This window comes from Mastacembelus armatus, chromosome 7 (genome assembly GCF_900324485.2).
Source record: "Mastacembelus armatus chromosome 7, fMasArm1.2, whole genome shotgun sequence".
NCBI classification, from domain to species: domain Eukaryota; kingdom Metazoa; phylum Chordata; class Actinopteri; order Synbranchiformes; family Mastacembelidae; genus Mastacembelus; species Mastacembelus armatus.
In genome coordinates, this window is record NC_046639.1 from 14,314,532 (window position 1) to 14,449,015 (window position 134,484).

A 134,484-nucleotide genomic window follows, 5' to 3' on the forward strand; every position below is an offset into this window, starting at 1 on the left:
TTGACCAAAGTTTCAGAGAGAGGACTTATTCTGAGCCTACAGGCCAGACACCTGGGCATTATCTTTGGCACAGAATTGTGAGGTTCATGTGGGAAATAATAAAAGATTATGAATCAATTACAATTCATCCAGAATTCTGCTGCCCAAATGCTAACTAGAACCAGGAGAACCCTTAAGTCTTTGCACTTCAAATCATAAGAAACACATAAGGCGAGATGGGTCAAGTACCCAGGTCATGTGACTTCATGACAGCATTCCAAATTATATTGATACATTTATATCCAAGTCCAAAATGGCAGCCTACATGGACAAAGACACTGGCCATGAGGTAAGTCTTGATATTTTTCATGTTTATTATATTTTGGGGGATTTGATTTAGTAAAATATTGTTCTTTAAGGATAATTCTAGGTGTTCATCTTTGAAAATTATTAATTACATTAACACATCTATGAAAATCAGGCATTGAATGTCTGTATCCTGGGGGATACGTTGTCCAGATAGATAAAACAGGAATACTCACTCTCAGATATACTTGTGGTTTGAGGTCTATATCTGTAGATAATTAATAATATAAAGAAGGGAAATATTGATCCCACTTTATTTTACTCTTAAATGTGTATTACTGATTAATTCACCAGTAGTTTATATATGTTTTCAGGGAATTTCTGTCGGTATATTTTACTCTACAAGAAAAGAGCAGCAGCATCTGTAGTTTTGCCACCTGATGGTTCATCTGATTCAGATGAGGGAACTAGCGAAGAAGATGAGGAAGAAGAGTTGTACACAGAGGGCCAGTGTGAGGATGGTTACAGCAGCAGCATCAGTGGCCATTTAACTGGTAGCTATACTGATGAGGCAGAGGAGGGAGAAAACCAGACTAAACGAATAAAGATCTTCAGGTATTGATTAGAGCAGTATTATAAATTGATATGTGAAAGATCCAGTGATATTGCTGTACATATTGTATGTATTGTATACAATAACACATGATGTACTGTGTAGTGATGCATGTCACTCTCATTTGCACACACACACACAGCCATGCACGCTTGTGTAAAGTTATATATATTTAGGTGTTTTGTATTGTGAATGGGGAAAAGGGGTGTATATTTTTTACATAGATTTTTTTCCTTTTCAGTAGGTGGAGAAAAACAGAATTTGAGCACCAGTTTACTGCTACACAAAGTTGCTTCATTGCACCAGATGAGCCCTCTACTCCACTAACATATTTTTCCAGATTCTTTGATGAGGATGTCTTTGAAGTCATTGTTCACCAGACAAACTTGTATTCGTGTGAGCTTATCGGAAACAGCAACAATACCAATGCCTCTGAAATCAAGGCATTCATTGGAATGAAGCTGATCATGGGTGTAGTGAACATGCCTGCTGTGGAGAACTAATGGGCAACAGATACACGTTATGACAACGTAGCAGATGTCATGCCTCTCAGGAGGTACCAACGTTTATCCAGGATGCTCCATTTTCACGATACCCTGAGCTCTAACACCAGTGAAGATCGCTTGCCTAAAATAAGGCCTATACAGTACTTGACCACATGAGGAGAAAGTGCATGGAAATTGAGAGTGAGAACCAATTCTCAGTTGATGAAATGTCGGTTCCTTACAAAGGCAAGAAAGCTGGTAGTCTGTGGCAATAATTACCCAGCAAACCCAATAAATGGGGGTTCAAGATTTTTGTGCGAGCTGGTGTGTCTGGCTTTGTGTACGACTTCATGGTTTACACAGGGAAATCTACATTTGATGGTGCTACTCAAACTCCAAACAAAGAGTTTGGGTTGGGTGGAAATGTTGTTCTATACCTGTGCAGAAACATTAGAAATCTGTCCAACTGTGTTGTCTATTTTGACAACTTTTTCACATCGTTAAGTTTGATAACTCATCTGAAAGAGTCTATGGGCCTCAGAGGTTTGGGTACCATTCGAAGGAACCGATTGATGGGTTGTAAGCTGGAAGAAGATCGCGACTTTCTCCGAAGAGGAAGAGGCAGCTTTGACTTTCGTGTTGACAAAGCTCGCTGTCGTCAAATGGGCAGACAACAAAACAGTCACCTCTCCGATGGTACCTGGCCATATTTTGGCAAATGGTTGACATTGCTGTCAATAATGCCTGGCTTCTCCACCGTCGTGATGCACCTCCACTTGGTTAGAAACACCAGTGTCTGAAGGACTTTAGGTTGGCTGTTGCCAAAGGACTCATCTACCCTGAAAAGCAGAAAAGGGGACGGCCCTCCAAAGGAAATGACACCACCAAGAGTAATCAAACAGTCAAAACTCCCCAGGCCTGTGGATGAAATGAGATATGACAGGATTGACCACTTCCCTATTCTGTCAGTGAAAGGCCAATGCAGGATGTGCTAGGATGGATAGACCTCTCTCGTGTCAGAAGTGCAAAGTGAGGCTTTGCATTGTCACTGGTCAAAATGCTCGCTGTTTCCTTAGCTTCCATTGCCAATAGGATGTTGCTAGTGTAGGAGCTCCACATGGGAGATGTTAGCATTAGAACAGTAGTAAGATGTTTTCTGTATATATGTTAGTTCATTTGTGTGTACATGTTAGCTAGCTCATTGCTTATTCAAAGCATGAATTTGTTTCCAGCATTCAATACGTGAATCACTGTTGTTCAGGTTTTTCCAACTTTTTTAAAAAATTTGCATGCAAGATATGAAAGAGAGTAGCTAATTAATTGTCTACAATATGTTTTAAAAGTTGACACTGAAATATCTGAAAAATTGGAAAATGTTAAATTTATACTTTAAATGGACAATGTATCTTCTGGGATACAGAGTGTAACATTGACAATAAAGACTATCATCATGGAAGTGTGTACTTCTACTCCTACTTGTTAGAACATAACAATTCATTAATTTTCCAAAGTATGTATAGGTGCTTCATTGTCTGTACCTTTCTGACTTCTGGATCTCCTATGGACAGATCTAGCTGAACACTTTCTGGTGTGGGTAATTCCTTTTCCCATAGGAAGGTGGGGCCAGTGAACCAGTCAGAAGTGATTAACTCAGTTACATTTAAATTCCTGTATGCACTATCAGCTGGGTTCACTTTTGATGGCACATAAAACCACTGCTGGGGGCTGGTACTTTGTCTAATCATTTGAACTCGATTTACTACAAAAGTGTGGAAACGACGTGCATCGTTGTTTATGTAGCTCAATACCACCCTTGAGTCAGTCCAGAAATATTCTTTCATTGACGCATAACTTAGTTCCTCTCTCAACATGTTACTGACTGTTACTGAAACTTCAATGGCTGTCAGTTCAAGTCTGGGGATTGTGGTCAGTTTAATGGGAGAAACATGGGCCTTTGCCTTTGAGCAATGAATCTCACCTTTAACGTTTCTGGCTCTCACGTAGATGCACTGTCCATAACCACTTGAGCTTGCATCTGAAAAGTGGTGCAACTCAATTTCCTTAGCCTCTCCAAAACCTTTAGGTAAGTAACAGTGAGTTATTTTCAGCTTTCCCAGATTTGTAAAGTCCCTTTGCCAATTCTCCCACCTTGACCTTGATGGGTCTGGTAAGGGATCGTCCCAACCAATACTGGGTTGGCACTTTTTTTTGCAGGATTCTTTTTCCATTTAACACATATAGCGCTAAGAATCCAAGTAGGTCATAAATTGACGCAACAGAGGATAGAATGCCTCGGCGTGTTGCTGGTTGGCTCTTTAGTGTGTTGTCAAATGTAAAACTTTGTAAATCTTTGTCAATGTTCCATTGCCAACTGTATTGCTTCTTTTACTCTGGTTGTGCTTGTAACTCCATAATCCACATAAAAGTCCTTTTCTATGAACTGTTATCCTGCTGGATGTGATCAGAAGTGCTCTTTGGCTAAATATTTTAGTCCATAATTTACACAACCTGGAGACAATGCTGTCCCGAAAAGGTGTACCTTCATTCTGTTCATTTGAGGCTGTCTGTACGTAGATAGTCCCTGTCCCTTTCTCGGATATGAAATTGGTGGAACATTTTCTCTATATTGCACATTAGAGCAATCAGATGTTGTTTGAAACTTAGGAGAATGCCAGTTAGATTGTTTATTAGATCCGGACTTTGGAGAAGATGGTCATTGAAGCGTGTACCATTGTGTTTTGCTGAGCAGTTGAATACAACACGTACTTTTGGGGAGCTTTTTGGAGTGGTTAATCCCATGATGGGGAAGGTACCATTATCTGCCTTGTATTCCCTCGTTATGTACTTCAGCATCTCCTCTTCCATTATGTCTTCCATGTATGCTATGTAGTCCCTTTTGTTTTTCGTCTTTGTTGAACTTTCACTTTAAGTGTTTGAGTCTGATTTCTGCAAGCCTTTTATTGTTTGGTAAGAATGGCCTTTGTTTGAATGGTAGAGGCATCTCACGGTGTCCTTGTTCGTTTTTCCTTATTCCTTCCTTTAGTTTGTCTAGAAAAATGAGATCCTCTTGTGAGACTGTTCTATCGCTTGCTTTAATGTCCTTAAAATCTGACTCAAGAACATCCATGGGTGTGGTAGGAGGAAGTTCTTTTACCATAACTCTGTGGCACAGGCTTGTTTCAGTTTCCATGAGGCCTGATGTGGAGCTGCCAACGATGTTCCATCCTAAATCGATTTGTATTGCAAATGGCTCATTATCTTTTCCAAGCAGAACATGTTTTGGAGCTAGAGATCTGGGACAGTTAAATCCAATGAGGAGTCCAACATCACAGCTCAGGAGAGGTGGCATTATATCAACAATCTCTGTCATGTGAGGCCATTGCTTTGCCATTTTGTTGGTGGGTATATTGTCATAGTTAGCTGGAATATAGTCTTTAGTGTATGATGGTGGAAGGTCAATGTCAATATACGAGTCATAACCTCTCACACGCAGTTCTGTTATTCTCTGACTTTTGACCATAGTACGAACAAAGAATTGTGGTCAGCTTTAGCTTGTAGGTGGTTGCTTATTTCTTCACCGATGAAGGTGTTATCACTTTGAGCGTCTAATAACTCATACACTAGCTGTTCTTTAGATTTTGGATGGTGGACACCCACACTGGAACAGTTATAGAAGTACTATTTGATTGACCCACCTTTGTGACATTGAGAGCTATGACCGCTCTGGAACCATTTGCTGTAGTTGGAGTTTTGACAGCTGGGCTTGAGGTACTGTAATTCTTCTTTCTAAGAATGAACTGTATGAATGGAGTGCATATGAAGCAGTCACTGGGTTACATGCAATTTCCGCCTTGAGTGCCACAAACTGCAAAATCCTTAAAAGAGGGGAAATCTTTACCTTCTATGAGTGCAACTGTGACTTGACAATTCCAACGTGTTGCCAGCCATTCAGGAACCTTCTATACTAAGTTTTTGTTCTCCTCTCAGTCACTTAGTAGCTCTAGGCCTTTCACATGTGGCATTGCTTGGAGGTAGGCCGTTAGAAATTCTGAGAATGTCCATAAACCATAAACCAACCAGCAGATGTCACTCTTCTGACTGTATCAAATGCATCACTAATTTCACCTTCATCGACCGTAAGAGCTGAAACATGCATAAAACTTGTGTAACTATTTAGCTTATATCGTTAACATAGTAGCTTAATTACTGTAATAAGCATTTACACACAACGAACATATACATACACAATACATCATTAGGCTGCATCATTATACAATATACATCGACAAAAATGTTCGTATACATCACTTGACTTAACCAACCCACATTGTGCCTCTTCAGAGGGTCTGCCAGCGCAAAATTAATGTTTTACCCATTGCTCCATCTCGATTAACCTTTTGCCATCTTGATTAATTTTGGATAGCAAGTTACCTTACTCAAAAAGTGCTAGACAGGAAGTCCAGCACCAAATAAAAGCGCATAGCTTAAAATCAGAAGTCATCCATTTCACTATAAAAAAAAAAAGTATTTATCCCAAAATAAATTATGCCTTAGCAAAATGTACTCTGGGTCAGATTTTGCTTTTATAATATATAATATAGTAGATGTTAAGTGTTTCATCTTCAGCATAGTGAAGATCATCTATAGAAATGTAATCTAAATGATAATGTAGGTATGGTATGGTATTAGTAAGACATCAACTGATTTAAACAGACCAGTAAATGAAAAACTATTGATATTTACCAATCTATGGTTATTGTACATACTTTTTTGCTGGCTTTCCCACAAATTGTTGGTACTGATCTTTCAAAAGCAGTATGAAGCAAGCCTACAGCTGTACTGACCAATCGCTGGCTGGAAAAATGGCTAGCACACCTAAGTCAGTTGCTTCCAGTAGCTTATTCAATTCAATTTGTATCACAATACAATCATCTCAAGGCACTTTACAAAAAACGATAGATAGATAGATAGATAGATAGATAGATAGATAGATAGATAGATAGATAGATAGATAGATAGATAGATAGATAGATAGATAGATAGATAGATAGATAGATAGATAGATAGATAGATAGATAGATAGATAGATAGAGTGGGTAGGGAAGGTATTCAGACCCCTTTAAATTTTTCACTCTTTGTCATTGCAGCCATTTGCCAAAATCAAAAAAGTTCAATTTATTTCTCATTAATGTACACTCAGCACCCCATCTTGACAGAAAAAAACAGAAATGTACAGAAATGTAGAAATTTTTGCAAATTTATTAAAAAAGAAAAACTGAAATATCACATGGTCATAAGTATTCAGACCCTTTGCAGTGACACTCATATTTAACTCACATGCTGTCCATTTCTTCTGATCCTCCTTGAGATGGTTCTGCTCCTTCATTGGAGTCCAGCTGTGTTTAATTAAACTGATTGGTCTTGATTAGGAAAGGCACACACCTGTCTATATAAGACCTTACAACTCACAGTGCATGTCAGAGCAAATGAGAATCATGAGGTCAAAGGAACTGCTGTTACAACTGCTCAAGGAGCTCAGAGACAGAATTGTGGCAAGGCACAGATCTGGCCAAGGTTACAAAAGAATTTCTGCAGCACTCAAGGTTCCTAAGAGCACAGTGGCCTCCATAATCCTCAAATGGAAAAAGTTTGGGACGACCAGAACTCTTCCTAGACCTGGCCGTCCAGCCAAACTGAGCAATCGTGGGAGAAGAGCCTTGGTGAGAGAGGTAAAGAAGAACCCAAAGATCACTGTGGCTGAGCTCCAGAGATGCAGTAGGGAGATGGGAGAAAGTTCCACAAAGTCAACTATCACTGCAGCCCTCCACCAGTCGGGGCTTTATGGCAGAGTGGCCTGACGGAAGCCTCTCCTCAGTGCAAGACACATGAAAGCCCGCATAGAGTTTGCCAAAAAACACATGAAGGACTCCCAGACTATGAGAAATAAGATTCTCTGGTCTGATGAGACCAAGATTGAACTTTTTGGCGTTAATTCTAAGCGGTGTATGTGGAGAAAACCAGGCACTGCTCATCACCTGCCCAATACAATCCCTACAGTGAAACATGGTGGTGGGAGCATCATGTTGTGGGGGTGTTTTTCAGCTGCAGGGACAGGACGATTGGTTGCAATTGAAGGAAAGATGAATGCGGCCAAGTACAGAGATATCCTGGAAGAAAACCTCTTCCAGACTGCTCAGGACCTCAGACTGGGCCGAAGGTTCACCTTTCAACAGGACAATGACCCTAAGCACACAGCTAAAATAAGGAGTGGCTTCGGAACAACTCTGTGACCGTTCTTGACTGGCCCAGCCAGAGCCCTGACCTAAACCCAATTGAGCATTTCTGGAGAGACCTGAAAATGGCTGTCCACCAACGTTCACCATCCAACCTGACAGAACTGGAGAGGATCTGCAAGGAAGAATGGCAGAGGATCCCCAAATCCAGGTGTGAAAAACTTGTTGTATCATTCCCAAGAAGACTCATGGCTGTACTAGCTCAAAAGGGTGCTTCTACTCAATACTGAGCACAGGGTCTGAATACTTATGACCATGTGATATTTCAGTTTTTCTTTTTTAATAAATTTGCAAAAATTTCTACATTTCTGTTTTTTTTCTGTCAAGATGGGGTGCTGAGTGTACATTAATGAGAAATAAAATGAACTTTTTTTGATTTTGGCAAATGGCTGCAATGACACAAAGAGTGAAAAATTTAAAGGGGTCTGAATACTTTCCGTACCCACTGTAGATAGATACACTTATCAACAAAACACAACCATCAATGTACAGACACACATGTACAAAATTTACTTAATGAACCTTACATTGTCATTTCCTTCCTCACACTCTAGGTTCATGTAGATCATGCAGTGTTGTTCACCTCTTATAGAGCAGAGGGTGGTATGTACCAGGTGCTTCCCACAACCTCAGTCTGCCTCATGTTCCAAAATAAATACATATATGCATTTCTGCTGCATGCACTGCAGATCCACAATTTATTTGAATTAACACACTACATATACAAGGCATTCAGAAATTATACAAGCTCCATTCACATTTTTCAATTTTGGTATGTTGCAGCCTGATAAGCAACTCGTAAGTTTATTAAAAAGAAAAAATTGAAATATCACATTTACTTAAGTATTGAGATCCTTTACTCAGTACTCATTTGAAGCACCTTTGGCAGCAATTACAGCCTTGAGTCTTTTTGACTAGAATCAGTAACATAAGACCATCATTTTTGTATCATAGGTTCTCCCATTGGTGGAGGAAGTGGCCTGACCTTTTAATACCTCAGGACCTGCATTGAAAGTGTAACCTCAAACAAGGGCATCTGGGTTTTCCCTAACAGGAAACCATGGATGACTAAAAAGTTCCAGAATCTGCTGAAAGAACGAAATGCAGCATTCAGACAGGCATCCAGCATATTACCACCTACAGGGGAAATCAGCAACCACCTGCCAACAATGACACCACCCTTGAGGAGAAACTGAACTATTTCTTTGCATGCTTTGAAACACCAGTGAATAATACTGCAGCAACGCCCCCACTAGATGCTACAGACCCTCCACTGACCATACAGACAAATGACGTGAGGAGAGTCTTCAGCTCTGTGAATGTGAGGAAGGCAGAGGGCCTGGATAGGATCCCTGGGAGAGTGATAAGAGACTGCATACACCAACTGTTGCAAGTATTCACTGTCTTAAGCCTAAAGTCAGCCATTATTATACTTGACACCTCACCTGTTTAAATGATTACAGACCAGTAGCACACACCCGGTCATCACAAAATGTTTAGAAAGACTGGTCTCAAACCACATAAAATCAATGACCACCCATCTTGAACCACACCAATACACCTATAGAGCACACAGATCCTCAGAAGATGTCATTGCCACTGTTCTCCACACAACACTCACACACCTGGCCCTGAAAGGGACATACAGAGGGTACGGAAAGTATTCAGACCCCTTTAAATTTTTCACTCTTTGTGTCATTGCAGCCATTTGCCAAAATCAAAAAAGTTCAATTTATTTCTCATTAATGTACACTCAGCACCCCATCTTGACAGAAAAAAAACAGAAATGTAGAAATTTTTGCAAATTTATTAAAAAAGAAAAACTGAAATATCACATGGTCATAAGTATTCAGACCCTTTGCAGTGACACTCATATTTAACTCACATGCTGTCCATTTCTTCTGATCCTCCTTGAGATGGTTCTGCTCCTTCATTGGAGTCCAGCTGTATTTAATTAAACTGATTGGACTTGATTAGGAAAGGCACACACCTGTCAATATAAGACCTTACAGCTCACAGTGCATGTCAGAGGAAATGAGAATCATGAGGTCAAAGGAACTGCTCAAGGAGCTCAGAGACAGAATTGTGGCAAGGCACAGATCTGGCCAAGGTTACAAAAGAATTTCTGCAGCACTCAAGGTTCCTAAGAGCACAGTGGCCTCCATAATCCTCAAATGGAAAAAGTTTGGGACGACCAGAACTCTTCCTAGACCTGGCCGTCCAGCCAAACTGAGCAATCGTGGGAGAAGAGCCTTGGTGAGAGAGGTAAAGAAGAACCCAAAGATCACTGTGGCTGAGCTCCAGAGATGCAGTAGGGAGATGGGAGAAAGTTCCACAAAGTCAACTATCACTGCAGCCCTCCACCAGTCGGGGCTTTATGGTAGAGTGGCCTGACGGAAGCCTCTCCTCAGTGCAAGACACATGAAAGCCTGCATAGAGTTCGCCAAAAAACACATGAAGAACTCCCAGACTATGAGAAATAAGATTCTCTGGTCTGATGAGACCAAGATTGAACTTTTTGGCGTTAATTCTAAGCGGTATGTGTGGAGAAAACCAGGCACTGCTCATCCCCTGCCCAATACAATCCCTAAAGTGAAACATGGTGGTGGGAGCATCATGTTGTGGGGGTGTGTTTCAGCTGCAGGGACAGGACGATTGGTTGCAATTGAAGGAAAGATGAACGCGGCCAAGTACAGAGATATCCTGGAAGAAAACCTCTTCCAGACTGCTCAGGACCTCAGACTGGGCCGAAGGTTCACCTTTCAACAGGACAATGACCCTAAGGACACAGCTAAAATAACAAAGGAGTGGCTTCAGAACAACTCTGTGACCGTTCTTGACTGGTCCAGCCAGAGCCCTGACCTAAACCCAATTGAGCATCTCTGGAGAGACCTGAAAATGGCTGTCCACCAACGTTCACCATCCAACCTGACAGAACTGGAGAGGATCTGCAAGGAAGAATGGCAGAGGATCCACAAATCCAGGTGTGAAAAACTTGTTGCATCATTCCCAAGAAGACTCATGGCTGTACTAGCTCAAAAGGGTGCTTTTACTCAGTACTGAGCACAGGGTCTGAATAGTTATGACCATGTGATATTTCAGTTTTTCTTTTTTAATAAATTTGCAAAAATTTCTACATTTCTGTTTTTTTTCTGTCAAGATGGGGTGCTGAGTGTACATTAATGAGAAATAAAATGAACTTTTTTTGATTTTGGCAAATGGCTGCAATGACACAAAGAGTGAAAAATTTAAAGGGGTCTGAATACTTTCCGTACCCACAGTATGTCACAAAGTTCATGTTCATTCATTGACTACAGTTCAGCATTTAATACTATTGTCTCCAGTAGGCTGGTCACCAAACTGCTTGGCTTGGGCCTTAAGAGCACTCTGTGCATGTGGATAAAAGACTTCCGCTCTAACCGTCCACAGACTGTGAGACTCACAAACACACACACATCTCTACCAGCCTGATCCTCAGCACGGGAGCGCCACAGGGTTGTGTACTGAGTCCTCTTTTCTATTCACTTTACACAACTGACTGCTAGTGACACGGTTGTTGTGGGACTTATATCAAACCACAGTGAAGACAGGAAGTGAACAGATGGACACACTGGTGCAATGACAATAACCTCACTTGAACATAAAAAAAACAAGGAACTCATACACGTGGACAAAATTGTAGATACCTTTCCATTAAAAAAAGATAAACCCACAATTTTTACTGAAACTAAAGAAAATCAGACATTGCTTTTGAATTATGGTTTAATAAACCACAATAAAACCAAGGAGCCATCTGAGATTTATCCTTAAGGGGGGTTGGGTTACTTTAAGTAGTAATCTAAGTGAACTATTTTTAACTTTTTCTTTTAGCATTGTGACAAGGTAACACACAAGCGCTGACTGAAGCACGTTATTACACCACATCACAGCAAAATCACACAGAATTTGTACAATACAATGCAGGGCCTGTTAATGAGGCATAACATGTTTAACACCCACCAAGGATCACAAACTATCACAAAGACAATACACCTGAGGATATGGCTAAAGGTGGTGATTTTGACAACAACAAATCCCTTAAGGAGACTAAAACTAAAACAACTTTCGCCCCTTTAATTAGAACTACACGGCAAGGCTTTATCTGATTATTTCATTTTGTTCTTTTTAGCAATAAAAAAAAATCGTAAAACAGCAATTGAGAGGAGCACACAAGATGTTCACACTTTTTCAATATAGATGAGAACATGCAGCAACATGCCGGTTCACACAACAAAAGGTAAGAAAGACAGCATGAAGGTGGCCATGGTATGGAGGGTATATGGTGGTGAAGGGGCAGAAGCCAGAGGAAAGAATACAGAGGTGGGAGACAGACAACAGATGAAAATCCCTGAGAACGTAACAAAACTAATTAGAAAGACATATTTGATCAAAAAGTGGTTGCATTGCACTATCAATAAGCCTGTATAGCCAAGTATAGCTGTAGCACCACATATTGGCTGAGCAATATTTTATATTAGGAATATTAGGAATCCAAATAAAATTCAAAATAGAAATATGAATTAGACAGATAGAAATCTACAAACAACTGAGATAGAAAGAAGACAAGTCTTATCAGCAAATGTGCGTGATCCCAGACCCTCTAAGCTAACCAATTCTTGGAAGATAGCCCAGGAAGAAATTTAATGATACCCATAAATCTGCAGCCAAAAATGTCATCCTTGAATGCCAGTGGACAAAATATGATTTATCTGGAAAATGTATTTCAAAAGTCTGACTCTTCTGCCAAAAGTTAACTAATTAAGAACTCAAAAGTTTAAAGCAAAATATAGCTGAGGTGAACAAAAATGTAAGAGGTTAAATGTTAATAAAGCATCACAGCATGTGGTCATAAGGGTATGTTCTATATTGGTGAGGGGGAAGAAATGACCAGTATGAGGAAAGCACAGAAATAAGATACAAAATGAATTAGTCAGCCACATATGTGTATATGTGTAAATTAATTTAGTGAACTGGAATTCCAAGATTAGAGCAATTGCACAAGAATTTTATTAAGGTACAGTCAGATATTTATTGATGATAAGCCTTGAGACAGAACCCTTTTAGGAGCGTGTTCTGACATGATGACTGATTTCATGAATGCCACAGACTCAGTACTGATGTTGGACATGGGAGTTTAAAATACAAATGTTTAATTACAATAAACATGTCAGGTTCTGTTTGGATGCTAAAGACATGATGTAAGTGTTATATTCAGTGTCATTGTATAAGTTACATATGGCTCGGTTAAACTACAGCAGACAGAAGATTTCCTGAGAGGAAGAACTGTAGGTGAAATAAACTCTTGAGTTGAAATGACCCTTACAAAAAAGACATTTAATCAAGTGTGCTGTTAGTATACTTCTTATAAACTTGAGTATACTTTAGATTTATTTTGTATGTATTTGAAAGTATATATATATATAGTAAACCTTATTATACCCAAGTATACTTGGCTTATACTGACAAGTATACAGAAAAATGTAATTATATTGGCCTTTACTTGTACTTAATCTATTGATGGAGATACGCTTATCCTGTGGGACTTCCAGATACAGACTGACAAACTGGTGATGGCTAACAAACCGGACATAGTAGTGGTGGACAAACCACAGAAGAAAGCCGTAGTGATAGATGTAGTAATCACAAGTGATATCAACATCAGAAAGAAGAAGAAGAACTAGAAAAGATGTGGAAGGTGAAGGCAACAGTGGTCCCTGTGGTAATCGACACCCCACGGTCTGTCACCCCCAAACTGGGAGAGTGACTCCAACAGATCCCAGGAACAACATCAGAGCTCTCAGTTCAGAAGAACGCAGTGCTAGGAACAGCTAAGATACTGCGAAGAACCCTCAAACTCCCAGGCCTCTGGTAGAGGACCCGAGATTGAGGAAGACACACACATACCACCCGTAGGGGTGAGAAGGGAAAATTTTAAAAAAATATACATATATATGTGTATATAAGAGAGACGTTGAGTTATGGCATTGTATGGGATTGATATGTCATCCTGTCTCTTAGTTAACAGCCTCAGTGAAACGGCTGTCGTGATACACATCCTCCCCTTTTGTTATGTAGTAAAGTCTTTCTGAGTGGGCTTGTAAAAACAGAAGGAAGCTGTTAAAAATGTGAAGTTGTCATAGATTTCTTTCCAAGCCAGTATCTGCTATGATGTAGCTGCAAAATAAAATCTATTAAGTATTGATATACATAAATATATATGCATAACTATATTTAAATATATATGATTATATATATATAATAATTAGTTTATTAACTTTATACCTAAAGAAGCAATGTTATGTGACTAGCAAGCTCACAGTATATATAGTTTAGTTGCTCAGAATACACTTTGATAAAAATGTTTAGTCCCAAATAGTCTTGAAATGGTCCACTTAAAAATGTATTACTAGTACCTTGATATTAATATACTTATTACATAAAGTATAATTGGGAAATATACTTCATGTTTAGCTAAGTTAATAGTGATAAATAGTCATAAAGTAATAAATAACCAGTAATTTGCATAATTCTAATTGTAGATATCTGAAATTGCATTTTTACTAGTCATAACATGAATTGTAGATATCTGTATTGACAACAGTGAGGATGTATTTTGGATACTGCAAATTACATTATGGATGTCTTAAATGATGATTCATTCATATCTGAAATTAAAATCATGACTACTAACAATTGGATTGTAGATATGTGAAATGGAGGATTGTGGAGGGCAGGAAAGTGCTCAAAAAAAAACACATCACTGTGGCTCCCTGGTCAGATATGGCCACTTCAGAGTTGAAGGTAGAAGGTGATTTGAAAGCATAAGTGGCAGAGGAATAAAACAGAAGCTGTTCACATTAATTCAGAGGAACAAGCAAATGTGAGTGAAGAGATCTATTTCACTGAAGTTTCACTTAGGGTTACATAGATGTATATCAGTTATTCATGGTATTTCCATAAATCATCCTTTTATTATTCATGCAAAGAAGAGACAAAAATGAACTTGATCAAACAGGTGAGCTTCTTTCTTCCTTTTACAGCTGTTTTGATTTTAAATGTCTGTATTATTACTTAATTATTCATCTTTATTGGTATGGAAGATTTAAAATGTATTGCAGGAAATAACACTTTATTTTGTGTTTAGCTTCAGTCATTGGGGGGCAGTTGGCACCATAGTTTACACCATCAGCTTTTTGAACATGTCTTGGAAAGTGAGGGCTGGACAAAAATTTCTCACTCCTATGATATAAAACTCAACCTGGTCCTCTCACTGTACAGCCATACAACTACACAATAACAGTACATACACACATACTTCTATGTTTATGATGACTGTCGTTGACATAACACATTCCCTAGAACTTTACCCTAACCCTTACCTTACCCTAATTTTAACCCTAACCCTAAAAACGAGTGTTAACCCTCAAACAGGAGTCTGAAAAAGTGAAGACCAGCCACAATGTCCTTAATCTGATAGCTGTATGCTTGAAATAGTCCTCACAGAGACAGAAGCGCGCACACACACACGCACGCGCACGCACACACACACACACATGCGCGCGCGCGCACGCACACGCACACACACACACACACACACACACACACACACACACTCAGCTGAAACACTCCATGCTGGCTTTGGCTCTCTCCATCTCATGTAGGAAGTTGTAAAATTGAGGCAGTGTCAATTCTGTAAGAAATGAGAAATAAAGGAAAGATTTTCTAAATAAAATAGGCTGAGATTATCTGGGCACTGCAAAAACACTAATCAAAATATCAGTTATATTACTGCCTTTCACACATTTCTGGATGTTGAAACAATCAATATGTCATGGTTCATTAAATGATCAAATTATTTGCATCTGTAAGAACTTAGGTAGTGCTTTCAAGGGAAAAAAGTCTCTGGGAGTGAGGAGTGTTAAATTCTGTGCAGTTTCAGGCATAACAACATCACCTCATGTTGAGCACCACATCTGAGTCATTGTGGTTTGTTTTCAGACATAAGCGTGTGCAGGCATTTCATGATGACGTTGGGAAGCCTGTCAGTTGATATTTAAGGCAATCTTGTGATGGTGCTTAAGCAAGCTAAGCAAAATGAGCAGCAGGAGCTAAATATCAAAATAATGAGTAAATGATAGTGGGCTTAAAGGTGCACTGTGAAAAATATGAAAAAAATTAGCGGCATCTAGTGGTAAGCTTGCAAAAATTACAATCTTCTGAGCACCCCTCATACCCCACCCTCCTGTTTCCACATTCAAATGAGGTGGCTGTCACCTTTAAAACAAAATGCAATTCCCTGTCTAAAGCGAGTGTTTAGTTTGTCCATTCTGGACTACTGTAGAAACAGCTTGAGAGTGTTCATTTTATTGAGGTTCTTGCCAAATACAATAAATGACATCATAGTTGTCAGTACTATTTGTGTCAGTTACACTTACCCATGTAGACGTTTTCTATGGAATTCCCCTTTCTGACCACTAGTTTCAACTGCAAGAGGGCAAAGTCTGTGTTCAACAAAACACTGTAACTGTGCATGTGTATGGTCAGTAGAGTACAGGATTTACATTTTCATACCTGGAGAAAGATATTGCCCACTTTCTGAATCTCACTGGTGCCGACTGTCACTGTGGAGATACAAAAAGCATCATATTGAAAAGCAAAGCTTGTTTGGTTTTTACTTATATTTCTTACCAATATAGCCAATATAGGTTATGTACAGCTAAAGTATTTGTTATGTCAGTCGGACTGCAAATTATCTGGGATTTGTGTTATAATTAATAACATGACATTATCTTTTCATTTTTAGGGGGTTCTTTTAGTTAATATTTAGAGTGATATATATATTTTTTTTAATCTGGATGTTGAATGAGAGAAATAAGCTATAAATGCCTACTCAGCTTGGTCACCTTTGCATTACAAATTGCTACTCTGTGTTTTTTGTAAATATTTTCATAGTGCAACAGCTATCATGTAAAAAACAATCAGGTCAGATGTGGAGAACATTTGGTAGTTTGTATTAAGGTCACAGAAAAATGTGCAGAAAGTCAAGAGACCTAGATTCTTTTTCATGGACTTTACAAACATCCAGCACTGCATGGGGTATATCTAGCCTGGGTGATGGCCAGTGGCCATACTGGCTGCCATACCACTCCGGGCTCCACAGATGCCTGACCTGATACAGCTGACTCATTGGCAACATGCAGAGATGCAGTCTCTGTCTGGTTGGAGGTTTTGCATATCAACAGACAGCACAGTCAAGTCAACTACAGTGGAGGCATACAGGCACTCCCAGTACCCTCCCCAAACAAACTGAAGCACAGTGTATTTTAACATGAAGATCAAATCAACAATAGCTTAACATAATGCTAATGACACTCCTGTCCACTGTGTTAGCATTTGTATCACTGACAAGTCTTTAGAATAGTAGAGTGTATAAATAAACAATGGGGCGTGACAGACACCCATCAGTTGTTCAGGTTGTAGTTGAAGTGTTTATTAGACTAAAGCCTGTCTATCATTTTAATATGTTACTTCAGACAATTGAAAATGTACTGTAAGCTTAATAGAAGAGAGAACTGCAGCCCTTCAACTAGGTTTAGAAATACACCTATGGCGAATCTATCATTTCAAAAGATGCATTTGATGTAATCTTTGGTTTTGGTGTGTCTTACCGCCAAACTTCCACTCCATATCAACCAGCTGGTTCACCATGAGAGTCTGTCCCACAGCAAGCCTCGTCAGTGCTGCAGAGTGCTTCGCCCACTGCAAAGGGCAATTTAAAATGTCAGCAATGACTCCTTGGCCCATCAGAGGAATAATATGAAAGCATTTGGTGAAACCTTTAAAGCATGTGATGCATTTACTGGATTGTGATAATAAACTTTTATTTTTTTTCCTGACTTGTCTGATGCATTGTAGATTTTGTTCATTAGAAGCAAAATATTAACTTTTGTTGATAAAACTAAAGAAAAATATAACGAATTTAAAGAAGTTACCTGCTGTGAAAAATGAGCTGACTTGTCCTTATTTAATCCTGAGGAAATAACAGATAAAGCAGGTTTGAATTTGACAATAATGAAAGGAAATGCCAAAGGAATTCATCTTCCATAACGCTTTGTCAAAGGAGAACACTATCCAGATGTTATACCCAACACGTGTTTAAAAACGGAAATCATTTGGGTGCTAAAGGATACGATTGTGTACCTAATGTCACAAGGTCTTCTTTGATCTGCTCAGCTGTCATATTTTTCTTCAGGGCTCCTGAGAAAAAAGTGTGGGAAACACTGTGAAACATTGTGATTGGAACTTTCATGTCGCTGCAGGTTTTGTGTCACACTATAGCTGAAATCTCATTACTGTCAAGGCTCTTAGGTTATGTTGGGATTGCTTGCAAAACGAGGAAACATCAGCAGCAAAATTCCCACTGCTACGTGTTAATACTTTAATGCAGTTTGTCTTTGTCTCAGAGTATGAACTGTTCAACAGAAGGATGGATGCATGTTTCTCCCACCCTGTGGCACAAGGAGGACACTCTTCATCAGGTTCCTCAGAGGACCAGCACTCATCCCATGTTCCCCTGCAAACTGCGTGAGCTGCTGCATAAACCTCTCAGTCTTCACAGAGTAATCCATGCATTTACACACACACACACACACACACAACAGAAGGCAATGGCACTGAGTCCAAATTTCGATTAGCATCAAAACTGTGGTGCGTGTGTGTATGTAATTACACATGCTTACCTCTTTAGGTTCAAGCAGGAACTGGAACAGAATTTCAGTCAGATGAAGAAATTGCTGCACAAAATAAAACAAATGAGAGTTAATGTGTGGATAAACATTAAGCTGTGTGTGGTTGGTGGAGTAGGAGAAATTGAAGTTGAAGAAAAAGATCTTAATTCAAAAATGGTCTATCCCTCAGGGTTAATATATGCTAGCCTTCAAAAGTTTAAATATGCCTCAAAATTCTCCAGTTTTACAATGTAGTTTTGCTTTCATTCATGTTTATTGATATTTGAAGGCTAAAACCTAATGTTTTAAAATAGAAAAGTAAATTGACAAAGTTTCATGTGATTACAGACCAAAGATCTTGGACTGCTCAAAATGGTTAATAATTGAAGTTTAACATTTCTGTTCTACCCCAGAAAGTAACTTAACCTCTAAACTATCATACAGCTAACAAAAATTATTGCTTGTATGTTAAACTGCCACATTAGATTAGCTAGAGATTTTGCAAATTCTCTTACTGTTCAAACTATATATTAAATTTTTGAAACAGCTTTTAACATTTTTCCAAAAATAATGAAAAATAGGGAGGATATTTCATTAGAAACAAGAAAGTCAGTGATAGATTTGAAAGATGAGGGTTATACACATAGCACAATTGCCAAAAAACTGAAAATATCAATATAGGTGTAGTTCAAAGGGCCATCACTCATTCTAAAAAAACAGGGACAAACGCTGACCTGTCATGTAGTGGGAGGTGAAAGCATGATTCCTCAATGTGTTACCCCAACAGTGAAATAGGGGAGACGATCTGTGATAGTGTGGGAGTGTTTTGCTGCAAATCCAGACAGTAATCAACCAATTACTCGACCTCAATCCCACAGAATTTCTTTGGGGCAAATTGGATTATAGTTCGTATAGCTGGTTCGAAGCATGCATCTGACAAAGGCACAACAGCTTTGGCAATGCAGACACCCTTTGGGGAGATCTCAGCAAGATATGTGAAAACCCTGACAGCGAGAATGGCCAAAGCTCAAACCAAAACCAAAGGTGGATATTTTCAGAAATCAAAACCTAACGAACTTAACATTAAAACTGATGTTGTTTTGTCTTGTTATCAAAATTATGTTGTAGCGTTCCAAAAGCTTACCACAAAGAAACATAGTAAAACCTGAAAATTTTGACATGTATTCAAACTTTGAGTGGATGATATGTTGCAGCCTCCGAGAGTTCTATTTGGTTGCTGCACTGTACCAGACGCTGATGGATGATGTGAGGTTGAACTCCATTATGGCAGTGTAGAACTGGGTCAGGACTACCTGTGGTAGGTTGAGCTTTTTCAGCTGCTCGAGAAAGAACATCCTCTGTTGGGCCCTCTTTGCTATGGAGCATATGTTCCATAACAAAGATATGCAATATCTAGAATGTTGCATTATGCACATCTATGTTTTATGACATACTACTGTGCTGTCTTCATTGGAACCATTACAGAACTGATTCTAAGATGATTGGTTTTAAAGCACTGCATGGACTGGCGCCAGGTTACATCTCTGAAGTATGACCAATCACAACACAGCTACGATCAAAGGTGATCAAGCTGGTCTAAACAGTTTGCCAATCACTGTTAGATCTTCCCCCTCCACTGCTATTCCTAAAACCGTCCTAAAGACCCATTTCATTTTCTTAGTTGTTTAATTGCAGATTTTATGAAGTTTCGTGTGTTTCTATTTGATTATTGGTTTCAGTACTTTAGTTATTACAGAATTGACCTGACATATCCGCTCACATGATTCACATGAGCTGTCACTGCGGTGGCCCAAGACTCGCGGTAAATCGAACATTTTTTACCTGCTCGTTGAGTTTGTTAAGGTTGTGAAAGTCTGTGCTGACGGACTCCGGTAAAACATCTTTAGTGAAGTGAAGCTGCATCCTTTTATCTGCAGAACTTCGCTGAAAGCCCCGTGACAGCTACTCCCTGCTCTGTTGTGCTGGTTTCCGGGGTATTTATTGCGCATGCGTACATAGTGCGAGCCTTTTGACTTGAAGTGACTTGAGAGAAATAAGACATAAAGAGCTATTTCAGCATTAAACGTGACAAAGGCAACTAGTCGGTTTAAATCAGTGCAGACGCAGCAGAATAGGCATCACAATAAAATAGGCAGCATGTGAAATCCTGTGGAAAAGTTGTGAAATCCTGTAGAAATGTCGGCTATAATCTGCTAAGATTGTACTTGGAAAATCACACTTATTACAATTTATTATATTTTTCTATATTTGTATTATCCGACTATAATTCACACTTTCTTACTCCTCTGTCATTTTGTCGAGTAGTCACCAGCGTTAGATGGCACTATTGGCACTCTTGACTCAAAGATAATCCTTTGTGTTCACGCTAAACTCTAAGTCCTAGTGTAACACAAATGAAAACGCCGCTAAAAAGAAAGAGCAATACTGCAGACTTCAAAGTGCATGTAATAAAGTATGCAGCTGAAACAAGGTTCGGAGTAACTGTTGGCATTGAGACAACCTGAGAGAGGAGGAGACGTCGTTTAATCCCTACCCCGATGTTGGCGCAGTTGTTTAACGTTACTTGACACGGATGAATGAATTCAGTAATGCACTTCTGCTTGTTGTTATGCATATCCTACATTCTTCATAGACTAATTTAGACTATAATTATTATAATTAGAAATGCGACTTTTACAGCGAGAGCGACAAGGCTGTTTTTGCTAAAAGCGATTTATACTCCGGTGCGATTTATAGTCCAGAAAATACAGTAGGTCTACTTTTATTTGATTCTACTATATTCTTATTGTATATATTTTGTAAATACCTTTAAGGTTATTTTAAAGTAGTGCTGCTATTTCTTTCTTCTGTTTCTATATATTGCTGTAATGTTTGGAATTTCCCCACTGGGGGACAAATAAAGGCTTATCTAATCTTATTTTATCTTATCTTATCTTAAAATAAGGAAATTATAATCAAAAATGGAAAGTGCATAATGCACATGTAGTTCAGTCAGGTATTTTCATTGTATGCTACTTATTTCTCGATTAAACTGCTTTAGATACTAGAATATACTGTAGTATATGAGGTTGTTAAGCCTGTGATATATTGGTTATTTGTCCAGGGTGTACCCTGCATCTGGCCCAGTGTCAGCTGTTACTGACTCCAGTAGTTAGAAAACTGGTTATTAGAACAACAAACAGGAAAATATGTACATTATCTTATTATTATCTTTCAGGATTCCTTGGTTTTAAAGCACTGCATGGACTGGAGGAGTGGTATTTAGCACTGTTGCCTCACAGCAAGAATTTTCTGGGTTTGAATGGGTTTTCTTAGGGCACTCAGCTTCCTCCCACAGTCCAAAGACATACAGGTTAATTTATTTGGTGACTCTACAATGACCAGATTTCATTATATGCATTTGAGTAGCTTATTTATTCAGGACTGTGGAAGGTAAACCGGAGTAAACCATCGCAAGCATGGGGAGAACATGCAAACTCCACACCGAAAGGCCCCTACTGGGTTACGAAACCGGGACCTTTGCTCTGAGCCAACAGTGCTAACCACTAAGTTACCGTGCGGCCCACTTTGTAGTGAAAATAATAAACTTAATAATAACAAACATAATGTGTAATTTATGCATGGTCTCAAACACAATGCACTTAACATTTTAGCAACACATTATAGACTTGCCAACAACACAAGGACAAACACTGCACAACAAAGAAGGATGAAATTAAACTTAATAGACAGGAAAAGACAAGATAAAACTGTTGGGTAAAAATGTGTAAGGAGACAGCAACTTTAAAGAGATTTGCGATAAGATTAAAGATTTTTTAAACCCTCTGATTTCAGTGGTTGGCAGGTAACCATGATATGTACAATAAAAATATTTCTTATACATATACAGTAAATATTTTTAATAATGCAATCAAATAAAATGACTAAGAAATAAATCTAAATTCTGTTTGGTTTTGTATTAACCTTGTTTTTGAGCCCTCATGTCATGAGATACAGCATGTTCTAAAGTGAAACATTAGATGAGAGTTCACTCTCTTTTGTGCATTCAGTGGTTCAGCTCTTTCTCTAATAAGCAGTTATGGACATTCAGCATTTTCTAAAATGTCCAGTTTCAGCTGAAGTTCCACCAACAGTTAAACAGAAGCCACCTGAGCCTACCAGCCCGCAGCAGCTGACACAATGTGAAGACACTGACATACAAACAACCAGGGTGGGCCTGAAACTGTTTTGATATACTATGTTGCCTAGCAATTTTACTTTTATTTTTATACTCTCCATAGATAAATATTTTAGTTCTTAGTTCACTATGCCTTTTAAAGGGCTGTGTAAGAACTTTTGTGATCAGCATATACCATATGATTAATTAAGATTACACCATTTAAGAAAGTATAGAGTAGTATTTACAACATTAAAATTCTTCTGACATAATTATACATATATACATAATTATGCAATAATATTAATACTAGTGTAATAGTCAGTACATAATATTATGTATTAATATTATTACTAGTGTATAATGAAACACTGACATATCTTACATAATGGATAATTTTACTACATTATGCTGATGTCTGTATTTTTACTTTTTAATTTTAAATGCTGAAACTTTCCCTTTAATCAATTAATGAGTAATTCTCTCACTACATCTCTAATGTATAAGAATAAGCAAAATGTTTTGTCTTCTTTAAAAGATCAAGAGCAACAGTGTGAAAGAAAAAAGTCATTTTGGGTCTCTTGGCAGTCGCATTTTGTCTAGTCATACTTGTGTCTTGTTTTGTGTCTTTCTGTGCTTGTTTTTCCTCTCTTTGTAGTTGTTTTACATCTTTTCAGTTGTTTTATAGTTGTTCCAACAAGACAGGGGCCCAATTAGATTAGCCCTTGGGCCCCTGAGTCTGTGCCCTGTAACCCGGCCATGCTCAGACGGTTTGAGTTGGCTAAATGTAGTATACTTTATTTTCATCATTAATTTCATTCTGTTAAAACATGCCTTTGATAGCAAGTGGTCTAATTTTGTAAAAACAGTGCAGATAGTTTTAAACAACTCAGTTATGTGTAGTTTCTATACAGCAACAGTGTGTTTCGCTTCCCTGGGGGAAGAGGGGAAAGTCTCTGTGTTACTATAATGCCCACGCCAGATTTTAACCTCAGGGCACAGATAATGGGAGTTCACGTTTCCACCAAGGAATGTCTCGATCGCTTGGAACGACCAATCTCCTCTTCGCGTTTACCTTCTCCATGCAGGTCAGCCGTACATGACTCGAGCCACAGGGACTCAGCCAAGGAGACAGTGCGGAGAGGGAGAGAGAGAGACATTGACTCACAAAAGAAGAGGAGAAAAGAGAGAGGGGAGGGGGGACAGAGAGAGAGAGAGCGAGCAAGAGAGAGAGAGACATAAAATTGAGTTGCACGGCAGCGGTGCTCGGCGGCATGCTTCGACAGTGAACAACTCGTGCGAGAGGAGCAGGCCGACTCCTGATTTGTGTTTAAGTTCAAGGCTGATTCTGCGACTCGTTCAAACTTTCTTTGACAAATTCGACTCTACAGCAAACTGCAGCGCCTCCTTCACGTTTCCCCGCCGTGGATGAGCATAAGTTACGTGGATGGTTATGTAAGTTTTTAACCGGGAGATGTTGCTAGATTTATTGCTGAACGAATCATTAAAGTTTCACTCACTGCCATTTTAAAGAAATCACAACACGTTTTAATTCCAGTTGGTTTCGGACTGTGACTGTCCTTTATGCCATGGTAAGGTTACACATTTGCCCATGTGCACGGTAAAACGCGCCGCATACAGATGTTGAACCTGATGTGTATCTACCAGAGGTAGTTCAACCAAAATCACTATAGCTTTTAAAAGTAGTCTATGACGCGAACGTTCATTGTGCGAGTTTGCTGAGCTTTCATAATTGTTTAAAACATTTCTTATTGGGTTCCTAGAATACATCATAAAATAGATTTATAATACAAAAGAAAACGTGAAGGCATGGTGGATCTTGTGGTACATAATAGTGCATTGCTTCAAAGTACTTTTGGACTTTTAGCGCTTATATGTCCTGTTAGTGGCCATCTCTGCGTGAACTCACGTGGCTCCTGGCACTGAAAGTTGAGTTTAGAGAGAATTACTGCGCTTTATCGCATTGCCTTTAAATTGATGACACAGTGCTGCTGTACTTATTCGGTATCAGTGAATCAACAGTGATTTCACAACGCGCCTGTGGTGCTCCTGTGCGGTGATCTGTGGTGTGACCATATGTATGCTTAACTGCGCCAATTCTTGGGATTGCATGTCTTTTCTGCTGCTGTGCTGGTGGTTTCCTGGTTTTGGACGTGCTCCGGTGTTTGAACATGTACTGACGGTGGGGCTTTACCGGCTTAACTTCCTTGTAGGATTGTTACCTTGCTTGCCAGTAACTTGTCGTTGTTGTTGGACAGGTAGAAACTAACGTACGTATTAGGCAAATGTGAGTATTTTCATTTTTACTGGAGACCTTAGGAGGTGCAGGAGAAGAATAGAAAGTGAAGGGGAGGAGTTATATGGAAGTGAGCGAGTTTAGGAGAGGTAAATCAAGGCAATATTGACATAATTTAGATGGTTAAATAATTTTACACAGATCTCCATGTTCCAAATACATAAATAAAATAAAGATAAAAAAACACCACATAGTCTACACATATTTCAAATGTCATTAACTATATGTGCAGCTTGTATCCACTGGAAACACACTGGGCTGAATTCTGTCTGATCCCCCACTTAATTTGTGTTTTAGGGGCAACTAACCTTTTGCATTTTTCTAGCATAAACTGATACCAGTTCAATAATATGGCTGTTTAACCACTGTCTACTAGGTGTAGTATTTATATTAAACATAATATGTGTTGTCAGGGTTCACTGTGTTTTTCTAAGTACCGGGATATTATATATGAATATACTGTCTGGAGGGCACCCTAGCCCGTTCTTGCATAACAAACAAAACAGTCTAATTCAGTGCCTGACTGAACTGTAATGTTTACTATGAATGTTTGGCTGTTAGATTAGTTTAATCCTGGGGCATCATTGCTAGTGTGTCAGAATGTAACTGGATTTAATTGGAATGGCTTATAAGGTAAATGAGTCATCCTTAACTGCTGTTTTAATAAGATGATGACAGCTGTTGATCACGTGCCAACTAAATTCTCCAGCAGTCCTCTCAGATAGTGCCAGCACACAGACACAACCAAGAGTCACTCTGGGATCACACCTTGCCTTTGCTCATGCAAACTTTGTAATGCTGTAGTGACACTGGTAGTAACTGATAGGAGTGTAATTGCAAAGGTAGTGCATCTCAATAATGGAACTAAAAAGATTAGAGAAGATCAAACAACTCAGGTTGTCAGTGTTACAGCAGCCAAGTCACCCAAGTCACATAAATCACAAAAACAATCAAAGAAGGTGAGAAGCAAATTATAAACTGTAACTTAAATAGAGGAATGGATTCTTCAGAAATAACAACAATGTTCCTTACTATTAATAAGGGAAGCTAGTGAAGAATTTGTAATACAATAAAACATTAAGGTGACATTTTATTTTGTTGATGCATAATTACTGATTTGTGGTCTAAATCGGGTGAAATTTACATTCACATGTATTGGATCTGCATCAAACTAAATGATGATCTACTCCACTCCTTTCAATGTATCTAAAACAAGTAGTGGGTTTTCTCGTGACTGTGTTGTATGGTGCAGAGTTGAAAATACCATGCCATATAGAACTGAATTCTGTCATGTTTGGAGCAGGTCAAAAATCCATTGACGTTAGTTAAAAGAATTAAAACTATAATTTATTCAGGGAGTTTGCCCAGAAGCTGTGGTTAACTAAGAACATAGTTCTCAGCAGGATATTTACAGTTTGTAGTGATTGTTCAGGAATTTAGACTGAAAGAAATATGTTGTAGTAGTTGCTCAGAGAAAATGTATCAGGTCAGTGATAAAAATATCCTGTAATGCAGCCCTTGCAAGAATGACTACGGATTGACGTTTGAAGACTATGCTTCAATGTTTATGGCAGTAGTATATAACTTATAGGTACAATAACTAAGCTTTTTTTTAACACCATAGGTGGGATATTTAAATTAGTCTTATAAAATTATGAGTCTCATAAGTGCTGTAGTGGTTAGCATGATTGCCTCACAGCCAGAAGGTTCTGGTTTTGAATGCTGATGGACTTGGAGATTGCATGTTCCCTTGGTGGGTTTTCTCTAGGTTTCCAGTTTCCATAGCTTCTCTTACTCCATATTGGCAGATCTTGACACCAAGATGCAAACTAAGCAGAATGGGAATCCGACAGATTCTAAAAATCAACACAATGGCATTGTTAAGCACAGAAAAACGCACAATCAGATTAACTCCTTTTGTCCAGATCTAAGCCTTACATGTATGGCCACGTTTCCAAACAGTTAGCTGTGTGTTTCTTTGTTTTTCTTCTTTGTCGGTTCACCTGGGATGCTGCATTCCTGTCTTTCTTGCTTACTGTGAATACAATAGGTAGCTACTGCTTGATGACTGAACTGGAGGATTATGGGATATTGAGTTCATGTTACTGTGGAACCATGAGTTCAGGCAATAGCAGTGTAAACTCACATGTAACCATTTCAGGTCAAATGATTCTCACACTAATATTGCTAATATTGCTGCCTTCGTCAACCACTACAACTGATAAACACTGACCTTTTGAAATGACACTAATGGAGAAAAAGTAAAAAAAGAAATTTGTAACTATTAAACTTCTGGTGATGTAATGGCTGAAACCATTAAACCTGGTTCACTAAAGGGGCTGGTATCAGCACTAATAATAATCAGATCCTGTAATACCTCAACATATATTTTAGCACAATATATGTTTCATTTTCCTTGTGCTAAAAACAAGGAAAATGAAACACCTTCTGTAGGACCAGATGTGACTGAAGCTTTTAGACATCATCAGTCACATGGTAGTCATTATTTGACAGGAGTAAAACAAGCTTTAGTTTCTTGATGTTGTCTATTCTTTAAATATTCTTTGAAATCAGTAAAATACAGTACAATAATCTAATGCTATAGTCTAGTATCTAATCATTAATCACATTTAGTTTGTAAGTATTTAACATAATTAACCTTTTGATTTGTGTTTTTATAAATGTCAAATTGTGAAGTGATTTTGTCTAACCTTTGTTGTTTTTATATAATCAAAGATTTTGGTTATGTCATCTTCGACCAGTAGTCTTAAAAAATGGCCCCGGGTCTAACAGGTTAGAATTGGGAGCTTATGGCAGCTACTGAGAACAGTTCGTAAAGGCTGTTGAATGGATGATATACTAAAGAAACCTCTATGCCCTTATTAGTTTGTACAATAGGCAACAAAATAGGCAATGTAAGGCTTGATCTGAGCTGGGAGCGGCCATAAAGTACATGACAGACAAGGAATGTAGCCCCCACCAAGAGACCCTAAGGAACCAAAACCCTTTAACTCACACACACACATGCATGCACGCACACACGCACACACACACACACACACACACACACACACACACACACACACCTTTTGGGGAGTGAACAATCCCCTCTTGTAATGGGGGCCCTAATCTCATGCCACCAGATGCAACTTTGATGTGAAGTCCCCCCTTTATGTGCCCTTTTTCTGGGCCCCTCTGCCTCAGCCCTCCATCCTTCCTCAATTCTTCTAATTCATGCTTGCGTCCCTTTCTCTCTGTGTTCCTGAATGCTGTAAAGATACACGTAGAAAATGTTTTCAGCAAAGCCAAGATCGCTACCCATAAAATTATTATAATTTTCAAGCCGAAGCTCGAAAGTTGAGGATCAGTAGATATAGCAAGCAGAATCATTCACAACATAGCTATGACTTTGAGCTCATGTTAGCATTACAAGATGTTAAGATGACTTGAACACAAATTCTTGTACAAATAAAAGGTTGGGTAATATTCAAAATTCAAATTCAAATTTTATTTGTCACATACATCTTCATACAGGATAGGACATGCAGTGAAATGCTTTTTACAACCCCCAACGTGAACATTAGAGTATGTAAAAATAAGGATAAATAAAATAAAATAAAAAAATAAAGTAAAAACAAGATAAGGATAAGGTTAAGATAAAAAATAAATAAAAATAAAGATGAGATAAAAGGATAAGGGATTTAGTAGCATATACATATGAATGGCAAAATGGCAACAGATGTATGTGTATATGACAGAGGGTCTCTAAAGTGTGTGTCCATGTGCTGGGGATAAAGTACTAAAGTGTTAAAAAGTGACTCTGTGTCAGTCCAGTGTTAAAGTGATACGTTGTGCAAATGTACAAAGTTTGTGCAGAGAGTGTGAGGTGAGACAGATGAAACAGAGAGAACAAGTCCCAGTATTAGTTGCTTGGTGTTTCCTGGTTCAGACTCCGAATGGCCTGCGGGAAGAAGCTCCTCCTCATTCTCTCTGTGTTTGCCTTCAAGGAGCGGAAGCGCTTTCCTGAACGCAACAGTGAAAAGAGTCCCTTGTTAGGATGGCTGAGGTACTTCACAATCTTCCTGGCCCCGGTCCGACACCACTTGCTGTAGATGTCCTGCAGGTCAGGGAGCTCGGTGTGGATGGTACGTTCAGCTGACCGCACCACCCACTGGATGACTCGCCGGTCCTGCATGGTGCCGTTCCCGAACCAGGAAGTGATGCTACCTGTCAGGACACTCTCGATGGTGCAGGTGTAGAAAGTCTTTAGCACCTGAGAGGGTAGTTTAAAGTCCCTCAGGTGGTATAGACGCTGCTGGGCCTTCTTCACCAGGGTGTTGGTGTGGCAAGTCCAAGACAAGTCCTGCGTGATGTGAACACCGAGATACCGGAAGCTGTCCACTCTCTCCACTGGGGTCCCGTTGAGAAGTCGGATGGTATGACCGCTCCTGCTTTGTACAGAAGTCCACTATTAACTCCTTAGTCTTGCTGATGTTCAGGAGTAGGTTGTCTATGTTCCCGGTGGTGAGCCCCGGAAGTAGTATAAGCAACCGTATCTCACAGCATCGTGGATAGTTTTATCCACCCATTGCTTCTGGTTGGGAAACGTCCTGATGATGGTTTTCAGTACCGTGTCATCTGTTAGCTTCCCGATAAATCCCACAACCGCTTCCGTAAACGTGTTGACGTCATCAGAGCTGCGCCTGCACATGTCCCAGTCTGCTTCATCTAGAGCGTCCAGTCTGCATCATCTAGAGCGTACTGCAGAGCGGCCACTGATTGGTCTGTCCAGCGTGCGACCTCCCTCTGCACCGGGACTTCCTGTGATGGTGGCATGGTCTGATTGTCCGAACGCTGGTCGTGACTGTGCCTTGTAACCACGGTGTGAAACAGTGGTCCAGTGTCCTTTCGCCCCTTGTGGGGCAGGTGATGTGCTGAGGGAAGTTTGGCAGTGCGTGCCTGAGGGTGGCATTGTTGACATCCACCAACACGAAGTGAAAGTGAAAGTAAATCATGTGGTAACCATACTCGGAATTTGTGCTCTGCATTTAACCCATTCCAAAGTGCACACACAGTGAACACACACCATGAGCACACACCTGGAGCAGTGGGCAGCCACTGCTATGGCGCCGGGGAGCAGTTGGGGGTCCCACCTCAGTCGTGGTATTGAAGGTGGACAGGGCGCTGGCTATTCACCACAGTTCACCACCGACAATTCCACAATTCACCACCAACAATTCCTGCCGAACCTGACTCGAAGGGGTGAGACTTGAACCTGCAATTTTCAGGTTACAAGTCTGACTCCCTATCCATTAGGCCACAACTGGCCACAATTTATTAGAATAACACAGTCATAATAACACAAATATTTTAGGAACCTGGCAAAAGCTAATTTACTAGCCATTTTGAACAGGAAGGAGGAATTTCAAATTCAAATTCACGTTGTTCTACTTAATTTTGAGCCACCATATTGGACATCTGTCGGAAGTAAAAAGCTCATCAAGGATAATATTTACATCTTAAAACTTAATATTTCCATTAAGGAATGCAAGTAAATTATAATAACTCTAACTGTGTATCTGAATAACAAAATAATAATGTGCTTTATGAATATCTTCTGTCTTTCTTATAAAACAGTAAATTCCAAAATTCGTGGATAATAATTATTTTATTTTAGCATTTGAAATACTACTGTGGTGTGCAAATAATGGTAAATTAACCATTACAGAAACATCAAAAATGATTTTGATAATCACCAATACGGTTAGTTAAGGCCAACCATGGCAGAAATATTACATTATGACTGTTGCGCTAATAAATTTGTTAAGCACTGTATATCTGAAGCTCATCATAATGGTTTGTTTCTACTTTTAAAAAGTGTTAAACTGTACCTTTTATTTGCTAGCATATACTGAACAGGCAGGAAGGAAACAGGGAGCGAAGCCACTGATAAACCCTTTAATGCTTAATTACACATGTCACCGCAAGATATTAATCCAGACATGAATGTGGGTTGAAGTAAAGCCGTTGGCAGCAGGTAGCTGCTTGGTTTGATTGTCATCTGTAGGTGAAAGTTCAAAGGCATGGGGAGTAGGAGGGGGCATCTGCGTTTGAATGTTGAACTCCTTTACCTCTTGGTGGCAGGGTGAGGGGAGAGCCCCTCAAAGATTAATGTGTATTGTTGTCAAAGACGGTTTGTGTCAGTCAGAGGGCTCCAACCTCTGCACACTTTGACTCACACAGAATAGCATCACTTTTTCCAAACTGCCACCAAGATGTGTGTGTGTGCGTGTGTGCGTGTGTGCGTGTGTATGTGTGTGTGTGCTTGTATTTTTGGATGTGTGCTACTTATATTGTCGTGACATAAATCTATTTAATGTCATATTGGAGGGACTCACCTCCCCCACTTTTCCAAATGCATAACATTTTAAATTTCAGGGTTAAGACTGAATTTAAGGTTTGGATCTTTCCAAATCTGTATCACTGTAACATTTTTGTGTCATATGTATTTTGAAAAAGGCATATAGTAATCCCTTTGTCGACTATCACAATAGTGGGATTCTGTACTAGACAGACTCTAACTCTAAGACTGTAAGATTCCCCTCTTGAAATCAAATTCACTTGAGTTTTAATTTTTAATTTAATTTAATAATTTCTATACAGAATGAGGACTGAGGATTTTGTCCCCCATTTCTTACAGTGTAGTTGCAGTGCAATTACATTATTCTGATTACAACAACCAGTAAATACACTCATTGTACATATGACAGAATAAATGTGTTGGAATTAGAGTGGGGATTAATTGCAGTCAGGCATTTAGTGGTTTTGGTTAAGTCTCCAGAGGAATCAATATAAGTCAGTGCAATGTCCTACTAAGTAATGAGATGAGGGCAGTAAATGTCCTTGCAAAGATGGAAGTAAAAGCATATGCATGTGCCCCCTCTTTGCACAGGATGCACCTGGTGGTCGCATTTATGGGTTCTTCAGTCCGCACATGGTGAAAACTTGTCAGTGTGTATGACTTCAAATATACCTAAACACACACTACATTATATACATGTATATATTACATATTTTTTACACATTTTGATGCCAGGGTGCTTGTTATCATATATTGTCATCTAATATGGTTGTTTTATGATAAATTTATATCTTAAAAATTATGCATTTCTGCAGATAGGTTATCCACACTTCAGAAGTACTTCGAACAACTACAGAGTACTTTTACTTCAGTACATTTTGCTGCTTCGACACTTGAATTTGAATGCAAATCTTCTACTTTTAGTGAAGTATTTTCACAGTGTGATGTTGCTACTTTAACTTTAATTGTAAACAGAAAAGATGCTGATACACAGCCTGCATCAAGAACAACAACAGAGTTTAACACTTGCTTTACTTATAATGTGAAATATAATTAAATGACACAGAACTGTGGCATTGGATTAATTACAATTTTAATTGTACATGTATTAAGTAAATCGTGTTTAATGTGACCTCTTTTTGTGTGCCTCCAGGGAATATAGTGGGAGTAGTATCAGTAGACAACCTGATGTCTCCAGGTTTCTCTGTACAGGCTTGTTTGACAAAACTATTGACCTGTCACCTCCTTCAAATTTAAACCAAAACACACCACATCAGTATTGCAGACATGATGCATGTACAAACACATACACATCCACTTATTTTGTTCACTCTCTCTTGCTTTTAAACACACACACACACAACCAGACAGGTCTGTGTATCTGTTTACTTCAGGTTTGCATAGGCATGTCAGCTATGCTCCTACCCACTCATGAAGAACTGGAGACGCTAGTGTTGTCCTCTCTCTGTCTGGCACTTTCTCTTTCTTTTTCTCCCTCTACTTTTCTCTTATTTCCCTCTGTTTCCAAGCAGCAGTCACACAGCTGTAGTTCTTCACAAAGCATTTCCACTACTGAGACTATTGTAATAACAGTTTGATTAGTTCTGGTTTATTTTTTTAGCATCTGTTAAAATTGAGCATATTTCACAGGACCATGTTGCTGAGGTATTGCCTAGTGGTCCCACAACAATAGAAATGGATGCATTTGCGTTGAGAAAATTTACCAGATGTAGCCATCTTGTTCTAATTTATTTTGATGACTACAATATGGTTTCAGAAAAGCTTTTGATCATTAATTTCTAAATGTACATTTCTGTCACTTTTACTGGGTTTTCTGTGTGTCTTCTCTCCCTCCTCCATGCTCAAATGACCTTCAGCAGTATTCTCTGCTACTACTAGTGGCTACTTCTTCTGCTTGTGAACTCACTGTTGAACACATTCCTGCTGATTGAAAGAATGTTCTGTCCTGGCCATATAAAATTATGGTTGTTTTCACATTTTCTGTTGTTCTCTTTGTGGGAAAATTATCCAAATCAAACTCATTATCAAAGCTGCAATTATGGAGGCTTTATCAGCAGCGTCACATTCAATATCTTCCACCACTTTTTATCCCAAGCAATGTTGTTCATATGAATGGCTTTAATTTACTTAAATGGTTCATGTTCAATTTGCCAACAGTGCTAAACTATGTAGAGATTCATCATCTGGAAAATTCAGTGTTAAAATAATCAGATATTGTTGTCCATTAGCAACTCATCTTGCAAGACATCATCTCTTTGAAGATTAGGTTATGTTTTTAATTTCCAAGCCAGCAAATGTAGAATTTGTATACATTTATTAATAGGAGGCAACTTCCAAAATGAAGAAAAGGGACAGATAAACCAAGAGATTAACAGATTTTTATTTCCTGCTCTGTGTCTTGTCCAGGTTTGAAAAAGAGTCAGGACAGCTCTTAGACCAGTCGACTGTGACAGCGATGCCTTCCAACAAATATTCTGCTGCTATCATAGAGGAGAATAACAACATGACTGCAACTGTAAGTCTCTCATACACAAAACCGCACACAAACACAGGTTTCCAAACAGCTAGGAGAGGTCCTGCTGACCCCTTGCGCATGGAAGAGTTAAAGAAAACCCCACAGCCTTCCAGAATTATCCCACATTTCTCCCTATTTATGACATAATATCACACCTTTCACTCCATGGCACACAAACACACACACAGACACACACAAAGCCACTCCCCAAACCTTTCTCCAAGCCAGCTGCACTCTAAAAGAGTGCGTGTGTCGATGCCAAGGCAGATGCCCAAACAAGAGTGCCAGCATGTTATATGAGTCTAATTGAGAATGCATGTTGGCTTTCACAGTGTATGTGTGATACACACATACACATGCACCCACAGCTGCATCCACACAAACAGGAAATAGAAAGTGGGTGAATGGAAGGATGGAGGCAAAAGGGTCAAAAGAGAAAGGAGAGGAAATAAGGAATGATAGAGGACATAAAGGGACAAAGATAAGAGCAGAAGGAAGGAAGAAAGGAAGCAAGAAAGAAAGGTTCATTCATTCAAGATAGAGGATATCGGTGCTGAACACTAGCATCTTTATATATCCCAAGATTGGATTCAAGTATATGGAGGAGAAAAGACACACACACAGACACAGAAAGACACACACACACACACACACACACACCCACACACCCACACACACATCATCTTTGTCCGTTATTACTTCTTCCTCTTTCTCAGTCTCGTATATCATTGAGACTGGACATTTCTAAACCATTTGCTTTTCTTTCTTTCCTTCTTTCTAGTTTTTTCTCCCACCATCTCCCTTTTCTCTTTTGCTTCTCTCCTTCTCTTTATCCTAATTTTCAACTCCAATGGCTGAGGAAAAAAATGTTTCATATTTGGTAACTTTCCCATAAACAGGTTAAAGTTTTAGTGGTTTTGCAGTGTAATACACTGATGTCAATCTAATCCGGTTGTTATCTCCATTAGCTGGTTCCACAAATGATGATTTGGCTTATGAAGAACACACTGTCATTTACCTGACATAATGTGAATCATATATACACCTGCTTTTGCATTTTTGTGATCATTATAAAAACATTTATTAAATTCTTATGTAGTATTCTAATGTAATATTATATTATGTGTATTACACACAAAGACACAGACTGTCAGGCTTCTAGCCTTAATCTAGCTGTTTTTGTTGCTTTAGCTAAAACTGCCACAACTACAATTAGATATGGTACAAAATCTCTGGTATAGACTTAAGTACAAAAACAAACATCTAGAAAAAAAAATCTTTGGTCCTATACATTAACATCATCTTAGCCTCCATCCATTTTGATTTTTGTTTGATCGCTTATAATTGAGATCTTGAGTCACAACATGGAAGCAATTTTCTAAATGGAGCTAACAAGAGGCAGAGCAAAGAACAAAGCTTAAAGTCTTGTTGGCTTTGGCTTTTTTCAGTAGCTCTCAGACGGAAACCTGCTAATCAGTTATTTATGAGGTTTTTATTGTCATGATTAGTTTTTTTTTCTTATATATCTTGTTAACTTAGGAGACAATGTTTGAACAGGGTGGAAACACTTGAAGGTAGATATGTATAATATTCATTTTACAGAGTGGCATTACCTGACCTTAGTTGCAAGTGGTGAAATGGTATCAGCAGGAAAATCCCCAGCTCATTCAATATCATAACTCTGTGGTTTTACTGGCACTTGCCAGGGGTAACTATATGATCGTTAAACAGGAAGCTGCAAAAATGAGCCTCAGGACCAGTCTCCATTTCCTTATGTCATATTTAGTTATGTGTTAGTGTTGGGAAAATGTGCTGCAGCAGCCGAGGCCACTAAAACCTTGTTGTGCGGATTCTTGTGCTGTGATCTGTTGTGCATTATCCCAGAAATCTAAGGCCATGGGTAGGATGAATATGTATCCTGTGTGTATGTTATTGAAGACATGTTCATGTAAATACCAAAATACTCTACGGGAACAGGTGGGATCAATGGTATGTAAGACATCAATGGCATGCACAGGAAAACTAAGTACGGACAGGACTGAGACTTGTCTAAAATAAGTCTTAGACTTAGTAAATGTATACCAAAACTAAATAAAGGATGGAGAGCAAGGGAAGCCTGTCCATCTATAGGGGAGAGAGATGGGTGGGGCATGGTCCCCTAGCATCTTAAAAAAGGAATGAGGGGAGAACAATAAACAGATATGTCTAAAAAAGGGAAACTAATGGTGGCAAAATCTGTGTGACAAACCTGTGTGACCTTAAAATGAAGGAAGGTGGTCCACGGGGGGGTGGGGATCATCCCTCTAACTAAAAGTATAAAGGCTGAGATCTTGGGAGAACACAGGCAGTATACCCTGGGGTAACTCACTTTGTCTGTACTGTGTTTTGTGAATAAACACCTGTGAGCTTGGATCCAGTTGTTTCTCTACTGTTTGTGATCCCAGTGAAGAGGATTGCCAGCTATACTTAGGAAAATTGACTCAGTTATAGTATAGTCAGATTGGAATCTTCATGGAAAGCATCCAATCCATGGAAAGGTCGTCCGGACATGGAAAGGTCGTCCGGACACGAGAGATCCTGATCCTAAAGCAACAAATTAAATGTTTCTGATTTGAAAAGCTGACAGTCTGTATACAGTATCTTTGCATGAATGAAAGCATCACACAGAATGCAGGTAGAGATGCAAAATTAATTGATTAATCAATTAGTTGGTGGATTTTAATGAGTAAGTTTTCATAAAGAGATCAATCAGTTCAGTCATTTTTCATCTCCACTTATCCAGAACTGGATCTAGATTTTTCATCAATCATTCCTCTTCACCTCTGTTCACCCCAACAAACCCTTCACTCAGAGGCTTTTCACACAGTAGTATCCCAGGACCCTCTTTGCTGTCTTGCATCTTTTTCTGAAACATACAAAGAAGACAGTAGTGTTGTATACCAATACTAGAAAGGTATCACAGTAACTTGCTGTTAAAAATGGTACTTTACTCTGGTATAAATACATTGGTACTTGGTTTTATTAAGACAGTTATATTGCTGTGCAACAGTAAGCTCTCTACGGTTTCTAAACAAACGAGGAAAATGTGGCATTATTTCATTTATGTAGCTGACAGTCAAGACAAGTGTAAAAACAGAGACATTTAATCCACACTGACTCTGACCTGCGGCAGTCATCAGAACCGCAATGTGTGTGTGTAAAAAAAACAATGCGCCAGGGGAAATATAGACATGAAGCTTTAAAAACACGGAGGTTAAGGGTAGGGCTGGGCAATATGGAAAAAAAATCTTATGATAATTTTTTCCATATCAGTCAATATCGATATATATCACAAAATAAAGCAAAACACTGTTTCGGTCAAAGGTTCCTTTTTTTCCTTAAGTGACATGTAAAGAGGCTAAGGCTAATTTTGACTTAAATATTATTTATTTTCTTCTAAAAATTGAACACGGAAAACATAGTACATCATACAACTGTATTTCAAATACAATAGTTATATATAATAAATAAATATGTATTCTGGACAGTCAAAAGCCTTAAGCATTACAGGAGACTACACTAAATTTGGTCAACTCCAAATCAATACGGCAGAACTATAATTCATAAATCTTGAATCTACCACTAAAATATTAAAGCTTCCAGGTTTTACATGAGAACAGAAACTAAATTCTTTGGTCAGTTTCAAATAAATAAACTAGGTCTGTTGTGCAGCGGTTAATCACTGTGGGAGCAGTCGTGGCCTAATGGATAGGGAGTTAGACTTGTAACTTGAAAATTGCAGGTTTGAGTCGCAGTTCCAGCAGGTAGCCCCTGACCCTTGAGCAAGGCACCAGACCCCTAACTGCTCCTCAGGAGCACTGGCTGCCCACCGCTCCGGTTGTGTGCTCACTACTGTGTGAGAGCATTTTGGGTGGTAATGGAATTTCCCCATTTGTGGGATCAATAAGTGTAACTTAATCTTAAACTTAACATTAGCTTTTGTCTGTACAGAAGAGGATTAGGGCCACATATTAGTGCTTGACTGTACTAACCAAATATGTTCTTTTCACATTATTGTTGATGGCATCTGCATGACATTTTTCTGTTTCCCAAAGCCATTTACTAGCACTAGTGCTCAACTAGCATTTATAACATACAAGTGTTTAATCCAGTTCTCCTCAGTAACTATGCCTTTTTTCTCAGAAAAAGCTGTGACCTTTTTTTTATTTTTTCATCGGCCCTAATCCTCTTCCATAGGTGTGGGACTGTAATGTCGTGCATTTTATGTGCTCTAGAGGATGGCACTGCTTTAGGTGGTAAAAAAAGGTTAGTGGTATTACCTGTTTTTAGCGGAAACATTTGTGTATTCAAATATACTTTATTTTCTAGACCCTAAGTCACATTTTTTTACTCTTCTGGCTTGCAGTGCGACTTATATAGTGAAGCAACTTATATGTGTATATTTACAATCTTTGTTGAGTAGTCACTAGTGTTAGATGGCACCATTGGCACTTGGCTCAATTAAAGATAATATTGTACCGCTAAAAAAGTAAAAACATTCATGTTCACACTAAACTCCTAGTGTAACACAAGTGAAAATGTTGCCCAGAAGAAAGAGCTATACTGCAGACTTCAAAGTGCAGGTAATAAAGTATGCAGCTGAAACAAACTTTGGAGTGAGTGTTGTCATTCAGGCAACCTGAGAGATGAGGAGATGCCGCTTCCTCTTGCCCCACCTTGATGTTGGCACATTTGTTTAACGTAACGTGACACAGATGAATGAATTTGGTAGTGCACTTTTGCTTATTGTTATGCCTAGCCAACGTTCTTCATAGACTAATTTAGACTATAATTAGTGTCAGCAGCCCAAACATTAGCATGTGAGCTGCTGCTGGCTGCTCCTCCATGCTCTGTGCTGCATGTGTCAACCTAATTGCCATGCTCTAACTTTCCTCCAGCCATATAATTGGCTCAGCGTGGCACTATTTTCATTATTATTGGCTATTCGTGCTTTCTGTCAAAACAATGACAGAATGAGTTGGTAGAGCAAAATTATATCACAAGTGGCTGGTAATCGTAAACACATGCTAAACGTATGCCTCGCTGCTCAGTCTTATATTTCTTTTGTGTGATTGGCTGGAAGACCTGTCTTAATCTTATTGCGATGCAACATAAAATTCGGTATTTGGCATAGCCCTACTTAAGGGTGACATGGGTCTCTTGCTGTGTCTTGTAGTCAGTGTGGACTGACTGCCATTTTCATCTCTACAGCTGCTCACCGTGTTACCATTTCCCATCACAAGCAGCTACATCAGTAGATCTAACTAATCAATAAATAAATTTGTTGCCAAATTTACATCAATTAGCTGTTGCAGCCCTAGTTCCAATAAATGGTAAACTACTACTGACTACAGTTTTTATGTCGTATTTGTAAACGTTCATGTTCCCAAAGAATGATGCCTAATAATTCTTCTCTTACGCCTTATCTCAGCCTTACCCCTGGTAGTCGATCTTATCAATTAAATACTTAACCATCTTGAGCACACTGTCTGTGTGGAAGTTCACTAAGTTCATTTATTAAGGAAGAAATTTGTCAATGTAGATGCACACATACCACATGTATTCCTTCTTTTGTAACAGTGAACAGTGAAATTTCCCTCACAAGCCATACCCTCTTGCTGCTAGGTTAATGATAACAAACATGTAATGTGGCGATCAGCTAATTACTAATAGTTAAATGGCTAACATTAATGTGTACTGCCATTGTAGATACCGGATCAGCTTGTATCTACCGTATCGACTCATGGTTCTTTGCTTATAGCGGATGTCACATATAAGGATCAGGTGAATGTTGGGAAGAGATTTATCCTCTACCAATCTAGACCAATCTGGTCCCTACTGGTCAGTGTTATGATAACTGTTTAATACTTCAGTTTTGTTGAAATGGGAGCCTTGGTGACCCTTCAGAAACAAAACCTGCCATGTTATTTTTTTTTTGCTGGCAATACAAAGCCAGTTCAGTGCCCTGTGTTGAGCTGCTGGTGGTGGGATTGAGGGTCTGCATGCCTGCCTGTCTACAACGTGCTGTGTGAACAACTCACTGCTTGTGTGTCAACTGTAGGTGGTGAAGAGATATCAAAACTGTTGTAACTGAGTATCTAATCCAATACAAATTTGTAGTATTGATTAGTATCTATCCATTATCTACATGCTCTTATTCCTATTTAGGGTCTATTGATTAGTATCTGAGTATTAATGTTTTTGACAACTCTATTTCTGAGGCTGGTAATTGGTAATCATCTAATCCTGTCTTGTCTGCAGCAGAGGGAACTCTTGTGCCTTTCCTGGGGCTATCCGCATGAGTGCCAGCTTCATCACAGCATTTGATAGTTTTTGTGACTTTGCATGAAGAAAATTTCAGAGATCTTGAACTGTTCCAATTTTTAGTCTTGATTTCTTAAAGTAATGATGGATGTCAGGTCTTGTTACTTAGTTTAGCTGTTCTTGCCATGCTATGGATTTCTACAATAGCTGAATAGGGCAGAAACACTGAATGAGAAGGTGTGTCCAAACATTTGACTTGTAGTGTGGGCGTGCCCTGTGGTTTTACTAGCGGTTTTCTGACTTAAATCCAGTGGTACATCTTTGACTTGTTAGTGAACAAGATAAAATTTTAGATAACTAGCTAAAATGTATAAATAAGAAAGCCTTGCTGTTAGAGGGTATATTGTTCAACTTTAAAGAAGAAAGACTTAGTAGTTAGTAGCCAACAGTGTGATCATTTAAACATGGTGTTGCAAAGTTGAAAGCTTTAATTAAGATTTTCAGTCCTGCTTTCCCACTCGTGGTTGCTAGTTTAATACTACACCAAATAGTCTTTCAAAATTTGCATGTTTAGAAATACAACAGAAGAGAAACTGGTATATTTTTGTAACTCATGTTGTAACAGACATGCCTCTGTTCCCTGTGAATCCTTGTGCTTAGCTAGATATTCTTAGCCCAATGCAGGAATAACAGACCCAGCTACTATAAAATGACTGTAAACAAAGACTGAACATAAATACAGTAAGTAACAAATGCAGAAAAGCATACATCTGTAAATCTCCCTGTATGTTACCTTTCATTTATTTTTTGTATATTCACATGATTTGTGTTTGATCATCTAATCTGAGTGTAATGTTAAGAGCCTAGTTGGAAACAGTGCTTTAAGTAGAGGTCTAAAATCAAGAACTAGACTGCTGAAAGAGCATGATTGTTACAGAAACACACATAGCAGCTCTTCTTCACCAGTGAGTTGAGGGATGAGGCTAAGCAGGGGGAACAGGAATAAAAGCTTTCTTGCAAACTTTCAGGCCCTGAGCTGATCAGTCTATACCTCTCTGATCCTTCTTGCAAACAGGCTATTTACTTAAACAAAAGACATACTGTCAGTGGCAGCCAATTCGTCAAAGATTAGTCATGTGCCGCCTTATTCTTGTGTGTGTGCTGAGTCAAATGTTTTACTTGAGGTGCTGTAGGACAGGCGGGCATGCCTGACCATCTTGACCTGACATGTTCAAGTCTAAATATTTTGGCTCAAGGTTGATACTGTATTTTGTAAGTTTGATTTCAGCCAGAAATTTTAGTGTTGATTTCCAGAAATTGGGAGTCTTTGTCTGACGCTATGGGAATGTTGACTGACATCAGCTCTCTGTGCTAATGTAACCGGTAGCCTTAGACCCCTCTCTGTGCCTGGTTTTCCGTCATCCGCATCGCCATCTTGGATCTCTCTCCCACTCTCATCGTCATCATGTGTACTCAGATCGCATGATGCTCTCGACATACTCTGAGAAAGTGCGTATCTCAAACGCAAACACAAACAGTAACACAGGGCGTTTGGTTGAATTTTGCCGTTTATTCTGCGGTACCTGGTACCCAAAACAAAACATAAAAGACCCTCCGGTAAATACTCCGCTCAACAGCTCCTCTCCCACAGCAGTTCCAAACAGGAAAAGGGAAGGAGAAGGGGCGCGCTCGAGATTTAAAATTGAGACACAAGCAGACATCTCACAGACATCTCACATTGACTCTAGTGTGAGCCCTAGCAGATGGAGGTCTTACTACCCAGGCATGTTAAACTGGCACTGAACATTATTTTGTATAATTATGACATAAAAATAACTTATAACTTGGTTACACTAAGAGTGCAGATGACACATCAGGTGCAATATTATCATCCTCAGCTTGGGTTGAGCTTAGCAAATGAAGCCTGTGAAGGTGTGCTGTCATTGAGCTTAAATAAAAGGAAAAGCCTGTTTTGTACAGCTGGTCAGATTCTCTTTCCTCAGGCAGTGGTGAACGGAGACACACCTCCTGGCGAGGGCCTATCAGAAAATGACAGTGGCGTGGAGCTGACCAATGAGAACAGCCCTCTAACTGCAGCTGAACCACCTTCACCATTCAGCCCCAAACAGAATGGAGATGCAGCTTCACCTCAAGGTATCACACACACACACACACACACCAGAATCTGATACATTTTGTTTGGTTATTGATATCAGCAATTAGGTATAAAGTATTACTTTAATTTAAGAGTGTTTGCATAGGATTTTTTAATCCTTCCCTGTCGACTGCTATTGTTCCACCTAGTTTTAACCCTCTGGGGTCTGAGGGGGTTTTGGGGGCCTGGACAAATTTTGTCATGTCCTGACATTTGTGCTTTTTTCAGTGTCTTTTAAACATATTAATGTCTAAAGTCTAATAACACTGTAATCAGCACAAAATTGGCTACAATAATATGTGAGCAGCAAGTTTGTACATGATTGTGTTTTTGAGAAAAAAGTGTTTATGCATGGTTAGTGAAAAACTACAATTTTCTACTCACTGAAATAAGACCATAAAACACAAACAGAACATTGGTTCACAAGACCTTGGAGACCTGCATGTTGTAGGCTAAAGTGTTTACTTCAGAGTGCTGTGAATGTCATCTTGTTCACACATTCACAGTAAACAATACACTGATTTAAATTTTCTAAGACACTTTTTGTCCAGAAAGGCTATATGCAAGAGGGTGTGTCTGAGGATGAATAGTCATGTGATTTACCTGAGAACACAAAAGACGCACTGAACGACCAGACAAAGACGCGCATAATGAGCCTTTCAGTCAATGTAGATGGGACGGATTAGTGCAGCACAATACAAAACAATGAGGAGCCAAACGATCCTCATTTGAGTTAAAATCAGTGTTTTTACACTGAGGACAATCTAAACTATTTGTCTCTGTGTGGAATACAAGGAGCGCTTCTTCAAGTCCGTGACGCGCCTGAGATTATTTACATGTGAACAGTGGACAGTGTACAAGGCAGGACCGCATTACCTGTAATGAGGTGAGACAGGAAAAAACGGACTTCTCCTTACCTTCATATGGATTAAATAAAAAGTGATGATTTGTTTTTGACTTGAATTGTTTCACTTAAAAGAAAACATTTCAAGCTTTCTAGCCATATAATTCTTATTTTTATGAGCCAAGTATTCGCTGAGATTCTGGTTGTTTTATTTACGCGTCTGTGAAGAGACAGAAAAGGCAGAGAGCGCACCCTGTCTGCTTTTTTTATTTAAAAAAAGCACAACGTTTTGTTGTTATTATGATGGTATACCACTAAAACTAGACCCTTTATAGATTTGAATGATATACTTCTTTTATCTGTACGATCAGAATTGACGGAGTAATTTAAGTTTGTTTCGGCCTTATCAGGAAAAGATGCGTCAAAACGCGCCGGCACGTGCGTCGACCCCAGAGGGTTAAGACTGCAATCATCACTCTGCTGCTCAAACAATTACAGCTTGATCCACAGATCCCTGGAAACTACAGACTACCCACCGCTAATCTTACTTTTCTTTTTAAGATCCTAGAGAAGGCCTATTTTCAGCTGTTGGCCTACTTATCAAACATGTGTCTGTATGACCCTTTCTACCCATGGCAAGGGTTTCCAATGACCTACTAATGAACTTTGACTGTAATCATATCAGTATTGTTACTTCTGGACCTTAGTGCAGCATTTTGATACCACTGACTATAATATTTTACCTGAATGGCTGTGAAAAAGTATTTTTAACCCTTGTATGCTGTTCAGGTCTGTGGGACCCATTTTTTAAAAAAGGTGAAGGACAATTATTAACCATATATGCTGTTTATATTGGTTGTAATTGGGATGAAATTAAACATCTGTTAAGTATTTTAATATAAAATGCAGCAGGTCTACCAGACCCACAGACACAAAAGTATGAACACCACACAATGGTTAATCTGAGGAGTTTCCTTTAACTGGGTTAGATCATTTCTAACCAGGGTCAGACTCATACTGCTTCAACCTGGGCAAGAGTTTGGATTATACAATTATGAACTACATTAGACATAATTGGAATAAAAGACAGCTTCTTCAGGGTACAGATTTACAATTTTACAGTTTAAAGCCAGAATTATAACTTCTTAAAACAATATCATATTTCTACACTATTTCTTCACTGCCATTATCACATAAATGAGATAACATTTTAGTGATAAAACTGGCAGGGAAATTCATGTACTACAGCAATAAGCAAAATAATTACAATCAATATAATAAAATAAAGAAAATCACAATCAATCCAAATGAGGCTTGTTACAATTATGTTGCCATCTTTTACACAACTGGTTGTCTCAAAATTTCCTACTCTTAAATAACAAAAAGCTTTTAGTCATTAGGACTCCCAGCTGTCAGTCCCATTACAATAACCTTCTAAGGTGTTATTGTTAAATCTTTATCTCTTGAACCACACATCAAATCTGCAACTACGTGTGCTATGTTACTGTTACGAAGTGGTGGTGTGATGGTGAAGGAGGAAAGGAGAGGACCCAAATGCAGGACACAAACAAGTTTTATTTTCCCTGGATCGTACAGGGCTCAGGCACAAAAACTCGGCGGGCAGGCAGGCAATATAATCTCCGCCACTCGGCGGGTCGGGCACAAAACAAAGACTAAACACAAAACACTCCTCGTAATACACACGTTTAGTTAAACACAATGCATATACCATGCAATGCAATACTCCGACAAAGAACAAAGAAACACAGGGGGGTTTATATAGACAAAACCAAGACTACTGACCAACAGGTGAAACTAATCAGACCTAATGAACATAAAGCTACCTAGGAACAATACACGAGGAAACAGTAACTAACCAAAATAAAAGTCCAAAAACTAGAACTCAGAATCTATCTAACAGTTCCATCTGCAGAACATTGCCAGACTTAAATCATGTTTACCAGAACCAGCTATGGAAATTCGAATTACATTGGATTTTTTTTTTTTTTTTTCAAAAAATGCACCGTTCTGAATGGCAGCAAATCTGAGTAGCTCCTATGTTCCTATGTTTTTTGAAGTTTTTTGTAGTTTTTTCGTATGTTTTTTTCTTACAATGTGTACTGCCTCAAGTAGAGCAGTGTGCACTAGAGAGGAACCATTGGTCCTGTCAAAGATTGGACACGGAGTAACTCACCCAATCCCGACTATGCTGAGGACACAGTTTCGTGGATGTAGAGCCGGGGCTAAGCTAAAGGCTAAGAGGAACAATAGAAGGTGGAGATACAAGCCTTTTCTGCCCTTTGTGCTCATGGTGAATGTTAACTCACTGCATAACAAGTGTGACAAACTGGAGGCGCTTGTGAGGAGTCAGAGGCTGTACAGGGAGTGCAGTTTGATATGTCTTTCTGAGTCCTGGCTGAACGACAACATACCAGACTCATGTGTGGATATATCTGGTTTCACACCTGTACGAGCGGACAGAGACCCAAGGACGAGCGGAAGGTCGAAAGGTGGAGTTATCCTACTTTTCAATCAGAAATGGGTTAACACCCGAAATGTGACTATGAAAGAGAGGGTCTGCTGTCCGGACATTGAACTGGTCTCAGTTGTTTTCCGCTCATACCATGTGCCAAGGGAGTTTACATACACAGTCAACATCCGTGTGACGTCATACATGATGCTGTTGCTAGGATACAGACCCAGCACCCTGATGCATTCGTTGCAATTACAGGGGATTTCAGTCTCTCTGTCCTCCTGCCTGACTGACTTTGTACAGTATGTTGACTGTCCAACATGTGGAGAAAGGACATTATATCTGTTCTATGCTAATGTCAAAGAAGCCTACAGGGCTGTACCTCTTCCACCACTGGGTAGATCTGATCACATCTAGCTATCTATCTTCCATTATGTATTATTCTCTGCCTTCCTCCGTTCATTTCTTAAAGGTCTTCAAATGATTCAAAATACTGCAGGAAGAATCTAACTGAATTGTGTGTGTATACACCCTTGTTCGACTTTAAAGTGTATTGAGATTTATTAATGGAAACCATGCCTACAGTTTTAAGCCCTCACGAACACCTTCAAGGCTGAGGTTCTGGCAAAAAATTCAGTACTTTATTTGTTTCCCTTCAAATGCAATGTGTTGCATTACAGAGAGAAAACAGTACAATTGTAATATCCTGAAAATAGTCTTTTTTTTGACGTCTGTCTAACTTTCTGCTGATCTGCTCTCTCTTTTTTTTTTTTTTTTTGTTAGATGGTAATCAGTGCACAAGGGGAAGCAGGAAGAGGAGCAGGAAGAGGTCAGAAGAGGAGGGAAGTACCTGGGACTCGTACAGCAAGGTGTGACTACAGACTAAAGCTTGCTTTTGCAGATAATAAGTCATCTTTGGGGAAGTTAGAGTGACATTTATTGTTCACAGGAAAAGGCTTCAGGGACATGTCAGCTAGGTTTGAGACGGAGACCCAGACCTAGAACCATCTTCCAGGCTGGACTGACACCCACCACACACACCAAATCTCGCAGGCAGAACCGCAAACAGGAGCATGCCATGTTACTGGTAAATGAACACACATGCAGAGATGTGCAATAATTAGAAGTATTCAGCCAAGTTTTACACTGGGTGACTCCAGTGATGTTGTGTGTGTTACAAAATATATTTTAATCAAGTAAATTTCCTCCCATGTGCCTCCATACTTGTTCTGTGATTCCCCATCCTTATTTCAGTCAGTTCTTTTTCGTGCTTTCCTTTCAAGCATTTTGGTGTTTCTATAAAGAGTTTGTGAGTAAGACGAATGATGTCCCAAACTCTAAAAATACGGTTGTAAGATCTAATATAATTTGCCTGAAACTCTACCAGAGTGCTTTGGCTGAACACACTTGGTCCAGGTAATCAGCAGTGACTAGGTCAGAGATAGTTGAAAGACAAGCAGGGCAGTGGTCCTCGAGGGCCGGAGTTGGACACCTAGGGAGAATCAAGGGGTACATCTAATGATTGCTGCAATTACCAGTTTATCTGCTATTTCCTCAGTTAATAAATTAAACCAGTTTGTTTATAAACAAATATTATGCCTCATTTTGTCTTATCAATCACTGAACCCCAAATATCTTTTGTTTATTACACTGACATTGACATATTGCAGTTCTGTTCCAAATACCATGTCATAGTTTTGTCTGTTGTTATTATTATTATTATTATTTTGCTTTTTTCAGTAATTCACAGGATACGTGCATCATGTAGGCCTGTGTATTCATGTGATAAAAGATTTATCAGCATTTAAAAACATTAAGTCTGCATGAATGGAGATGCAGTATACATCATACCTTTTCCTCTGACTCAGTTTTTTTTCCAGAAATAGGCTTTAGTTTTCTGTTGATTTGGTGTTAACTATGTACTTAAAAAAATTTGCTTTTATGCTTTGTGTCTCTTTTGCCTCATTTAATTAATCCCTTGAGTGGTCTAAACTTTTCACTTTCTCTGTCAGTGCGGTGGTGGTCCTCGGGAGGCCGTGGTTGTGCCTAGTGGGGTTCCTGAAGCCCCTCGTATGGAGCTGATGGAACAGGACTCCAAAGACTCGGCGCAGAGCAGCAGCACCTCATCGAGCTCGGAAATACAGCCAGAATACAACGTAAGATGTCTATATGTGTGTTTGTATATGTGTGAGTATGTTCATGTCTTCTGGAGACATAGCACATTTGGAAACTTCATGGAGTACTTAAAATATTTGTTTTTGCAGTTGGCTGTGAAATTTGCTGTTTGCAGTTGCAGTGAAGTCCCAACAACATGAGTACACAACAGCGCCAAGTGATTCAGCAAAATAAGATGATTTTACCTATAGGTGTCACTAATTCAACAAAACTCTGACACAAATCAGCAGCCGTCAATCTGTATAACTCTTTAAATGTTCTAATCTAAGTGTTTTGTAGTATTAATGCAACAAAGTTAAAGGTCTGTGCAGCCTGAGATTTTTCTTACTGAAGTTATGGGTTTTTTCAGGTATATTATTAGAGTCTGGAGCAAAGGCTAAGAAAGCAGAGAGGGAGCTGTGTCAAAGCAGGAGAGACAGAATAGGCAGGAAGTGAGGGTGGCGGTAAAATGGTGAGATGATTTTCACAACAAGAGGGGTTTTTGGTTTGGGGCCTTTCTGTGTGGAGTTGCATGTTCTTCCCATGTCTGTGCTTTCTCTGGGTACTCCGGCATCCTCCTACATTCCAAAGTGAGTGTTTGAGGAGAGAGAGAAAGAGGAGCAGGGTAACTCCCTGTGTAGGCGACAGAAACTCCTCCACTTGTCCTTGTGTGCTCTGTTATGTTTGCTCTGTATCAGTAGTTTCATTCAGGTCAAGACAACCACCAGTCAGCAAACCAAGGCCTCTGTGTGTGTGTACTTGTAGATACAGCACCATATACATGTCCCACAGCACATCGGCTAATTCAATGAAGTGTAGGATTCTTTAGTGGATATACACTCCATTACTAAGCTCAATGGCTTTTTTGGTAAACGATCACATAACCTAGGCTTTATTAGGATTTATTTGCAAACAGAGAAATCAAACTTACATATACATTAGCACATAACTTTCAAAAGAAAGGAGGGGAGAAAGGAAAATTGATCATATATGGTATTGTCATTTTTTAAAGGACTGAAGTGTAGCGCTAATCTGAGCAAATGACTACATACACAACGTTTTTTCAACCGGTGGAGAATAATGCCAACACTTCCATGTGTGTTTATTATACTTTTAGGAATTGCATATTTAATCGTTATAAAATCCTGATCCACGCAGGAAGACTTGGTCTCCATTGTTCCCCCATTTTCCATTGCAGCCTCCATGTTCAAGCTTTGGCAGCATTTTAGTTATAGTTTTAGGAAAATGTTTCTTCCCAACTCTAGACTGCTTTTTAAAATAAGGGGTTTTTCAGCTATTGCATAATAAGATATAAAAGTTTTCCCCTCTTCTGCCATCCACTTCTATCTTCTCCTGTTTTTGCAGAGACAAAATATTTCTGCCAAATGTCCTGATTTCTCTGTCCCCCGCAACTACAGTGTTAGGAAACAGATAATTTAAAAAACTTCAAGTCTGTAACAAGTCTGTAAATTGATCTATTTTTCTGCCTTTGTTTCCTTTTCTCTACACCTCAAACCTGTTGCTTTCCCATGATTAGAAGTTAGTATGCTTTAACATTTGGTCACTGCTTTTATGTCTTTCTGTATTTAGGGGAAAACAAGACATTGTTTGCGTTGAGACTGTATCCTCACTCTCTCTGTCCCCTCTGCCCTCTGCATCTGTCCTTTCCTCTACGTCTAGGACAACAAGGGTTTTGGCATCGGTGAGCTGGTGTGGGGGAAGATCAAGGGATTTTCCTGGTGGCCTGGAATTGTGGTGACATGGCGTGTAACCAGTAAACGGCCGGCCAACCACGGTATGAGGTGGCTGCAGTGGTTTGGAGATGGCAAGTTCTCTGAGGTGAGAAGGAAAGGAACAGACTGAGGGAGGGAGACGGGAATCAAAATTATAAATGGTACATCTGTAATATCCATGTTACATGCTTTTTTTTGACAAATTAAGAATTAGTGCAATTAACTAATTCTTACATTTGTGTTTGAAAACCTAGTGAAACTGAGTTGGGAAAGATGCATTAAAATGGATACAGCATTATTTACACACAGAGCAAGTGTTAGCTGTACAAAGCACAGGACTGCTACCTAGAAAAGACCTTAAATGCCACACCAGCTGAGAGGGAGAAGAGGAGGGAGAACTGGAGTAAAGCATTGTGTAAAAGGATGTTATGAACCTCAACCATTGTGGGGAATGTAAGATCTGTCCGCAGTAAACATGGATGAGCTAGTGATGCTGATGAAGGACCAGAGAGTTTATTGGGAATGCATTAATCTGTGGAAATATGGATGAATGAACTCATTTCATCAGACTCCACAGCTGTCATTGAATTTGACATTATTCACCTGTGTATTCACATTAGGCTCCAGATTGACACCATCTGTGCTGACATCTTACTTGCTCACCTTACTATTTATTCTCATTTCTTTGTTCATATGTTATGTTATTATTATAGTTTTCCAAGCTGTCTTGCTATTTGTAATATAATATAATATAATAATTTGTTCGATGCCATGTTTTTGTATCCAGGTTTCAGCAGACAAACTGGACTCCATCACTGCCTTCCCCAAGTTCTTCAGCCAGGCATCTTACACCAAGCTGGCCTCCTACCGCAGGGCTATCTTTCAGGCACTAGAGGTGATCTTCAGGCTGCATTATATTTGATAAAACTCAGCAGATGATCATTTGGCTACTGTCTGCTGTCTGATTGCAATGCAGTTGTAGTTATATTTTCTGTGTATAGGAGTCTGCAGCTGCAAGTTATGAAAGGGATTTTCATGTAATTTTACATACTTCTGTAGCACTTTTCACAATGTACATTGCTTTGAAAAGTTAACGTCTAACTCATTAGCAAAATGTCAGATCAAGCAGCTGTTCAAACATCAGATTTTGCCCAGGTGTCTTTCAAATGATCAGAGATCAGCAGAGGACAAAGGACAGGTGGCTGATTGTGTTTCATATCTGAGGTCTGCTGTAAAAGCACACCGAGAGGTTTCAATTCAGTTTCATTTTATTTGTATAGCACCAAATCACAATAAAATCATCTCAAGGCACTTTCCAAAAAAACAAAAAATCCCTTATGAGTAAGCACTTGGCGACAGTGGAGAGGAAAAACTCCCTTTAACAGAAGAACCAGGCAGATAAGACCACACTGGTTCAGTGGAAGTGCATTAAGACATATTTGTACCGTAGTATGTGCGTGTATACCAGTGGCCAAGTAGGCTAAAGCAAACACAGATGAGTGTCTGAAACAAATTCCTCATCTCTATCTACTGTAACTCATCCCGTTAATAAAACAAGAGAAAAGCATGAACATGTCTCAGGCAGTATGGTGGGAGAAAATGGGGAAGAAAGAATTAGAAAAAAATGTTGCACATTCAGGTATAGGGTAGACAGACAATATGGAAGAGGTAGAGACTAATAAGTTTGTTTGCACTTATATGCAACATTTTCACCTCTCACTCTTTTCCATCTTTCATTTTTGTGTGCATTTGTTTTCAGTGGTTTAAGACACTGGCATTTGTTCATGAGTTTACCTTTTTGTCAGCATGTATGGCAGTTTGTGGCCGTCACGTAGATGACATGTAGACATGGAGCTGGTGGAGAGTTTGGTTCTTTGTGTTTTATGTGTAGACATGATACAGGATACCATCACTTCTTTGTAGGCTACTATGCTTTGTCTGCCTCATTCACCCCTTGTTCTCTGCCTGTCAGTCTTCCATCCTCCTCTTTAAAGGATTAAAAATAGAAAGTTACAATGGATGAGGACAGTGGTGGACTGGCAATCCAGTATATCAGGCATTTTCCTGGTAGGCTGATGCACTTTGGGGCTGATATAACTTATCATTTTTAATTTAAAAAAGCATGAACAACAGCCCATTGGTTTATTTTCTATACTGGTAGTCAGTCAAGAGTGAGTGTGTACACTGGTCCACTTACACTGGTAGATTTATCCTCAGCATTTATTACCTTGAGTGGTATCTGACCAATTGTGTAGACTAGCTACAGGTCCTTCCAAACTCTGAAAAACTCCATATTTATATTTTTTAGTTTAGTTTTATGGTTTTTGTTTGTAACAGAACCTGTTAGGGTCATAGAGCTTTACCAGGGATCACAGGATTCAAAAATTACACTAAGTGGTTTAGGCCACTATAATTAAAGGTCATCTTTCAAACACCATTTGTTACCACCTCACTCACCTTTGTCACCTTTAGAATGTGACATTTATTTATTTATAGAATGTTCGTGAATCTTTTGGTTTCTTTGTTTTCTGTCTGACAATTAAAACAAGAAGATCTTTTATTGTCTCTGGCAGCATTAGAGGCAATTGACGATAACAAGTGATTAGATCTGTGATTTTTGTCATTTGTAATATTGGGTTATATAAAACTGGATTTCACTTGATATTGTGTCAGCATCGGTGTTGGGTTTTTGTTAGGTATTCAACTTGTTGGTCAAGCTCAAAGTGCATATTAGCTCTTTGAGTGTCTCGTGAGTCACCAGCAGTGACCTGTACTTTCTTTGTCCAAAAACTGTTTATCCATACATTGTTTCTTGTTTTGGCCGCATTTTTATCTTTTTAAATAAAAAATATTAATATAATATATTAATATATAATAATATAAATATTATTTATATCTATATCACATATTTCTAGAGCTGTGTATCATCATAATTTGTTTCACCAAAAATTGCCTCCCTGTCACTTTGCAGTGTACTTCAGTTTTGTGCCACCTTCAGCTTTTTATTTCACATTGTGTAAAATCACTTCATCTTCTCTCTGTTTCTGACAGATGGCCAGTCTCCGGGCAGAGAAGACTTTTCCTCAGTCTGAGTCAGACAATCCAGAGGACCAGGTGAAGCCTATGCTGGACTGGGCCAATGGTGGCTTCCTGCCCAAAGGAGAGGAAGGACTTAAACCTATGCACAGTGCTGGTAAGCAACAGAACCGGAGACTGTCATTGCATTTGCATTGCATTGTTCATTGCAAAAAACCTGCATATTCCTGCTACATGGCCATTTGTCTAGGAATTACTGTAAAGATAAAAACTGATTTGTTTTTGTCCCCCTGCAGACAGTAACCCTTTGGACCACCAGGTTTTCGATGTTTCCTTGCCAGATTATTTCCCCAGTGCAAAGCGGCCCAAGGTCAATATCTGTAAGAACAAGGCTGCCCCTGAGGAGTCCTGCAGCAGAGGTAGATGTCAAAAGTCTAACTCAATAAACATTTATTAACATACTGGATATGTATTTTGGCATCTGATTTTTTCTGTTTGTTTGCTATATTTTTTGTGAATATAACAACATATTTTTCCTTCAGCCGCAAAGTTTAATTATAAATTGGTGCTATATAACATCCTCTTTTTGTCTCAGAACAAATGGTTAATGAAGTTCTGAAGAATAAAAGAAGTGTGGAAGGTAAACTCACACTTTCCATTGTGTGTTTCTGTGTGTTTCTAAATTATTTGTGAATTAATTTGTGAAGGATTAACTGTTATTTCATATTGACGTTCTTGGCTGATTATTGATTGGTATGATTGTGTGTGTGTGTGTGTATTGACAGAGTTCTGTCTCTCTTGTGGAAAGACGAGACCAGCGACCTTCCACCCATTGTTTGAAGGAGGCTTGTGCCAAACATGCAAGGTAGAGCAACAAAAATGCCTTTTAATAGTCATTAGCTTGTCTCAGCATCAGAGGCATGAAACGTTTTCTAAACCTATAATAACAATATTAGTTTGTAACCTATTATTAGTTTGTGTCGGTTTCCAATGGCTCATAATGATGCCTGTAAAATGAAATAGTCAATAGCTGATATTTAGTATTTTCAAACCAAATGTTTACATATCAAAAACAAACCAGTACAATTTCAATACTTAAAATTTCATAGTCAACTAAAATGGGTTCTACCTGAGGACCTGAGAGGCTGTTGCAGTTCTTTCCTTTTGGTCCGTACCTACAGACCACAAGAGAGGACCAATCAGTACCATCTTACAAAAGATGGTGGATCAAGGATTCAGACCTGGTTGATGCTAAACGCTCAGTATATTCCAGAGCATTTAGCATCAACCCAGTCAAAACTGTCCAACACTACATCACACCTTATACAGCAGTGGTTCCCAAAGTGGGGGGCTGGACCCCTATAGGGGGTTGTGGAGCTATTGCAAGGGGGGCACGAGGCAGACTTGAGCACAACTAACAAAGCAAAGACAAGAAAATATGACAAGGCATACATCGCCCTTTGCTTTACCAGCACAATGAGGGGTAATGAAGAGAGGCCTTAGTTTGCTGTGTGCCTAAAAACATTGACGTTAGCATGTGACAGTTTAAAGTGAACAAGTTAAGACGCCATGTGGAGTTAGGAAGCAGAAGATGTGTATGGTCACTGTGGTGGGCTCCAAAACATTCTTAAAAATCTTAGAAATCTGGGAACCACTCTTATATCATTTCTTGAAGTTTCCTGTTGACTAACACTCAGCTTTACTTCCTGGTTTGGTTCCTGTGATTGCTGTCACCTGTGGGTAATTACCTGGAGTGTCTTACCTGGAATTTCTTCAGTTAGAGTCTTTTGTCATTCTTCTGTTTCTGGGTAGCCATTCTCCCTCGTATTTGTGTGTTTTAGTAACTAACTTGCTGTTTGCCCAGACAACGCCAGCCTTTCAGGTTCTTCTGTGCTGTCTGCATTTGGGTCCACATCGGATCATAATTTAAAACTGTGACAAAATAGCACTGTGGTATTGCTCATATTAGTATTTATAAGAAATTGCAAAATAAAGCTGCCTGGATGTCTGTATGGCTGCATTGTAAATCGTGTTTTTTCTAGTAAAAATCTTTCGGTAGACGCAATTGTGTTTTGTGTCGTCAACATTCTGCCGTTGGACAATGTCACAATTCTTCATGGCATGCTCCTCTTACGAGAAGTTTTTGCAACCTTTACTGAAGCAGGTGCATCCAAGGCTGTAGCCAACCTGTTATTAACTCTATCTACAAGACTGTCTCTGGACGAGAGTGTAGCTGTGGCTCTATTACCACTGATATGTGGTATATATACAGGTCAACATCAGATGAGATGCCTATAGTGATATGACATGGTCTGAAGAGTTATGAGTTGGCCCATGTTGGTTAAACTCCATACAAATCAATATATTTAAAAAGTCATTTGTTGTTACATGAAAGAAAATTATAGTTTGAATGACAATCCACACACAATAACTACATTTGCAGTAAAAATTTCATTGACAGGAAATTGGGCAGCTTCCACATTCTTCATCATGTTGTAAGCATGATGGAGACATCATGTTTTTTGTTTTTTTTTAAAGTGTGAGTTAAGACCTTGAGACCTAAGACCTTAAGACCTTGATGGTATTTCAAAGCAGTGTGATGTTACATCTCAGCCACAGCACTGTATGGGATGTACATGGTGTTTTTGTTTTGCTAAAGGATTTCACTAAAGGCAGATGCTGTGTCTTTAGGATGTCTATCTGGAGATGTCCTACATGTATGATGACGATGGTTACCAGTCTTATTGCACTGTTTGCTGTGGAGGTCGAGAGGTTCTGCTCTGTGGGAATGCTAATTGCTGCAGGTCAGACACTCACACACATGAACAGAAACAGTAGATACAATATATTAACAAGTCTGCTGATGTGTACATGTGTTGTACTCTTTCCTTTCTTTCCTCCTTCTGCAGGTGTTTCTGTGTGGACTGTCTGGACATCCTGGTCAATCCCGGCGCATCTAACAGCGCTCGATATCTGGACCCATGGCGATGCTACATGTGCCAGCCTATTCTGCAGTATGGCATCCTCAAACGTCGGCATGACTGGAGTCTCAAGCTGCAGGAGTTCTTTGCCAACGACAACGGACAGGAGTTTGTGAGTCACTTTGTGAGGTGTTTTTATGAGATGTTTTATATGAGATGTTTTATACAAGATAAAGGCAAATGTGTGATGGCATTTGTGAGTAAACCGAGATGTTAGAAACAGAAATAGTATCATTTTTTGACTCCTTAGATTTTGACAGCTACTTAGCACGAATATTGATTTTAAACTTTTCTCTGATTAATGACAACTTAAAGTTTTTTTTTTTCTTCACTAAAGGACAAAAGCATCCTTTTTGTTTTATCATTTCCTGTTAGACAGGATGTCTAAATATGATTTGTCATAATTCCTCTGCAATGTATTTTTATATTCCAGGAGAAACCAAAGATTTATCCAGCAGTTCCTGCAGAGCAGAGACGGCCAATCAGAGTCCTCTCCTTGTTTGATGGCATTGCCACTGGTGAGGATGAGTGTGTGTGTGTGTGTGTGTGTGTGTGTGTGTACGAGAAAATGACAGACTGAATGAATGCAGTTGTCTGATATCTTGACAACCATCTCTTGTTTCAGTCCTTTAAAATGCATTTGTGTATCTGTTCCCAGGCTACCTGGTTCTAAGAGACCTGGGTTTTAAGGTGGACCAGTACGTGGCATCAGAAGTCTGTGAGGATTCCATCTCAGTGGGTGTTGTCCGACATGAAGGAAAGATCCAGTACGTCCACGATGTCAGGAACATCACCAAGAAAAATGTAAGAAAAAATTGAAATGTTTCTATTTTCTTAAATTTCAGTCAACAATGGTGTCCTATTGCATGCCTAAAACACTATATTTTACAAGATATTTGACTAAATGAAACAACATAGTATTAATGTTACAAGTTAGTCCAAGTGGGAACTGAGGCAAGGTGAGAGTGAGAGAGATGAAAATTTTTGAGAAAACAGTGTTTATGCATGGTTAGTGAAAAACTACAATTTTTAAGTCACTGAAATAAGACCATAAAACACACACAGAACATTGGTTCACAAGACTTTTGAGAAAAGCATCTTGTAGTGTAAACTGTTTGCTTCAAAATGATGTGAAAGTCATCTCGCCAACCCCTGGGGGTTAAACCAAAAATAGACTTAAATTACAGAATCTCTTTAAACTTAGGGACACACAGGTAGCACATCACACATCAGGATCGTACCATGTCAAGCAAAAACAAAACACGATACAAGGGGAAAAGGCTGAATTCCCGTCAAAAGCACATTTTAAAGCCAACAGTGAGATTCAGGCCAAACAATTACACAGGTGCACATATCGAAGATTTTTACCCTATAACACAACATTATACAAATGAGTTGCTAACATCAATGAACAGTGGACAGAAATAATCTTAACAGCAGCTTAACTCAGTGACATGGTTTGCGTGTGTGTGTGTGACAAGGATGAGTGGTGCTCAGTAGGTTGCATTTTTGCAATCTCACTATTAGATGCCACTAAAAGGGGACAAAAGAGGCCAAAGGGTGGAGCAAATGTTTAGATGGTGGGTTAAATTAGTTGTCTGCTGGATACTGCTGGTTAAATGAATGGATTAATTGATCATAAGGGATTTGTAAAGTGGCTTGAGATGATTTTGTGATTTGGTGCTATTTAAATTAATTGAATTTAATTGAATTGAAATTGGATGATCAGAGTGAAATTTTCCTTGAAAGTCTCTATTGTATATTGAACTTCTTAAATCTGAATTATTGCTTTTACTCTTAGCTTTCTATAATGATGGTTATAAAACTTGGATTTCTTTCGGTGTTTTGCAGACAAAACAAGCAATTTTAAGTCTCAGTTTTGGTTTTGCAAAGCTATGATGACACTGTTGCAACAAGAATTATTTAGTTAGGTAAATAATTTACAGATTTTTCTATAATGAAATGAAATTATTGCTTGTAACCAGGGCTGCTCGATTATGGAAAAAAATCAGAATCATGATTATTTTGGCCATTATTGAAATCACGATTATATTACACGATTGACTTTGGAAATATGTTGAACAAACATTTATTGAACAAAATAATGATTTCTCCTTAAAACAAATAATATAAAACATATTCAAACGTATAAATAGCCGGCACAGCTATCAAATCAAATTTGCAGAAAATTTGCAATCAAATTTGCAATAAAATCTTACACATTTCAGTCTGCTTCTTCAAAAACAAAATGTTCCCAAACAACAGAATCGCTTCTACCTCTTTTGTTCACCGAAGACTTCTGTGGCTGTTTTCTTTCCGCCATCTTCACTCACGCTAATTTTTAAATGCCACCAGGTTCCACATACGCGACTTGTTTCGCCGGCTGTATAGGCTGAGAGAGTTAAGGCAAAAAGTGCATGCACATCATTAAGAACGCAGGCCAAAATAACCTGAAAAACGGAACAATCATTTTTTCTAGATTACACAGTTTCTGTGATTGTTGAGACCCAAAATCAAAATCAAAATTTGATTAATTGCACAGCCCTACTTGTAACTGAACCTTACTGTTAACCTTCAAATCATCTTAACTCAACTGGGAATCTACCTTCTCTGTTGTTTTTATATCTTATACTCTCTACATTATTAATTTTGTCATTAAATCTGATGTCAGATGTCTGGTGTCAGAAATCACATAAAACGGAATGAATTTACCGTTCCCAATATGGTTGTTTTCATACAGTAGCTGCAAATTAATACCAGATGGTCCTGTTGTCTCTGTCAGATTCAGGAATGGGGCCCATTTGATCTGGTGATTGGAGGAAGCCCCTGCAATGACCTCTCCATTGTCAACCCTGCAAGAAAAGGCCTCTATGGTAAATATCGGCCAGTGGAAATGAATTGTGTTATTTTTTATTCTGTCATCATTCAAATGGTGAAATTAAAGATGTTTTATTTGGCTTATTTCAATGATGTTTTAGTAAATTACTAAAACAGGCTACGTGGTTCTAGGGGACCTTGGTTTTAATGTTGGCTTCATTTGATAGCACTAATTTAACCTTGTGGTGGTTTGGTGGTTAAACCCTACTTGGGTGTGATGGTTTAATCTTTCATTAATGTCTCTTCGAAACTGTAATCATCCATCCATCCATCCATCCATCCATCCATCTTCTTCCGGGGCCGGGCCGCGGGGGCAGTAGCCTAAGCAGGGATACCCAGACTTCCTTTTCCCTGGACACTTCCTCCAGCTCTTCCGGGGGGACACCGTGGCGTTCCCAGGCCAGCCGGGAGACATAGTCCCTCCAGCATGTCCTGGGTCTTCCCCGGGGCCTCCTCCCAGTGGGACATGCCCAGAACACCTCCCCAGGGAGGCGCCCAGGAGGCATCCGCAACAAATGCCTGAGCCACCTCAGCTGACTCCTCTCGATGTGGAGGAGCAGCGGCTCTATTCCGAGCTCCTACCGGGTGACCGAGCTCCTCACCCTATCTCTAAGGGTGCGCCCGGCCAATCCGTCTCTCAATCTCACGTTCCATCCTTCCCTCACTTGTGAACAAGACCCCAAGATACTCCACCTGAGGCAGGATCTCTCCCCTGGCGTGGAGATGGCAAGCCACCTTTTTCCGGTTGAGTACCATGGCATCGGACTTGGAGGTGCTGATTCTCATTCTAGCCGCTTCACACTCGGTTGCAAACCGAGGTCCTGGCTCGATGGGGCCAACAGGATAACATCATCTGCACAAAGCAGAGATGAAATCCTGTGGTCCATGAACTGGACTCCCTCCGGCCCCTGGCTGCGCCTAGAAATTCTGTCCATAAAAATAATGAACAGTGACAAAGGGCAGCCCTGCCAGAGTCCAACGTGCACTGGGAACAGGTCTGACTTACTGCTGGCAATGCGAACCTGCTCCTGCTCCGTTTGTACAGAGACCGGATAGCCCTTAGCAAATGGCCCCGGACCCCATACTCCTGGAGCACCTCCCACAGGATGTCGTGAGGGACCCGGTCGAATGCCTTCTCCAAGTCCACAAAGCACATGTGAGCTGGTCGGGCAAACTCCCATGAGCCCTCGAGCACCCTCGAGAGGGTATAGAGGTGGTCCAGTGTTCCATGACTGGGATGGAAACCGCATTGTTCCTCCTGGATCCAAGGTTCAACCCCCGGCTGGATCCTCCTCTCCAGCACCCTGGCATAGACCTTCCCAGGGGGCTGAGGAGTGTGATCCCTCTGTAGTTGGAACATATCCTCCAGTTCCTTTTCTTGAAAAGAGGGACCACCACCCCGGTCTGCCAATCCAGGGGTACTGTCCCCGAACACCATGCAATGTTGCACAGGCGTGTCAGCCATGACAACCCAACAACATCCAGAGACTTGAGGTACTCGGGGCGGATCTCATCCACCCCTGGTGCTTTGCCACCGGGGACCTGCCGAACTACCTCAGTGACCTCGGCTTGAGTGATGGATGGATCAACCTCTGAATCCCCATCAGCCATCCCCTGCCTCCTTTATGGAAGACGTGTTGGCGGGTTTAAGGAGATCCTCGAAGTATTCCTTCCACTGTCCGACAATATCCCCAGTCGAGGTCAGCAGCTCCCCACCTCCACTGTAAACAGTGTTGGCAGAGCGCTGCTTCCCCCGCATGAGGCGCTGAACGGTTTGCCAGAATCAGGGCTGACTGGTAGTCCTTCTCCATGGCCTCACCGAACTACTCCCATACCCGAGTTTTTGCCGCAGTCACTGCCTGGGCTGCAGCATGCTTGGCCCAGCAGTACCCATCAGCTGCCTCGGGAGTCCCAAAAGCCAACCAAACTCGGTAGGACTCCTTCTTCAGCTTGATGGCATCCCTTACATCTGGTATCCACCACCGGGTTCGGGGATTGCCGACCCCTCTGACAGAGGATTCAAACGTTCCAAACGGACCCTCACCATACGTTTGGGCCTGCCAAGTCTGTCCCGCTTCCTCCTCCACCAGTGGATCCAACTCACCACCAGGTGGTGATCAGTTGACGGCTATGCCCGTCTCTTCACCCGAGTGTCCAAGACATACGGCCGAAGGTTGGATGACACGACTACAAAGTCACTCATCGAACTTCGGCCTAGGGTGTCCTGGTGCCATGTGCACTGATGGACACCTTATGCTTGAACATGGTGTTCGTAATGGACAAACTGTGACTAGCACAGAAGTCCAACAACAGAACACCACTCGGGTTCAGATCGGGGAGGCCGTTCCTCCCAGTCACACCCCTCCAGGTTTCACTGTCGCTGCCCACGTGAGCATTGAAGTCCCCCAACAGAATAATGGAGTCCCCAGTAGAAGCACCTTTCAGCACCCCCCCAAGAGACTCCAAAAAGGCCGGGTACTCTACACTGGTGTTCAGCCCATAGGCCGAGACAACAGTGAGAGACCTGTTCCTGACCCAAAGGTGCAGGGAAAGGGAAACGACCCTTTCATTCCGCGGGGAAAACTGAGCTGAGCTGGGGAGCTATGAGCAAGCCCACACCAGCTCGCCGCCTCTCACCGCGAGCAACTCCAGAGTAGAAGAGAGTCCAGCCCCTCTCAAGGAGTTGGATTCCAGAGCCCAGGCTGTGCATGGAGGCGAGCCCAACTATCTCTAGTCAGTATCGCTTGACCTCCCGCACAAGCTCAGGCTCCTTCCCCTCCAGTGAGGTGACATTCCATGTCCCTAGAGCCAGTTTCAGCGTCCAGGGATTGGGTCGTCGAGGTCCCCGCCCTCGACCACTGCTCGATCCACAGAGCACCGGCCCCTTATGGGTCCTCGTGTGGGTGGTGGGTCCACAGAAGGGTGGCCCCACGTCACTCTTTCGAGCTTTGCCCCATGGGGGAAGAGCCAGCCACTAGGCGCTCGCCAACAGGCCCCAACCCCAGGCCTGGCTCCAGGGTCAGGCCATACCGGACAACGTCACGGCCCTTGTTGCTTTCTTCATATGGGGTCTGTGAACCGCTCTTGGTCTGGTCCGTCACCTAGGACCTGTTTTTCTTGGGAGACCCTGCCAGGGGCATATAGCCCGGGACAACATAGCTCCTAGGATCATTCGGCACTCCTATTACTCATTATTATCAATTTAGGTAGATACTTTTAGTGGGCATGTCAAGCTAAAATGCAATTCAATATGGGAAGTTATTTCAAGCTCTATCTATATATCTATATATAAACTATATCTGGATTGATCACTGTCACGTGGTCATATTCTTAAACCCCATTAGAGATATTTGTACTGAAGCACTGGCACAGGTTGGTGGTGTTTTCATGGACATATGTTTTTTTTTTGTTTGTTTTTTTGCTTTAGAAGGAACAGGAAGGTTGTTCTTTGAGTTTTATCGCCTACTGAGTGAGGCAAAGCCCAAAGAGGGAGAGGACCGGCCATTTTTCTGGATGTTTGAGAATGTGGTCGCCATGGGCGTTAACGACAAAAGGGACATCTCACGATTCCTGGAGGTCAGTTACCTGGTGTTTAGAGCATAAACAGCTATATCAAAACTAGGACCAGAGCCTTCCATGAATAAAAAGTTAATCTTTCTATTTTTCATGTATACGAAATCATGTAGTCAACTTGCAGCCTAATTTTAGACCCATCGCCTTCAAGCATTTATACTATTTGACAATTGAAATTAAATTTAAATTAAAAATTGTGAAAGAGTGGGTAGTGCAATTTCCCCATTGTGGTACTAATAAGGGTAAATAACTTAACTTAACTTGATCAGCTGGTGGGGCTTTGGTTTCCTGCGAGAATGATAGGAACAAAAGACAGGAAAGTGCCTGAAAATCAAGTGCCTTGTATTTATGGGTGCCATGAGTTTATGACTAATCACTTGGGTGTCTTTGTTTTTCTGTAGTGTAACCCTGTGATGATTGATGCTATTGAGGTCTCTGCTGCTCACCGTGCCCGATATTTCTGGGGAAACCTGCCAGGCATGAACAGGTAAACACAACAATTCAGAAACATATTTGGGTATTAAGCCTCATGTACTGTTGGGGATGTTTCATTTTTTTCACGTGTCATTTTTCACTTAATTTGGCCATAACTGTCACTGTATTTCAGCAAATAGAATAATTTTTGGTGACAAACCTTAATTTGACATAAAATTTGGAAATATGATTTAGAAATTTTCTATAGGTCAGTAATACACTGTGGGCAAATTCATTGCCCTTTCATTATGTTTGGAATGAAAACATCCACTAAAATAAAATGCAGTAAAAATATATCAGATAAATATTTTTTCAACTTTTTTTTGCATAAATCTGTTAATCAACTTCAGTTCTGATCAAAACTTCTAAATGTTAAAAAAATTCAGGATTTTAACTTTTTAAATGCCAATTTCATAAGTACATATTTCACCAGATACAAACAGGCTATAGGAGTAAATGTCTTTATGTTGTCTGTTTCAGGCCTCTGTGTGCCTCTGGTATGGACAAGCTGGAGCTACAGGACTGTCTGGAGCACGGCAGAGTTGCAAAGGTTAGATTGCTACAGAATACAGAATAATTCAGTGTCGAATTGCTGTTCTTTTCTGTCCTCTATCTACTCACCCCAACTAGTCAGGGCAGATGGCCACCCAAACTGAGCCTGATTCTGCTGGAGGTTTCTTCTGTTAAAGAGAGCTTCTTCTCTCCACTGTTGCTTGCTCATAAGGGACTTGTTGGGTTTTTATATAAAGTGCCAAATAAAATGGAATTCAATGGAAATCATGAAAAATCCCACACACACACACTTACACACTTTGAAGTTAATTGCAAAATGGCTTCCTGGTTGTATTTATTTGACAGCGTATTGTTTGTTTGTCTCATAGTTTGGGAAGGTGCGTACCATCACTACTCGCTCAAACTCAATCAAACAGGGGAAAGACCAGCATTTCCCTGTCTTGATGAATGGGAAGGAGGACATACTGTGGTGCACTGAGCTGGAAAGGTTAGCAGGAAACACACACACACACACGCATGTATTATGAGAAAAAGACGCTTCATATTCATTACTGACAAAGAGCAAAGGGTCATTCAGCTTTTCTAGATCAAATCTTGATCAAATCTCACTGAAACAAGTGATATTTACATCAAAATCTTTAGTATTCATACTGCTTTAACATTGTTTTTTTTTCAACCTGTAGGATCTTCGGTTTCCCTGTCCACTACACAGATGTGTCCAACATGGGACGCGGAGCCAGACAGAAACTCCTGGGCCGCTCCTGGAGTGTCCCTGTCATTAGGCATCTGTTTGCACCACTGAAAGACTACTTCGCATGTGAATAGAAACCACCCATGACCAACAAACAGATGCAACATATTATCCATTCCCTCAGCCATTTTGGCAGGCAAAAGACTAATTTCACTATAAACACTGGTGTTGTTGGGAAATAGTGAAAGTTGTTGGGTCCAGACATTTCTGGATTTTGGTGACAATGCACTGCAGCCTTAAACACAATTAAGGCACACTAAAGCAAAGATATACAAATATAGCATAGGTGAGCATCTCAGCTGTGGTTTATCACTGCAAATAGTGTCTGAAATAGAAGGATCGTCAAGTAAGGCATCTGATTTGTGGATGGGCAGCTAGTCTATATCACTGATTATATCCTCTGTAGTGGAGGCCAGTAGGGTGCTTCGCCTCTATGGAGGTTCTGCTGAATTAAAAGGGAAAGAGGATGACACTCACTTCTTTTTTTGTCCATGAACAACAGGACTGTACAATGGTTTAATAGGATTTGGCCTTAGAAGGCATTGTTTTTAAGTTGACAACACTTAACAGTTGTAGAAAACAACACACCATAAATGGTATAACTTTTTATGTGCCTCTGGATCAAACTGTTAGTGCAGTATAAGTTAGTGCAGAACATTTCAGAGGTCACTCATCTCTGCATTTTGGTGCTGACTAAAAGAATTGACAGGCAGGTTGCTGATACAGGAAAACACTTTTAAGCTCACTTGAACCAAATTTGTGACGGACAGTTGGAGTCCTACTCCCCTTTCTTGGGCTACCTTTATTTCATTAGCCTCAGGGTAGTAGTGTGATGCTTGTATTAAAATGCCAAGAAATGATACTGTGGCTTTCTGTCCAAATTCTAAGAAAAAAAAATCTCCAGTTGAACAGGATACTAATAGTTGAGCATCTCTTAGTCTCATATTTGAGACCTATTAAACAAATGCTTGGCTGAAAAATACACTGAGCACTGGAAGATAGTGGACCTAACCTGGAAACAAGGCAATATTTAATTTGTTTTGGTTTGTTTTTTATCAAGAGGTTTTTTGGTGCTGTAAAAAAAATTTTTTTTGCTTTGTTTCTGTTTCTTCTGCTTTGAGATACGTTCATATGAGTAAAGTAGTTTCGTTAAAAAAGAGATAAAAAAATTAAAAATTTGAAGATTATATAAGCATCTTTTTGGATAGTGTGAAACTTTGCATTACACAGTTATAATGTCACAGCAACGTCTTCCTGATAGCAACATACAAATACTTGAAACAAGTCAATGCAAAAACAGAGATGCAGAGATTGGGTTTCTGTGTTTTGCCAACTATTCCAGACTGCTGAGAAATTAGAGTGATGACATTTATCCTACTGTAGATGTTTTAACTGTTATCTTAAAGATAAATTCTTGTAGTTTACTGCAATAGGAGGATGCCAGTCTACACATGTGGACTAAAAAAAAGTTCTTTTGAATGCAAGAGGTGTCACTACTGGAATATATGATTTGACACACGTTTCAATATAGAAAAAACAGTGGAGAACACTAGTGTGGTGAAATATATTTTCAAACTAGCACTGACTACTTTTTGTTTGATGTTGTTTCCAACCAGACCAGACCAGGACTGCAATAAAAATCATCTCAGTGGCGCTGTTTGATAGTAATAGTGAATCATCTAAAATGACACAAAAGCGTAGCACGTGGCCTACAATAAAACAACTGCTTCTCTTTGAGATTTCAAACAGCATGTTTTTACAATAATGTATATTTCTTTAATGGTCCTAAAATATTTTCTGTTCCATTTCAGAATTGTTAACGAAGTGGATAGTTTGTTTTTTTGCCTGAAATTACATGTCATACTGCATGCCTGAGGATTTGAATGTTTACCACACAAAGCTTACTTGGACATTGTTACATGATACCAATTCTTTTGCCATGACCAGTGCACCAAGCTCATAAAAAACTTAGCATAGTTTTTTGAAATATCTTTTACTGTTTTGATAACTGGAAGATTTTTAATTCTGTTGGCTGTCACCAAATCAAACTAAATGGGCATTACCTCAGACTGTGTATCATTCACTCATTCTGCTATCAGTGAACATATATACTGTGGCTTTCTCGACCCATATGCCCTGTATATACAGCTTGTATTATATCACTGGAATTGTTTTTACATAACGTTTTGTGTACTGTATTGATAGAACGGTTTACAACTGTTTTAACTCACCTTGAATATTTTTTTTAACACAAAGTGCAGAAAACTTCATAAAGAGCTTTTTTTCTCTTTAAATGTCAAGTGCATTAAAGAAATGCAAGACTTTTCTATGGTGCTCCAAAGGTATCAATATCACCAGGGAACTTTTTAAAAAAGTATTTTTAAAAAATTGAAAATTGTTTACATACTTCATTAAAACTGCTGAACCCAATGAATATTTTGTTTGAAAACAGTAAAAAATTATTTTGCTTATCTTTTTATATATGCTCTTTTAAGCCTTTTTGTATTGAGAACACAGTATATATTAACATGATACAAAGCTTGCTTAAAATTTGCAATATTATAGCATAATATAGAGCATATTAATCAATAGTTTTTTGATATCTTCTCTTATTTAGATGGAAACCATTTTGAGTGTATTTGTAGGCTAAAGTGTGAGTGATATCTGACAGAGGTCATACTTTTTACTTTTCTTATGATCATTTTCAGTAATTTGTTTCTTTTTTTATCTAAAATGCAAACATTTAAAAAAAGATTCTGTGCTATTTTTATACTTTGGACTGTTAGTTCAAAAACATGGGTGTATTTTTATGTTTGTGTACTTATACTATAGCAACCTATGTATAATCTTTACCTAATAAAACACAGCTTTGCTGCTAAAAGAGTCATTCTATGAAACACGTGCCATTTTTTATGAGATGTATCAGCACAAAAATAGGAACAAAGCATGTTTCCAAAGCTTGAAGATATTTATTTATGTGTTAGTAACATGATTTATAAAAAAGTCAATTTTTTAAAGAGCAACACATTATGTTTTTATCACTTTTTCATTTCACTAGCTTTGATCAACGTGACATTTGCATCCATATCACCAAATAAAATAAAATAAAAAAGATAGGCCTGTTTTTACACCAACGCAAAGACAATGACTTTCAAATTGAATACATGTAGGTGAATGCCAGAACCTAGACCACATGGCCTGGAGCCATGTTGAGATAAAATTTACTGTCCCATTACATGTTTTAAAGTAACAGAATGGTTCTACTTCCCTTTTGAGTGTGATAGCTTGTTAAACTGGGGCCTATATCTATAAATAAGTTAATATGTCTACTGAGTTAGAAAACACAAGGATGTGTTTTACAAAATTAATGTTTCCTATGTAGACTCAATACTTTATTTTCTGTTAACCCTGTTTGGTTTGCCCACTCTATCTCTTTCACTCACTCCATCCGTTATCTATACCAGCTTATTCCTATTTAGGGTCACAGGGATCTGCTGGAACCTCTCAGCTCTCTTCAGGTGAAAGGCAGGGGTACACTCTGGACAGGTCACCAGTCCATCACAGGCCCACATAGAGACAGACAACCACACACACTCCTATGGACAATTTAGCATCACTAATCAACGTTACATACATATTTTTGGACTGTGGTAGGAAACTGGAGTACCTGGGGAAAACCCACACAAGCACAGGGAGAATATGCAAACTCCACACAGAGGTAACAGTGCTAAACCACCTCACTTACTCCATCTGAAGAATAATATTGCATTTCATAATATATGCAAGCAGATCTCCCTTATGGCTCCATTAAGTGTTGCTCAACAACAAAAGCGATACAGTGCACGTCGGAATCTCGATCTGAGAGAAGGCAAAAATACCTAGAGAGTGAGTGCCAAAGAGGGTGACAGGATGTAGATCAAGACAGTGGAGGATTAGGGATCCAAGTGTAAGTAAATTACTAGAAAAGGAAAAAAGATGCACTAACAAATACAGGAAAAGATAATAAGCACTTAAGTCAGAATGAATCTCCTATTCCAAAGTAATTAAATTAACAAATCTGAAAAAACTACCATGAAACCTTAATTAAAGAGATGAGAAAGAAGTACTGTAAAGCAATAAAAGAACAAGAAGAAACAACTAATCACAAAGGAAACAGTGGGGGATATAGTGAAGTATTTGCTGAAAACAGTTTTGCACCTTTAGAAGCGTCGCAGTGTTTGCAATCTCTGTATCACCAAAAGACATCCCACAAACAGGCTCACTACTACTTTAAAGTTCAAAGTCAAAATGTTCTTTGCCTCAAATGATGTCAGTCGGATAATAACAGGACAAAATAATTACCAGGGACAAGGTTAAAGTTAAGCAGAAAAGCTTTCTTTGACAATATAAAATCTTCACAAGAAATGTCGTACTAAACGATAATTTTTAGGCCATTTTGTGCTGTACATCACACTCTCTGCTGCAACACCTGTCTGTGCAAGATCCAGCCTGTATTGTATGGAATGGTGGAGATTTAATTTGAAAGGGGTGTGTGATAAATTATGACAATGACCTTTTCTCAGGGATTATCCTGAGTACAGACTGAACACATGCCCTATGCTGTGTAACGTAAAAAGGATTTTAACAGGGCCCGAGATTGCAGACAACAAAAAGATTTTAGAGAAAAACGAAACTCTCCTCGGATGCACAGGTGCACAGGAGACACAGGGACCAGGAACAAAGAGACAGGCTACAGAGATAACAAAGCAGGAATCGAGGAACAGGTTGGCTCACAGAAACACAGTTGGACAATCCGGCAGGGAACAAAGGAACAACGCAGGGGGATAGACAAAGGGAGCAGGGCAGAGACAGGTGCAACTAATAATACAAATCAATCTAAAGCTACCTGGGCTAAACCAGGCAACACGGGACATAGAAATCAAACATAAAGGTCAAACAAAGGAAGTCCAAGCATAAGCCGTAACACCCTAGTAAAATGTAAGCACCGTGCTTGTGCTCACCAGTTCTTCTGGCCTTGTTGTGGTGCTCAAAATTATTCAAGCCTCGCAGCCTGTGACTTTACTGCCACATGAAAATCCAGATGATACACTTGAAACTTAGTCTGTCAGAAATCCCACAATTTTTAGGAATAATAACATTCAATAACATTACCTTACCTTAATAAGAAAAATCACATCTTTTATCAAATTTTTGATTGTTGCATATTTAAATAACTGATGTTTGTATTTGCATTTGTATTTGTATTCAGTATGTGTTCACTTTAGTGCCTATGTGCACCTTTTTTTTCTATAACACTATTGCATTATTGTATCAATAAGCAACACCTGTATTTCTATTCAGGATTAACAAGAGTTTCTAATCTTAGATGAAGGTTAACACCAGCAGATCACAAAGAGACAGTTTGTCTAAATTCATCAGATGCTTCGTATAGCTGCCACAAATTAATCTTCTACTACAGTAGCTCTTGAATCATTTGTAAGGCTCACCTACATAGCTCACCTAATGAGCTTATTTGGGCTAGGGGTGGAGTAAAACCAAACCTGAAAGATAAACTGGAGTTTCCATACCAGCTTTCTCTTAGACTGATGAAGCTAGTCGAATGAGTAGTGAACGTTTCGATCTAAAAACTAGAAGTCCAGTTGCCATGACTCAACCTCTAGATTTATGTCTAGTAACAGGCTACGTACCGTAGGCTTTTAAGAGTGCAGTAATCAAACCCTTACTCAAAAAGCCTAGTCTTGATCCAGGAGACTTGGCTAATTATAGACCAATATCCAATTTACCATTTATTTCTAAAATCCTTGAAAAAGCTGTTGCTAAGCTGCTATCAGACCACTTACACAGAAATGAAGATTTTCAATCAGGATTTAGAGCACATCATAGTACGGAAACAGAACTGTTAAAAGTCACCAACAATCTTTGCTTAGCCTCGGCTAATAGACTCATCTCTGTACTTGTCCTGTTAAACTCGTACTGCATTTGACACTATCAACCACAGCATCTTATTACAGAGACTGAAGCATGTGATTCGAATCAAAGGAACATCGTTAAAAATGGTTCCAGTTTTATTTATCGAACAGATTCCAATTTGTTCATGTTCATGATGAACCTTCCATGCGCAAAAAAAGTTATGGAATTCCACAAAGTTCTGTGCTAGGACAGATTCTGTTTAACTTATACATGCTTCCTTTAGGCAGTGTTATTAGGAAGCACTCTATTAATTACCACTGCTATGCAGATGACACTCAGCTGTATCTATCTTCAAGTGTGTCTAACTGACATAAAGGCCTGGATGGCCAGTAACTTTCTACTTTTAAATTCAGAGAAAACAGAAATTATTGTATGTGGGCCTGAAATCCTCACAAATAACTTTTCTAAAATTATAGCTACTTTAGATGGCATAGCCCTGGCCTCCAGCACTACTGTGAAAAACCTTGGAATTATTTTTGGCCAGGACATGTCCTTTAACTCACACATAAAACAAATCTCTAGAACTGCCTTCTTTCACTTGCGCAACATTGCCAAAATTAGGAACATCCTGTCTCAAAAGGACGCAGAAAAACTAGTCCATGCATTTGTTAACTCAAGGCTAGATTACTGTAACTCATTACTATCTGGATGTCCCAGTATCTCCATAAAAAGCCTCCAGTTAATCCAGAATCCTGACAGGAACTAGTAGGAGAGATCATATGTCTCCTATATTAGCTTCTCTTCATTGGCTCCCTGTAAAGTTCAGAATAGAATTTAAAATCCTTCTTCTCACATACAAATCCCTTCATGATCAAGCTCCTTCATACCTTGAAGACCTCATAGTTCTCAGAGTGCAGGTCTACTTGTGGTTCCCAGAGTTTCCAAAAGCAGAATGGGAGGCAGAGCCTTTAGCTGTCAAGCTCCTCTCCTGTGGAACCAGCGCCAGTCTGGGTTCAGGAGGCAGACACTCTCTGTACTTTTAAGGCTAGACTTAAAACCTTCCTCTTTGACAAAGCGTATAGTTAGGGCTGGCTTCAGGTAACCCTGAACCATCCCTTAGTTATGCTGCTATAAGCCTAGACTGCCCAAGGACCATCGGTGCACTGAGCTCCCCTACCCTAACCCCCCACCTTCCCTTCCCTTCCATTCCCCTCTCTTCCTCTCCTCCCACCTCACATGTATATTCCACCATTGAATGTCACTAACCTTGTGCTCTCTCTCTCTCACCTAGTTTGTGCTCTCTCCTCCTCTCTCTCTCTGTACCTTCTGTAGGTGTCCTCGATCCTGGAGCTGTATATCACTGATGTGCAGTTACTGGCCCCACCAACCTTCAGTGTCAATTTGTTGTTTATTGTTGCTGTTCTTTTCTCTCTCCTCTATCCACTCACCCCAAAAGGTCGAGGCAGATGGCCACCCAAACTGAGCCCGGTTCTGCTGGAGGTTTTTTCTTCCGTTAAAGTTTTTCCTCTCCATTGTCGCCAAGTGCTTGCTCATTAGGGATTTGTTGGATTTTTTGTTTTTGTAAAGTGCCTTGAGATGATTTGTATTGTTATTTGGCGCTATACAAATAAAACTGAATTGAATTGAATTGGTACAGCTGGAAGCAGGGTAAACTTTCTGGCCCCAGAAACTACTGGGGTCTGTTGTGCTGTCTGTCTGGTTGATGTCCAGTTGCTTCTATATCAGAGATGAGGGAGGTGATGATATAGTAGAGTCAGCCTGATATGGTGTTAGTGATGCTGGAGGGGCTGTTGCTGGTACTGCTGCTATTACTGCTTCTAGAGCTGCTGTTACTGCTGTTAGAGCTTTTGTTACTACTGCTAGAGCTGATGTTAGACCTGCTGTTACTACTGCTAAAGCTGATATTACTACTTCTGGAGCTGTTGCTACTACTGCTAAAGCTGATATTACTACTTCTGGAGCTGTTGCTACTACTGCTAAAGCAGCTATTACTGCTTCAGGAGCTTCTGTTACTGCTGTTACTATTGCTGAAGCTGCTGTTATTGCTGCTGGAGCCGCCGTTACTGCTGAGAGCTACTGTTACTACTGCTGGAGCTGCTGTTACTGCTTACCGCATCTAGTAAGTGCTTGCTCACAAGGGATTTGTTGGGCTTTTTTGTAAAAACTGAATTGAATTGAATCTACTTAGCTTACTCTTCCCTGTAATAACTTGTCTTGGGAATTTTCACTTTTCCTATTTTTTATTGCCTTTATTTATTTGCATTTTTCATATTCATGTTTTAATGTATTTTTTTAGGTATAGTTTTCACAGTATTATTCCTGCTCAACTGTAATTGCTATACTCCTTTCACCAAAGAAATAGGAATGTGTATTTTAGATTCTCACTGTTCGGGACAAATGTGGTCTGCCTCTTTTGAGGTTTCCAATGGAGTTGGTCGGTGGCCCTGAACAGTCAGTCCCCTCTGTCTCTAAAGTTACAAGTTAGGGGCTGGAACACTTTTTTCCATGACGATCAGTCACTGTCTGTCTCAGATCCCAATCCAAAAGCCAAGGAAAATACTTCTGACACAAAATTGTTGTGCAAATTTTGAGAAACTTCAATATTCTATGGAGAATCTGAAATGAAAGTTAAATTAAAACTTGATTAAGTTTTAAGTGAACCCTGTATTCTATTGCCTTCGATTGGATATCTATAAAAAAGGTTTTCTCTAACTGTGCACATAAAAAAGAGCTGGTACCATATTTTATTTATATACACACATTTTGGTCAGAAAATAGAGACCGCAGCCATCCCAGCTCTACTGGAAGTCCCTAAGACTGAGTGTCATGAGTCCCCCTTGGGACTTCCTGCCAGAGGACCTTTATTTTGTAGAGACTTCCTCTTCCCCTTGCTCTGGTCTCTGACAGCTTTATGTTAGTAATTTGTGTTTATTAGGTTCACCTGTATTTCATCACCTGTTGTGTTTCTCCCTATTTATACCTCCCTCTTTCCTTTGTTCCCTGCCAAAGCATTTGTTGTAATCAGTCCTTGCAGTTTTCGAGCACTCTCTTTGTTACCGTCCCATCCAGTTCCCTAGCGTTTTTGTATTTTAGTTTGTTTTCTTCCCTGGAGTTCCCAGGATTAATAAAGCCTTTTCTGTTGTCCAGCATTTGGGTCCTATCACCTCTTTTTTCTCCACTCCGACACAGACTCGTGACAGAATACTTTGGCCACAGACGGACCCAGCGAACAACGAAATGGCGCGGGAGGAGGCGTTTGTGGCAGTGCTCCTCCGTGCTTTGACGGACATTTTGATTACCGCCGGGTACCCGGCGGCCCTCGCCATGTGTTCCCGGTTGGAGGAGAGCATCCAACCCCCCCCCCAGGCTACGTCTCAAAAGGTCAGTCTGATATATTGAATACACTCCTTTCCACCCTTCGCACCTTGTTTGAGACGTGTCTGGGTGGCCGGTTTTCCTTCTCCGAGGCTAGGCAAGCCTCCCAAGCCCTGCTTCAGCCCGTGATGCTGGGCCTCCTGACGCCAGCGTCACGATGTACCGAAGCCTCGGCCCTGGCCGGAACGCTTGAGCAACCTCAGTCGCCAGAGTCCCAGCTCCCGGCGTCCCAGTCGCCCGAGTCCCAGCTCCCGGCGTCCCAGTTGCCAGAGTCCCAGCTCCCATCGTCCCAGTCACCCGAGTCCCAGCTCCCGGCGTCCCAGTCGCCCGAGTCCCTCCTCGCTGCTCTCCAGCCCGAGTCCGCTGCTCAACAGCGTCGCCGACGACGGTGGCGTCGGAGCAGAGCGGCCATACCTCCAGATTGGCAACTCGAGCCCTGCCGCCTCTCGCCGCTGGAGTTCCCAGCCGCCATCTCGCCGCTGCAGCAGCAACCTGAACCTCCGTGCGCCGATGGCAGCGTCCCCGCGGAGGTTCCAACCAGGATCCTGCACCCTTAGTGCGCCGATGGCAGCGTCCCCGCTGAGGATTCCTCCAGGATCCTGCCACCTCAGTGCGCCGATGTCCTCGTCCCCGCTGAGGTCCCATCCCTGATTCCTGAACCTCAGGGTGCTGACGACCCCGTCCCCGCTGAGGCACCACCCAGGATCCTATGCCCTCAGTGTGCCGACGATTGCGTCCCCGCTGAGGTTCCCCTCTCACCTCTCCCAAGTCTCCCGAGCCCAAGTCTCCCGAGCCCTCTGTGTGCCGACGAGGGCCTTTACCAGTTTCTGGACTCTCAGTGTGCCGACACCCACGTACCCGCTGAGGTTCCATCCTGGATCCCCCAGTCTTAGTGCGCCAACAACAGCGTCCCCGCTGAGGCTCCACCAAGGATCCGAGCTCCTCAGTGTGCCGACGTGGTTGTCCCGCTGAGGTTTTCCCCAGGATCCTGTACCCTCAGTGTGCCGACGTGGCCGTTCCCGCTTCCTGTCCGACCAGTTCCGGCCCCTCGTTGTCAAGGTGGTGGCGCCCGCGCCGAGGCCCAGTCACCGGCTCCAGTCCCTGAGCCCAATCCTTCGGAGCCAGAACCCGAAACAGAGTCGCCAGAGCCTTCCCAGCCGTCTCGTCTGCCAGAGCCTTCCCAGCTGTCTCGCCTGCCAGAGCCTTCCCAGCCATCTCGACCACAGTTTCCAGAGCCACCGCAGCGGCAGCCACCACAGTTTCCAGAGCCGCGAGGAATCCGGCCTTGAGAGGGGGGTCCAGTCATGAGTCCCCCTTGTGACTTCCTGACAGAGGACCTTTATTTTGTAGAGACTTCCTCTTCCCCTTGCTCCAGTCTTTGGCAGCTTTATGTTAGTAATTTGTGTTTATTAGGTTCACCTGTGTTTGATCACCTGTTGTGTTTCTCCCTATTTATACCTCCCTCCTTCCTTTGTTCCCTGCCAAAGCATTTGTTGTAATCAGTCATTGCAGTTTTCGAGCAGTCTCTTTGTTACCGTCCCATCCGGTTCCCTAGCGTTTTTGTATTTTAGTTTGTTTTCTTCCCTGGAGTTCCCAGGATTAATAAAGCCTTTTCTGTTGTCCAGCATTTGGGTCCTATCACCTCTTTTTTCTCCACTCCGACACCGACTCGTGACACTGAGGGCATAAGATAAATGTGATATTAGCCTAATAATAATAATAATAAAAACCAGTGGTGATCATCTCAAAATTTAATTACTTGTCAACAACAATATCAATTAAACAGGAGGCTCAATAACTTTCAGAAGTTCATCTTTCAAATACATTTTTTAGTGTTCCAGTTAATCTACCTAGTCAATTTTGGTTTGCGTTCATTTTCCGTGGCAAGGGTTACATGTTCATGTGTTGTTCTTCTTTTATTTACTCCAGGCTACTGTTTCCTACAATTCATAATGACACACTTCAACCCCCATAGAGGACAGCACTTTTACAACATGTTGGTTGAATGATCCAACAAAAGAACAATGTGAAATAGACTACTACTGTCATACTATTGACATATCTTGCTGCATAAGGACACAAAGGCAGTCTGTCTAAGTGATAATTTGTTCAACAGCATGTTATCTTTTTGGGTGATCTGATCGCAGCAGAGGGCAAATTCCTCTCACCCAGGCACATTAACAAATCAGAATATTCTAAAACTTGCCAGTTCTTTCCTTTTTGGGACATTTGGTCCTACTGGAGAACATTTATTCCAAATTCAATTCAATTTCAATTCAGTTTATTTGCCTAGCCCAAAATCACAATACAATCTTCTCAAGGCACTTTCCATAGAAAACCAATAAATCTCTTTATGAGCAAGCACATGCATTTTTAGAATCACCTTTGCATGGTGCTTATGCAGAGGGTCTGCAGTCACATAACAAGGTGTAATGGCCACCAGAAGCAACACAAGCTTTTATTGACTTAAAGGTATCTCTACAGTTTACAGCTGTTTTGGGGTTACCTCACTTGACCAGACTTTCACAGACAGCCAATCAGAGAACCAGCAAGTGGGGGTACAGTTAAAAGAGAAAATGTCACATTGAAAACTAAATTGGCCAAATGTTGTGATGAACTGGTCTTCCTCAAAGAAAAGTCTTGCTAATAATGTTGATGTACATGTGTATGAGAACACAGACACAATCTAACTTAAGTAACACACTTAACACGTCACGTTTGGAAGAACATTTGAAATGGGAACCGGGCTTGTAAACAGGCAGTTACCACTACCACATCAATGAAGGATTCAATGTTACATATCGCAAAACCTTGTCTTCTGTTTGATCCCAAATTCATAAGTATTCATAGACACTCCACCCACATCAACGAACCACCAGCTGCATGACCTCAAACCAGGTGACCGCATAGACAACAGAGACCTCAAAAGGAACACGGTCCAGACGTTGGAACGGTCCATTTCCTTGTCACCCTCATCGCATTAAAGGTCACTGAATGAGTCATCCTGCATACACACCAGCCACTGTAGATGAGGTTCAGCACCCGGTGCTGACTAACAAGAGCAGATGGTGAAGCAACGCGCTCCTCCAGACAAGCTAAAACCATCTCACTCAAGCTAAGTGTCTAAATGAGGGCTCATTGGAATTTGTGTCTGGTAGTTTTGCTGCAGGACAGAATTAGTGTCAATTACCTGATGTCTTGAAGGCAGAACATAATGCTGCAAAATAGGTTTTTGTGGAAATCCAACTTGGCCTGCAGCAACACACTCCCACACTATCACAGATCCTCTCCTCTGTTTCACTGTTGGGGTAACACATTGAGAAATCATGCTTTAACCTCCCACTTCGTGACAGGTAAAGTGGCTCACTCATATTTTGGTCAAAAAAAAAACAAAACAAATTGCAGCTGGAAGTTGAGAAGTGCACCTGGTAAAGATTCTAAGGTTTTGGAGGCGTTCAAACAAGTCTAATCTAATGTTATCAATACATTTATAAATAAATACAACAAAATCTGTATAAATCCATGCAAAACCCCCATAGTAATGACTCGGCTGCTAGGAACTTTTAGTTCTAGTATTTATTTTAAATTCAGTGTTACCCATTTCTTTTCACCAATGTCTGTAGGTCGTCGTAAGTGTGTTAACTTACGTTATAGCTAAGCGAAACTTTTCGGTTTGGTTTCGTTCTTTAATAACGATGCCAATAATGCGATAGTACACTAGTTAATTCTTTAAACATGCTAATAACAACTGCCCCAATGCTGAAGCATTAGCGTGTCACCACGCCAAAAACGCTAGTCAAAATATGGGTTAGCGGCTAATGTTACGGCGGCAGCAAAAGAAAGCTAGGCTAGCGTTAGGAAATCTTGGTAGCCTATTTAGCATTAGTACGTGATGGTCAAGTTAAGATGGCTAGCAAAGAATGTACGTTATTTGATTTTTTTATTTTTAGCCACTATCAGATTAATGAATAATTTCGTTGTAGCTGTAGCTCGGTCACCCATTAAAAATATTAAATAGCTGAGCGGTAACCGATCCAGGGACAAGGGGTGGGCCTTTGGCAAGCGGGGATGGATGGAAGGCGGTGCTATAGAGCGTTAACTATACGGCCAGTTTAAATACCCACAAAGAGCGAGACAGAGAGGGTGAGTACACGGCTGTTTAGTCAGTCGCACTTTGAATGTATTTCTTAAAGATTTAACAACAATATTAACTCAGAGTATTTTTTATAAAACTAGGCGTCGCTTGAATGAATCACTGTACCATGTAAACTTTTATGTTACACGGGTTTTGTAATCGGTTACTGTGAACACTGTTATTTTTGATAAAGTACCTTTAACATGTAAACAAAGTCCAGTTTAGAACGTTATGCGCGTCAAGATATGGAATATGGCTAACGTTATTATACATTGCGTGTCAAAGCTTGCACATAATTCACCAAAGTAAAGCTATCGGTTCACTGTTATGTTTGTGTTGTTTGGATCTTACATCGTCCATTAATAGCACGTTTTCCCTCCACTAAAAAGTTCCATCATGGCTCCTCCTTTGGCCGATGTTGGGGGTGGTTGTAGTACAGTCAACAACTGATCTGAGCTCAGCTTCTTGTGATTACATCAATTCGACTGCAGTGCAGTACTCTGACTATGTGTGGTAGAACTGATTTCATTGATTCTATTGGTCAGAATGACCTTATAACCCTCAACCGGATTGGTGTAGATAGAATATCATCTGGCTACACTGGACACAATTGGTTACATTCGTGTACATGAAGTGATTTTAAAACTGATGAAAAAAGTATAGCCTATATTCTTTTACAATTTGGGCAATTTCACAACGCAGATCACAGTTGTTAAAAATGTTCACATTTAGTTTGTAGTAGTATTGTGTCAAGCTGGGGACATAGTAGACGATTTTAAAATCTTAACCGATTTTAAAATCATGGGGGCCCATACAGTTTCAGACAATTTTTGAAAGTAGTATTTCCTCTTGACGCATACGCTACATGATTCTATTGTGGTAACGTTATGTCTTGCACAATACGTTAAAAAGACACCGGTGTTGGGATAATTAAACAAGCGTGTCTTCTTTATCAATGCTCCTTTTGGTGCTCGTTTTTTGTTCGTTACTATGTTTATGTGGCGTAAAAAATACACAACATCCGGTTGGCGACATTTTCCGTGCTGCTTGCTCTCATTGGCTATTGTGGGCATTCCACCGGAGAGTCCCTGGCCAGGAATAAAAATATAAAACGTTTGATATGTAGACCTACAATCGAGGCTCCGAGCCGAGCAGGAGCAGTAAAATAATCGTGTTGTCTGACCCACACACCTGCGGATTGTTTAGACAAATAATAGGCCGCGACAAACCCCGATTCGGGTCACGCCCCCACAATAACTGGCTTGAGAGAGCACAATGATATGCTTGTTTTCATATGGTACGTACTTAATTCTGGTGGTGAGGTTAAATGTAGTGTTCAAAGATTATGATAGCTACTACTATATCAAACATATAAGATTTTTTTTGTAAAGTGCCTTGTACCTTAAATTAATACTTTTAAAGTTTTTAATACTCTAATCAACATGGGCATGGACAAACATGGATGCTTTATGCAAATGTAGGGCAGCAAATATGTCAAAGATGGTAGATATGTTTTTCAAAGAACTTGTTTATGTCTATTAAACATATAGAAAAAACACAAGTTCCCATTATTTCTCTGTCTTTGCACTGAGCCAGTTGCTCAAACAGACAAGCCTGTTTACATTTTCAGATGACAGGGCAGCTCGCTTTTTCTGAACAACATGCCCTGAAAGTGAAAACAGTCTTTCACAAGGTATAGATGTGGCAGGTGTTGCATAAGTATCTGCAGACATCATTTAGTAAATGAATTTACCAGTCAGAAGACCTTTTTCTTTCTCTATTTCTGTTTGCTGCTGCACTCTGTACCGTCTATGGCTGCATTTTCGATTTCTCCTACTACGGGCTAGGCCACAGGTCAAACAGGAAATGTACGCTGCGTTAATCGCATGTTGTTAAAATTAGTGCAGTTAAAATGAGTTTGCTTTAACACGTTAATTTTGACAGCCCTAATATATATGCTGCTGGTTTCAATGAAACCTTGCAGTTTTGGTGTTTAGCTATTAAGGCCATTAATTTCAGTAGCACTTACCATGTATGAGCATGTTCAGACAGACACATAGACACATTCAAAATCTATCCCTATTTAAACATCCACAGTAGTGTAGGAATATTTTAGTATTAACTGTGAAACCTTGTTGCTGCTGCTGTAATTATTTGAGTCATGCTGCGTTCCAGTGTCAACTACAAGTGAATAAGTAGTTGCTATTTTAGCCTGTTGTAGAGACTTATGGCAAAAATGAATTAAGTGAATTATGATGATTATATTATGGGCTGTTGTTTTCCTTGAATTGGTGATGTGACAAGTCTACTGAAAGAAATGTAGTTTAATTAACCAAACTTTGCAACCGAATGTGAACTGGCTGGAATGACAATCAGCACCTCAAAATCCAAGGCCATGGTTCTCAACTGGAAAAAAGTGGCTTGCCATCTCCAGGACAGGGGAGACATCCTGCTTCAGGTGGAGGAGTTTAAGTATCTTGGGATCTTGTTCATGAGTGAGGGTAGGACGGAATGTGAGACTGACAGATGGATTGGTGCCTAGGCAGCAGCAATGCGGTTGATGTATTGGTCCGTTGTGGTGAAGGAGCTGAGCTGAAAGGCAAAACTCTCGATTTACCAGTCAATCTACGTTCCTACTCTCACCTATGGTCATGAGCTTTCACTAATGCCTGGAAGGTCAAGATCTTGAATACAAGTGGCTGAAATGAGCTTCTTTCAGTGGGTGGCCGGACGTGAGGTATAGGATATAGATAGGTTGAGGAGCTCGGAGTAGAGCCCCTGCTCCTCCACATTGAGAGGAGCCAGCTGAGGTGGCATAGGCATTTGTTCTGGATGCCTCCTGGGCACCTGCCTGGGGAGGTGTTTTGGCCATGTCGCATTGGGAAGAGGCCCCAGGGAAGACCCAGGACACGCTGGAGGAACTGTCTCTCGGCTGACCTGGGAACACCTTGGTGTCCCCCTGGAAGAGCTGGAGGAAGTGTCCAGGGAAAAGGAAGTCTGGGCATCCCTGCTTAGGCTGCTGTACCTGCGACCCAGCCCTGGATAAGCGGAAGAAGATGGATGGATGGGTGGATAGATAAACTTTGTAAATAGGCTTTGTTAGTTGTTCTAAAAGTGATTTCAGTGGTATTTATTTTGTTTTACCCATGGCTAAGGCTCGTCAAAAGACTTAACATCCCAGAAGAAATGAATAACATTTTTGTAAATAGACCATGCAGTTTGAAGTACATCTGGCATAGTTCTCCATGCTTCTGAGTTTTATTCTGCTTTATTTTGACAAGTCTTAGGAATATTCATTACAAGTCAAAGCTAGTGTTTATGTTTGCCTGACTCTTATGGTGTTTGTGCAGGTCTCCATCTCTTAAAGAGATGGCACTGAATGTAAGTGTGAATGCAGTACATTCATGTAACCCATATGAGCTGCTGGCTTGGCTCAATGAAACTTTGCAGACAGATTTCACCAAAGTGGAGCAGGTATGCACAGGTAGGTGAGCATATGTGTTTGTGTGTTTGTTACCAGTATTATTCAATGTAAAGATTTTAATATTATGGGATTTTGAGTAATTGATCTGAGGCTGAAGGCAATACCTTGGTAGGAAAATAACATTATCATTTCTTTTATGAGCATAATGATTTCAGACATAACAACTACTTCCACTAATCTGACCTTATTGTTTGGAATTAAATATTTTCAAAGCGGGTCTCTTGTGACCAATCCTTTTCATTAATTACTTTTGTGTGGGTGTGTGTTTTTGTGTACATATTCAGGGGCAGCATATTGCCAGCTGATGGACTGGTTGTTTCCTGGGTCCCTGGACCTTTCCAGGGTCCAGTTCCAAAGCAATAACATTGTAGACTTTATCCACAACTACAGTTTACTGCAGGCTGCATTCCATAAAGTTGGAGTGGTCCAGGTGAGTTTTGAAAACATCTAAAATTTGGTCAGTAACCTGTTATTAAGAGCCAAATAGCTCATTGTAGATAGTGTATCAGTGAGAGTGTTGATTTCTAAAAAGAAATTGCAGTATAGAAATGCTGAAAATGATTTTGCTAGTTTATAAAAAGTGTCTTCACACAGTGTGTCACCCTGAGCCTGAGAGCACTGACAAGTATATTGTTCACAGTGTAAAACAAAACTTTTAAGTGATCCATATAGAAGTGTTTTCTTATTCCCTATATTTATTTAAAAACATCGACCAGTATATTCTTATCAGATCATTCATTAACATTCGTTTCAGCTTTTAGAATCCAGTGTTATAGAACTTATTTTCTTGGATTTTTGCATTTTTGGCAAAAATGTTTTCTGATTTATGTAATCATTTAATAGCTTTATTTTTCATTTTACACAAGCAGAAACACACTGGGAAGTTTCACCTTTGTCTCCTCTTTCCAGTACATACCCACTGATGAACTGATAAAAAGGAACTGTGTGGCGGCCCTGAAATTCCTGCAATGGTTTAAGCAGTTTTTTGATAAGCACAATAACGGCAAAGAGTACCACGCCATGGAAGCCAGATGGGGACAGAGTATGTTTCCTGCTGAATCAGGTAGGAACAGTGTATATTGGTAGATCAATCACACTGTTGTTACATATTGGTCATACATAACAGTTGATTGAAATATCTAACACTGAAGTATATCTTGCACTTACAGACAAATGGATTACTTTATTCATCCCAAGAAGGATAGTGGTTTGTTACAGGAGCAAAAGTAATAATAATGGGTTAGCAAAACAATGCAACTAAATTATATATAAATAAATAAAAAACGAACCACATAATGTCAGAAGGATATCTTAAAAAAAGCTGACATTACAGTGCTTGATGAGTCACAAATAACAAAATGACATGTATATTAAATACACAGCATATACAATGGGTGACAATTGAAAGGAAATGAAGTGTCTTAGTAAGGTGTTGGGATGCCAGAGCAGCTTCAGTTCCATTTGGCATTGATTCTACAAATCTCTGGAAAGGTACTAGAGGGATGAACACCATTGTTCCAAAAGATTTTCCCTCATTTGGTGTTTTCATGGTGGTTGCTGTCCACCACCACCAGGACATTGGTCAAAAATGTCCCATAGGTGTTTAGTTGGGTTGACATTTGTTGACTGTAAAGACCCCATCATGTGGTTCACATCATTTTCATAGCCATCACACCATTCAGTGATCCCCCGTTCTCTGTGGATGGAGGCATTGTCATCCTGGATTATCCCCACCCCATCAAGACAAAATTGTTTCATCATAAAATAAATGTGATTTTCAGTGGGCCGTCCTTCTAAGGAGAAAGGGGACTCAAACCATGTTAACAAAGGGCACCTCACAGCATAACAGAGCCACCAGGGCCCATATTCACAAAGGTTTCTAAGCTAAAAGTTGCTCCTAGTGACGAAATTCTAAGAAAATTCTTAGAATTATGAAGTTTTCTTAGAATTTTCCCATAAATTTAGGACTAAATCTTAGTAAAGATAAAAATGATTCACAAAACACCATAGCCCTAAAAACAGCTCTTAAGGTAAAAATTGTTAAGAGTGGAGAGGAGGACTTTTAAGAGGCTTAAGAGTTTCTTTAGCAGAGGACAAAATGGCTGAAAGAAGACATATTCTCCAAACACTGAACGATCGTGAGTTAAACTACAGATTGAATCGCGATGGGATAATGTTTGTGGTCGAACTTATTAGAGATGCGCTCTCATCTCCCACCCAATGTAGTAATGCCCTCTGTTCACTTTCTAGAAGACATACTGTTTGACTAAGTAATTAATGTTACCATAATAGAGATGAAGCACAGAGCATAATAAACCTACACTCGTTCATCCTTGTCTGCCATCTTGGACTTCTAGAGAAGTTGGCAATCAATCATTCAATGTACAGTCAATCACAAAAGCAACCATCAGCATTTACTGACAGAAATGTTCATGCGCCTACCCCCAAACTGTCAAAACCACACTTCATGTTTTGTCGTGCACAAAAATGTCAATCAAGCACAGAGAGCAGTTGAGGAAAATCCACTTGCTGAGCGAGGAAAACTATCAAATGGAGAGTAAAAAACACATTTGAGGAGAAAAAAACACAGTTTGAGTGTGATATTTTGATAAACATAAGCGCAGCTCTTCTTTCTGTGTGTGCAAGCTTCTCATTTGCATTTGCAAGTGGGATATTAGTGCTCGCAAACTGTTAAAATTACAGGTCTATGTTGTTCACCCTGTGCTTTTGCGCCCCCTAATTTTGACATTGATGTAACGCCATATCTCTGACTGAAAGAGATTAGCTATTTGACCAGTAGTATGGATGGAATGTGAGGTCTTCTTCATGATGTTCAATAGGGCGTCCTCCTCTTTCCAACTAACTCTACAGGCTCCAGAGAGTTCCCCAGCAGTTTGTTCAGTTTGCTAGTGTCACTGGCTCTGATGCTGCTGGTTGAGTAATGAGCAGCTAAGAATGTTACAGTGGCCAAAACACACTGGTAAAAAAAAAAATCTTGCTACACACATTGAAGGACCTAAACTTCCTCAGAAAGATGAGTTTATTCTGTCCCTTCCTGTAGATATCCTATGTGTTACATTTCCAATCCAGTCTATGGTCAAGGTTGACTCCACCTAAGAATGGAAGGGATGTTTGATGTAGTCCTGGTCCTTAGTCAGTCTCCAATATCTCCTGAGCCACATTTTTAGAGTTTTTGTAAATGTGTTTTTGATATGATTTTTTTTTATGTGCACCTGGGGCACATCACTTTTTGCAGTGTGATAAAACAATGAAGCATGTGCAAAGCCATCTATAGTTGCCCTGGCAGTGCAAGATTGGCAGATATACACACATAGATATAAAAAGTGCATAGTGCAGTTTTCATAAAGCATGAAACACTGTGGCTGAGCCAGTTACAAATTGTTGACATATTCTTGTCTTTAGGTGCATATTTGCAATAAGTATGCTCAGTTTGCTTTTTCATTACAGATGGCCCTTCCTCCCTAACTCCTCATCAGAAACTGGAGAAAGAACAAACACTGGACATTTTGAACAAGAGTGCAGATGTCATAGTACTGATATCCGATGATGATGACGTGATGGATGTGATAATGGAGCAGACCACAGAGAAAGAAGAGTGTGCACAGGCACTAGAGTTAAAGAGGAGAGAACAAGCAGCAGTAGACAAAGGAAGTCAAAACGGCTTCTGCAGCAGGGAGACCTTGGTGCACTTCATAAAAAAATATTTTGGTGACAATGTGGACATGAACTCAACCTTTAGTACTAGTACCAACACTCATACTCGTGGCCCTTTGGTTTCTGACATTTTGGGTCCAACCCACCCAAAAGACATCATCCAGGCTTGCTCTCACACACCGTACTGCCTCTACCTGTACATGGGGGTAGAGCTTGGTGAAGGACAGCGCACAAGTGTTGTCCTGGTTAGCTACCTAGACAAGATCTCAGGGGTCAGTGTGGTAAGGCTGCTGCAGACTCTGCAGATGAGTATTGACATTGTTGATCCTGAAATCTCAGCAAACACTGACACTGTCACAATCACACATGCAGGAGATTCTGATGCACATCTTCTGATTCAGACTGTGAAGAAATTAGGTCTTTCTCTTTCTAATCTTGCTGTGTTTTACTGTAACGCTCGACACCCAGTGGACAGCCAGGTGTTTGTATCACAGCTTCAGGCTTTAAACCCAAGGTTACTATCGCTCTGTGGTCTCCCTGGAATGGCAGGAAGAGCCTGCCAGTCTGGAGTCTTAGCTTCCTTTATTTGCGTGGTGGACCTAATTAGAGACATCCACCATCACTATTCCACCTGCCTTTCTGTTAATGATAGTCTGAAGGAGCTATTTGCTGGTTCAGAGTCTTATAACCCATCCCATCCCATCTCAGCGCAGTGTTTATTTATTATCAACACTGTGCAGAAGATAGTCAGCAGCTGGAGGGATTTATTGGAGTATTTTAATTCACTGAGGCAATCAGAAGATGTTGTCCGAATCAGAGCCCAGCTAGTGGATTATAAAATCAAGCTATACTTCCTTTTCCTCTCCCATGCTTTGGAGCCTCTCCGAGCTCTTCAAGAACTGCAGCACTATGGCACAGCAGAGGTAGTTTTGGAGTTCCAGCTGACCTCCATGTTAATTCATTCCTATGCAGCCAGCATCCTCCGGCCCTCTGTCGCAGAACGCTTTCTCAGGAGGCATGACCTGCATCTCCTCCACAATGAGAAGGATTTGCTGCCCGCAGCAGAGGTGAACATAGGTTCACGTGCCAGAGACTTTCTGTGGGCCTCCACTACCATGGATCTTGGGGAACAGGAGAGGAGCAACTTCCTGAATGGCGCAGTGGCTTTTTACATAGCATCATTGCAGAGTTTAGTGCAAAGTATTCCTCAGCAGTTTGGAGATGTGGCACTGAAAAATATTGGAATAGTGCTGAAACATCCAGAAAATATCAATGTAAGAAGATTTTTTTTTATATATATACTAAGTATACTTAGTGAAACTGAAATCAGCTCTGCCAACATTACATCTTTTTCCAATCTGGTCTCTCTGTAAATATCAGTATAAGACAGGCACATATTTAAGGAACAGTTTGACATTTTGAGAAATTCATACATATTTATGTAAACATATAAAATACACCACATTAATGAATTAATTACAATATGGGCACACTTTTTCATCAAATTCACTGAGAATGTGTAAAAAGATCAACATTTCTTTGTAAAACTATCATCTGGTGTGTTGGGTTTATGAGTGTGCTTATCTCTTGCTGCCTGTTGGGGATATGTGTATGTTCTCTTGCCTAACTTTAAAATGCGTATTTTGTTTTACACTACAAAATATTAACATTTTTAGGTGGTTTTACTGAGACTTTTCCTACCAATCTGTATGTAGCTACTTTTAATATCTGTGTTTTCCCCTTCAGGATAATACTCTATCAAGGCATGCACTGTCAGATTTGTGTGCACAGCTGGGACTGCTAAATGCCGGGTCTCCAGAAACACAGCAGCTGGTACACGACTATCTCAGTTTTGTTAAGACAATGAAGAAGGAACAGATGAGCGGAACAGGAGCAGGTCATTGCTGGGCAAAAGTAAGACAACAACTCACCATAGCTTAATGGTTGGAGAGGTTTTTAATGGTCTGGGCAGTGAGATAAATACTTGAATTGCCTGGAAAACCCTAATGAGACAAACTGATTAACACATTAACATAAATTTCTCTGTTTACAGTCCTACAAATGTGCCTTTTAAACATTTTTCCTAAATGTTTAAAATTTGTTTTAATCTCTCCTTTTTTGACTATAATTGTGGTATATTACTAAATTACTTGGGCATAAGAGTAATTTACTCAATATGCATTAATACTAGTTCAGTTGGTACTGTAGAAACATGAATGAATTTCAGATGTCATTACAAGACTTTCCTTTATTGGCTGTGCAGATATTGTGTGGCATGAGACCATCCTCTACTCTGTGTAGACTTCTTTTGACCCTCCTGGCCCTGCCAAGCTCTTTATGCAGGATGCAGGTGTTTGCTAAGGTGAGTGATTAAAATTAAACTATTCCAGAACCTAACTGGTTGGTTTATGAACCACATCAGATAAGGATTGGGCATAATCACCCAAGTAGACCAGAGCAGGTAAATTACTTAGCTGACAAATGTAGAGCCAAATCTCACACACACTGCTGGAAACATAAAAATTAGACTATGAAGAGTGTTACATGGCTTACACAGAAGCTTGAAACTGTAACAAGTAGAAGTTACATGATACCAGTCATTTGGAAGTAGTTTGATCTGTAAAGCTACATAAACAGCAGATTGATTGTTCCTCCTGCCAGGTGTTCAGCTGCACCAACACACTTCCTGATAGCAAGAAAGCGTCCAAAGTCTCATCTCACCTGGGCAAGTGGACAGGAAGATCCCATGCTCAGAGAAGGAAACTGTCTACCCTAAGAGGTTATGGCAGCAAGAATAAAGAAGAAGCTAATGCAGACAACTCATCAGAGGATAGTGACTGTTTTGTGGTCAAACCCAGCTTACATGTTTCTTCTGAGCACTGCAGCATTATAGAGGGCTCAGACTACACTGACAATTCCTCTGGTAAGACTGCCAGGCCTGCGCTGTGTGGGTATGGCCAGGCGTTTATGTCACTAAGTTAGTTGTTTGTTTGCGTACCAGCTTCAGCTTTATTTTCATCAATTTGCGTATTGCCCCTATCTAGTAAAGTAAATATCATGATGCTAACAGTGTTTCCACATGTTGTTAAAAAATAAACGGTGTGGCTTTCACTGTTCTGCTTTAACAGATGTGATTGATGTCACAGAAGAGTTCAAAGCATCTCGCACCAGCAGACTAATTAAGGCAGAGAGTAAGTGTAGAATATTTAATATATTTGCTAAATTTATTTACTCTTGTTGTTGTTGTTGTTGACTGGGCCTACAGTTTTGTTTGTATTTAATATACCGGTATGCATTTAATCCAGTATGGTGGTGATGTAGTCTTGCACAGTACTTGCATAAAAATTAGATTGACCTAAGTACTGTATGATGTATGATTAGCATTAGCAAAATCATGACAGTGATTGATGTATATGAGTATGGTCTTAACATATGCATGAAAGAATATTATGAATTTAAAAGCACTATATTTAGTTGTACATTGTCTCTGTTTTCCAGGTCAGAGGCCACAGGTAGAGTCTGATTTTGCTGTGGAGATTGATGATGATAATGACACTGTGGTTTCAATAAGCATGCCACCCAACTCAGAAGGATTGCTGGTAAAATCTACTATTATCTTCATGCAATCTGCATAGTGTTTTTTTTACTGTTTAGTTTTTACTCATGTTGGTTTGCTAGTCAGTGTGAACATGAACTGGCCTAGAACTGAAGACCTCAAGCAAGAACTACTCTCACAGTTTCATTCTTCTATGGCATATGAAAGTGATATAAGAGAATTTGTTGTATTCACAAATGTTCTCAAAATTGCTGTTTAGGGTGCAAGAACAATTCCAGACCTGTTGAATGAGTCAGATCAGAGGTTAACAGAAAGCAGTGTTTTGTCCAAATAATTTGTACTACATTTTTTAATCATTTACGGTATAAGCAATGTTAGACACTGTCAGTATTACTGTATTTAATGTCATGTGGGTGTGGGTGTGTGTGTGTGTGTGTGTGCGTGTGCGTGTGTGCGTGCGTGCGTGCGTGCGTGTGTTGTCCTGGATGTCAAGGGGGAGATTGTCTGGGGTAAGGTGGAAGGCTTCTCTCCCTGGCCAGCTCTCATAGCAGACTATAGGAGTGAGGCAAATCTTTCAGAGAAGAGGCTGGTGGGGTGGTATGGACAAAAAATGTTTTCTCAGGTGAGTCCAGTGTGATGCTGTGGGTGGAGCACAGGGAATTTTAAGTTTTAGTACAACACACAATTAAGTACATAAACGCTACATCTACCCAGTTTTTCTATATATGTTCTATGAAGGCTGGACTACCATAAGACACTTAACTATTCTTTATTTTTTATAAACCCAACATCTTTCTGATACCTCTACTACTGACATACATCTTTTTTTAACATTGATTTCTCTTGTGTGAGTCTAGGTCAGTTTACAGGCTCTGAAATCATTCGCCGCCTTTGGCCAGCACTTCTGCTCCAACTCCTTTGCTGTCCTTGCCACCTACCGAGAAGCCATCTTCTTGTCACTACAGGTCTGTGTTTCTCTCTTTATAGATCTAATATAAACAGGATGTAACACTCCCTGCTACAATCCTGGTTCTCCCTGATGTCACACACACCACATGGACACAACTTTCACCTTTAAAACTATTAATTTAAGTGCTTCCCTGCTTTCCAGCAGTCCCTTCTCTGCGTCTCGCTGTGTTGACTTCGTTGTGGCTTGTTGTTGTCCTCTTCTCCCCATCACGCCTCCTCCTATATACATCAGGAGGCAGATCATTAACTCCAATGATTCACAGCTAAATGCCCGAGTGAATGAAGTTTTGCTCGCAGACGTACTGCACTTCATTTTTACTAGCGCTTTGACCATCCTCCCAGCTTTCCTTTATAAGGTCCAACATGCCTGAATTTTTCTGCTAAACAGCAGCTCAAAGGGAGAAAATCCTGTGGAGGCCTGGGGTACCTCCTGCACTGCAAACAGCAAAGGGTCCAGCCATTTATCCCAATTGCGTTCATCCCCGTGAATAAACTTCCGAATCATTGATTTCAAGGTTTTGTTCATCCATTCCACCAGCACAGGGGTCTCAAACTCAATTTACCTGGGGGCCGCTAGAGGCAGAGTCTGGGTGAGGCTGGGCCGCATCAGGTTTTCCACAAGAAAAGCTTTGTTAAAAAAATTCCAATCTTCTTAAATCTCTTTATTTTTATTTTTTTAACACAAAATAAGATAAAAAAAATAAACACATTAAGAATTAATAAGAAAATAAATAAAATAAAATAAATATAAAATAAATAATCAATCAGTAATAAATATGATCTGTTAAGTCTGTTATTGTTTTGTTGTATCTGTTGTCTAGGCAACTGCATTGTAAAAGCTTAGCTTGTAAAGTTTTTTTTGTATTTTTATTAAACAGATGTACTATTCTATTTTAGTTTCGGTTTCAGTTTATATCTATTTTTTATATTTAACATTTTATGGTAATGAAGAATATGCACAATGCATAATGCACAGTGTATATGCAAAATAATGATCTGATGAAAATAAAGAAAATAATCCTGAATTTTAGATAATAAGATTAAAAGGACTATGTTTATTATACATTTAATTATGTGTTTACATTTTTGAAAACCAATGCAAGTAGTATTTTGCAGCAGTGGTGTCTTTGTATAATGTATTAACGACGATTTGAGAGAAATATGATGTTATTTAATATAAAACCATGCAGAAGGCGCTCTGTGGCGCGGCAGGAATTTGAACAGTGTCCTGAGTCGTAGCTGGGCGCCACAGACAGACGCCAAACGGCACCGCCGGTGTGCGTACACTAATAATTTCAAAGACGTGGCGCGACGTGGCGCGACGCAACGCGACGCTGCGTTTCTCGTTCGGTGTGCGACCCCCTTAAAGTGCCATACATATCAAACTTGCGGGCCGCACTAACATTAAACTTTCATATTAAGGCGGGGGCAACAAACTATCGTCCTGCGGGCTGCAAATGGCCCGCGGGCCACGAGTTTGAGACCCCTGCACCAGCGCATCCGTCTGCGGATGGTACATGCTGTTTCGGATGGATTTGATGCCCAATAATTCGGAAAGTTCCCTAAGTGTGCGGGACATGAACAAGGTGCCCTGGTCAATCAGATCTCCTTAAGGATCCAGACTCCGGAGATGACCTCAAACAGTGCCTGCTCAACACTTCACTGAAATGCTGCGCAGTGGCACTGCCTGTGTGTTGCGTAGTCCACCAGAACCAACACAAAACAGTACCCTTGTGCGCTCCGGTGGAATGGTCTGATTAAATCCATTCCGCTCAAATGGCAGCTCTATTAGTGGAAGCAGCCGCAGAGGCGCTTTCGGATTGGCTGTGGGGTTGGTTAGCTGACATACCAGACAGGCCGTGCACCATTGGCGCCTGGATGCCCGGCCAATAAAATCAGTCCATTGTCTGGGTCACCACATTTCTCAGGCATTGGGCATACAAGAAGGGCCGGTCCTGTGGTCCCATAACATCCTCTCTGAAACGCCGGCGTTAATCCTCCAGCACAAATCCCATTCTGTCCAGGATTTCATGGCGGATTGTGGTTCCACAGCTGGAACCACGAGGGCTGCTTCCTGATTCCGTCAGAAGCAGTAGTAGATGCAACCCCAACTCCGCTGTCGGCCACTGGCTGGCTGTGGCTGTTGCCTCAAAAATGTCGAGGAAGCTGGATGGGTTGTCTTCTGGTGTCATTCGGTGTAAACTCACTGATAGTGTAGGGAGAGGTCCGAAGGGTAGAGGAGGCATGGTCCTTCAGTCGAGCCACCAAACCTTAGTCTCTCTGTCTGTTTCTCTGCTTGATTTTGCAACAGTACCACCTGCCGGAGAGTGCGTTCAGACTGTTTGTGGCTGCGCGAGGAGTTGCTCCAAAGCAGCTAATGGTTGTTGTGGTTGTGACATTGCTTTCGGGTTGAATCCTGCCAACAACACCAGTTTAGCACTCCCTGCTACAATCCTGGTTCTCCCTGATGTCACACACCACATGGACACAACTTTCATCTTTAAACCTCTTTATTAATTTAAGTGCTTCCCTGCATTCCAGCAGTACCTTTTGCCCCCCCCCCCCTCCATGCAGCCTCGTGGAAATCACACCCTGAAATCACAGAACTTAAAAGAAATGAGTCATTGCAGTAACTACCAAAACACTAGGAACTTGTCTCACTTTCTAGACTCATACTTAAAACGGATTTAAAACCTAGAAAACAAAAGTGATACATGTTTTTAGATGTGTTTTCATACTTTGGCTTACATAATTTATGTTTTTGGCTATCAGGAGGCAGCACTTCGGTGTAAGAAACAGTTTTCTGCATGCCTTGAGGACAAAGATGAGCTGCTCAAGCAAATGTTAGACTGGGCCTTTGGAGGATTTCAACCCACAGGGCCAGATGGATTTAAACCAACAACTTCAATAAATGGTATGTAGATCTGATCAAGAGCCTAAATACATTTAGAAATTACTTTCAGGTTACAGTATTAATAAAGAAGAAAATGGATGGAAGGGCTTCTGTAATAGATGGAGATATTCAGAACAACTCCTAGTATCTCTAATACTATGTTGTACTATGGAAGATTGACAGTTCGTCTGTAGTTACCAGGTACTGATGTTTTGGCAACTAGTGGAAGAATTATTTACAGTATAAACATGTCATTATCCAGTTTTTATCAAAACTTGAGCAGTTCAAGTCCAGTGAATAAGCTGAAATGGTACAAATGAAAGTAGTAAACTGCCAAAAGTGATAACAAACTGTTGATGATTAAACACTGAACAATAAGTACAGTTCAGTTAGACAAAAATCCCTTTTCAGGGAAGAAGTAATGGGATAACAGCTTCTGTTTGGCTCTTCTCAGTGGAAGTAAATTGAGCTTTGAAACAACTGGTCTTATAACTATAGTTGATTACTCTGTCTATATAAAAGCAGTGTTGGAATAGAAAATGACATAAAAATCTTTGTTTATAAAAAACGACTTATGATTGGCAAAGGTAAAACAAAATTTATAATCATCACTTCATAATTAGGCCCGAGCAGGGACCGAGGTCCCAGCGCAGGGACTATTATAATCGCTCAATGGGCAAGGGATGAAGAAGCGTTTACAGCCTTATTTGACCCCCTGAACGTGTGTGAAAACTCACCAAAATTTGCACCCCCCTCACAATCGCGTGAAAATTTGATATTTTATGGGTTTCATAAACGACCTCAAAAGAATGGCTCTGCGGCGCCCCCGACAGAGGTCGAGATACATTGGGCCTATGGGAGGTCATGTGACACTTTTTTCATCGTACAGTCGCAAAACCTGGCACACATCTTCTTCATGTCAGGCCAGGCAAAAAAGCTTATTGTGTCCCGGTCGTGTGACCGACAGGAAGTCCACCAGCTGGGGGTTTATCTCGAGGTCATTGAGTTCGTTGATTTTGCTCACCTCGTATTCTTTCGAACTCCTCCTTGGGCTTTTGACCGATCGAGCTCATTTTTGGCCAGCGTCACCTAGACCCATGGGGCTGCAAAAGTTATCCAAATTCTTTGAATAAGTATTACGGTTTTCCTTTGGCGGGCGCGGCAATTTGGCCTAGGCTTTTGGCTCGCCGCCGTTTCTTCAACTTGTAATAACTCTCACACGCATTGTCGGATTGGAATCGGACCAATTGATAAATTGTAGTCCCTGCCGCCCTGGACCCATCTGATTAAACTAAATCCAAATAGGCCATATAGCACCCCCTGTATAACGATTTGAAAATTGCCATTCAAACCAAAGCATTTACTTTGTCAAAATTGTACCAGATTTGGCACACACATCCTTTAGGGCGTCCTGATCATAAAAGCCGATCGGACCCATGCCCTAATTTGCATGTGGTTGCCTTGGCGATGACCGGATCTCGCCATTCGTTTCCTATGGGAATTTTGCAAAATGTCCAGCTTTTGTCAGAACGGTACCAGATTTGGCACAGACCTCCGTGGGGGTCCAGTGAAGGACGTGGTCTACTTGGGGGGGTGTGGGGGGGGCGGATAGCGCCCCCTATGTACTTGCACTTACTTTGTCAGAACTGTATCAAATTTGGCACAGACCTCCGTGGCGGTCCACTGAATGACGTGGTCTATTTGGGGGGGGTGTGGGGGGGTGCGGATGGCGCCCCCTATGTACTTGCATGTACTTTGCCGGAACTGTACCGAATTTGGCACAGACCTCTGTGGGGGTCCGCTGAATGACGTGGTCTACTTGGGGAGGTGCGGTCTCCTCGGGGGAGGGGTTTTGGGGGGTCCGCCGGTTTTTGGGGGACGGTCGATTTGGAGGGCGGGGGCGCTTGGGTAGGCGTTTCGTTCGGGGAGGCCGTTCGCTGGGGGAGGCGGTCCGCTCGAGGCGAGGGCTGATCATCGCCGCTTGCGGCTATATTTTGACACTTATTTCTGCAATTCCTTGGCTGGTCTTTCAGTGAATTTTAGTGATAGAGAAATAGGACTAGTACTGTTGGAATCCACTTAGTGGGAAAACTTTTCTTATTAAAGAAAGTGGTGACATAGTATCTTTAGTTATTGAAGTGATGATTTTAAAAAAGCAGACAGTGGTTCTTCATGTTCAGTTATATTTTATGAGCACTACTGGATCTGCAAAAAGTGGATACTTTGAGTCAAAAATGTAGATACAACTTTGCAATTCCATTATTTTCCTTTTTTGTCCAATTGTTAATTTGTTGTATGCTTTAATGTCAGAGTAGGCCTATACTGAGACATTAAAATGCATAAATTTCAATGAAATTTAGTAAAATTGAGGTATTCTGAAACTTCTGAGCAGTAGTGTGTTTGTATCTGATGTGTCTGGTGGCCATGTATATGATGTCTTCTGTCTAGGTGTTACTAAAGCAAGCAATCGCCCAAAGGTGATGAAGAAACTCTTCCCAAAACCCACCTCTCCTCCTCAGAGCAGCATCAGCACTGAGATGACAGACATGACTGTCTCCCTGGACAAACTATCATGTGAAGAAAAAATTGCTTTCGAAGGCAGGGGTGAAAGAACTGCATGGAAAGAAGGATTTGATTTAGCAGGAAAGGGGACCAAAGGGGTTGGGAAGGAGAAGGGATCTAGAGCAGGATGGGCAACAGAGCCACAAAAGCAAGGAAACAGAGAATGGGAAGAAGAGAAAAATGACTGGGAAGCAGCATGGGAGAAGGTGAAAAGTGGTTGGAGGAGACGAAAGGGCAAGGCAGGGTGGAAAGGTGGGAAGGTTCAAAAGAAGAAATATAGCCTGCTAGATGGGTTTGATGATGACATGTCACCAGACTTTGTGCCATTCAAGAGGAGGACCATCACCAAAACTTACAACAATGGCAACCAGGCGGCCAGCATCTACACCCAGCCAGACCAAAAACTCAGAGGTATGAAGCAGAACTGAATCATTCATCAGTGTTATCATTCAAACATACACATGCTAATCTAGAGGTTGAGTCATGGCAACTGGACTTCTAGTATTTAGGTCGAAACATTTCACCACTCATCCAAGTAGCTTCATCAGTCTAAGAGAAAGCTGGTATGGAACCTCCAATTTATCTTTCACGTTGGTGTCACTCCACCCCTAGTCCCGTAGGCTCATTAGGTGAGCTATATAAATCAGGTTAGAGGCGTTAGACCCACACTGATGAGTTGGTTTCGCTTCACACCTGGCCTGAATAGGTCCGTTAGGTAAACAAAAGAAGTGAGCTCAGGTGAGGGTCATTAGTATCTAATGGTAGGCTCATGTGGCCCCTCAGATTCACCAACAGTGTGTCCTCCCCTGGAAGATATTGGATGTGTTTCTTAATTTTCTGGGAAAAGATGAAAGGGCAGCCTGGTAGATTGAAAGCAAGTTATGTCTGATCCCTCCACCCCTGTTAAGGGAGGGTTTTTCTATTTGAACATACATAGCTTCTCTGACCCCCCTCTCAAACCACCTATCTTCTCTGTCCAAAATATGTAAATCACTGTCTTCAAATTAGTGTCCTGTCTCTTTTAAATGGAGGTGCACTGCTAACTGTGGTCCTGGCGAGCTGCTCCTCCTGTGCTGGGCTATCTTCCTGTTAAGTGGTTGTTTAGTTTCTCCAATGTAGAATTCTGAGCATTCTTCTTTACATTGGACAGCATATACCGCATTGCTTCTCTTTTGTTTTGATGTCCAGTCTTTAGGGTGCACCAGTCTCTGTCCCAGTTTGTTGGTGGGTCTGAAGTGAACTGCTATCTGATGTTTCCAAAAAATCCATTTCAGCTTCTCTGAAACACCTGCTACATAAGGAATGGCCAGGTTTTTCCTCTGTGGATCTTGGGACTCAGCCGTGTATGTTGTTTTTCTGCCTGATGTGGATGTTGCCTTCTTGAAAGCCCACTTAGGATAGCCACAGGTTTTGAGGGCTGTCTTCAAGTGTATGACCTCCTTCTTCTTGGCCTTCATGGAGGTAGGGATGTTATTTGCTCCGTGGCGTAAAATCCTGATGGCTCCTAGTTTGTGTGGCACTGGGTGACCTCTCAGTCCAAAAAAGCTACTCTGTTCTCTTTGGTGTCCTCTGGTGAAATTGATGTTTGCGTCTACCGCATTGATGTGATCTGTGAAGGCTTGAACTTCCTGTGTCTTGATTTTCACCCAGGTGTCATTCACATATCTGAACCAATGGGTCGGTGCCATCCCTTCCATTTACAGATCAGCAACGATGGGTGACACAGGGGGAGCCCATGGCGCATCCATGTTTCTGTAAAATTCACCTCTGTATGAGAAGTATGTGGTGTTCAGATGAAGGTCCAATAGCAGGCAAATTTGATCTGGGTTGAGGCTGCTCCTGGTATAGAGAGTGCTGTCCTCTTTTAGTCTTCTCCTAACAGATGTTAAATCATCGGTGGTGGTGATGATGGTGAAGAGGGATGTAACATCAAAGATACCATAGTTTAATTTCTTTCCAGGTTCAGATATCTGACAACTGGAAGCAAATTCCTCTGAATTCCAGATGTGGTGGTCTGTGTGACCTACCAGTGGTGCTAAGATGGTGGCAAGGTGTTTGGCAATGTTATCTGAATGAGATCACTGAGTTTATGCTGCTGATGATGGAACTGAGGGGGGCTCCTTTTTTGTGTATCTTAAGGAGCCCATGCAGACAGGGTGTGATCTCCCTTGGATACAGTCTGTAGTAGGTGGGCCTGTCAATGACATTGTCCTTTTCCAGGTTTTTTTAAACAGTCATTCACCTTTTTCTTGTAGGTGCCTTCTTAACTTTTCATAGGTCTGTTGGTCTTCCAGAGGTTACTTTTCCATGATAGTCTGTTGTGTTTAGGACCACTGTGCATCTCCCTTTGTCTGCAGGCAGGATGGTAATAGTCTCATCCTTGGACAGGGATGACAGGGCCCTGCTCTCCTGTGTGGTGAGGTTGGGTGGTGGTGGCTGCACTGACTTTTAGCCAGAGTTCCTCTACTTCTGTATTAGATAAGCCATTGTTACGAATGGCAGATTCTGTGAGCTGTAATAAAGTCCACAACAGGAACATGTTTGGGCATGACCGCAAAGTTAAGTCCCTTGGCTAGGACTAGGGTTGGGGATCGTTTGGGTTTTTTTCAATACTGGTGCCAAAACGGTACCTGAACTGATACTTTAAAAAAGCCACAAAATGATGGTGGGTGACTCAAGAATACCTTTTTATTGGACAAAAAAGTTATTTAAATTGAACAATATATTAAAAGTTTAAAGTATACACGAATATATAAGTAAATACAAAACACAACAACAATAAAACCTAAGCCACCTAACCCAACTACAATAATTTAACAGCTTCAAATTTCGTGTTTCCCCGTTTACACACAACTGTTGTAAAACTTTTGCTGCACGTCGCGGTGTCAGAATCCTTTCTTGTGAAATATGGCCACACTTTAGAACATTTAGTTTTAGGCATTTTAATTTAAGTGCGTTTAATGTAGCTAGCTAACCTAACGGTAGACCACCTGCTAACTCATAGGACATAGGTCACTAACAGGCGGACCGCGGTCCGGGTGCGGACCCAAAAGCTGCCCATACGGACCTGTACCTACAGCCAAAACAGAAGGTTATGATTTAAAACCTAACCGGGCATTTTTATTTCCACCGGCTTTTGTAGACTTTACGGTAGTGGAAACGCACAGACCAATTGCATGCGAGTTGAGCCATCCCACGTGATACCACTCAGCCAATCAAGTCTGTGCATTCCAGGCGGTAAACATTACGACTCTACAGTGTAAACAGCGCTAGAGGCAAGTTACACATGAAAAGATGGTACAAAGAAAAAGAAAAAAGGCGATACATGTAGAAAACAAAGGGAGAGAAACAGGCGGGTGAGACGGAGAAAGAGAGAGAAAAATAAGAAACAAATGGCGCCCACCAAAAAAAGAAAAGTGGACTGCGAAAATAGAGCATTTGGACAGACTCATTTCTGTTCATACTTCCCAATGGGAACACTAAGCCAGTGTGTCTCATATGTTCAGAAACCGTGGCACTTATTAAAAGTGCCAATGTGAAACGCCATTATGAGACACAACATAAAGATTATGAATTCATTTGATTTGACAGTCAGGTATTGGTCACATGCAGATGTTGATAAAACTACTAGGCTACTTAAATACATATCACACTAACTAGTTAGACATTATGATCTTCCGGACCTTTGCTTCAAGAAATTTTCTCTAACTGGACCTTTTTAAATTTTAGTTGAATACCCCTGTTATAGGAGATATGTTAAGATAACCTATCTTATGATAAGATAACTTATCTTCAATCTACCAGACTGCCCTTTCATCTGTTACCAGAAATTTAAGGAACACATCCAATATCTTCCAGTGATGACACTTTCTGAACCTGAGGGTTCACATGAGCCTACCATTAGATCCTAACGACTCTCACCTGAGCTCACTTCTTTTGTTTACCTAACGGACCTATTCAGGCCAGGTGTAAAGCGAAACCAACTCGGGAGTGTGGGTCTAACGACTCTCACCTGATTTATATAGCTCACCTAATGAGCCTACGGGACTAGGGGTGGAGTGACACCAACGTGAAAGATAAATTGGAGGTTCCATACCAGCTTTCCCTTACACTGATGAAGCTACTTGGATGAGTGGTGAAATGTTTTGACCTAAATACTAGAAGTCCAGTTGCCATGACTCAACCTCTACATAACTTCACCTGGACAACTGAGAATCTCCACAGAAGTATACATTTTAACACTGTCAAACTACAATACAAATGTGCAAAATGGATGCTTATGCTGGTTGTGTTGAGTGATCAGTGTATTGATCTGAATTGTCATAAGTCCAGTACCAAGTTTGTGTTTAAAGTCCTTAGTTTTTAGGATAACACTTTTTTTATATTCCGTTTTTAGTAAACAACATAGGAACCTTTAATACACTATTTCTTTCCGAAATCAGTGGCTGTACATTTAAAACAGCATATACAGCCAGTTTGTTCAAATTAAAACTTTAAATAAAACTCAAATGATAAATTGCAGATCAGACTATATAGGATACTTTCAAAGCTGCTACTGTAGTAATAATTCATTTGCACATAAATTGTGCAAGATGTTTTAATTGAGGTGCAAATATTCAGTTTGAAAACTCATATGATATAAATAGGTGAAACGTAAAGTGAAGTTTGAAGGCTCCCTGGAGCCTGTTTTATAGTTATTGAAGATATTTTGGTTATACAGCAAGTACATATATTCTTGGTTTGTTTTCTTGCAGAGGAGACTATTCGTAAGATCATGGACATAAAACTGGACATTGAAGGTCTGTGTTAAGGCATATTGTATTTTATTTTAAAATTTATCTTGTTTATCTATACATATTTGGTTTTGTTATGTCAAATGGCATAATAATCATGTTTTTTCATTATCAGCAGTCAGATTAGTTTACATGTATGCAGGATTAAGAGTTACTTTTACTCCAGCGAATCTCTTATTATGAAAATATATGATTATTAAGTTTGAGCCCTTCACCTTCATTATGGCAGCATATAATAAGCATATAGCTCAATCTGACTATAATTGCATTGTTGCTTCAATATGCAGTAGATAATTTCTTACTTGGTCACTCATTTGCTTCTCTTTTGTTTCCTCCCAATTGTATCTGTCGTTGTGTTGTGTTCTCAGGCTTCTGTTTGTGTTGTGGAACTGAAAATATTGAGATTTTCCACCCTCTATTTAAAGGCAGTCTCTGCTTGAAGTGTAAAGTAAGTAACTGGATGTGACAACCAGCACACAACTTGTACAGGGTGCATTATACGTGTACATCACTAGAATCCTTAAGTGAAATATTTAAGTTATGCTTTATTTCCTGTGCCCTGTTTGTTCAATTGTCCCTAACCACTGCCTTTATTGTCTGTGTCCACGTAGAACAACTTTACAGAGACTTTGTATCGTTATGATGAAGATGGATATCAGTCTTATTGTACCATCTGCTGCTACGGACTAGAGGTCATACTGTGTGGCAATGATGGCTGTTGCAGGTTCTGTCTCTTTCTCTACATTTTTATGTAGCTATCTTTAACAAAACAACAAATATAGTTAATATATATACAAACTATATTATAATGTATAATGTAACTATAATATATACAAACATAGTGTTCTCCCTGATTCAATCTTTTATTTTTCCTCCCGCTCCATCTGCAGATCTTACTGTGAGGACTGTCTGAATATCCTTGTTGGTCCAGGGACGTTTGATTCACTGAAGCTGCTTGACCCATGGATCTGCTACCTGTGTCAGCAACATCAACCCCATGGTGCTCTGATTCCCAGGGAGGATTGGAGCATTCGTGTACAGGAGTTATTCGCCAACCACAGTGCCATGGAGTTTGTGAGTGATTTATAATCGCAAAGACTCTGCAGTATAGCTCTTTCTTTTAGGTGGCATTTTCACTTGGAGTTGTAGTTTAGCATGAACACAAATGTTTTTACTATTTCACCGATACAGTATTATCTTCAATTGAGTTATGTGGACTTTATTACAGCCACAGAATCTGCCATTTGAAACAATGGCTTATCTAATACAGAAGCAGAGGAACTCCGGCTAAAAGTCACTAATGCTAGTGAGTATTTGACAAAACGACAGTAACTTAGCACATACAAGTCCCTTCACTATGTAAGTAGCATGACAAGCCAGAGAACTAAAAAAAAAAGTGTGATTTATAGTCCGGTAAATATGGTAAACTTTTCTCAGGTGATTAATCTAATCTGCTTTATCAAGCAACACTTGATCTCTGTTCTCTCTGCTTAAGATCTTTTTTGTTGTTACTGAAATTAGAAATCATGTCGTTTTAAATGTGTTAAATAAATTCTACATTTTTTTAAAGTAAATTCCAGAAAGAAGGTGCAAATCAAATATATTAAATACACATTGGGGTTGCATATATTCAGGGTGTCGGCGGATCCTTAAAAAGTCTTAAATTCCATATTATAAAACTAAGGCCTTAATTAGCATTAAATTCGCGTTTCAAAGGTCTTAAAATGAAATCTAACCGACCCCATAAAGAGGATTTTATTTTCATCTTGAAATCAATTTGAAAGCCTTTCGCGTATTTGCTACGCAGAACGAAATAGGCGGAACCAACTAAAATACGCGTTTGAGGGGAGTTTATTTAACACATGCTTCCGGCAGCTGCATGAACTGCGGGAAAGTTTCAGCATTAGTCTTTTGCCATGGGTAAATGTAAATTGGTTACAAAACCCTAATTTTGCGCCGTGGTTAAGTCCAGTTAGTGGCAACGTGTTCGAGGTCCGGTGCAGGCCGTGCAAAAAAATGTAAAACCCACATGCGGTGTGAATAAGACAAAGCGGCTGCGGAAACCTGTCTGAAAACACCTGGCATTTTATTTTTGTTTTACTCAATAAATCAAAGGTGTGTAAACAGCTTATATCAATAAACAGTGTGTTATGGTAATTGGTTGTATTGTGGGATGTTTTATTTTATTTCTACAAAATTGGTCTTAAATTTCATTCAGCGTGGTATTAAAAAGGTCTTAAAAAGTCTTAAATCTAGCTCTTAGACACCTGCAGATACCCTGATATTGTAATTATGTATTAAAGATAAAATAAACTTTATTGGTTGCATACAGGAACATTAATGTGTCTTAGCAGCAAACAGAAATAAGAGATTCATAGCATAGATAAGGAACTTTGAATAATTAGTACACTATATACTGTACATTAGGAAAACTCGTACAAGGCAGCATTTAAAAACAAAACCAAAATCTAGTTTTCTAAATATCACACACACATGTATCAGCTGTCTGTCATATCTTATGATGATGCTTGATCACCTGCACCAATCTGTAGGAGCACAGGTTGACTATGTTAAAGCAAGGCATGCTGGGCCTGCCCTTGTCACGTATGTCTCCATGTGTAGTTTGTTTCAGGCCATAATATGCTGTCCTGCAATTTAACTGTTGCGCATGCGTAGGACACAGTGACAATGCTGAAATTATATAAGGTGCAGCCCTACTTTCAGTTGAAGTGTAACATGTATCTATCGCCATGGCACAGGTTGCTTGGCCTATCAAGAGTCAGTGGTTCCAAACAGGTGGGGTTTATGTTACAGTGCTTAAGGAGGTGTTTGGTATAGTATTATTATGCATGTAGACTTACAGTACACAGAAAATCTATTACTCAAATAAGTAACATACAGATAAGATCAAATTTATTCAGGTAGTCTTGCGGGTAAGTAGAATAGTCAGTTGTCATCTGACTAAGGTGTTATATAGCCTGATGGCAGTGGGGATGAAGAGTCCTCTGTATTGTTCAGTCCTGCAGCACAGTGAGGTGAGTCATTCACTGCACCTGCTTCTCTGCTCCATCAGGATGCTGTGAATGGGATGGTCAGTGTATTCCAGGATTGTCTCTACCTTTTTGTGTGTGCATCTCTCCACCAAAGCCTCCAGGGAGTCCAACCTCATTCCAGTCACTGAATTAGCATTTTGCACCTAATTTGTCCAACTGCATCCTTCTGCTTTATGTTGCCTCCCCAGCAGACTGCAGCATAAAACAATACACTTTTTACCATAGTTTGGTAAATCATGTGCAGCATCTTCCTGCAGATGTCTAAGGACCTAAGCTGCCTTTTTATATGGAGTGTCTTTGCAATTTTTGTGACTCCAGTAACTGAAGGCATTTATCAGGCCTCCATACTGCTCTTATTGTCTATTCCTGATACATGGAACAATTGCAGTATCATCAGAACATTTCTAATGTGGCTGTAATAAAATTCAAAAATTGTATGTGAAGTCTGCTGTCTCACGACGGTCTAATCTCAGCTCACACTCCCTATTAGTGGGTGAACTATCCACTGTGCTGCTCAGAACTCTACCAGAGATGCAGTTTTCTAGTGTGGCCTATTTTGAGCTTGTCTCTGAGGATGATTGGTTGCATGGTATAATTTACAGGTTCTTCCAGATAAAATAAAAAACACAGCAGAGGACGACATTATCCACACCAGTGTGTTCTCTGTAAGCAAACTCCAGTTGATTTATTGCGTGTTTAATCTCAAGTCTTAGTAGGGAGAGAACCATCCTTTCCAGGACTTTCATAATGTGGCCCCTCCACAGAAGTTGATGTAACCTGTGAAACAAATAAGGAAGTTGCACTTACATTTACAGTCTTAATCTCGAAGACACAAAGCTGAAGTAGCTGTAATCACAATCACAATTTTTTTTAATATTATAAAGTCACAGTATGAAAACAATACAAGTTTAAGGTGTGTCTCACATCATCTTCAGCTACATGAGGGAGCTGTTTTCAGAGAAAACGCTCTTGTCCACTCTGCACTATTCGCTCAGGAGTAGACAGCAAACAGAGCCAGTTAGAGACTAGCTGTTGAGTACAGTGGGACATTTAGCAGCTAATGAGTAAGGTCTTTAGTAGAGACCAATAAGCAAAGCTAAACTGCTAATACTACTAACAGAGTGGTATTAGCACTTATATTTGTTAAGTGGGCAAGGCAGAAAATTAATAATAATAATAATGTTCAGTTACTGTTGGATGTGGAGATAATCCACATCCAATAACTGTGCTAACAAATCTGCCAACTTAAAAGATATCAAAATTATATCCACATGTTTCCGCTGACTGCAAGGGACTCAAAAAAGGCTCATTCCAGGTTTAAATTGTATGGAGTCTCCTTTTTTTTTTAAAAGAAAAACATATTTCCATTAGTTGTCTCAGTTACTAGATTGTGTTTTAACTTTGTAGGAGCCACACCGTGTTTATCCATCCATCCCTGCCAGCCTTCGCAGACCACTTCGAGTTCTCTCACTGTTCGATGGCATAGCAACAGGTGACTTTTTCTTTTTTTCTATAGCAAGATCCTTCTGAAAACTTCATCATGGTTAAAATTACAGAGAAGATAACTTCATAACAGCAATATCTTATTGTTGTTGCACATTGTATTACTGAAATAAATCTTTCCCTGTGGTTTCTTATGATTACTTTTTCATCTTCCATCTTTTAGGCTACCTGGTGCTGAAGGATCTTGGCTTCAAAGTAGAGAAATATGTTGCATCAGAGGTTTGCGAGGATTCAATTGCTGTGGCAGATGTCAACCATGATGGGAAGATTATCCATGTTGGTGATGCTCGGCTCATCACCCAGGACCATGTATGTTCACAGACACACACACACACACACACACACACACATTTCACTTGAATCTGTAACTCCTTTTAGTTGTCCAGTCCACAACTTTAGTGTTGTGGTTCAGTCTCCCCGCTCTTATGGCACTGGTTTGGCTGCAGCAGGAAGGAGCTGTTTTCAGAGAAAAAACTCTAATAAGCCACTCTGCACACTATGAGCCCAGCAGCGCAGTGCAGACTGCCTGTTAAAGGCTGTGAACACTGTGAACCTAGAGATACTGACTGTAGCAGCACCTTAAACTACAAATGAGCTAATTACTTCCCTTTGGTGTTGGTAAAGATCAAAAACAGAGTTAAGAAAAAAGTAAGTCCTGCACAACTCCAAATAAATTCTTGTTTCTCTTTCCCTGTTGAATGTGAATTATGGAAGTGATGCATTTACAACTTGTTTTTGCTGCCTCCTAAAGGCAGATATCAATTATTGCAGGTTCAATTGCGTTAATATTTTTTGTCCCTCCTGTCAAGTTTCTCTGTTTTTTGGCTTTTGGCTGACAATGACATTAGACCCAGTCAACTCTTTTTTTGCTGTTGTGATGCTATGAATAGTATTTAGATTTAAACAAGCCTTGCACATACGCACTGACTTGTTCATAACATTTCTCAATGTCAGTCCCAAATCCACAAATCTTTCTACAACTGGCTTTTGCTGTTTACTCCTTTCAAAAATATGCACAGAACTGGTGATAATGCTGTGTATTCTCGTTATTACAACAAAAATGACTTGCGGTAGTGTCTTTACACTACTGCACGCCATTCGCTGGTCTCACTGTTGCTTTGCTTGCGTTTGATTTACTCTGCGTCATTTGTCCCGCCCCCTGGAAATCGATCTCAACCGAAGAGATTCCAGACTAGTTCTTTGTATAGAATAGAAAAACAGTTAGTCTGGCTGGCTAGTCTTAATAGGAGCATACCTTCCAAAAACTTCAACTTGTTTCATCAGAACACTGCATATTTGCTGAAAGTTCTTGGAGCAAATATGAGATCTTTTTGTTTTGTTTTTTTGTTTGTTTTTTTTTTTGTTAGCAGTGACTTTTGCCTTGTAACTCTGCCATTGATGCTGTTTTTTCCCCAGTCTCTTTCTTATTGTTGACTCATGAACACTGCCCTTAAATGAGACAACTGAGGCCTGCAGTTCTTTAAACGTTGTTCTGGGTTCTTTTATGAGCTCCTGGATGGCTCTTTGTCATGCTCTTGGAGTAATTTTGCAAAACCGGCCACTTCTCTATTCCAAGTTTTCTCCACTTGTGGATAATGGCTCTTACAATGGTTTGGTGGAGTCCCAGAGCCTTAGAAATGGCTTTGTAACCATTTCCAGACTGGTAAACATCAATAACTTTTCTTATCTGTTCTTTGAATTTCTTTAGATTGCAGCATGATGTGTTGCTTTTTGAGATCTTTTATCTTTGTATAATATTAAAATTGGCTTGTTCTTATGAATCATTTAAATGTGACAAGTATGCAAAAAAAAAAAAAAAATCAAGAAAAGGGCAAATACTTTTTCATAGCACTATATAGAAAACTAGAGTCAGGCAGGTTCTGTTTATTTCTTAATTCAACTGGACGGGTAGTAATCAGGCCTGGGTGTGGCAAGTGAAATTTAACTCAGCTTTCCAAAAAAAAGTAAAATCATCACTTAAAAACTGCATTTTGTATTTACTTGGGGTATCTTTGTGTAATATTAAAAATTGTCTGATGATCTGAATCATTTATGTGTCCCAAATATGCAAAAATAAACAAAAAAAATCAGGAATGGTAAAATACCTTTTCACAGCACTGTATTTGAAGTTTCATTTTTTAATGATAATATGACATAATATTGACTAATCACTCTTTGATGATATAGCTCAAGCGGTGGGGTCCATTTGATTTGCTGATTGGTGGCAGCCCCTGTAACGACCTCTCTATTGTCAACCCCTTCAGGAAAGGCCTTTATGGTGCGTAGCAGTATTGTTTGCACATAAGCAGTGTTGAAAGTCAAAATTGATTAATTGCTTTAATAATCATCAAGGTAAAATGTCATTGATTCCATCTGTAAACCTGAAAACATTTAGGTTTTTGGACTCATTTGGAGAAAATGCAGTTTGGGCTGTTTGCTTTTTGTAGATATTGAGATTAGTGAAATAAAATAATTAATATGCAATAATTACTCATTTTAGACTTGTCTAATTGTAAATAAATAAGATCATGGAAAATAATACTTTCACTGACCAAAACTAACAATTTCCTTACCCCTAACAACTACCAAGAACACTAATTCACTATTCTCTCTGACAGAGGGCACTGGCAGGCTGTTCTTTGAGTACTATCGCATACTTCAGCTACTCAAGCCCAAGGAGGGAGATCCCAGGCCGTTCTTTTGGCTGTTTGAGAACGTGGTCTTCATGAACACACATGACAAAGTCAACATATGCCGCTTCCTTGAGGTTGGCCCGATTCAGTTCCCAGTGGATACTTTTGACTGTAATGCTCCACCTGTTCTTCTCTCTTTTATTACCTCTCTTCTCTAATCTCTGTTCTCTGTAACCTCAAACCTTTGTTCTTTCCTTTGTCATTGTGCTGCTGATGATTTCTAACTAGCATCTTCTAATCTGTGAGAAAATGATGGGCATAGCTTACTGTTGCGATGATTCTTCGACAGTGCAACCCGGTGCTGGTGGATGCAGTCAGAGTCAGCCCAGCCCACAGAGCTCGTTACTTCTGGGGAAACATCCCAGGGATGAGCAGGTAAGACATTCACTTCATCATATATCAGTGTTAAATGACATAAAATGGTTTCAGAGTTCATGTAAAAAGTATGTATACGTATCCTATAGCACCAGCAGTAGCAAATAAATAATTGTAGATTATAAATATCTGTGCTGTTTTGTTTTCAAGCAGTTATGATTTTTAAGTCATGTCATTTTGTTACAAATTAGTTATGTGAAATACCTTCTTGGTTTTATAACTGTTTTTGTACTTCTGTGCTTCTCTTTGATTTTATGTAATGTTATCTGTTTTACTTTGTTTCTTTATTTTGTATAACGCTTTATGAAGCCTTTCAAAGGTTATATTTTTAAAAAATGCTATAAAATCAATGTTTGTGTCCCATCAGGCCCATCATAGCCTCTCAGAGCGACAAGCTGAGCCTCCAGGACTGTTTAGAGATTGGTAGAGAAGCCAGGGTCAGTGACTGAACCTGCTGGTTCAGTTTTATTCTTTTAGCTTTTGTCTACTATTTTTCCATTTGTTTTGTGTCTTGTTCTAAACAATTACAAGTAATATGTTACTCTAGTGCCTTCCACCCAAAAGAGAGCTGGGATAGGCTCCAGCAGATCCCTGTGACCCTGGTTAAGGAATAAGCGGGTATAGAAGATGGATGGATGTTACTCTAGTAAAGATAATTGCTTCTGCATATTGTGTTTGTTTCAGGTCACTAAGGTGAGGACAATCACCACCAATCCAAACTCCCTGAAGCAGGGCAAAGATGTTACTCTTTTGCCTGTCCTTCATAACAACAAAGAGGACAATCTCTGGATTACTGAGCTAGAAAAGTAAGCATCATGATACTGTGTGTTTACAATAAAACATGACATACTTAAGTGCCACCATGCTAAAAACAGTTTATTCTTATTCAGAAAGATATCAAAATGCAGAGTATTTTAATGCCAATTCTGGGCCAGCTACTGCCTCTGCTCTGCTAACCCCTCTGAAACCTGGCCGTGTAGGATGGTCAGAAACTGACAGTGCAGTGTTATTTAAGGTACCAGTGGAACTGAGAGCTGTGATCCAAGTCCAGCTGGAGGGGCAGAGTCTGAAGGATTATCAGATAACAAGTGTACAGCAGTAATAGTCAGAGACAGGATTTTAAAATTGGATGGAATGGAAAGTTCTAATGGGGTAAGGCAGTCATTTATAGAAGCAAGAAGACCTTACCAATATATGCTATTTGAATTGTAGCTAACCCATATATTTAAAAAAATACAATAAACCTGAATTAATAAAGTTTATCTTATTTTACAACTTCTAATTAATTTTATTTTTTACCAGAATCTTTGGTTTCCCCAAACATTACACGGATGTGAGGAACATGAACCGGCAGCAGAGGCAGAAGGTGCTGGGTAAGGCATGGAGCGTGCCGGTCATCCGTCACCTATTTGCTCCTCTGAAGGAATATTTTGCCTGTGAGGAACTGGCTGTTTTCACCACATCCAGCACATCCAACTCCAACTCCTCCACCTTATCATCTTCCCCTGCTTCTCAAGACTAGCAGCAACTGTGGTAGGGGAGGTTGGTTATGTTTTGTCACGTAGTATGTGTATCTGTTTAGATCCACAGCGTTACATCAATGTCATAATTAGAGGGTGCAAAAATAAATGGTGAAAAATAGACCAGCAAGTTTTAACAGTATCATAGTAGAAATATCTGACTTGGTCTATATAATGTCCAAAAAAAGTTCCAATTGTCACTTCCACCAACAGTTCAAAACCTCAAGATATTCAGTTTACTATTGAATATGATAAAGAAAGACATATAATTCAGTTGCTTAAAATTATTAAAATGATCACTCGATTATTAGAGTAGTTGCCAATTAATTTTCTGTCAATTAATTAACCAATCAATTGACTAACAGTTGCAGCTCTACAGAAAACTTTAAAGTAATAATGAGTATAACCTTAATTGTGTTTAGGACAACGCACTGAATTGCATTGATTGTTGTTGATGCACTGATACATAATGTCCTGTGTGTATGCAGTGCCATTTTCACACTAATGAAACTGATAGACACAAATGTCTAAGGTTTTTTATGGTTGTTTTGGTGCTAATGACAACAAAATCATACTAATGAAATGTTTTAATCATGTGTAGTGTGTTTTAATTGAGAATCTATAAATGTTCACAGATTGATAAAGAGCTTGGTTTTATCTGCAATTGTATTTGAAGATATTTTGGTATGTGAGTATAGAAAATTCAGTGAAATTCAATTTAATTGCTTTAGCTTTTGGAGTCCTGGTATTGTTCCGCTTGGCTTACTGTTACACTGTCATGTCTTACTGGGACACTTGAAAAAAACAAAGCCATAAATAGCTTTAATAGTAACAGCATTGCATTTAATTTTATGATGAGACTTCTGTGAAAATGACCTGACTGATTGTATTATGAACATGAGTTTTGAACATGGCTTTGGGTGACGGTGGTTTTCAAAGATTATACAGTATTTTTGCACATAACTCTAGAGGAATAGTTTTGGAGTTATGGGACTTTGAATAATAGTTTTGAATCTGTAAATGCAGAGAAGGACTGAAATCCTCCATCTCTGTAATGCCCATGGTCACCATCTCTGTACTGTTTTTTTAAAGTTGATTTTATTGTTTTTTTACATTCATAAATATTTAAACATAGACCAATGTTGTCTCAGATAATGGACTTTTTATCTTAAAAACAAAACAGGTAGCTAAAGATACATTAGGTTTTCGGTTTTAGCAACCTACAGTTTTATTGGCTGAGAACAATAGTTTGAGACTCACTATATTTAAATTAGAATTCTTTCAGGTGAGCAAAAACTAAATGTATAGTTCAGAAAGAAGTACAAATGTATTTAGAATTGTTTACAACACAGAAATCACCATTCTAATTCATAATCCAGACCATGTGTCGTCGTAAATATTTTTAAGTGTATGCTACGTACATAGTTACACTGTTATTTTGTATATTATTTGTGCAAATGTAAAGAGTGGCTGTGTTTCTCTCTGTGTATTACAGTCAAAATACCTTTGAGTGTGTGTATACACCCTCTTCGCCCCGACACATATGCCAGCATTAAAGTTCAAGCCCCCCCCTCCAGTCATTTGATACTTCTAATCTACAAATAGATTACACGTTCAACTGGACCTGCTCAATAAAATTTTTTATTGGGATCATCCCACAGATTGTTGTGACAACTTTGAACTCTTGGTTACCTTGTTAGTGAGAGACAAGTCATTGATAAGCCTGTGATTTGGCAGGTGTGCTCTTTAATGAGAAAAACAATGAAAAAAACTTAAGGTCCCTTTGAAGTACAAGTACTGCCATAAAAAGTTACAGGGGCAGTCTGGCCTGGGCTGCAAGACTTGTTGCAAGATCATATCTATTCAAAGAACACAAACTCTCTTCACCTGTGTTCATACGCTGTTCAGTCTGAGATTTTCCCCTACACATGCTTTACAGGACACAGTCTATGAAACTGCTTTCATGTTACTGAAATAGCATACACATTTGTGCATGCCTTTTTCCAAGTCAAGTTAATTCAATTCAATTCAATTTTATTTGTATAGCGCCAAATCACAATACAAATCATCTTAAGGCACTTAACAAAAACAAAAAACCCAACGAATCCCTTATGAGCAAGCACTTGGTGACAGTGGAGAAGATACTCCCTTTAATGGAAGAAAAAACCTCCAGCAGAACCGGGCTCAGTTTGGGTGGATCTGCCTCAACCGGTTGGGGTGAGTGGATAGAGGAGAGATAAAAGAACAGCAACAATAAACAACAAATAGACACTGAAGGTTGGTGGGGCCAGTAACTGCACATCAGCAATATACAGCTCCAGGACCAGGGACACCTGCAGAAGGTACAGAGAGAGAGGTAGTGATGGGCGATACCACAAACTTTGGTATCGATCCGATACCAAGTAACTACAGGGCCAGTATCAATGATACCGATACCGATACTTTTTGCACCTTAAAGGAAAATCATCATTGCACAGTGTTGATTAATATCTTTATTGCAATGGCAACATGAATAATGCTCATGAACATAAGAACTTGTTTAAATGCTAATAATAAAATGATAATAAATTAGATCAATAAGTAAATTAAATACAAATATGAAAAAATATATATTTTAAATTATAATAAATAAAATTCAAATTAATACAAAATAAAATTTCTTACATTGAAAGATCATAGTGCTCGAGAACCTGCAAAACTAGTAAAACATAACACAAGAGTAAATATTTAACAGTAAAACATCACCAATACTAGCAGCAGCATCTTCATCCTCAGCTAGATAACAGCTAGATAAGGTACACTATCATTTAGCAGCTAGATAACATAATTCATTCATTCACACAATGCTTCTTTTTCTGTCTCTCTCCATGCTTCCGTGCCTCTCAGCAGTGAGACGGAGGAGGTCCCTCCACGCTGCAGAGTGGAGGGAGTAATACTTCCTTCCGCAGTGCATGACTGGCTCTGGAAGGCTCTGACATCTGATTGGCTGCCATAATCATGTGATACGGAAGACCATTTAAAATACGCTTGGGCTGGTTTTCACACATCCAAAACTCTCAGAAGTGAAAACTAATTACATGTTTTTTATTAGGAGTGGTATCGAGTGATACTTAAGAAAGTATCGACTCCAAAGTATCGACCAGCAGGTATCGAAGTATCGATTCCAGAGAGTCGATATTCCATCCCTAGAGAGAGGTAGAGAGCACAAACTAGGGGAGAAAGAGAGCACAAGGTTAGTGATATTCAATGGTGGGATATACATGTGAGGGGGGAGGAGAGGAAGAGAGGAGTAGGGAAGGGAGGGGAGGGTTAGGGTAGGGGAGCTCAGTGCGGCGATGGTCCTCGGGCAGTCTAGGCCTATAGCAGCATAACTAACTAAGGGATGGTTCAGGGTTGCCTGAAGCCAGCCCTAACTATATGCTTTGTCAAAAAGGAAGGTTTTAAGTCTAGCCTTAAAAGTACAGAGAGTGCCTCCTGAACCCAGACTGGGATCTGGTTCCACAGGAGAGGAGCTTGATAGCTAAAGGCTCTGCCTCCCATTCTGCTTTTGGAAACTCTGGGAACCACAAGTAGACCTCCACTCTGAGAGCGAAGTGGTCTATTGGGATAATATGGCACTATGAGGTCTTTAAGGCATGAAGGAGCTTGATCATTAAGGGATTTGTATGTACGAAGAAGGACTTTCAATTTTATTATGTACTTTACAGGGAGCCAATGAAGAGAAGCTAATATAGGAGAAATATGATCTCTCTTGCTAGTTCCTATCAGGACTCTGGCTGCAGCATTCTGGATTAACTGGAGGTTTTGTATGAAGATACTGGGACATCCAGATAGTAATGAGTTATAGTAATCTAGCCTTGAGGTAACAAATGCATGGACTTGTTTTTCTGTGTCATTTTGAGACAGGATGTTCCTAATTTTGACAATGTTGCGCAGGTGAAAGAAGGCAGTTCTAGAGATTTGTTTTATGTGTGATGTTCATCTGCATAGCAGTGGTAATTAATAGAGTGCTTCCTAATGACATAGCCAAAAGGAAGCATGTACAGGGTGAACAGAATCAGTCCTAGCCTTGTGGAACTCCATAACTAACTTTTGTGCGTGTGGAAGGTTCATCATGGACATGAACAAACTGGAATCTGTCCGAGAAATAGGACTGGAGCCATTTTAATGCTGTTCCTCTGATACCAGTCACATGCTCCAATTTCTGTAATAAGATGTTGTGGTCAATAATGCTGAATGCAGCACTAAGGTCCAGGAGAAGAAGTATAGAAACAAGTCCATTATCTGAGGCTAAGAGAAGATCGTTGGTGACTTTTAAGAGTGCTGCTTCTGTACTATGATGTGTTCTAATTCCTGATTGAAAATCTTCAAATAGTTCATTCCTGTGTAAGTGGTCTGAGAGCTGCTTAGCAACAGCTTTTTCAATGATTTTAGAAATAAATGGTAGGTTGGATATTGGTCTATATTTAGCCAAGACTCCTGGATCATGACTAGGCTTTTTGAATAAGGGTTTGATTACTGCAGTCTTAAAGGCCTGTGGTACGTAGTCTGATACTAGAGATAAATTTAATTTTTAAATTTAAGTCTAATAAAAATGAGTTAATTAATGGCAGGGTGTCTTTAAGCATTCTAGTCAGAATGGGGTCTAAGAGACACGCTGATGATTTAGATGAAGCAACTACTGATGTAAATTCAAAGTGATCTATGGGAGAGAAGCAGTCTAAACATAACCAAGGTTTTACAGATGATTCAAGAGCTACTGTAGTAGAAGATTCATTTATTGCAGGTATAGGAAGCATCTGCTGAATTGTATCTCTAATAGTTGTGATTTTATTTGTAAAGAAACTCATAAAGTCATCACTGCTAAGAGCTAAGGGAACACTGGGCTCAACAGAGCTGTGACTTTTTGTCAGCCTGGCTACAGTGCTGAAATGAAACCTGGGATTGTTCTTATTTTCCTCTATTAGTGATGAATAGTATGCAGTTCTGGCTTTACGGGGAGCTTTTTTGTATGTTAATAGACTGTGTTTCCAGGCTAGATAAAATTCCTCTAAATTTGTGGAACGCCACTTCCTTTCCAGCCTTCGTGATGCCTGCTTTAAGTACGAATATGTAAATTATACCATGGGGCTAATCTCCTCTGATTCACTAACGTCTCCTTCAGATGGGCCACAGTGTCAAGCGTTTCACGCAGAGGCTACAGCACTGTCAACAATATGATCAATTTGGTTACAACCGTTAGATAATCAGAAAATTGAGGGACTTGTTTTTTTACTAGCTTCATTTTTAAAATCATCAATGGATATATTATTTTCTGTCCCTGTGGATGTTTTTTCAGTTAACACATTTTCAACAAATAATAACCAGGGGATTAGACAGAAATAACGCATTGCATAGGACAAGAACATTATATAACATTTCATAAATACAGATTAAAGACTACATAATAGATTATCACAAGATACTGCACGTACCACTATCTTGTCGTTCCGTCCAGGCGTTACCACGGAGGGCGTGACCCGTTAGGACCTAACGTCATCAAATCGGTCCTTCCGCTGCCGGTAGAGTGGACGAGAAGAGAAGAAAAAGCAGAAGTAGTAATAACGTTAAAATAAGTGTAGGTTGTCTTTTTATGACGCACAGATACAACTCAGAAAAGTAAACCATCGTGTCCTAGAGCTGTGAAAGCCAACTGCCTCAAGGTAAGTTGAACGCTGCGTACACACGGTGTCGTTTGTTAGCCGGCATGTGAAAGGGCGGCTGGCGGTGGAGAGCTCTGTTAGCTAGCGTGTTAGCTTGTGACTAGCGGGAGCAGAGCCGGGATTTTCCGTTGGATTTCCGAGTTAGCCAACCAATTTGGCAAGACTTCGAAGTCAGCACACCTTTACGTTAGTTGAAGTGAGGGCAAGTCCAGGCTCCATCTTGCCACATGAACAGGTAGCAGCTAGCTAGTTAACTGAAACTGACGCGGTGTTTGGTCAATTCGGGGCGGGTGAAATGTCTTTGGGGGAAGCCGGTTCATATTAGTCGATGGTGGTATTTAGGCTGTGACAGAACTGTAGCTAAAATTTGCTACGTCTTGGTCGCCATTATGAGTGAATTGGCAACTTATTTAATCAGCTGTCAGATAGTAGCTTGGTAGTTAATTGTTGGGTGGCCGCATAGGAAAGGTAAGTGGAAGCTACCAGCTGGCTGCTTAGCTAGCTAACTGCCGTTAACGTTAGCTCCTTGGTTTCTCAGTGAGGCCCCGTTGCATTTATATTATGTTTAACTATATATTTTTTATTATAAAGCCTCTAGTATCAGGTTGAAGCCCAGTATCGCGAAGCTGAATATTTTTATTTCTGGTAATGTGCATGCTGTTCTTTTACATTGAATAAAAATGTACACTAGAATTTGAGATAATAGTTTCCCGTCTCTGAAATAAGTTTAGGATGCAGTGGTTTTACAGATCACAAACGGCGTTTTAACGTTAAACAGTTGTTAGTTTTACATAAAAGTTCAGCTCTAGTGTGTTAGTAGTTTGCGTTAGTTGTCCTACACTGGCATTCTTGAGTAGAAATACTTTGAAGCTAGTACATTGCAGAAGAAAGTGTCGGTCTTTTTTATTTCCCAGTATCTGTTAAATCTGTTACCGATACAGCTTCAAAGATACGTAGATCAAATTGTTTTTCAGCAACTGCTTTGATAATTACGTAAACCTTTAACTCTAGGTATTATTTAACAATCAATCAAATGCCAAGCATGCTGTCAAGTCAAAGTTACATTTTTATTTTATCAATCGGCAGCACGGCCTGGATTAGCAACCAATTCAAACGCTAATTATCTAATGGTTAATATAGTCCAATAATTAGCACATGTCCAGATGTTTGCATTATATTATTTATTTAATTTTAAAAAAGAAATCTTCTTACCCAGATTACATCTTTTGTGCATCCATATATAGTAGCTATTTGACTACATCTTAAGAGAGCAGTTATTTCTGTAAAGCTCAATGCTCTTACTTTCAGCTGTTGTGGAAATAACTGGCATCTCCAGACCTGGAGATGAGCCACAGCAGGGATTAGGGATTAGGGATAGTTACAGGATTTCTCCTGTAACTAGAGACCTAAATAGACTGTCAATGAAGCTGACTGTCTTATTAGAGACACCTGTACACTGAATGTAGTTCAGTACAAGAGCTCTACCATAATATAATGTTTATCTTTCAGTTTTTTGATGGATTTGTCAGAAAATTATAAATTAAGATAAACAATGTTTATTGTTGAGGTCATAAATAAATATCAGTCAGTTGTCATTATGTCAATGTTTATTTCCATTTCACTCGTCTTCTGCAGTGTGTCTTCAGTTGACCGACAATGGCTGTGAACGTGTATTCAACCTCTGTTACCAGTGACAACCTTAGCCGTCATGACATGCTGAGCTGGATCAATGAATCTCTACAGATGAACCTCACCAAGATAGAAATGTTGTGTTCAGGTAATTCAAATTGTGTACATTTCAGTAAGGAACAGCTGTGAAACCTTATGAAATAGTTTCAGGATAGGGTGAACATGTTAGAGGAATAGGTGGTTGGTTGTGGTTTGTGAGTGTTCCATAAAATATAGAAATGCCTTTTTCTCACTTGAAAGGAAAGGAAATTTATTAGTATATATTACTATGCATGTTTTTATTTTTTTATCACTCTATATGTTATGATTTTTCTTCTTTTTAGGTATGCATCAATTTTGAACATGTCACATCCACTTAGATCCTGTAGCAGTTTCACTATATTAGAGCTTGGAAGAACAGTAGTGAATTTTTTTTTTTTTGGTTGAATTGTTTTTGTTCAGGTGCTGTGTACTGCCAGTTCATGGACATGCTGTTCCCCAACTCTGTGCCTCTAAAGAAAGTCAAATTTGGTGCAAAGCTGGAGCATGAGTACATCCACAACTTTAAGCTTCTGCAAGTTGCCTTCAAAAAGATGGGAGTTGACAAAGTAAGTAACAACACACACCATCATGTCACCTTTAGCTTACATAGTACAACCCATGTAAGTGGAAAAAAGTGGTAATATATGAAGAAATTTGTGTGAATATTATTTTTTGTAACATATGGTCTTCATGTGCTAAGAGTTTATACAGTTCATTACTGGTATATTGGAGCAACAATGAGCCTGTGACAAAAATATAGTGCAGTGGTTTTCAATACAACAAAAAAATGTTGTTTACTCTGACAAGTAAGGTTGAAGTCACTTGGTCAGTTACTGGGGAACCAGCCCACTCTCTCCTCTGTGCAGTTATACTGCAGGTAATGGTTTCCACTTACCTTCAGATCTAAGTGGATACAAACTGCAGGGACACTTTCAGGGTCCAGAGTTAACACCTTGCCAAACACTAACTAAAGCACAAGATGACACTCCACCACAGTGGTGGATAAACATTTGTATAAAAATAGTCATGTAATTTAAAAAATATATATATCCTGAGAATCTTTACAGCGATTTGATGTTAATGGGAACTGTTTTTATTTACAAGGAGTAGTCCAATCTTTAAAATGAAAACTCTAGAAGAGAAGGAGCATGAAACATGTATGAAAAAAGTTTTGTCAGAAATGTAGGTTTCAAAATAATGGACTTATTTGAGTCTGGCTACAGTATGAAGGGCAGCATACTTGGCGGTGCCATTTGAAACACACATTGAGGGCAGGACTACCGAAATGGATGAACATTTCAAAACACCAAGAAATACAGTAATTAATAGACAGAAAAAGAGGGTAGGCTGGGCAGGAAAAATACTACTTTTTTTGATGCCTGGAAAATGGTACAATAATGTCTTTACACAGCAACGTGTGCCAGTTGTGCACCAGTGTGATTGTTCTTTATGTGCAGGTTGGGGTAAAGACTTGATCTGTGAGCCAGAGACAAAAAAACAAAAATGACAAATTTTTTTGTTTTAAAAAAAAAAGAAAAAAAAAAAGGATTAAGCATCCAATAGGTTTACAAAAATTAAAACTTGCTTTTGCGTGTCCAGGAAGTCAGATATATTGACACGCAGAGAAGACATTTATTTATCTAAAATTGCCATAAGTTTATTGAGGGTTTGAGATTGTTTTCTTGCCCAGCCCTATACTAAACTATGCAAACATCTTAAAAAATGTGTAAATGGTAAAGCCTCCTAACCTTAACCACACCCACTCCCTGCAACCCAGAGAGTGACAAAAATAAGCAAATATAACAAGGGTTTTAGAGTGTGCTTGTGTGTATAATATGCGCATGATGGAGAGGCACGAATATGCGTGGCATTATTGCCCTTCTGATGGACTGACTGGCATGTCCAATTTGATTTCAGAATCTCTGCTTTACACTTCCTGCAAATCCTACTGTTACACACACATGTATTCAAATTAGGGCGAGTATTCCACCGAATATTTCAACGATTACTCGAGTAACCAGATAAAATGGACTTCTGCGTTTTTAAACAATAATACTGTTGTGGTAAACGACGTTACCTTAAAATGACATTACTTTGTCGGCTCCACTGGATGAGCCGGTCTGGTTCACAACTGGACACTTTCTGTTCAGATGTTGAAACATTGACAGTGCTGTTGTGGTTCGCCACTTCTACTTTACAATACACGCACTACAACATGTTGTCATCTTTTGTACGTATGAATCGATTTCAAACCTTGGACGGTTTCGCTCTCTGCCATAGCGCCAACTTCTGATGCAGAAGTGCATTGTGCGACAGTGATTACGGTCCGCGTGGAACAATGATCCCTATGCGTAGCAGGTCCGAAAACGCTAGTTATAGGAATTAAATACCTGAAGCAAAGAATTTACCTTGACGATTTTTTTGTAATCGAATTCATTGATTTAGTCGAGTAATCAGTGCAGCCCTAATTCATATACAATTTTATGAGATGTGCACAGCTTTTACTAAAGCTACGACTCACAACACACCAGAGGATGGCTATTTTTAAACAGGTATTACTGTAGGAGTGGGACAAGTAATCTTTTTTTTTTTTTTTTTTTTTTTTTTTCAACATTCACTTTAAAACGATTCTAAATCGATGTGGAAAAGTTAATAATTGATTTCAATATATGATTGGTTAAGTCCACCAGACGTTTTCCCACTACCGGACAGTCTACATACATGCGCTACAAGCACGTTTAGGCTCGTACGTTTACGTGTATGAGCTACATGAGAAAATAGTGGAACAGACAAAAACTACAAGCAGTGCCTGCTTCATTTTGCATTTTAGTCTATCAGCTAAGCAACTTGGCTTGGTGTATTACTGTTACTTATTCTTTCTTGTTTTATTGTTACCCAAGAAAGTTTCTCTTCTAAATTATATGTAGTTGTTTTGCTGTTTTGTTTTGATAGCAAGTTTTTTGCCCATAACAGAAAACAAACAGAGCTACACTTATTTCTGAAAATTGCAAATTATCAACAGGTTTCTAGGGGTATATCAAGACAAAACACAGCCTGATAGTAGAAGTCTTATCTGTTAGTTGAGGGAAGACTAGTGGAGTTTCGGAGATTAAAAAAGAAACTGCCACAAGCCTTCTTCTATAGGGAAGGACCTTTGATCACTCTGCCTTTTTATTAGGACATAGTATCTAAAAAGATTTCAAGTGTAACTTTAAAATTTTCTTCCTTGGTCCTTGACATGTAAAGTGAAACTTTTCATTCCTTCCTAGCCACCTTTGCTACTGAGTCAAAGCAGGGACATATTCCATGTATTTTAGTCAAACTAGATAATCTGCATTAGTTTTTTTTTTTTTTTTCCCCTCTTCACTGAGGTATTTAGAAAATGAAATGCATTTGTTATTGCTTTAAGAACTTCATAATGTGTTTATTATCCAAAGGCCAACAAATATTATCAAAGGCAGGGCAGGTCCAGCTTAGTCATCATTTTCAAAGTCAACTTGCAGCAGCTTGCAGGACAAAGCTTGTTTAATCTATTCATGGACCAACTTGCTTCTTGTCTATATTTTTTATTTTTTGTCTATAGTACTGTTTAAAATGCCTGCACAATGATTACCCATCTTACAGATAAATGATAATATATGTAACACAGCAGGGTATCCATAGCTCTGCAATGTGGACTTTGCAATCATTCATTTTTTTGTGAATCTGTATTTAATGCCAGCTTTCTGCCATTGCTTGGTAATTAGGTTTACTGCATTGGCTTTCCTGTTCATTTTCTCACTTCTGCTTTTACTGGAGCTGTTTTCTCACTCTGGCTTTTATTCCGACTTGCTTCATATTTTAATATGTAGTTTTTGTTTAAAAACTCCATTAGTATAGGCCCCTTTTAAGAGATGTCTGTAGTTTAGTATTGTGCTTTGTGCTTGGTTCCTTGTGCCTATGAGCAACAAATTACATTCTAGGATTTAAAGACATATTTGGAGTTCCTTGAGTAGAGCAGTTGTTCAGCCCTTCGAGTTATTAGTTTTTGTACAGAGTGTGCATATATTAAAGAGCATATGACAGGTTGTAGTACCTATAGCCATATTCAACCCCCGCCCATGTCTATGTCATATCATGGGGTGCAGTTTTGGGAGAGACGGTTCAAACTGCCACTCTTTCTTTGTCATTTCTGCCAATTTGTCATGTAAAACTAACGTTTATTCTTTACATTGGTATTTTCAAGGCTGATTATTTAGGAATTATGAAAAATTAAAGCATGTCATATGCTCTTTAAACAAAATGAGCAATTTGTCAATCGTGACTAAAACACTTGATTTTTAGAGTGCTTTCACACCTTCCTTATTTAGTTCGGTTGAATCGCACTAGAGTTCGTTTTCCCCCTTGCCGTGGTTCGTTTAGGCAGGTGAGAATGCAGCAATCGCACTCAGGTGCACACCAAAAGTGGACCAAACAAGCGTACCAAGACCTCCTTGAAGAGGAGCGGTTCATTTGTGGTGAGAACATGATCCGACCTCAAACAGTCCCAACTGCATAAAGAACTGCACATTTTTGGACTAAACCAGCTGTCGTCGTCAGATGCGCTGTGCGTTTTTTGACGTTTGCACTGCATTAAAACATTGTTTTCCAGCCGCATCCACGCTTCATATTCACAAAATTTATATTTTGCCTGAAGTGGTATATACAAACTATGTAGTAAAGGATGTCCAGGGATAGAATCAACCCGCGCAGTCGTCCCTCCATAATGGCAGCGCCTGTTATCTGCTGCATTTTACTCCTGTCTTTGTTTACTTCCGGAAGCACCATTGGAATTTTCCCACACACTCCTTCTGACCAATCAAAAAGCAGTTCAGGGAATACATTCAAAGACACATCTGGCCAACAAGTGAAGCGGATGTTGTCACGTAACTGCATTTTGGTTTGTTACAGCTGGTTCGGACGAGAGCAGGCAGTGTGACGTGAAAAGGAACAAAATGGCTGAAAAAAGCTACGATATGTAATTTTTGCCTTTAGTCTGGGCCAAATGAACCGAACTAGAGATGTGAAAGCACCCTTGATATAGATTTAACTGTACTTTTGTAACTTTTGTATCGTATTGTATCTACTTGCTAGGGATACTATGATGGTAAAACCCACATGGCTAGCATTCAGAGTGGACATATATCTTTTTTTTCTATAATGTAATAGTAGAGGCCTTTATGTTTGTGTGTAGTTACTATTTGCATATGTAAATTGCATTGTTTCTTTATAGACCACATTCTATCCAAGCTAGCTAAGGTTAGAGAATAAAGTAGTCACAAGGAACTCAAATGTCTCCTCCTTCATCCCTGATCGGATGCCTGCAGTGGCTGTAAATGATCTGAACCTTAACAAATGATAGATAACATTGGACCAAAATAACTCTTAGGGGTCGACAAACATGCCGGCGCGTTTTATGGCATCTTCTCCTGATAACGCCAAAACAAACTTAAATTACTCTGTCAGTTTTAATAAAAAACAGATAAGAGCAATATATCATTCGAATCTATAAAGGGTCCCCCCCCCTTGCACTGTTCATATGGAAATAATCTGAGGTGAGCCAGGTAATTTTGTGCGTGTCCCCGAGAAATTACATAAAATGTTACGCTTCATAGAATTTACTCACTTTTTCTGTGCGTTTGGATGATGGCACGCTATGCGGGTGAAGAAGCACTTTGGATGGTTCCGGACAGCGACGAAGAGTTTAGAGGATTCATATAGTAATTCTCTCTACCCATACAGTAACACAATGGCAGCCTTGACTATACAGTACGGTCAGCCATATCAGTTGGCTTTGAAGAGGATCGCAGAACTGATGGATGAAGCTAATATTAAAGGTGGGGATTCTGGATCATTTTACAGATTTGTATTAAACGTGAGTGCCCTTGTTGTATGCTGGACCAGCTAGGAGAGAATGAAAAAAATTGTACTGTATTGTGGTTCTCATGTAGCTCAACTCATTTAGCAAAAACCAAGCCATGATGTCAAAGGAACTGCCTGCAGAGCTTACAGACAATATTGTTGATAGGCACAGAGCTGAGGAAGACTGCAAAAAAAGGTTTCTGTTGAACTGAGGGTTCCTAGGACTAGGTCACCATAATTTTCAAATGAATAACTTCGGCACAACCAGGACTCCTCCAAGAGCTGGTCTCCTGGTCAAACTGAACAATCATGGGAGAAGGGACTTAGTAAGACAGGTGACCAAGAACCTGATGGTCATTCTGACTGAGCTCCAGAGGTCCTCTGTGTAGACTGGACAAAGTTTCAGAAGGACAACCATCATTGCAGCCCTCCACCGATCTGGGCTTTATGGCAGAGTGGCTAGACAGAAGCCTCTCCTCAATCTAACACATAAAAGCCTCCATGGAATTTGTAAAAAAAAAAAAAAAAAAAAAAGCACCTGAGGGACTCGCACTGAGAGGAACAAAATTCCCTGGTCTGATGAAACCTATATTGAACTATAAGTTTTCATTATTATAGCTGAGGAAACTAGGCATCTCTTAGCTTCTTTTTGCTCCTGAGTGACATGTCTAGATATAAAGTTAATTTTGATTTAAATATTTTTCTTCTACTAATTGAACATCGAAAACATTGTACATTATACAACTGAATTTCAAATAAATAAATTAGTTATATATAACAAATATACAGTACAGACCAAAAGTTTGGACACACCTTCTCATTCAAAGAGTTTTCTTTATTCTGCAACAAGTAGAAGAGACTTGTTTGGGCTAAAGAACACAAGGAATGGACATTAGACCAGTGGAAATCTGTGCTTTGGTCTGATGAGTCCAAATTTGAGATCTTTGGTTCCAACCACCGTGTCTTTGTGCGACGCAGAAAAGGTGAACGGATGGACTCTACGTGCCTGGTTCCCACCGTGAAGCATGGAGGAGGAGGTGTGATGGTGTGGGGGTGCTTTGCTGGTGACACTGTTGGGGATTTATTCAAAATTGAAGGCATACTGAACCAGCATGGCTACCACAGCATCTTGCAGCGGCATGCTATTCCATCCGGTTTGCGTTTAGTTGGACCATCATTTATTTTTCAACAGGACAATGACCCCAAACACACCTCCAGGCTGTGTAAGGGCTATTTGACCAAGAAGGAGAGTGATGGGGTGCTGCGCCAGATGACCTGGCCTCCACAGTCACCGGACCTGAACCCAATCGAGATGATTTGGGGTGAGCTGGACCGCAGAGTGAAGGCAAAAGGGCCAACAAGTGCTAAGCATCTCTGGGAACTCCTTCATGACTGTTGGAAGACCATTTCAGGTGACTACCTCTTGAAGCTCATCAAGAGAATGCCAAGAGTGTGCAAAGCAGTAATCAAAGCAAAAGGTGGCTACTTTGAAGAACCTAGAATATGACATATTTTCAGTTGTTTCACACTTTTTTGTTATGTATATAATTCCAGATGTGTTAATTCATAGTTTTGATGCCTTCAGTGTGAATCTACAGTTTTCATAGTCATGAAAATAAAGAAAACTCTTTGAATGAGAAGGTGTGTCCAAACCTTTGGTCTGTACTGTATCTGTATTCTGGACAGTCAAAAACTTTAAGTGTTACAGGAGAACACACTAAATTTGGTCAACTCCAAATAAATAAAACAATCTTAATTCAAATTATTAAATCTACGCCTAAAATATTAAAGGTTTCAGGTTTTCCAGGAGAACAGAAACTAAATTCTTTGGTCACTTCCAAATAAATAAATTCAGTCTGTTGTTGTTCAGCAAGTCTAACTCTTGTTTGAAGGGAGCACCAACACTTGCTTGGGTCTGGGACTGTAAAGTCTTGCATTTTATGTGCTCCAGAGGATGGCACTGCTTTAGGTAATTAAGAAAGGTTAGTGGCATTACCGGTTTTCAGTTTTTGAGCCCTGGGCTTTGTCCATTTGGGTGTTTTCATCATTAATGCCAACACTCAATTTGTTGTCAACATTTTCTGTTCTGTTCATCTTCTTTAATCAATCTCCTGACAATACTGCCTTACACAGCAACCCAAACATTAGCATGTGAACTGCTGCTGGCTGCTCCTCCATGCTCTGTGATGTGTACATCAACCTAACTGACATTTTCTAATTCTAACTCAGTTCAGCGCAGTACTATTTTCATTACCATTGGCTGTTGTTTTCTGTCAAAACAATAACGGAATGAGTTGTTAGAGCAAAGTTATATCACAAGTGGCTGGTATCTGATAACACATTAAACTTATACCTCACTGTTCAGTCTTGTATTTCTGCTGCGTCATTGGCTGGGATACCTGTGCATATCAAATAAAAAATTGCAAACTGTTATTGAGATTGATCTTAATCTTATCGTGAGCAACATAAAATCTTATATTTAGCACAGCCCTGCTCACAACTGTAAACTGATTTTTTTTTTTTTTTTTTTTTTTTTTTTTTTCCCCCCCTCTCTTCTCTCTCCTGATGGCACTTAGACGCTTTGGGTCATGCAGAGGAAAATCTTAAGAACTGCTGAAGCAGATTTGCATGATGCTTCCAAGGAAATGTACCTTAATACTACAAGAACAGCTTGCCAAACTCAAATCAAGTTCAGTTTTTACCCCCCTGGTGCTTACCGCATTTGGAGGAGTGTGGGAGCAGGAAATAAGATCAATCAGATTAGCATTCTGAATGTCCCTTAGAACACAAATTCTCACAGAAGCCTTGAGAAATCTTGAATTGTGCTGGTTGGTTGAACTAGAAGGAATCCTAAACACAAAGCCGCTAGGCTATATGTCATCTGATGTTGGAGATAGAGATCCAATAACCCCAAACTGTCTCTTGATGGGGGCAACAGATACTACTCTGCCCGAAGTCATTTATCCTGAATTTGATCTGTTGACCTGTAGACAAGGGAGACACAGATTATTGCAGAACAGTTCTGGCATCACTTTGTAAGAAATCATCTGCCTAACATGCAGTAGTGACAGCAGTGGCAAATCAAGCCTAAAAATCTTCCACTGGAATCAGCAGTCATGATACTAGATAAGCAACTACCTCAGTCCCTCTGGACCGTGGGTAGAGTAGTTCACATAGTGCCTGGACCCAATGGAAATGTACATACTGTTGAAGTAAAAGTCAAAAACCAAACATATGTAAGACTAGTGACATGTCTCATACCGCCTATTAAAAGGCCCATTTAAAAGATGTGACTGTAGTTTAGTATTATGCTTTATGATTGGCTGTTTGTGCCTATTCCAGATAATTCCAGTAGACAAACTGGTGAAGGGGAAGTTCCAGGACAACTTTGAGTTTGTCCAGTGGTTTAAGAAGTTCTTTGATGCCAACTACGATGGGAAGGAGTATGACCCAGTGGAGGCTCGGCAAGGCCAGGATGCCATGGCCACACCTAACCCTGCTACTTCAGCTCTCAACAAACCCCCTAAAAAGGCCATCAGTCAGGGTCAGAGCTCAATACTAATACATTTTTGGTGGAAAGTGCTAGTTATATTGTTCTGATGTGAAAAGTGAAAGTTTTTGTCTTTTCATTAATCGTCTGTTATGTCACTTCAGCCCCTCAGAGACCACCAGTTGCTAAGGTAGCACCCAAGTTGGCTCCTGTCAGCGCGAGGAAGCCAGCACTAGGAGGAGGTGATGAGGAACGGGCAGAGCTCCAGCATGAGGTTAGCATTCATTCCATCTTTAAAATACCTTAATTTTTTTTCCCCCGTCAGTGACTACACTAATAGTTTAACGGGGACAATGCTCATTAAGAAACGTTACTGCAAATGTGCCACACTAAAATACATAGAAGTACATTTGAATAGACTAGAAATAGCAAGATAATGACAAAATAAATAAACCTCAAGTTGTACAGCACACACACAGTACAGACTAAAGATAGCAGGGTAGTGGTTAATGCTGACAGCATTAATTGGCAGTTAACAGTTTCTTTAAATGAACTCTAAATTAGCCATATGAATCCAGATTTCTATTATTTGTTGGTACAGAGTTCTATTCTTGTGCAGCTTTGATAGGATGCACACTGACCAAAAGCAAATACAATCCCCATTAACTGTACCTCTTGAAAGCTCCTGTGCAGAGAATGATCTAACCTATGCATAATCTTATACATCAAACACCTACATTTTTAATACAATATTCCCTGCAGGTTAATTTTTTTAAAATATATTTTTTGGGAATGATTAAAATGCACAGATTTCTTGTCAAGGGTTTTAAGTGTTTGTTTGTACAAAAATTGGATGTCTATTGCTTGTGACGAGGTTGTTAAGCTGTAAATAATATGGGAAATAAGTGGAATACATACATTCTAGTTGCCTCTTAAGTTCAGATTCATCTCAAATTTGAAAGATTCAATTTAACCCTTTAAATTTTTGGCATGGGTCTTTCGCATACATTTGGATTTAGTGTTGAAACTTATTGATTGCAGCTTATTGATATATAAAGGAAATGGCAGTGGGCCCAAAATAAGACACTTGGGATATTTGTTGAGTAATTACACCTAAAGCCAAATTACAGGTGGTCCAACTTTTAGTTTTAAAACAAGAAAATACATTAAACTGACACAATAGTATAATAAATTTCATCTAAAGTGAAACCTCTATCAAAGCAGAAACAAAACTTTTGACCCTATTCTACCCTTTTCCATAGTTGGAGATACTGAAATCTGCAATTCAGGACATGGAGAAGGAGAGAGACTTTTATTTTGGTAAGCTGCGAAACATTGAGCTGATTTGCCAGGAGAAGGAAGGAGAGGGCGACCCGACACTACAGAGGATTGTAGACATCCTCTACGCCACGGATGTGAGTTTTTAAATCTGTCTTTAGGAAGCTGCATTAATCTGCAGCTAAAAATAATTGATGCACTATTTCCCACTGTTTATGATTGAGCAGCTGTTTTAGAAAGTTAAAACTATTTTGAGGTGCTTTTAAAGATTTATAACTTTAGTAAAGGCCAATGGGCTCAGTAACAGAAATCACCTAGGGAAGTACTGAAGTGCTAATTAGCACACTTTTATGTATTTTTTTTTTCCTGAAATTGTTGATTTAAAAACATAAAACAGCACACTTATGTAGTGCTCTATAAATCAACACATTAGTTGTGTTCAGCCCCAGATTAAAGTCCATTAGCTCTGCTCTTAACTGAGTAGTGGCATGCAGTTGGCTCACTTGCAGACAATGCATGCACTTATTTAACCTTTTAACATCTGGTTACTTATTTTTTTTAATTATTACTACAAATTTGAAAACAAAAACCATCTGTAACACAGTTCCTGCTAGGGCTGTGCAAATTTTAATTTTGATTTCGATTTCAGGTGTCAGCGATCACAAAAACTATGTAATTGAGAAATAACGATTATTCGGTTTTTCAGGTTATTTTGGCCTGCGTTCTTAATGACACGCATGCACTTTTCACCTGAACTTTCTCAGCTTTTTCTGTCGGCAAAACAAGTCGCATATGTGGTATCTTGTGGCATTTAAAAATCAGTGCGAGTAAAGATGGAAAGAGAGCAGCCACAGAAGTCTTTTGTCAACAAGAGGTAGAAGCAATTCTGTTGTTTGGGAACGGTTTGGATTCGAAGAAGCGGACAGGAATCAAAAACATATGTGCAAGATTTGCTATGCGGTGGTGTGGGCACCGCTATTTATACATTTGAATATAGTTTGTTTTAAGGAGAAATCATTTTGTTCAATAAATGCAACATATTTCCAAAGTCAGTCAGTAATGTTGTAAAATAATTGTGATTTCAATAATGGCCAAAATAATCGTGATTATGATTTTTTTCCATAATCGAGCAGCCGTTGTTCCTGCTTTCACCTGTCATTTAGTGATGACGGTCAAAATCGCCAGTGTGCCCTTCTGCTTCTCCGTTGCACAATTGCGCTGTTGTTTTTCCCCTGCCATGTCCAATATTAAGTTATGGGCATTTGCAATTTGACTTTGAGGTATGAGAATAAATTCTTCAGTCTAGCTGTTTTTTTTTTTTGTTTGTTTGTTTTTTGTTTTCTTTTGTTTATTTGTTGGCGCACCACCTTGGCCTTCTCCCATTTCTACCAGTGATTCTTGGTTCAGCTGCTACCTGCACAAAAATCAACAGTGCAACTGGGTTGCAGGTTGCCAGACTGCCAGGTTGAGGTCACAAATAAGTTGGAAGTTTGTATGATGTGCTGATTGTGTAAGTATGATTGATATGTTTCATACAAGATCTGGCAACTGGAAACCTCATAATAATATGTTGATGTGATTATTCATATATATTGCAATATTTGGACCATATAAATTACATGAGTTTCCTGGGAGAAATAACAAAATGGGAGGGGGCTGAGAGACGGGTGTGAAATACGAGAGACTCTCGAGAAAAACAGGAGTTTTCACAGGTATGCATTAGGCTTGTTCAAGATAAACTGCGCCTTGCCTGGGAAATGAATATCAGCGGCAGCAGGGGAAGTGGTTTAAAGACAGCTGCAAAGTCACAGATGTTGCAATATTTGTCTTGATGCAATTGTATGGTCAGCAGATAATACTGCATTAAATGAAAATCGATACAGATGAAATTCCTCTGTAATCCCAATGTCACCATGTCCTTATGGGGTCAAAAATGCAGTGACCCGGCCGCTACTCTGCCTCTGATTGGCTAACTCTAACTGTGCGCTTGAATGATCAATAAATCCTTGAGCCCTTAATTACAGCTAAGCCAGCAGCAGGAGTTCCTCTGAGTGGTTGCAAAAGCTCTTTATAAACAGAAAAGAAGCTGGAACATTACTCCTCCATCTCCAGACACATAGGAAACGTGTTGGCTGCTGGCACACCGGGTCATGTAGCCAGTTAGACTACGAGTAGGGTCAATAATTAACCCTCATGTTCTGTTTGGGATGTTTTCATCCACCAAGGTCATTTTTCACTCTTAATTTGGCCATAACTTTCACTGTATTTTAGCAAATGGAATGATTTTGGGTGACAAACCTTAATTGTACTTCTCCCCATCAAAAGGCAGCAGGTGCATAAATACACTTACTTTGTTTTTGTTTACTCAATGTAGCGTCTTTGTTCTCTGAGAGCTGAGGTACATATTCTGATTTTCTCATACCTCAGGGTCAACATGCAAAGGTCTGTCATATATACACACCCACACACACTAATATGCTGATATAGTCCATATAAAAGAACTAAGCTTTCTATGCATAGGCCTTTGTAAAGTAAAAATCACAAATCTTACCTCTTTACAACAGGGGAAACTAAAGCGCAGGTTTTGGATGAACTCTTTGTATGCTGCCTGCACGGACAACAGCTTGACAGTTGGTTTCAAAGAACGTCTCAGCACCTGAAGGGAGGTGTGCACAGAAGAGAGTCGCAAAAGTGGTTCAGTCATGCACGTCACATCGTTCTTGTTTTTATTAATCCCTACTGTACATCTCTGCAGCACTTAAAAAAGACTTTAGCTAGCACCCTCTAACTCACATCAAAGTCAATGCTTGTTTTGTTGTCATCTTTAGAAATAGATATTTGCCCAGAAACAGACAGTAACATTTTATTATGCTGGCAGGAGCTTCTATTATTCTCAATGTAGGGTAGTACTGGTTTCATATCAGGTTACAGGTGGAGAAAAAGAGAACAAGTGAGTGAATCAGATTAACAATTATAAAATTTGATTTCCACATGATCATGCTGACCTAAAACTGTAGTGATGCAATTTGAAGTCATCCTGGTGTCGGTTTTAGCTGTTGAGCTGTGACTATGTCGGCTCCAGTAAGACTGAATTAAAACGGTTAAACTGTGACAGCATCTGAAAGATATTGAACCAGGTTTTTCTTAATCCATTTACATTTGTTTAGTTACACTCTATATATTGTTTTGGGAGCTGTTTGAACTGTTTGCCTTTTTATTTTACAAGACATTTCGGAGGTAATGTTTTATGTAATTTACCTATATGTGTCGCTTCATGTTTCAATGAAATCATATCCCTTCTCATATCCTTTCAGTTCGGTGCACGTCACATTAAAACTTAATTATCTCACCATCCACCACTATGAGGATTGTGATGTGAGTTGAATGCAGAAAACGCACAGTAGGGGGAACTTTGCGGAGCACGACGTACTGAAATCACACTAATTTAAATAATTGACATTATACATGCTGTGTTGAATAAATAATTAAATAAATAACACCTCTGGATCATAGCTTGGGTTTCTCATTAGGAGGCAAGCTGTGCAACTCAGGAATGCTCAGGAATGAAAGTCAAGTGAAGCAATTGCAATAATTACAGCAGCAAGAAATAATGTGTGTGTGTGTGCGCGCATGTAGAAGGGGTGGGGGCTTAACGGAAGGCGATGAGGAGGGAGGCGCTGACTGTCTACAGGTGCCTCTGATTAAGGGTAATCTGGGCAGCCCTCCCCTTTCTTAATGTCGTTATAATGGCAATCAATGGGGCAAAACATCCGCAAACAGTAAATTAGTCAAAAAAATTTAAATCTGATGCTGCACAAAAACTAACAAAGCAGCAAAATCAGTGTTACTATTCTTTGACATATCCAAGACTGTGTTAGGGGGTAAGAAAATGTCACTTTTTATGTTGAAAATAATTCATTGTATGTATTTCCAAAATTGTCTTAAAATGAGGTTTGTCAGCAAAAATCATTACCAATTACATTTGGTGAAATACAGTGGACGTTATGGCCAAATTAAGAGTGAAAAATGACCCTTGGTGGATGAAAACATCCCGAACAGCACATGAGGGGGGTAGTCGTGGCCTAATGGATAGAGAGTCTGACTTGTAACCTGAAAGTTGCGGGTTTGAGTCTCAGGAACTGGAATTATCGGTGGGGTGGAGTGAATAGCCAGCGCTCTCTCCACCTTCAATACCACGACTGAGGTGATTCCCTTGATCAAGGCACCGAACCCCCAACTGCTCCCTGGGCACTGCAGCAATGGCTGCTCACTGCCTCGGGTGTGTGTTCACTGTGGGTTAAAATGCAGAGGGGAATTTCACAGTTTGGGATCAATAAAGTCCAGTTTTTTCTTTTTCTCTGGGGACCTTCATTAATATATTGCTTTTTCTCTCCGTCTCTGCAGGAGGGTTTTGTGATACCAGATGCTGAGGAGCAGGAAGAATTTTAATATTCAATACTGCAAGCAACTTTTATTTTACGTGCCCTAGTCTACAAACCCACCTCAACCCACCTTCCTCAAATCAAGACACTTTGGTTTCATATCCAATACCAAACCAGATATCGACCTGTCGTCTTCCCCCCAACCCCTGCTAACTTGTCTTCTGTGCCCAAATCCCAAACTGCCAAACCTCCTCTAGGTTTCTGCTAGGCTGCAACACAGCTCAGCTCCTTGTTTACCACATCTCTAAGTAGTAATTAGCAAAGCCTCATCCACACCTGCAAAAATGCCTTCCATCACCCTCAGCTGTAATACCATCCTCCCCAAAACAGGATAGTGGAGTATATTTGTGGTTTTTGTAACGGATGTTATTGTGATATTCTGTGCGTGTGCGTGCGTTTGTGTACGTGTGTGTGTGTGTGTGTGTGTGTAAGCATTAAAAATCAGTTTAAAACATATAAGCCTCCTCTGAAGACCCCACACCAATCACTTTGTCCCAAGCTAAGCCCAGTTATTTGATCGTTGATTGATGGCTCTGCAGTTTTGTGCCTCCCCTGCTGACAAAATGTCAGGAATAGCAGGAAAAAATGACATTCCCAATTACAACACTTAGTTTTTGCATAATGTTGAACCAAATCTGAAGGTGTATTTTACATTTTTTTTTATAGGTGCTCCAAAGCAATCTGTGGATTGCACACGTTAGCACTGAAGGGCTTAGGGTTTAGTGTGGGACAAGGTAACTGCTGGGTTCCCTTGGCCTTTTTTTACACCTGTGACTAATTGTCACCACCAATTATGTCATCTTGTTTTTGTCTTGTTCAACTTCAGAAGAGCTTTAGTTAACTTATGCTGCTGTTTTATTACATTTTTCTTCCAACTCCATTTTTTCTTTTTTGTTTTATCTCGTCTCAGTTTTAAAATAATTTGGTTACAAAATCAAATCTGTCATGCTCTCATCTTTTATATATTTAGTTCAGTGGTGTTTTTCCACTCTCGCTCAATGTCGCAGAACTCAGAACAGTTGGACTGTTTTTACCTGGGTGCAGACTTTTTTCCAAGCCACAGCAATAGAGAAAAAGGGTTTTGGATGTTGAAAAATGGCAGCAGCAGATCAGTTGTCTTTTCGCCACCGACAAGCTCCAGTTCACCCTGTTCAAATGTTAAGTTTCCCAAATGTGCAATTCATAATTCCATTAAAGTGGCTTTCCCTTTGAGTCAATGCCTTAATACATAGCCCTTTTGCCAGTTAGAAGTGCAAAAGAAAAAAAAAAGTTAGAGTGCATGATCAGCAGTTATTGTTGTATATGTTTTGTCTTTGGAAAGTTGTTGTTAAGCAATGCACTGTTTAATGCCTGTGGCACTTAAGCAGCCACCAGCCAATAAAAAGATTTCCTGGAGGAGATCCAGCCTAGCCACATTACAAACACTGTGAGCTGTGTCTGTGGCTGACCATGTGTTCACTACATGTAGCCGGCCACAGTCAATACCGTCATTCACTGTTTGTCTGGCTGAGCTATGTAAGTGGCTCCAGTAACTTTTTTTCCAGTTGCTTCTTTAGGTGGATTGACAAAGCCTTGTTTTTCCTGCCCTGATTACTGTTTTTGGCTTTTGTTTTTCCTGACCTGTTTCATGAATCAGTAATACTTTTTTGTATTGCCATACCCTGATTGGCTCATTTTAATACTAATATATGCTGTGGATCTCACTTCTAATTTGAGACCCATTTTTCGGCTATACTATGTAAAAATGTCATTTTTGACATACTTGTACCTACCTAATTTGAAACAGCACAAAACCATCTTTGAGAGCAACTCATTACAATATACAACAATTTTGAATGCCTTATTCATAAAATACTTTTTTTTTTTTTTTTTTTTTTTCAGAAGCCAGTCTTTTTGTAACTTTGGTTACTTTAATGTAAGTCTGCTGTTTTGGGCAAATGTTTGTACTATCCTTTTAATGTGGTCGAAATAAAAACATTGGAGGTATTTTGGACAAAAGCTCACTTGTGTCCAGGTGCAGTAGGTACCTGTCTTCCACCAAATGCTACTACAGCAAACAAAAAATATATGTTAACAATTTTTCATGTTAGCTAAAGATGTCTGGCAATGTCACAATAATATGAAGGAAGACTAATACCTCTAGACAAGTAATTTGTACAAATCAATCAAAGATCAATTTTCTTTATGGTGCAACGTTAATCATTTTCCTTTTTGGCTGGATAGATTTAATCAGTGTTGTAGACTCATGATTTTGGTAGCCTTTAACAGACACTCCCAGGAGGAATATTAATTGTTGCACAAAATCAGAGGGTGCCTGGGTGCTTGTTTGTTTATGTGTTGTCTGGTAGTCATCTTCAGTGAGACTACATGTTTAAAAAAAAAAAGACATTTCTACTTTTAGAAATAATTTTCAAGTCCTAATCTCTCTGAATGTATGCTTTTTGACTCTCCAAAGAGTGATTTGAACTCATTTTTCATTTAGTTTGTGGTGATGTGTGAGTGTGGTAACTTTGCTTTTGTTTCGTCTCTGCATTCCAGCATGCTGGATTGCAGTGCTGAATCACTTTCAGCCTTAGAGTCGTCACATACATATTTATTGAACTTGTAGTGTGTTTTATGCATAATTTCCCAGTGTTTGCAGGAGGAGATGATCAAACTGTTTATTGGACCAATCTGTGAAAAGTTCTTGATTGTCGAAGTCATTCACTTCAGTCCATGTGGTCACATTTCACTTGCTAAAGGTCAGACTATATTGCTATAGTCACTTTTGTGTGTTATAAAATAAATCATGCTCATGAAACGAGTATGTAGAAAATCAAATTGTTCTTTTAGCATGTTGTCGTCTCTTAGACTGTATGATATAATTGTTCACCTAATGTGGTTGTAAGACCGCCTCAAAGCTCATTGTCAAGATTTGACAGAGTTCAGAGACAATACAAACATCCCCAATTGTCACAGAAGATGGCTGTGGTTTCTCCAAATGCTACTTGCAGTCAGGGATTGTCTTTGGGTAATTTTAAGTTATAACTACATTTCTGTAGTACTAGTGGGGAAACTGTCGGTGTCACTTTCAACAATACAGTTTTTTTTGTTTTTTGTTTTTTTATTTGTTTTTATTTTGTGGTATCTGTACTCATGTACAGTTACAAATAAATAGTCATGATTGATCTGGTTATTTTTTATTTGGTTATTTTGTCAATATACTTTCAGAAAAGGTAAAAAAAAAACAAATCTCAGCTCAGCTTTATTTGAAATGTCTCATTTTGTCTAACCAACAGCTAGTAACATGCACATATTCTGTTTCTAATTATCTAAAACCGAAAAACAGCACATAAGAATCTAAAACCTTAAAAAACTGTTGTTCGGATAATGATTAAACGTCAAATCTGTTATCAAATTGATTACACTGATTGAATGCTGAAATGTAACCAACCCAAACTAAATAGGTGAGCATCCATTGTTCAACATCATTCATTAAGCACTCCAAGCTGGATAAAATAAACACTCCAAATTGCAAATGATATATGACTCCCCCTGTATTCTTCAGCAGCTGTTAAGGTTGTTTTTTTCTGGAACTACAAGTAGATTTGACCCATTCAAAATGTTGTATGCCTCACATTTCATTGTCAAACTCTCTTTGGTTTCTGGAGAATACGCTGGTAGCAAGAAGAAGCTGATTTGAGGAAACTCATGTTTAGGTAGGTTAATGCCAAGAAAAACTGTAGCACACTGATGAATACACACTGCAGGACATTAGGCATCACT

The 134,484-nt window shown here is 39.8% G+C and overlaps 4 protein-coding genes across 8 annotated transcripts; 3 read left to right on the top strand and 1 right to left on the bottom strand.

The window, feature by feature from the left end:
* Window positions 1–14,594: 14,594 nt before the first annotated feature.
* commd7 (COMM domain containing 7) lies at window positions 14,595–20,444 on the bottom strand. Of its 2 annotated transcripts, XM_026333707.1 has the most exons (10): window positions 20,285–20,444; window positions 18,455–18,508; window positions 18,223–18,325; window positions 17,916–17,972; window positions 17,708–17,745; window positions 17,384–17,474; window positions 16,287–16,336; window positions 16,151–16,199; window positions 15,297–15,405; window positions 14,595–15,246 (listed from the first exon to the last, which is right to left on the bottom strand). In XM_026333707.1, exons 1-9 carry the CDS (start codon window positions 20,363–20,365, stop codon window positions 15,329–15,331), a joined length of 600 nt encoding a protein of 199 aa, XP_026189492.1. In that variant the 5' UTR covers window positions 20,366–20,444; the 3' UTR covers window positions 14,595–15,246; window positions 15,297–15,328. The 2 variants fall into 2 exon arrangements, with proteins under 2 accessions (XP_026189492.1, XP_026189491.1); XM_026333706.1 differs by having other exon boundaries at window positions 14,595–15,405.
* Window positions 20,445–23,857: 3,413 nt separating this feature from the next.
* dnmt3bb.1 (DNA (cytosine-5-)-methyltransferase 3 beta, duplicate b.1) lies at window positions 23,858–66,581 on the top strand. Of its 4 annotated transcripts, none has more exons than XM_026332413.1 (22): window positions 23,858–24,074; window positions 33,725–33,833; window positions 42,140–42,290; window positions 46,392–46,477; window positions 46,558–46,695; window positions 47,621–47,764; window positions 49,443–49,601; window positions 50,283–50,390; window positions 52,547–52,688; window positions 52,828–52,950; window positions 53,127–53,171; window positions 53,317–53,396; window positions 55,223–55,335; window positions 55,441–55,624; window positions 55,946–56,030; window positions 56,171–56,316; window positions 58,295–58,385; window positions 61,817–61,965; window positions 62,364–62,449; window positions 62,917–62,986; window positions 63,318–63,436; window positions 63,633–66,581. In XM_026332413.1, the coding sequence occupies exons 1-22, from the start codon at window positions 24,067–24,069 to the stop codon at window positions 63,772–63,774; spliced, it is 2,478 nt and encodes an 825-aa protein (XP_026188198.1). In that variant the 5' UTR covers window positions 23,858–24,066; the 3' UTR covers window positions 63,775–66,581. The 4 variants fall into 4 exon arrangements, with proteins under 4 accessions (XP_026188198.1, XP_026188200.1, XP_026188199.1 ...); XM_026332415.1 differs by lacking the exon at window positions 23,858–24,074 and adding an exon at window positions 24,557–24,822; XM_026332414.1 differs by lacking the exon at window positions 23,858–24,074 and adding an exon at window positions 24,906–24,927.
* Window positions 66,582–80,496: 13,915 nt separating this feature from the next.
* Window positions 80,497–108,234, top strand: LOC113145184 (uncharacterized). Its single transcript, XM_026331622.1, is given in 25 exon segments — window positions 80,497–80,625; window positions 80,910–81,055; window positions 81,535–81,688; window positions 84,094–85,574; window positions 86,047–86,214; window positions 86,564–86,662; window positions 86,962–87,223; window positions 87,429–87,491; window positions 87,799–87,899; window positions 88,350–88,478; window positions 88,714–88,821; window positions 91,598–91,739; window positions 94,167–94,691; window positions 99,035–99,079; window positions 99,442–99,521; window positions 99,685–99,797; window positions 99,964–100,147; window positions 103,534–103,618; window positions 103,793–103,938; window positions 105,817–105,907; window positions 106,248–106,396; window positions 106,612–106,697; window positions 107,065–107,134; window positions 107,382–107,503; window positions 108,000–108,234. Coding segments are annotated over 25 exon segments (4,899 nt in total). The 5' UTR covers window positions 80,497–80,510.
* Window positions 108,235–113,763: 5,529 nt separating this feature from the next.
* mapre1b (microtubule-associated protein, RP/EB family, member 1b) lies at window positions 113,764–133,892 on the top strand. The gene is made up of 7 exons (XM_026331797.2): window positions 113,764–113,919; window positions 115,555–115,696; window positions 116,050–116,195; window positions 124,852–125,053; window positions 125,164–125,273; window positions 126,262–126,414; window positions 130,682–133,892. The coding sequence occupies exons 2-7, from the start codon at window positions 115,576–115,578 to the stop codon at window positions 130,724–130,726; spliced, it is 777 nt and encodes a 258-aa protein (XP_026187582.1). The 5' UTR covers window positions 113,764–113,919; window positions 115,555–115,575; the 3' UTR covers window positions 130,727–133,892.
* The last annotated feature ends 592 nt before the right edge of the window (window positions 133,893–134,484 follow it).

Bases quoted from the DNA above. Each gene is read 5' to 3' on its own strand.
- commd7 (XM_026333707.1), bottom strand. From the start codon at position 20,365: ATGCAGCTTCACTTCACTAAAGATGTTTTACCGGAGTCCGTCAGCACA. The intron at 17,475-17,707 runs GTAACTTCTTTA...TGCCCTTTGCAG, and splicing joins CAGCTCATTTTTCACAGCAG to TGGGCGAAGCACTCTGCAGC. The intron at 16,200-16,286 runs GTATGAAAATGT...GCCCTCTTGCAG, and splicing joins TGGGCAATATCTTTCTCCAG to TTGAAACTAGTGGTCAGAAA.
- dnmt3bb.1 (XM_026332412.1), top strand. From the start codon at position 41,900: ATGGAGGTCTTACTACCCAGGCATGTTAAACTGGCACTGAACATTATT. The intron at 62,987-63,317 runs GTTAGATTGCTA...TTTGTCTCATAG, and splicing joins AGCACGGCAGAGTTGCAAAG to TTTGGGAAGGTGCGTACCAT. The intron at 63,437-63,632 runs GTTAGCAGGAAA...TTCAACCTGTAG, and splicing joins TGGTGCACTGAGCTGGAAAG to GATCTTCGGTTTCCCTGTCC.
- mapre1b (XM_026331797.2), top strand. From the start codon at position 115,576: ATGGCTGTGAACGTGTATTCAACCTCTGTTACCAGTGACAACCTTAGC. The intron at 125,274-126,261 runs GTTAGCATTCAT...CCTTTTCCATAG, and splicing joins GGGCAGAGCTCCAGCATGAG to TTGGAGATACTGAAATCTGC. The intron at 126,415-130,681 runs GTGAGTTTTTAA...CCGTCTCTGCAG, and splicing joins ACATCCTCTACGCCACGGAT to GAGGGTTTTGTGATACCAGA.